This window comes from Danio aesculapii, chromosome 8 (genome assembly GCF_903798145.1).
Source record: "Danio aesculapii chromosome 8, fDanAes4.1, whole genome shotgun sequence".
NCBI classification, from domain to species: Eukaryota; Metazoa; Chordata; class Actinopteri; order Cypriniformes; family Danionidae; genus Danio; species Danio aesculapii.
Window position 1 is genome coordinate 25,918,716 of NC_079442.1, and position 111,571 is coordinate 26,030,286.

The 111,571-nt window shown below is 35.9% G+C and overlaps 2 protein-coding genes across 2 annotated transcripts; one reads left to right on the top strand and one right to left on the bottom strand.

Moving 5' to 3' along the window:
* Positions 1-22,797: 22,797 nt before the first annotated feature.
* On the top strand, positions 22,798-62,988 carry cttnbp2nlb (CTTNBP2 N-terminal like b). Its single transcript, XM_056463501.1, has 5 exons — positions 22,798-22,916; positions 36,664-36,771; positions 54,959-55,189; positions 57,128-57,235; positions 57,728-62,988. The coding sequence occupies exons 1-5, from the start codon at positions 22,911-22,913 to the stop codon at positions 59,012-59,014; spliced, it is 1,740 nt and encodes a 579-aa protein (XP_056319476.1). The 5' UTR covers positions 22,798-22,910; the 3' UTR covers positions 59,015-62,988.
* Positions 62,989-65,817: 2,829 nt separating this feature from the next.
* Positions 65,818-78,474, bottom strand: capza1b (capping actin protein of muscle Z-line subunit alpha 1b). Its single transcript, XM_056463502.1, has 10 exons — positions 78,381-78,474; positions 75,119-75,182; positions 74,107-74,158; positions 71,952-72,015; positions 70,622-70,828; positions 70,430-70,509; positions 70,209-70,287; positions 70,058-70,129; positions 67,087-67,149; positions 65,818-66,964 (listed from the first exon to the last, which is right to left on the bottom strand). The coding sequence occupies exons 1-10, from the start codon at positions 78,417-78,419 to the stop codon at positions 66,824-66,826; spliced, it is 861 nt and encodes a 286-aa protein (XP_056319477.1). The 5' UTR covers positions 78,420-78,474; the 3' UTR covers positions 65,818-66,823.
* Positions 78,475-111,571: the final 33,097 nt, after the last annotated feature.

The following is a 111,571-nucleotide window of genomic DNA, read 5'->3' on the forward strand; positions in this document are numbered from 1 at the left end:
TGCCTAGTTAACTTAATTAACCTAGTTAAGCCTTTAAATGTCACTTTAAGCTGTATAGAAGTGTCTTGAAAAATATCTAGTGAAATATTATTTACTGTCATCATGGCAAAGATAAAATAAATCAGTTATTAGAAATGAGTTATTAAAACTATTGTGTTTAGAAATGTGTTGAAAAAATATCTTCTCTCCGCTAAACAGAAATTGGGGGAAGAAAAAAAACAGGGGGGCTAATAATTCAGGGGGGCTAATAATTATGACTTCAACTGTATATATACTGCCCGTCTATATGTTCTGACTTATAGTCTTTGAATGAATCTGCCCTTTCAGGGTATTATATATTGCAGGAACGCACAAATCATGTTCAATGTACTCTTAAAATGGTCATGTTTAGTATTGTTGTGCTTGTAATTCTACAACCCATGATTTAGAACATATAACGATAATTTGTATGATTTGCATTCTTTTATACTGTGAGTTAAAAGTGTATCTGTTAATGTTGGGACAGCCCACATCATGCAGCAATGACCAGCAAGAAGACAATGAAAATCTCCCGCTCAAATTTTCCCCTCAAACCATCGGTCAGTCTGTATAGAGTGGGCATGACCCGACTCAAATCACACTTTTCTCTCATATCAGCACAGAACATTTTCCAGAGAAGATTCTCCATTTCTGTACTTGTGACTCTTCTGAGTCTGTTTTTCTTTCTGGCGTTTTAAACTTAGTATATTGTGCCTTGCTGGATCTTCCGATCTGTACCGCAAACCCCACCTGCACGGAACAGGAATGCACCCAAAGAATCTTCATTTTTCCATGCAAATCAGGACACTTGCCTCACCAGGAGAAAGATCAAAATTCAAGTATTATGCATGTGCATTGTTAAGCTGTGCCCCTTTTTATCAAAAAGGTGTTTTGTTGATTTTTGGTGGTTTTCATTGGTTGTGTGTAAATTGAGAGAATGTTGCCATTCTGCCATAGCTAAATTCTTTATTTCCTTGCTTTAATCTGTTTTATGTATCATATGTTTTGGTTCGTTATCTATTAGTCATTAAATCCTTTTATACAATGTGGATTGTTTTGCGTCATAAAAAACAGCCACTTTAATTGTAAAAGATTTTCTTTTTGCTACTAGCTTTTATAAATTTACTTAAAACTATTCCCACATTCACAAGAAGTATTATTACCTTTTCAAGTAAATAGACAATTAAAGAGTCCACAAAGTCGAGCAGATCAAAACATTGTCACCCATACACCCCTGCATTCACACTCATACACTACGGACAGTTTAGCTTCAATTTACCTGTACCGCATGTCTTTGGACTGTGGGGGAAAACGGAGCAGCTGGAGGAAACTCACGCAAACTTGAGGAGAACATGCAAACTCTACACAGAAATACCAACTGACCCAGTCGGGGCTTGAACCAGCGACCATCTTGCTGTGAGGCGATCATGCTACCCACTGCACCACTGTGACGCCTCTGCTAGCCACTGTAAGTTAAATCTAAATGTTCATAATTAAATAATAACTTGTTGTGATTAATTATTAATGTTCACATTTTTGAGCTAATTTTTTTACATAAGCAAATAGGTAAGAGCCTCCCATTGGATGAATATTGAATGAATGATTGTGTTCAGCTGGAAACAAGTCTTTTAACCCTAACTATGCAAAGAGTAGCTTTGGATTTCTTAACCATGTCGGGAAGACACATCCTGTGGCAGGCCCGTATTGGCTAATCGGGAGGACTGGGAGAATTCCCGGTGGGCCGGTCCATTTTTTTGGCCGCGAGGGCCGGTGTCCCTAGCTGCTTGCACTCTCAGCAGTCGCACTTTTTTCATTTATTCATTTATTTAACCATAGCTTCACTCTTTTTATTCATTATTTTGCCGCAGCTCCGCTCCTTTTATTTATTTTCTCACAGCCCCATGAGCAAAATGCAGCCTGCAGGTTAATGATGTTGTAACTATCATTCGAACCCAAACAGCGGCACCTTAGTGCAGTGTTTCCCAACCCTGTTCCTGGAGGCACACCAACAGTACATATTTTGGATGTCTCCGTTATCTGACCCATTAACTTCAGGTGTTGGAGTCTCTTCTGATGTTATGATAGGATGATTCAGGTGTGTTTGATTAGGGAGAGGTTGAAAATGTGGACTGTTGGTGTGCCTTCAGGAACAGGATTGGGAAACACTGCCTTAGGGAATATAAGAATTTGAATAATTAATATTAATGAATATTACACCTGCTTAATGCAAATCAGATGATTCACTACATTAATAAATCTGACATAATTTGATCAGAAATCTAAAAAAGAGAAAAAATTTAAGCCAGAAGATTAAGTGGTTCAAAGAGTCTTGCAGATGACAGTGCAATACTTCCACAGGCATAACAGCGCAATTTTGGTCCAGTGGTCAGCACGTTGCGTTACGACGCCGCAGACCGGAGTTCGAACCTCACTTGAGTAATTTAATTTTTGTTTTTTCTTCACTTTTAGTGTTAAGACATATATTACTGTTTGGGTTACTTATGTAGGTGTACATATTTTATTTGTATTTTTTTTGTGACCACTGTTAAAAAGGACTGGATATATAAAAAGAATTTTGCACAGAATATATATTCAGATATTCAGGAAAGGACATTGTGATGTTTTAAAGAACAGTGTTGGAGATTTAGCTACCCTTTATTGTTCTCATATTTATGAAAAACATTTGAAGTTCTAAAGCAGCTGTTTCCCTGAAAAAGATGTGATAGTGTCATTAGAAACTGAATTGGAAATGACCTTATTTTAATAGAGTCAGTCATGAACTGAGGTGGGCCGGTCTAAGGCTTAAAACTCCAGGGCTGAAAAGGGGTCCTACTCCGGCCCTGTCCTGTGGTCACAGAAAGATGTTAATCTGTTTCCAAATGGTCAAATTATTAGCATGCATCAAGCAAAGAAAACATCTAAAGAGAATTCTGGAAATGTAAATTGGGTTAAGAACTGTCTAACGTGTTATTAAAAACTGGAAGGATAATGGTCAATCAATGCAATCTGAGAAAGAAATGTGGTTGGAAAAAATCTTGAGTGATCTAGATCGCCAATAACTTAAACATCTGGTAAAATAAAAGAAATAAATAAAAAACAACAGCAATAGAACCATGTATATGTTTAATAGTGAAAGTAAGAGCATTTTCACATGCACAATGTGAAGTGAACTCAAGGGATTTGAACTAAACAGTTGTGTAGCCTTAAGAAAACCACTTATCAGTGAAGCTAATCAGAAAAAATAATTAAATTTGCTAGGGTGCATAAAGATTGGACTATGAAGCAATGAAAGAGGGTCATGAGCTGAGTGCAGTCCAGATTTAGCCTGTTCCAGAGTAATGGGCTCATCAGGGTAAGGAGACAAGCGTATAAAGTGTTGCACTCATCATGCCTAGTGTCTACCATGTACGCCTGATGGCATGGGCATATTCCAATATGACAATGCCAGGACTCATCAGGCTCAAGCTGTGAAAGAGTGTTTCAGGGAACATGAGACATAATATTTACACATGGATTGGCCTCCACAGAATCCAGACATTAACCATATTGAAATTATTTGGGTTGTTGGAGACCGACATCAATACAAGATCTTACAAACCATTAATGCAACTCTGGATGTGAATAAACGGTATGACATTACTTTGCAGAATCATATTGAAATAATGCCATAAAACCAAAGATGGAGATTAGAGTGGGTGTATAAGTATACGACTGACATATATAGGACTCCATGTACATATGCATGTATGTATGTGTGTAAAATTTTCCTTCAACACCAGCTGCAAATGAGACCTACAATGCGATTTGATTGTTAACTGACCTTCTAGCAAAGCACATTTTACCACAGCATGTCCTTCACTATGAGACCTGGCCTTGACCAATCAGCATGGCAGCCAATGGCAGTCAATGAGATCCAACGTTCACATCACACACAGCTCTTCATTCTCTCTGACAGCCAGTCATTATGTCTTAAACTCACACTCCTCCGGTCCTGACCCAAAACCTGTTTATTAAGCTTTTAGGCAATCTAGCCAGTCCTATCCAGAACCAGCAGCCAAGATCTGTCCTTCATTCACACCTGACAGATTGGACTGTCACATTCTTCCTCTCACTACAGGATGAATGAACGGAATGGACGTCCCTAATGGAGAAACCGTGTTCTCTCTCACTCATGTGGGCTTTCACCGCCTCACACCACTGTCCATAGAGGACCCTTCTCAAAATGAAGACACTTTGAGAGCACAAAAAAGTGAGAAAGCATCTTTCCTTCTTCTGTTTTCTCTGCTTAAATGCTTTGAATATGGCACTTAACATATAGTGCACTGTAATTGCCGGAAAATCGCATCTGTCTTTCTATCTCCTATGAAATATGGTGGAGATGAGTACAATGGTTCTGGAAGGTCTGGGACAGATTAATATTTTATGATTTTTCTCTCTTGATTTGTGAATAAGTGAACAGAAGAGCTTCAGTTATTAGAGGAAAACTGGGTCTAGCTGAGAATCAATGTGCTGTCTGACATATTCAAGGGCATCAGGTACATATTCAAGGCCTAAATCCATTCATGCTGAAAACATTTGTAGATTTTGCTGTAAGTCTTGTGTTGCACACTGTTGTTTACATTTTTTTTTCTTTTGTTGTTACATTTTTAAGTTTTTGTAGAGAGGTCTCTTTTGCGTTTCAGTATTTCATCAGTAAAAGCTAGAATATTATAATAACAATTTAAAAGAAGTGTTTTTTACCATTTTTACCTTTACCTGAAATAAATGATTTCATTGTGAATTGACATTTAAAATGTTTTTGCTAAATTTCTTCAGTGTCACTTAATCTATTTTGCCTTTTCAAACCTACACTCTCAGAAATAAAGCTGTCACTGGGGTGGTACCTTTTTAAAAGGTACAAATTTGTACCTTTAAGGTCCATATTAAAACCACAAGGGTACATATTAGTGCTTATAAAGTACAAAAGTGTTCCTCTTAAAATTTTTAGGTACTAATGTATACCTTTTGAAAAGGTACCACCCCAGTGTAAGCTCGCGTACCTTTATTTCTGAGAGTGTAGAAACCAAATGGGGGAAGAAAAAGACAAATGTTTTGTACTTTTGTTCATTTGGTTCATGTCAGCACATTCTTTTTTGCACTAACTATTGTTAATGTAATTGTTTACATTTAATGTTATATTATTTGTCAATTTGTATATACTTTTATTCAATTAGTATGTGTGTTTTTGACCCTGTCACTATTCTGTTGAACTGTGGATGGTTCTGTTACGAAAACAAATTCTTCATGTGTAAACATACCTGGCAATAAAGCTCTTTCTGATTCTGATTATCACAATTTATCATTATATGAATTGAAATAGGATGAATTTATTCTTAAACTAACAAAAATTAATGCTGCATTCCAAAGGTTCATGTTTTAAAACGTCATTTTTAAAAATAGATTCATATTAATTTGATTCATAACCACTTTGTCCAACTGCTTGTTAAGGCAAATTTCTAATCGGCCAATCACATAGCAGTAACTCAATGCATTTAGGCATATAAACTTGGTCAAGATTATCTGCTGCAGTTCAAACCAAGCATCAGAACAGGGAAGAAATGTGATATAAGTGACTTTGAACGTGGCATGGTTGTTGGTGCCAGACAGGCTGGACTGAGTATTTGAGAAACTGCTGATCTACTGGGATTTTCATGCACAACCATCTCTAGGGTTTACAGAGAATTGTCAGGAAAAGAGAAAATATCCAGTGAGCAGCAGTTCTGTGGGCACAAATGCCTTGGAGAATGGCCAGACTGGTTCCAGCTGATAGAAAAGCAACAGTAACCACTCGTTACAACCGAGGTATGCAAAAGAGCATCTCTGAACGCACAACACATCCAACCTTGAGGTGTATAGGCTACAGCAGCCGAAGACCACACCGAGTACCACTCCTGTCAGCTAAGAACAGGAAACTGAGGCTACAATTTACACAGGCTCATTAAAATTGGACAATAGAAAGTTGGAAAAACATCTGGTCTGATGAGTCTCAATTTCTGCTGTGACATTTGGATGGTAGGGTCAGAATTTGGCGTCAACAGCATGAAAGCATGGATCCATCCTGCCTTGTATCAACTGTTTAAGCTGGTGGTGGTGGTCTAATGGTGTGGGAGACATTTTCTTGGCACACTTTGAGCCCATTAGTACCAATTGAGCATCGTGTCAACACCACAGCCTAACGGAGTATTGTTGCTGATTATGTCCATCCCTTTATGACCACAGTGTACCCATCTTCTGATGGCTACTTCCAGCAGGATAACGCATCATGTCATAAAGTGTGAATCATCTCAGACTGGTTTCTTGAACATGACAATGAGTCCACTGTACCTAAATGGCCTCCACAGTCGCCAGATCTCAATCCAATAGAGCACCTTTGGGATGTGGTGGAATGGGGGACTCACAACATGGATGTGCAGCTGACCAATCTGCAGCAACTGCATGATGCTATCATGTCAATATGGACCAAAATCTCTGAGGAATATTTCCAGTACCTTGTTGAAGCTATGGTGACGCGGTGGCGCAGTGGGTAGCACGTTCACCTCATGGCAAGAACGTTGCTGGTTCGAGCCTCGCAACAGGGTCTTGGCTGGGTCAGTTGGCATTTTTCTGTGGAGTTTGCATGTTCTACTCGTGTTCGCGTGGGTTTCCTCCGGGAGCTCTGATTTCCCCCACAAGTCCAAGTCCAGTTCTTAATACAAAGGTATACTATATTGCTTTAGGTGTAGCTTGAAAACACGGATCTAAACTTTGAAGACAACCCTACATAGACCTGGACAAGCAATAGAGACTGCTAAAACAGCTAAGAAACGATTGCAGTCTGATGGATTTCCAGACAATAGAATAAAAAAAAAAATAGGCCAAGTGTTTTTTTCTTCTTTTTCTTTTAGATAGTGAAAAGTGGGTGTTACCAGCCTCATAGGTGATAAAATGAAATGAGCTGACATAGTAAGAGGCATTCAGGACATCAGCCAAAAATGGAAAGTCATTTTGGAGAGAAAAAACAAAACAGGGTATTTCATTTTGATAAAAGATTTTCGACAGATTACATTTGTGTGCATTTGTAACATCATGCGCCGATTAATCACATACAACAAGATCTGGAGCATGCATTAAAGAAAAGTAAACAGGGCCAATTCTGTTTTCAGTTGACTGGAATGTTAATAATATCCTTGACTTCTTGTGTTATTGTAATGCATCTCCTTCATCCGGCAACATTATAGAACCATTTTTCAGAATCATAATCGCAGTGCCATGCGCAGTTATAGAAAGCTTAAATTACTGTAGAGAAATAAAAGCTTTCATAATGCCCCGAAGACATTGTCAGGCTGTGCACTTTGATGTAGTTTACTTTCAGAAAATTATGAATATTTCAGAGCTTTTGATTTCACAGGCACAAATGTTTACATCAAAGTTGTAAAAGCCCTGTTTAGGATACATCTCTGCATTCCTGCATCAGGTAGTTCAGTTATTAGTGTCTCAAACCAACAAAACAGTATGCTGGCGAACACTAGCTGAATGCACATCTTATTCTCTCTCGATCTCTTTTTTGAATGCACCTTATTTAGATTGCTCATTTTCAGCAGAGCATTAAAGAGAAAGGGAGTTAGTATTTGTGCTGAGATTATACTGCCTCATTCTCCTCGACAGAACTGACATCCAGGAGAAAAGCACCGCTGGCTATCCATAAATGTATAAACATAATAGTATTCAAGAACACTAATTATGGAAATTAGACTGTGTTCTTTTTGAGAGTGCGGAGTCATATTCATAGTGAAGCAAGTGAAGATAAATCTCCTTTTCTGTGTTGTTACAGAAACATTCAGTGCTGAAATGTGTCATTAATGCATTAAAAATGAATGAATATGAGATGATTTATGGACCTTTATGGACTTTTGTTGAGGGGCTGAGAGTGGCGCAGTTGTTCTGTTGTAGACTTCATCACCGTAGGTCATTTTCTCAATGTTATTTCTACAGTAAGAGAGAAAGGAATTGTGCTGTTACTTGTCCTCATTCAGGAGTGGATTGGTCTTCGTGGGCCACTGTTCCAGTTTAGCCATGACCAGGGTCAGACACAATCTGAACATTTATATTTTTTTCTGTGCTTTTTTTAAAATCTGCAAGTTTATGAGTATGATTTTGAGTGTATGGAAGCTGAAAATGTAACACAAAAAATGTAACTTTTAATTAAGGTTTACCATGCAAATCCAGTTAGAAGCACCACTTGTTTGGTAAACAAAGCTTCAGCAGGCCTCTCGTAATTAATCCACCAAAACCCATATACTCTAGACGATTTCATTGCAAACTGTTTTGTATGTAAATCTGAACATTTGCTTATTATTCAATAATGTCACTGAAATCAATATAAAAACTTCATAAATCTATTAAGACACATTTAAATAAGTAAATAGATTGAACAATGCCCTGAAAAATTCATTCATTCATTAATTTTCCTTCAGCTTAGTCTCTATTTCAGAGGTTGGCACAGCAGAATGAACTTATCAGGATATGCTTTACACAGCGGATTGGTTGTAAAAAGCTGCTATATAAATAAAGTTTGATTAATCGATTTAAATATCAACCTCTTTTGAGCAGTACAATAAAAAACCCTAAGTTGTTGTAAACTAGACAAACACAACATTGGGTTAATTTAGTCAAAAATTGACATTTAAATGACACTTATTAATCCAATGGTTGGGTTTGACCATATTGCACCAACACTGAGTTACAACAACCCAACATTTTTTTTAATATACCCTGTAAAAATTAACCAAGTGGATATTTTAAACTTTTTACATTTAATCACATTAACTTGATATGTTTTACATGCATTAAACTAAATAAGAACATCTTGTATGACTTAAAAAGTCAAGTTGAAACAGGTTTGACTTCTTTTAATAAGTTAAATGAACAAACTATAGCATATTTTGTAATCATTTATTGACAACGCTGTAAAAAATGCAGGTTTATACACAATTCCTTAATGTTGTCCCAACACAAATTGTTCAAGTTAAATTAATTAGGTAACATTTTAGTGTAGGTCACAGTTAATGCTATTAACTACTGGCTTATTACCTGCCTTTTATTAAGATATTAACTGTTCACAAATAGTTATACAGTATGATCTTTTTCTGCACCCTTAATCCTACCTAAACCCAATTTATACCTGACTAACTATTAATAAACAGCTAATTAGAAGGTTACTAAAATATTAGTGTTAGTTAATGGTTTATTAATATCATGAATCGTTAACTCTTAAGAAGTGTTAGGCTGCGGTCACACTAGACTTTGAGCTTGAGATATTCTGTAGTAGGGTGCTGCCAAAAGGGGCGGGATTAAACAAGATGATTAGACGTTTTAAAAAGCGAGCGATTGGTCCATATTTTAATATTCTGTCCAGAGAGGTCAAGTTTCGATCCTTGATTGGTCTCACGTTGTCAAGTGATGTGATTTTACAGGTCAGAGTTCGTCAAGCTTGAACTTTGCAATGCACAAGCTTGCATTTCCGGTCTGACGCATTCGCGAGCATATGAATGGAAGTCTATGGGGAGAAAAGCCCAGTGTGATCGCAGCTGTACCCCTAATTGTATTTACAAATTTACATAAAACAATTAGGTCATCTCCCCAAAAAATCAAGAACTGTGTTGATTTAGCTCATTATAAATAAGTAGTTTGAACAAGCAGCTAAAATATTTTGTGCATATACTGTAAATATTTGTTTACAGTTCATACTTCATATACAGATCCCCCAATCATCATCAAATATATTGTGTTTTCTTTAAAAGACTGAGGAGGTCCATCTCTAGCTGCAATGCTCGGCCCATTGGATCTCCCTGAGCCAGAGGTATCTTCACCCTGACACATCCGAGCATCAGAAGCAAAGCACTCTGGGATGGAAAGGTTTGCTCGCTTTGCTGTGTTTTGTTGAACTCTCAGCGCAGCAGGCTGGCAGAAACTCAGTCAAAGATTACAGCTAGACTCCCTTCTCGTTTTTATTTCGGGGCTTCAGAGAAGGTTTAACTCTGACCCACATTTCACCATTACTGCACTGATCTCAATGCCAAGACACCAGGGATTAAATTAAATGCGACTAAATTACTCACACAAGCTCACACTGCCTGAGAACAGGGAATAGAGCCAAATCTGAGCTGAAGATGCCGCTCGTGCTCCTCGCCGCTGCCTTGTGCCCGATGCAAGACATTTACAGCCTCAGTGAACAAGTAGAGCACCTTGTCCAATTTAAAGGACATACAGATTGTATGTTAACGCACACACGTGCCATTTCTCAGCCTTGTTCTCATGACCTCAGTCCCGCTGGTATTAGCATGTACACTTATAATGTATGAGGAAGAAAATCAGGACAGAACTGAGACAGAATGAGATCCATTGTGTGAGTGTCATTAAATTGGTGATGGAAGCTCACTGGCTGAAGGTTTTTGGTTCGTAAAGACTCACTGGAGAATGGTTTTTATTTCGTAACAATTTGCTAGGTGAAAGTTTTTTTTTTTTTTAAAGGATCACTGGGGAGAAGGGTTTTTAATGTAACAATGTACTAGTTGAAGGTTTTTGTTTTGTAAATATTCACTGGGGAGAATGTTTTTTATAGCAATGTACTAGCTGAAGGTTTTTGTTTGTAAAGATTCACTGGCTGGGTTTTTTTCTTTTTGTAACACTGGCTGAAGGGTGTATTTTTTGGAAATATTGGAAATATTTACTGGCTGCCTTTTTTTGTTTCATGAAAAAAATCACTCCTTGAATGTGTTTGTTTTGTAAAGATTTACTAGTCACTAGATTAAGATTTTCGTTTTACAACAAGTGACTGGCTGAAGGATTCAAAGGATTTTGTTTTGTAAATATACAGTCTACTGGGTGATGGTTTTGTTTTGTAAAGGTTAATAAGTAGCTTTCTTATTTCATAAAAAAAAATCAGTGGTTGAAGATTTTTGTTTTGTAAATATTCACTAGAGAATGTTTTTATTTTGTAACAATTTAACAGCTGAGGGGTTTGTTTTGTAAAGATTCACTGGCTGATGAATTTTTTAAAAATAATCATTTTGTAACAGTGGCTGAAGGGTGTATTTTTGGGAAATTTTTACTGGCTGATGCTTATGTTTTGTAAAGATTCACAAGTTGCTTGTTTTCATGAAAAAAAAAATCCCTCCCTGAATATGTTTGTTTTGTAAAAGTTCACTAGACACTAGATGAAGGTTTTTGTTTTGTAAAGAATCACTGGCTGGTGTATTTTAAAAAGTAATAATTTTGTAACACTGGCTGAAGGGTGTATTTTCTGGGAGATATTTACTGGCTGTCGCTTTTGCTTTGTAAAAATTCACTAGACACTAGATGAAGGTTTTTGTTTTGTAAATATGTACTGGGTGATAGTTTTGTTTTGTGAAGGTACAAACTGCTTTTTTGTTTCATAAAAAAATCTCTCCCTGAATATGCTTGTTTTTTTGTTTTTTTTATTATTCAAAACCCAGCAGGCACACAACATCATAATAAGTTAATATTATGTTAGATTTAGGTCGTCAGGTGACCAAATTTCAATGTCTAGCCAGCATCTAAGGACAACATTATTTTGATGTCCAATAACAATGCCAAATGACGTTGATATTTGGATGATTTTAGGTTTTGTTGGAAAGTGACCAAAATTCAATGTTGAGCCAACATCAGCGTCATATTGACGTCCAATACTGACATTTATTTGTCAGGACAACCAAAATCCAACTTCAGATAGACGTCACAGTGGTAACGTCCACACAACGTCAAGCTGTAACATCATTAGAAGTTGATATTGGATTGTATTTAGGTTGCGATAAAAAGTGACCAAAATCCAACGTCTGTCTGATGTTGAACACTGATATCGGTCTGACATTGGGTTCTGACGTCAACCCGATTTTCATTTCTACTTAAAATGCAATGTTCCACAACACTGTGGTACAACATCAATCCGACACCATGTTGATGTCCTGTGCCTGCTGGGCAGTCACAATGAAGGTTTTTGTTTTGTAACAATTCTGGCTGAAGAATTTTGTTTTGTAAATATATACTGGGTGATGTTTTTTTTTTGGTTTTTGCTTTGTAGCAATTCAAATTTTGTTTGTTTGAAAGACTCATTGGCTGGTGTTGTTTTTAAGATTCAAAGGCTAATTTGTTTTGTAAAGATAGATTGACTGAAGGTTTTGTTTCATAAAGGTTTGCTGGCTGAAGGTTTTTGTTTTTTACAGTTTCACTGCTGAAGGCTTGTTTTGTAAAGATTGCCTGACTGACTGACTGACTGATATTTATTTATTTATTTATTTATTTATTTATTTATTTATTTATTTATTTATTTATTTATTTATTTATTCATTCATTCATTCAGTCATTCATTCATTCATTTGTTTATTTATTTGTAAAGTGTCACTACAAAGGCATGCCATCAAATAGCAATGCAGCTAAAAAACAACCATGCATCTTTTCAGCCCTTCTTACAAAACAAAACACAACGTGACAGAATACAACACTTGTATTCCAGTGCTAATATACTGTTATTTGGGTTTCATAATGAAAACAAAGGATGTTTTGGCCATTAGGCAAAATTAAAAATAGGCAAGAGTCGCAAAGACAACAAGAGAAAGCAAAATGTAAAAATGGGGCAACAACTTTTTTTCTCTGTAATTACTGCACAGATATATTGTTCCATGTTGTTTTAGTGTAAACATTGTTGCAATGTCAACTGTTATACACATGTTTCTTATGGGATAATGGGACATTTCATATTGTTCCTACGTGTAAACTTGGTATGTACAGTCCTATGACAAAAAAACAAACAAACAAACATGTTTTTATTGTTATTTATTTAGTTTATTTTTTATTTTTTGTTCTGATTTAGTGTAAATCTCCAGTTTCAGCAGCTCTGATAAAAAAGAGATATATTTATTTCCAGCCAATGTTAACATTATTGCAAGAAAAAAGGTGCTAGATGTCTATTATAGTACTTCTATAGTTTTTTTGTCTGCGTTATCTAATGTTTATGACTGTAATTGTCAGATTACTTAAAAATTGGTCATGTAAAACCAAGAAAAAAATAAAGTAGTGTTATGAAAGGGTCTACACTCTCTAACAGACACAAAATGACATCTGTGATGCTTCTTGAATTCAGTAGATGCGATAAATGGTCTCTTTATCCCTTAAAACGGGTTCACATTCTTAAGACTGGAAGCTCTGTGCTGCCCCCTGCTGCCAATCACTGAAAGAGTCGAAGAGTGATCTTTATTTTAGACTCTCATACAGTACCTCTTTCTAATACTAAAACTTGGTGTTTAAAAATACAGTACAAAAGCATTAAGAGACTAGATTTTCACCTCATAGTATTGTGTCTAGGTTTGTGCTCAAGTGTTAGAATCAAGGCAACTTCACGTTTTACGTTTGTTATATTTCTTTGTGATATTTATTTAGAACATTTAAAAATTCATTCATTCAATAATTTTCTATTCGGCTCAGTCCCTTTATTAAGCTGGGGTCACCACAGCGGAATTAACCGCCAACCTATCCTTGTAATTAACAGCATGTTTTTGTACAACTTTTTTTTTACAATTATGAAGCTTGAGAGCAAACAATCGACACACATGTAAGTGAGCAATCTTTTAGCTGCACGCAACAACAAAAACAAATGCACTCAAAAAATCACTACCACCACTAAAGCCTATTCTGAGAGTACTATAATTTTGCACTACATTGGGATTCAGTCGTAGCAAGTGACTGTATGTGTTTTTAGAAGGCGCCTGTCTCAATTTATGTGTGTGAAATCTTGTAAGCTTCTATTTTCACTTCAGGCAGCAAAGTGTGAATCAAAGGGAAATCAAACCTGCAGACAACTCTCACATCATATACATACACTCTCTCTCTCACACACATCATGACTCACTGAAACAGAGACGCTGCAGAAGAGGAGCATTCATCGTCAGTCTTTCCAAAGGAGGTCAAGTGGCACTGATGGAGCTTTGAAGACTCACAGACACACACATACAATGTCTGCAAAATGAGTTATTTTATATTTGCACGTATGAGTGTGTACCAACTTCTGTCTTTGCTTGAAAACGTACACTTACTGGCCACTTTATTAGGTACACCTGTCCAACTGCTCCTTAAAGCAAATTTCTAATCAGCCAATCACAAGGCAGCAACTCAATGCATTTAAGCTTGTCATGGTCAAGACGAACTGCTGCAGTTCAAACCGAGCATCAGAAGAGAGGTGATTTAAGTGTCTGAGTATTTCAGAAACTGCTGATCTACTGGGATTTTCAAGCACAGCCATCTCTAGGGTTTACAAAGAATGGTCCGAAAAAGAGAAAATATCCAGTGAGCTGCAGATCTGTGAACGCAAATGCCTTGTTGATGCCAGAGTTCAGAGGAGAATGGCCAGACTAGTTTGAACTGATAGAAAGGCAACAGTAGCTCAAATAACCACTCCTTACAACGGTATGTAGAAGAGCATCTCTGAACGCACAACACTGTGAACCTTGAGCAGCAGCATAAGACCACACCGGGTGCCACTCCTGTCAGCTAAGAACAGGAAACTGAGGCTACAATTTGCACAGGCTCACCAAAATTGGGCAATAGAAGAAACTTGCCTGGTCTGATGAATCTCAATTTCTGCTGCAACATTCGGATGGTAGTGTCAGAATTTAGCATGAACAACATAAATGCATGGATCCATCCTGCATAGTATGAATGGTTCAGGCTGCTGGTGGTGTAATGGTGTGGGGCATATTTTCTTGGCACTTTGGGCCCATTACCAATTAAGCATCATGTCAACTCCATAGCCTACCTGAGTATTGTTGACCACAGTGTACCCATATTCTGATGGCTATTTCCAGCAGGATAACACGCCATGTCATAAAGCGTGAATCATCTCAGACTGGTTTCTTGAACATGACAATGACTTTACTGTACTCAAATGGTCTCCACAGTCCCCAGGCTCAATCCAATAGTGCACCTTTAGGATGTGGTGGAATGGGAGATTCGCATCATGTGCAGCCGACAAATCTGCAGCAACTGTGTGATGCTATCATTTCAATATGGACCAAAATCTCCGAGGAATATTTCCAGCACCTTATTGAATCTATGCCATAAAGGATTAAGGCAATTCTGAAGGCAAAAAGGGGTCCTACCCGGTACTAGTAAGGTGTACCAAATAAAGTGGCCCATGAGTGTAATATTAAAAGTCAAAACATACTGTAACCATCATTTAGAGGAATTTCAGTGTCTAGTAATTGAAGGTTTATTCCAATGCTATCATACGTATATACGTTGCATCAATTTTCATCATATCAATCCCATAAGGAATCTGCCATTGAAATTGATAGATACAAACCAAAATCCAAAATATTTAGTTTAATTTGGATCATGTTTTTATGCCAAGGGTGTGTTTTAGCTTGAGGTTTGGTGTTTGGTGTTTTTAGCGCAGCACTGGGACACTGATGTAACTGGGATGTTTTTCTTGTTCTGTAATCGAGGATCTGCTCGTTGACCATTCTTGGACTTAAGCTGTTACGTGAATGTTGTGATTCAAGTTGTTATTTCTAGACAAGAAATATGCTCTGCTCAAACTCAGGAACTTAAATCAATGATTTACTATCTTTTAAACTCTCCTTTTCCAAGAGATAAAAAGTCCTAGACTATATATATATATATATATATATATATATATATATATATATATATATATATATATATATATATATATATATATATATATATATATATATATATATTTTTTTTTTTTTTTTTTTTTTTTTTGCAGTGACATAGAAAAAACAATTTTGGATCCACAAAATACCTGTCACTGAACAGTTTTTTTCTGTGCAGAACAATTTAATATTTTGCTAAAAAGCCCTTTACACTATGCTAGTTCACTATAGTAATCTTTACAGAGGAAATGTGTTTGATATTTCTGTAAACTATGCTGATGACATTTCTTACAAATGTAAAAAGATAAATAAAATACAAATGATAAAAATGTTGATTGTTAATGTTGACATTTTAATACATAAAAAGTCGTGTTTCATACATGTTTAGATGTGTATATATAGCATTTTCACTTTAAATGAGCTTCAAATGTTAACTTGAGCTATGAAATCAATATTTGGTTGAGCAATTATGATTTTTAGGTTGTTGTATTTTTTTCTGGAAAAAACAAACAGCTCTAAATGACAACATTTTTATTTTAAATATATTTGTCTTATAAAAATCAGTTTAAACCAACGTAATTAAATTCTTTATTCTAATTATTTGAGTTTTAAAATTTATTGAAATTGAATTTATTCAACTGAAAGCTTTCATTCATTCATTTATTTTCCTTCGGCTTAGTCCCTTTATTCATCAGGGCTCGCCAGAGCGGAATGAACCACCAACTTAACCAATATATGTTTTACACAGCGGATGCCCTTCCAGCTGCAACCCAGTACTGGGAAACATCCATACACACTCATTCACACACATACACTATGGCCAATTTAGTTCATCTAATTCACCTGTACCTCAGGTCTTTGGACTGTGGGGGAAACCGGAGCACCCAGAGGAAACCCACGTGAACATGGGGAGAACATGCAAACTCCACACAGAAATGCCAAATGACCCTGCCAGGACTCAAAAAAGAAACCTTCTTGCTGTGAGGCAACAGTTCTAACCACTGAGCCACTGTGTCACCTCAACTGAAAGCATGTCTATTAAATTTGTTTGTCCTATTATGGAAGTCAACAGTTGCAGGTTTTCAGCTTTCTTTAAAACATCTTCTTTGGTGTTTGAATAAATAAAGCTTTGGAACAACTTGAGAACTAGTAAACACTGAGTAAATTTTCATTTTTGAGTGAACTATCCCTTTAAGTTTGGATGTAAATCAGTGTGTCTGTGGATGTGTTCAGCTGGTGTGCAATAATGATGTCATGACAGTGAATATGGAAGAAAGAGAAGGAAAACAGCTTCACACAGTGAGAGAGCTGAGAGATGGAAAGGGAGACAGTGTGAGAGTGAAAACAAAGGTCTAAAGATCCTGAGTGGAATCTATTAATGTAAAAGCTCTGAGGATGACAGACAAATGGCCTGGTTAGTCGATACTGGCAGCAGCAGTGTCTCCTGTCTGTTTTTATTTCTCCTCATACTGAGTTCACGACCACAAGGGCGACTCATTTGTTTTATCGAATATCTCTTTTCGGTCCTTCTCTCTCACACCATCTCTGTCCCAAAGGAAAGTGAAAAAAGTCATAAAATAAAGCAAACAGACATGTATGAGTGTGAAGCGAGACACACACTTGAATATAATTCAGTTACTGAGAGAAGTGCTTTCCAGATATTATCATTACAGATGGAGTAAACCTATTTTGACATTCAACTGAATCCCGAATAGCTTATAGAAAAGCATTTGATGTTGATTTCAGATCTTATTTTGCTTTACACACATCCAGAGGCCAGGGTGCAGGGGGGAAAATATGCACATAAACACATCTCATTTGCATTCATAAATGCATCTTTTTATCCATTTCAGTGCGTCTCAATTGAACCTCAATTCAAAACAATTTCATGCATGAGGAGAGCAGCATGGTGACCACAAGAGCCAGACAAGCCTACACACACACACAAACCACAAGCCCTCATTTAGTCCGACTTAAATAATGTGGAAATACATTTGCAATCTTAATATAAAGATTTTTTTATATATATATATATTAAAAAAAGAATCGTGAAACTTAGGAACTTAGCTGGAAGCCCAATACAAAGTTAATCAAAATATGTAACTTTTTTTTTGTAGTTTTCCCCTGAATATTTTACATATAAATTTGATATTATATAATATTTTATCTTAAAATGAAGTTTAATCCAGGGTGAAATTAATGCCATGTCATTGTTTTATTTATTTATTACAGCAGTTATATATGTAGCAACAGTGATAATTTAGCAATGTTAACCACCGTAATTATTAGTGATAGGTTGAATTATATTTTATTTTTATTGGTCAATGCAAAAAATGACAAATTTCTCTACTTTTGTGATAATTAAATTTCAAAGCATGTGTGAAATACTGTTCCATTCAGCATAACAGATGTCAAATTTAAATAGCTTACTAATATTTACTCCCAGGGCCAATTATATCAAAGTTGATATTTAGACGCACCATGTTGGTGTTTCTTAACATCCAACCCCAAACCTGGAGGACCAGGACATACACACTATGGACATTTTAGCTTACCCAATTTACCTATAGATCATGTCGTTGGACTTGTGGGGGAAACGGAGCACCCGGAGGAAACCCACGCTAACTCCAACAGAAATGCTGTCAACTGACCCAGCCCAGGGCTCGAACCAGGAACCTTCTTGCTGTGAGGCGACAGCACTACCCACTGCGCCACCAGAACAAGTGATAATACTAAATGATTAAACATTTATTGCTAGCAAATGAGTAAAATCTAGTGAATTGAAGGGCACTGGCAAAGTATAAAGATTTATTAATAGTTTGTACTGGCGTCACGGTGGCGCAGTGGGTAGCACAATCACCTCACAGCAAAAAGGTCACTGGTTTGAGCACCAGCTGAGTCAATTAGCATTTCTGTGTGCAGTTTGCATGTTCTCCCTGTGTTCACGTGGGTTTCCTCTGGGTGCTCTGGTTTCCCCCACAGTCCAAAGACATGCGCCATAGGTGAATTGGGTAAGCTGAATTGTCCGTAGTATATGTGTGTGAATGAGAGTGTATGGGTGTTTCCCAGTACTGGGTTGCAGCTGGAAGGGCATCCGCTGCATAAAACATATGCTGGATAATTTGGCGGTTCATTGGTGGGAATGAATAAATTAGTTTGTGTTAGATTGTATTAGTTACAGGTGCCCAGGTGCTGTAAGTTTTTGACTCTTCTAAAGCATAGCAATGCCATAATATGTTTACAGAAGAGCATGCTAAGTGAACATACTTGTTTATCTAAAAACAATGCTTAAGTCAGAAATTCTCCTTTGAAAATATGTGTTCTGTGTCTTTGTTTTGGTCTCTATAACCCACCCACTGCCAGTTTACCCAATTAAATTTCAGTTTCCTTGGTGAAAAATACACTGTAACTCATTTTAGTCTTGAAGACTGCTTCAATGTGTACAGCTGCAGCCAAAAATGTCACCCTTGCTAGACAGCAGCAGTCTCTGAAATGAGACAGAGATTCAGAGTTATAAGAATCTACATAAGAACAGGTGATTAATAGTTATATCAGCGTAGACATTTCAATCTCATTCAGCTGCACCCCCCCCCCCCCCCCCACACACACACACACACTTTTAAAATGTCTGCTATGCCCCTCCTCTGGTACCACTATGTCCTAATATAGAGCCCATCGACAAGCAATTTGACTGTCTGCACCAAATGCAACACAACAGAAATATTTAAATACAGCCATTCAGCAGAACAAAATAGAGCACTTGCTGCACTTAAATGAAATGGTAAGGCTCATAATCTAATTAATACATATTAAACCTCTTTAACATTAATGATATTTGTTGGTTTGCACTGAGTCAGATCTAACATTCAGTTTCAATTATGTATATTTCATTTCCAAAATCTGAGGTAAACTCTGCAGATGTTTTCAGTAACAAGATATGTCATGTAAAATGATACTCTCGCATTGGTAGCATTTAGCACTAAAAAAGCACATGATCAGTACCTGAGGTTATTGTTGTCTCAATAGTTTATGCCAGCCATGACATATAAAAACAATAAAATTGAAATTTTAGGTGATGGGTTGGACAAAAACTCCTTTTACATGGTTTCCTTTTGTCGTGTCACTCACGTGTCGTTGCTTGTAGTGTAGGCTTGATATATATATATATATATATATATATATATATATATATATATATATATATATATATATATATATATATATATATATATATTTTTTTTTTTTTTTTTTTTTTTATAACAAACTGAAACCCATTACAATATATCACATTAATATTATTATCTTTTAAACAGATTCACAGTTTTTACAGCTTTCTTGTTAGTACATTCAGAAATCAAAGACATATAAAGATTTAGATCTTCAAGAAAAATCTGAAATAAAGGTTTATGCTTACAAAATTCACACTTGTGTATAAAATATTTGGCCAAAAATATAATAAGAATAAATAAATAAAAGCAACTGGATGTTCATTCTGATGGTTATAACCTAAAATATGTAGGCTTGATATTCAGGCATGCTTGCTCATGTTGGTGATGTCAATCTGGCAACCTGCGCTTGCGTGGAGCATAGACTGTAAAATATATGGACGTAGCATCCGTGACGTCACCCATAGGTTTCTGAAGAGCGCAAAAGAAGCCACAAGTAGGCGCGGCCAACCGTCGCCATTTTGTTCGCGCGTCATCGCACCCACGGCGGGATACCAAACAAGGGCAAAGAGGCGGAGAGTGGGCGGAGCTACAGACACCTGCTGGCACTTTGCTTAGACCTGGCAGACAGACTTTACTTTGGGAGAAACGCTTGATACTTTATTACCTGCGACTCGTTTGTGTTCTGACCACATGTGCTTGGCTGTACACTATATCAATAAAGTGTTTAGACTTTTAAAAACACTGTAGTAATACAGTGAGCCACTAAACATTGCTCTTATGACGTTTTTCTACAGGAGGAAAACGCTAAATACTTCCAAACACTTCAAATGCAAGACTATTGGTGAACTCCAGCATAACACTGTATGATAACGCTTCAGATGACTGTTCTAGAGCATACAGCTAATCAATCTGTCACATTCTGGAGTGCTTTACGGGTCTAAAGAAAAATATTAATGATAAATGATCTTAAATAAAGCAAATACATTTATAGAGATGGTATACAAGTATATAACTTTACTCACATGGGAAACGAGACCACGTGAATGGTTTGCGAGCACAATAAAGTGCACACAGCATCCCATATCATCTGATAATTGTAAGAAATAAGTCCAAAAGGCAGCTGACTGTGTAAAGCCACATAAAACAAAACAAAAATACGATGAATATGCCGAGATCAGTGGCTAATCTACCGGATTCAGCTGAGGTGAAGTGACGGCGACCAGTGAGACCTAGCTGTCACTCAAGTGGCCACGCCCTTAATTATGCAAACTTAATATAACCTAATATAAAGGAAATGGAGGAGTTATAAAAAAATTCACCCCCCTCACAGTTGTCATGGAAGGTAATAATAGCTATATGAATCAAAATCGTTTTTTGTACCAGGCTTTAAACACCTTTTTTTCTGCTGTAAAATTGGCCATTCTAACAGTGGGCTCAATTGCAGTTTGCTCTATTATGGAGCCAGGACTAGCGGAATTTTGATGAATTGCAGTTTCAGTTACTTCCGTATTGGCTTCCCGAGGGAGAGCGGGAGGTTGCCGCTTGGCGTGGAGTCTTTGAAGAAGTGGCCAGGTAAAGTCTTTTGAATTAGGAGTGCAATACCTAGTTCAACCACTAAGTGTCAATCTTACATAATTTGCAATGAACAACACAAGGTGAACAACAACTTTGTACAGCATTACTTGATCTTTTTAAATGTAAATTTAGTTTTGAAGATTTGAGACGAAAACTTTCTTTTTAAAAATTAAGCTTCATTTAATAGAAAAATTAATTTGCATTAAAAAGAAAAGAATAAGTTGCATTAACGAGAGACATTAAATTGGGGTAACTAGAAAAATATTGGGCTAACTACATAAAATAGGTTGTATTAACAAAAAAGTAACAAAATAAGCTGGAGTAACTAAAATGAGTTGGTGTAACTAGAAAAAAATAAAACAAAAAATATGTTGGGGTAGCTGCAAAATTAAGTTGTGGTAACTAAAAAAATTAAGTTGCATTAACTAAAAAAAGGTAAAATATAGGGGTATCTAGAAAAATCTAACACTTTTCATAGAATTATATATTGTGTTTCAGTATTAAAAGGTTTGAAGTAGGGAAAAATAGTCTAATACCTTCTGAAAATACAATTTTAGAATTAAATGCAAAGTTCCTAGAAATGTGTATGTTATACAAATCGAATACATTAAAAACTCCAGAAAAAAAAAAAAGATTTTTACAACTCTGAATTCAGCACATATACATTTCCTAATATGCATATAGCTTGCATTACAGTAGTTAGCTTGATTTAATCACAGGATCTGTTCCCCACTGTTGCCACAAATATGTATTTTTCCCGTGTGTCCTTAAGGGGGCGCCAGATATAAGGTTAAGAGGGGCTCATTAACACTCACTGAAACTCAAATATTGTCGAATTTATCAGCTCACCTTTACCATGTCAGCATTAGAAGAAAAAAACAGTCACGCTAGAATAACAAGACATATACATTACAGCTGTAATACCCCTGCAAAATAGAATAATAAAGTTATTATCAATATTTAGTAACAATATTTTTGTATAAAAAACGAACCTGTTTGACATTTTGACGTCTAAAATCCTGTCATTAATATTTTATGACTGTTCTAAACTTACCTTTATAAAGAAGAGGTGTGTTAATAACCATCCATTCAAAAATTGAAAAAAAAAAACAGATTTATTATGACTAACGAAACACGGAGATTTGAAAAGTAAGGTGCACAAATCACTACAATATACTGCACGCATGTAAAACAAACAACATAGACAAAGACACAAAACCGACGCTTATTTAAGTCCACCCCTGGAGTCCAACATCCAATCATAACTGACCGTTCCGGAAAGTGGTCTCCGCCTATTGGCTGCACGATCTGTCAGTAGCAGCAGTCCATATTTTCGGCCGGGACAGCGCATCAGCAGCTCGGGCAGCAGAGAAAGTGAGAAATAACTCCGTAAACTGGGATATCTGCAATTGCGAGGGCCGATGAGCGAACAAAATCATATATGAAGGTAATTGTTTTAATATTTTATGGAATTATGACTTCTTACGGAAACAATAGAGGGTGCGAATGGGATCTGGAGAGCATGCTGCTGTTGAAGAGTCAATCGCAGATCCCAGGATGGATTTCTATGTTATCTCGCTATTATTATGGTATCTTCACATCGGTTTCAAAAAATAAGCACGGCTTTTCACAGTTGTATTTCATATTAATACACTTAATAGTGCTACACTGCACTTGGTTTAATAAAAATGGCAAAAATTATAGAATTGTTAGATATAGGATCTTTATAGTCTATTTATTGAATGTTATGAAACACAATGCTAGTAACATTTGGTCCTTGTTTCTATTAGTCCTGAGCTGATGTCAAATGTCTGATCATTGATGCTTAACATGTTAGAGAAGTGCACTGATTGCTTGTTTAGCAGTATGTGAAATTGTCCATATGTTCAGGGTGATTTTTTTACACACTGAAATGAAATCTTTGTGTCCAGCAGGAAATCTGATCTCCACAGCAGTGTTTTTTTTTTTTTTTTTTGCTGAACAGTGCTTGAATTTATGGCTCTTATTCCTAATCACACAGCTTATAAAAGATTAACCGTCCTCTGATTCTTGAGGCGTGGGACAAAACTTCACCTGCTATTTAGTTACTAAATGAGGAACATTTCCACTTTGCACTTTCAACCTTTTCTAATTATTAAGTTGTGGTATGTTGATATTTGAGTACCTGTGCCCTTTGCGGATAACTTTACTCGTAATGAAATATATAACAGATAAACAACTACATGATCTTAGAAGCAATTTTAGAAGGTTTGACAGCTGTCATCTACTCTTACTGACCTCCATTAGATTTTGGCTTATAATGTCCGCATAATGTTTTTTTTTTTTTAAATACTACATTTTATGCATTAAAGGGCACCTGTTTGACCCCTTTTACAAGATGTAAGACAAGCCGTTGGTGTCTCCAGAATGTGTCTGTAAAGTTTCAGCTCAAAATACCCTTCAGATAATTTATTATAGCCTCCAGGATCTGCCCATTTTGGTGTCTGAGTACATTGAAGCTGTTTTTGTAGCATATGGCTTTAAATGCAAATGAGCTGATTCTCCCCTCACACGGTTTCCATATGCGTGTCTGCTTTTCCTGCGTTACAACAGATAAACAGCAGTCAGCGATAGAGACAGACTCAGATGAAGCTGAAATACAGCTCATTAGTTAAAAATACCAAGTAAGTTTATTTTATATATTTGTGATGGAGTTTATGCAAGCCTTTCTGAAATGATGATTCTCAGACAAATGCCGTTTGCAGTACACACACAAACAGATGTGCATTTACTGACACCGTTCGGCCATGGTGATTATAGTGGTTAAGAATTACATAGCGATTTTACTGTTTTTATTACAAACATGCTCTGTTTTAAAAACGTTTTAAACTTATCAAACTTATATAAATTACAGAGCGTTGTAACAAATATTTTAATTCCAGTTTATTTGCAAAAAAACTATTTCTGTGGACATGTGTATACATGTCATTATTGAACCATGGCGTCTGTCAATCAATTTTGTGGGCGGGGAAAACCGCACTCCTACCTCATGTTGCAGAGAGCCTCAAAATCACTGGGATTCAGATCCTATTTTAATGTCAGGAAATTAAAAAAAAAGACACTTGATGGGTTTATATCACCCTAAAATGACTGTGGCCACAATATACCTAGACAGTTCTGTCCAAACATCTTACAAAAGTTGTTTTTCATCATAGGTGCCCTTTATGCAGCAGTTTATCAGTGTAAAACATGTTATTAAGTAAGTATAAAGTAAGTTTTACTTGGAGTATGAGCAAATTGTACTAAAATGTATGAATCAGATTATACAAATGAAATAGCAAATAAATCAAATGGTTAGGAATTGGTGTGAGATTACATTGCAAAATCATGCAGAGAAGCAGTGTTTATTGTCAGGACAAAGTATTAGTGTTACTTCAGCACTCTTATTATAATAATCAAAGCTGCAGAATTAATCTCTTCAAATCTGCATTTTCTTGCGAAAGCACAGAATTGAGTCAGTAATTGCACACACTCCAGAGATGACTAATCCAAACATGTCTGATTGGCTATTGTGTTCAGTAGCTTAATAGAAACGTGTGATTGGTCTGATGCAATAAAAATGTTTACATAATTTTCACATTTCACATCACATTGACAATAATTACAACAGTGTAGAAGGGGACCACTTTTGAGCTTGTACATTTGCATGGAATTTTGGTTTATTTGGTTGCTATTTTCTTTTACCACAAACCCTTGTTAATTTCTGAATGCTGTGATGGACATGCACTTGTTAATGCAGATGTTGAGGAAACAAACCATTGGCCTTCTGTGGGCTTACAGAAAAGATAGGCTTATAGGAAGAACAGATCTTCAAACTAACTGTTGAGAAGGAGGTGGTGTGAAATGTAAAAATTCATATTATAAGTAAATGAAACGTTTTGACCTTGGATGTATGCAAACCTCGAATAGGAGACAAAAACTAAACAAAATTGGAAACCTTTATAAAAAGCATAATTGGTTAGGTACTGTAAAAAATTACACGTTATGGATTTCATGTTTTTTTTCCTCGACACTTAAATGTATTCTTTCATGTTTTGTTAACTGTTTTGTTCTTGTACTTAAGAATAATCTACACTCCTACACTTGGGTATCTATAATGAATTGTGGCCATCAAATTGATTTGTCAGAGATTTGAATATTAATTTGAATGTGTTTTCTTGGTTCATTATGTGTATTATCTTGAGACAAACAAGTAGTGATTTGAAAGAGCAAAGCTATAAGTGGTTGTCAGTGGTTGAAGGGCAGAAATGCGGTCTAGCCTGTATGCGGCGAAATGTTCTGTTTTGACTGGCATGCCAGAATCAGTCACTTGAGAACTGGGTTGAAGACATTCTCTCGGGTCAAGACGTAATTACACCAAAGAAGAGCTCTTCCTGATCTGCAGATTCTCCTGTGTCTACTGTAGGTCTAATGTGCCCATTTAATGCCCAATTTTCCTTGTTTGAGAATATCCCATGTAATATCCTGAATTGAGGATTTTGATTTTCAGTAGCTGTAAGTTAAGCCATGCTCTTAACAAACGTCTCTGCTAATGAGGAGAAGCTTAAAAAAGTAATGATGTCACTGACATAGCAGAAGTCTGAAAATGAGTTGTCACGTTAGAAACCACTGGTTTGTTTGAGTTCCACTATAAACACATTTAGTTCAGAAACGCAAATTTGCAGCATTGAGGAAGCAAGGCTTACTGAAAACCATAGCACTTCAGTTGACTAAAGTTGACTGAAAAAGGTTGCATTTAGGGTTTAGTCTATAGTGACCTCATTAGAACTGGGCGAATGGTTTAGGTTTACAATAGCATGCCAAATCACTGCAAGTGACTTTATTCAAGTATTGTGTTTAGGGGTGTGTGATGTTTATTGTCTAGATTAATATGGCATTTGTTGTTTTAACAATGCTCAAGCCCAAATGATCTATGTCAGGTTCTTTGCAAAAACATAACAAAAATGAATGCCCCTAGTTTAAGTTCGGAAATCAAACTAACCATTTCTGGGTTCTTAATGTTTTTACATGATTAAATACAAAGTAATATCACACAAGTAGTGGTGTTGTTTTCACAAGTTAACATTAAATGATTTTTTAATTTTAAACACTATATTGTTGTTTTTTTTAGTAAACAAGCTCGGAGTAGAACGTTTGTCTCATAGCAAAATTCCTTTTTTGTTTTTCCTGAATACATTTTTTTATGAATTTCATGAGCCAATAGTTCAGTTATCAATTAATAAAGACAGTCACTTTCTTTGTTTTTGAATAAATCTGCATTGATTTAAGCCAATGATTTTTTAATAACAATACTCATATTGTCACCAACTATTCATTCATTCATTTTCTTCTTGGCTTAGTCTCTTTATTCATCAGGGGTCATCACAGTGGAATGAACCGCCAACTTATCCCGCATATGTTTTACGCTGCTGATGCCCTTCTAGTCGCAACCCAACACTGGAAAACACCCATACACACATACACTACAGAAAATTTAGCTTATTCAATTCATCTATAGCGCATGTCTTTGGACTGGGGGGGAAACCAGAGCACCCGGGGGAAACCAAGGCGAACATGGGGAGAACATGCAAACTCCACACAGAAATGGCAACGGACACAGCCGGGACTCGAACTAGTGACCTTCTTGCTGTGAGGCGATCGTGCTACCTACTGCGCCACCGTGACGCCTTGTCACCAACTACTAGTACTTAATGTTGTTTATTAATAATTATTTATTTACTTACTTGCTAACTTAGTTAGTTACTTACTTGCCTACTTGCTTATTCACTTACTAATTCATAGTGCACACTTTTTGTGGTCAGGTCACCATTATTTAAATACTGCTTCCTACAAAACAGATTGTTTTATTGTAGCTTTACAGTAATAAACATAAAAATAACAATAAATGAAGCATATGAAATCGTTTTTAATATTGATTCATATTATGCGGTAGAGAACTGAGAATAAAATTGAATTTTTTATCTTAGTTTGAATTAATGATTCAATTGCCCTCTTATTTAGAATTCACTTGTTTGATTTCTGATTAAATCTGCATTGTAAACCAATCACTTGAACGGTTGATTCAGTGATACGCATTTTGAACATATTGCTTCTCACCACCTATTAACAAATCTAACAATCTAACAATTAATACAGCCATTTAAAGCATCATTTAAAAAGGTGGCTTCTACAGTATGATCATTTGAAACTTTGTAACGGATAACAATACTCTGTGTGGTTAAAATAAGTTTTTTATATTACATAACTCATACCAACTGCTGTCTGTTTCAAAATAGAGATTTGAATATACACTTGTGATTGTACAATCGCTGTCATTCAGGAATAAGAATAACAATAAACAGGGAAGCTATAAAGTTATCATTACTCGGGTCAATTCAGTCCCATGTTAATTCTGCTCAGTTCAATCTGTTATGAAATGAGTTCAAATCAGCTATGAACAGCTCTACGAAATACAATAGTGTCATTATTGAGCTCAAGTCCAAGGGTCAATACTAATTCGATTCCTAAAACCTGCATTTTGTTGTCAATGAACACAGCTTTAGTCGCGAATTATCTCGTCGTTAATAAGATGTGGTGGTGACAGGGGCAGATGCTGGATCAGCTGTTAATATAGTGAAAACATATTAGTATTCATAGTCTCGTCTGAGGTCTCTTGCTGTTAATGTTTGATTAATGTGTGTGTGGGGTGTGAATTCCTGGAATTCCTTTCGGCTGTGTAATCCATATAGTGTTTCGCTTTTTCCCGCTCTCACACTGTCTTTGGCTGTGTAGAGGTTGTGTTTTGTTGTTGGATAAGGGTTTTATTGGGCTTGTGCAGGTTTAACGTGAGGTTACAGCATCACAGCAGTGCCGAGAACCACAAATCCATCCGACACATGTCCCGCTCTCTCATTACAGCTAATGATTCATTAAGAAAGCTGACATTAGGCTGTGGTCTGGTGTTTCTTTTAAGACTTGCCCCCTACCAGCTGTGGGGTATGTCTGAGGTTTAGTGAGTTTTCAGTGAGATGATGGAGGAGGAAAGGTCTGTTTTTACAGTACATAAGAAGGTGCTTTAAAGGAATAGGCTATTCAATCAAAATTGATATTTCTGCCATTGTTTCAATCCTATGTATTTTTTCTTTCTTATGTGAAACTTAAAAGAAGATTTTTTTAAGGATATGAGTTTCTCATTATCCATTTACAGGGCTCGAAATGAACCTTTTTTCTTGGTAGCACCGGTGCTCCTAACTTCAAAAATGTAGGCGCGCCAGACAAAATTTTGTCGCACCCACCAAAAATTATAAGCACCATTATTACACGTTTTATATGAACAGATTCTATTATATATTAACATTCTAATCACAACTAACAAATAAACAAAAATCTGCAGGGGCTCACTGGTCCTGCACGCACTGCTTGACATGAATGAGATGAACTGAATTAACAATAACAACTGTGCTGTTCTCACAGGTGCTGTCTGATATGGCACAGATGATACTGACTTATATAACTTATTATTTGCATGCGTCATCTTAATAGCAATAACGGTCTTTTCATGAGCTGCAATATTAGTTTCATCTTGGTGAATGCATGGTCTTCAGCGATGGTGAACGCGATGTCAGTTGCACGACTGACAGCATTGATTAAATGAAGGATTAAATAACATTAGAACATCTTGTGCTTAAAAATGTGTAGATTCAGTGGCAAACACTGAATGGCTTTAGTCATTTTCATAGCAGACTTTAAACACTCAAAGTCTTTTATCCAAGGGTGTAGATTTGCTCTTATCATTGGTGGGGACATACATCCATAGCGCATGCATAGAACAGCACAAATTCTCTTTCATGCTCTTAAAAACATGAATAAAGGATTTAAACTCTTAATAATACGAATAACAATTAATGAAACACGTGCCATGCTACAAAAGTCAATTTACATGATTTTACTGCAATCTGGCTATGAGAGTGTATGAATGTAGAGAAATTTAAAGAGGCCTGTGATGCAATTTAATCATTTTATCCTGATTAATATTTTTCATAATCATGAAAAATCATAATCGAAACTAAATTTAGATTACTTTCATGAACAATTATTAGCGTCAAAAGTGAGGGATCATATCAAAAGACTTAAAATAATACAAAACAATATAAATATCTCCATTGTACAGAGCGAGAGTGATCTCTTCTGTTAAACTGAACAGTCGCATCATTGATGATATAAGTGTGCTCAGGCTTGCGGAAGTGTGCAGAAGGCAAAAAATGCATTGTGAGTGCGGGCCGAGAGTGGACAATTGCACCTGAGTAAGTGTTCAAGACAACCATGCTTAGTGTGAGTACACACTATGAGACACTTGTAAAGGTTGTTTGAAAATTCAGGAGACTTTTAAGTATGAGATTATACTCCTCCAATAGGACATTATACTGTAAGTTGCACAAATTTTACATACTTTTTGTGTGAATTTTAATACAGGGGATTTAATATCATCAAACAAGTGTACTTTTTCTGCAAAGCCAGTAACTTTATCTTATGTAGTTTTCACACTGTCTCACTTGCTTTATTATATGAAGCAGTGAAACTGAAACATTATACTGTTAAGTAGCCTTGTTCTTCACTGCAGCTGGTACTGGTTTCACATCATCATGGTTGTGAACTTACACTGTGTAACTAAAAATGAAGGTCAGTCAGTGGCACATTACTGTTGTGCACAGAATCTTTTTAGTGAATCAGCTGAGCTATACTTCACATAACCGCTTTAAATGGCCTGATCACAAATCAGACTAAAGTAATGCCAAAGTAATGGCTTAAATTTCAGTCTACTTTTAGCCTGTCGGAACTTGGCAGCCGTGATAAAGATTTAATTGCTGAAATTATTATTTTTTTTTGTCAGCTGTGTGTTGTTATGAAAGAAAAGAAAAGCATGTATCCATTTTTGTGGAATGCAGTTTTTGGTCAGATGTCATATTTGTGTAATTGTTATTTACAGCCTGGTGTAGGAGGTTGAGGTTCCTTTTAGATGGGATTCTTTAAAACCAGATTTTTCTCTCTGACCTGCAGTCAGGGAATGTTTTTATGTTTGTTTTTTGAATGCACACGGTAGTCATATGGGAGCTGTTTAAAAAGGTAATTGCTTATTTTTAACTTTACATTCTGATTTAACTTTTGTTCGGTCATTCACTAAACACTCCGCTAGTCATTCTGAAGGGAATAAAGTCTAAATTGAGCTATACAAACTTACCAATCTTTTACAATATGTTTTTTTTATATATATTAGGGCTGCAAAATATATCACAATTCAATTCAATTCACCTTTATTTGTATAGCGCTTTTACAATGTAGATTGTGTCAAAGCAGCTTCACATAAAAGGTCATAGTAAATTGGAACAGTGTAGTTCAGTTTTTAGTGTTTAAATTCAGTTCAGTTTACCTCAGTTCAGTGTGGTTTAATAATCACTACTGAAAGTCCAAACACTGAAGAGCAAATCCAACGATGCGCAGCTCTACCGATCCCGATCCATGCAAGCCAGTGGCGACACAACAGTCACATCGTGAGTGCAATGTTGAGTCTGGATTAAAATGTATCATTTTGCAGGTGCTTTGTGTGAGGGTTTTAAAAGCATTCAAGCATCAGAAATTGTACCATTTTTAACTTTGAAAAATTAATAACGATGAATTTTATTGAATAGTATATAAAATGAAGACTTTGCAGTATTATTTTACATTTGATTATTCAATTACGGTATATCTGAATACAGTTAGACTCCTCAGAAAATACACTTTCTTTATTGAATGTATCTATGCTTGTAGATTGTTATATTTTATGCACTCCCCATAAAGAATCACCCCAATCAATCTAGAATGATACATTCTTTCCAAATAGTTATTCAGCTCTTCTAGTGAACCTTGAAAATCAATTCAGATTGGACTGTTAGTGTAAACAAATCCTATTTCACATTTATCTAGCATAGATACCGCAACATACAAGTAAAAGCAAAAGCTTTGTGAACTAATGTGAATCGACACCCACACACATATCACTTAGTGGGGCTGCAGAATATAGGAAAAATTGAACATTCTGCGATGATGTGATACAGATACAGATACAGTTGAAGTCAGAATTATTAGCCCCCCCCCTTTGAATTTATTTTTATTTTTTAAATATTTTTCAAATGATGTTAAACAGAGCAAGGAAATTTTCACAGTATGTCTGATAATATTTTTTCTTCTGGAGAAAGTCTTATTAAGTGATGCGGTGGTGCAGTAGGTAGCGCTGTCACCTCACAGCAAGAAGGTCGCTGGTGGTTAGCCTCGACTGGGTCAGTCGTTTCTGTGTGGAGTTTGCATGTTCTCACCATGTTGGCGTGGGTTTCCTCTGGGTGCTCCGGTTTCCCCCACAGTCCAAAGACATGCGGTATAGGTGAATTGGGTAAGCTAAAATTGTCCGTAGTGTAAGTATGTGTGTGTGAATGAGTGTGTATGAGTGTGTGTTTCCCAGTGATGGGTTGCAGCTGGAAGGGTATCTGCTGCGTAAAACATATGCTGGATAAGTTGGTGGTTCGTTCCGCTGTGGCGATCGCAGATTAATAAAGGGATTAAGCCAAAATGAAAATGAATGAATGTCTTATTTGTTTTGTTTCAGCTAGAATAAAACCAAGGTCAAAATTATCAGCCCCTTTAAGCTATATATATTTTTTTCGATAATCCACAGAACAAACCATCATTATACAATAACTTGCCTAATTACCCTAACCTGCCTAGTTAACCTAATTAACCTAGTTAAGCCTTTAAAAGTCACTTTAAGCTGTATTGAAGTGTCTTGAAAAATATCTAGTAAAATATTATTTACTGTCATCATGGCAAAGATAAAATAAATCAGTTATTAGAAATGAGTTATTAAAACTATTATGGTTAGAAATGTGTTGAAAAAATATTCTAAAAAATAAACAAGGAGGTTAATAATTCAGGGGGGCTAATAATTCTGACTTCAACTGTATATTTCACAGTTCAGACTTAATATCACATATTTTCAAATACGTTTTCTTCCATTTCCCCTTTTTGATATTTTTCTTTGAATAGTAACTTTATTTCTTGCAGTTGAGACTTTCTTAAATTAGACATTGTTTCTCTCGATTCCAAGTACAGTTGAAGTCAGAATTATTAGCCCCCCTGTTTATTTTTTTTACCCAATTTCTGTTTATTTTTTTCAACATATTTCTAAACATAATAGTTTTATTAACTCATTTCTAATAACTGATTTATTTTATCTTTGCCATGATGACAGTAAATAATATTTGACTAGATGTTTTTCAAGACACTACACAGCTTAAAGTGACATTTAAAGGCTTAACTAGGTTAATTAGGTTAACTAGGCAGGTTAGGGTAATTAGGCAAGTTATTCTATTACGATGGTTTGTTCTGTAGACAATTGAAAAAATAAATAGCTTAAAGGGGCTAATAATTTTGACCCTAAAATGGTGTTTAAAAAATTAAAAACTACTATTATTTAAGCCAAAATAAAACAAATAAGACTTCCTCCAGAAGAATAAATATTATCAGACATACTGTGTAAATTTCCTTGCTCTGTTAAACATCATTTGGGAAACATTTGAAAAAGAAAAAATTCTAAGCGGGGCTAATAATTCTGACTTCAACTGTATATATCTCACAATTTTGAGTTATTCTTAGAGTTGTGCCTTAATTTCTCATGTCTGCAGGCATTTAGGCTTTCTTACAGTTCAGACTTTAATTTCTTAATCTCAACTAAATCTTTTAAATAACTGATGAGCATTGATGAAGATAAAAATATAATAGTCTGGTGGTACGAGTTTAATTTTGCATGCAAGAGGTTCCATTCTCAACCTAAACTAAGATGGCCATAAAAAAAGCTATTTTCTGTATAATAATAATAAAAACTTTAGGGAAGGAAGTTGCATTTGAAACCACTCGATTAGAACATTTCCTTATTTAAATGCTGACAGCATCATATTTTATTCAAAATACTTTCCAGATCTGTTTGGTCCTGTTGTCGGAAGCCTTATAGCTCTGTGTTTTATTCCTCTCGTCATACCTGTGTTTGTCAAACTCTCACACAAACAATGTAAGTGAGTGGTTTATACAGGTTCTCTTGAGAGGAAATGAAAGCAGGATGCACTTGTGATGTGCACAGATAGTGTTTTTAGCGGACCCAGCAGGATGAGGATCGGGAATAATAATGCAGTCCGTTTCCTATTTAGATTGATATAAATAAAGAGTGAACCGAAATGCCAAAACTGAGTAGATTAAATGGAAAAGATGATGTGATTTTGTGTCTACAGCCTTTTTAATTACAGTTATTTATGGTTGTTTGTTGATAACTTGTCGCCACACCACTAATACCAGAGAGAAGCATCACTCAATGATGTCATTAAAATAAATTCTTAAGCAAACAACTGAGTTTCTGTAACTAATACGGGTGTGACGAGACACTCATGAAACAAGATGATATTTGTTTTATGAGAAGGAAACAAATCAAGAATTTTACAGCCATAAATGGCAAGATTTAATGGCGTGAGATCTCATCACACCAGTGACTTTAGTTTAATGCCAATATAGCTGTGTCAAATCAGTGTGTAAGCAGACGAAAACACGCACAGACTCCACTGGCAATACTGCACGAGTCATAAAAGTACATTCCTGATTTAGCACACACACACATTCTGGCTCTACAAATGGCCCTCATCCGCTGTAATGTGTTAGTAATGTCTGGATGACCTCATTGCCCTGAGATTATATTAAGTCTGGTCGAGCTGACTTTCTATTCAATAGAAGGGGGAAAAACATATTGTTGCGGTCATCCTAGTAACACATTGATGTGAGGCCAGATTAAACCATGGCAGGAAGTGAGCTCATTTTAGGGAGAAACCATGTAAGAAAGCCACATTTAGATATTTATTCAAAATATATACGTGATTAAAAACTGCGTTATGACAGGTTGTGAAGAAATCTGCTCATGTTGAAGTTTATTTTAGAGAGTCCCGTTTGAACCATAGACTGTAAAATATATAGACGTAATATCCGTGACGTCACCCATAGGTTTCTGAAGAGCGCAATTGAAGCTAAAAGTAGCCGCGGCCAACCGTCGCCATTTTGTTCGCACGTCATCGCACCCACAGCGGGATACCAAACAAGCGCGGAGAGTGAGCGGAGCTACAGACACCTGCTGGCACTTTGCTTAGACCTGGCAGACAGACTTTACTTTTGGAGAAATGCTTGATACTCTATTACCTGTGACTCGTTTGTGTTCTGACCACATGTGCTTGGCAGTACACTATATCAATAAAGTGTTTAGACTTTCAAAAACACTGCTGTAATACACAGAGCCACTAAACATTGCTCCTATGACGTTTTTCTACAGGAGGAAAACGCAAATTACTTCCAAACACTTCAAATATAGTGTGTGTTAGTAAATGCAGGACTATTGATGAACTCCAGCATAACACTGTATGATAACGCTTCAGATGACTGTTCTAGAGCCTACAGCCAATTAATCTGTCACAGTCTGGAGTGCTTTACGAGTCTAAAGAAAAATATTAATGATAAATGATCTTAAATAAAACAAATACGTTTATAGAGATGGTATACAAGAATATAACTTTACTCACATGGGAAACGAGGCCACGTGAATGGTTTGTGAGCACAATTAAATGCACACAGCATCCCATATCATCTGATAATTGTAAGAAAAAAGTCCAAAAGGCAGCTGACTGTGTAAAGCCACATAAAACAAAATAAAAATACGATGAATATGCCGAGATCAGTGGCTAATCTGCCGGATTCAGCTGAGGTAAAGTGACGGCGACCAGCGAGACCTAGCTGTCACTCAAGTGGCCACGCCCTTAATTATGCAAACTTAATATTACCTAATATAAAGAAAATGGATGAGTTATAAAAAAATTCACCCCCCTCACAGTTGTCATGGAGGGTAATAATAGCTATATGAACCAAAATCGTTCTTTGTACCAGGCTGTAAACGCCTTTTTTTCTGCTGTAAAGTTGGCCATTCTAACAGTGGGCTCAATTGCAATTTGCTCTATTATGGAGCCAGGACTAGCGGAATTTTGATGAATTGCAGTTTCAGTTACTTCCGTATTGGCTTCCCGAGGGAGAGCCGCTTGATTTGAACACCATTACTTTGTTCATTATTTGACCAATACCAAAAAGTGTTACTTTGTGCCCCGCTCTGCCCTACCTCAGATGTACATTAATTCTCATTAATTCATTTGTCATCAATTATAGTACCACATTTAAATATCTTGTCTTGTTTTTATTCTGACATACTCATGCACCCAAGTAAGTTAATCGTCCGAAAGGAATGTGGCAAAATTATATGCACTTGTCAAAACTGGAACTACTTCATTGCTGGGGCTTTATGAAAAATAATCTACACTCCTGCAACCAATCAGAATCAAGCAGTCAGCAATGACTTTGTATGAACTGACTGTATGATGATGATGATGCTGTTCAGCTGTTGGTTAGAGAATAATTATAGAGAATGAACATAATTAGCATCGTTTTAAAAATATAGAGATTGTGTTCAGATGTTTGGCCGGTTTCTTCCTGTCCTTTTGGGCCATCATGAATGAAAATGTAAACTCAGACACAACAAGCCAAACCCTAATAACCATCCATTACACTGCAGCTGCATGCAAATCCCTCCATGTCGCTTGCAGTAAACAGAGATATTATTCACAACTGTGTGTGTGCGAGTGCTTATGTGTGTTAATAGACTGAGGGAATCCATTACAGAAGGGAAGTTGAACTGGTTCACTAGAGACCTCTGTGCTGATATGCTAATAGCTTCCTGTGTTTATGTGGTCTGAAGGAGAGCCAGACCATAATGCAGAGACGCTGAACACTGCTGTGTGTGTTTTAATGCTCGCGAATGCCAGACTCGCGTAAATGTCATGTCAGATCAAGGGAAAATCACTGATGCAACGTGTGGAATTTTATTGCATTTCTAGGCCAGCGAAATTGATCTGTGTGTGGTATGATCCTGTTTCATTGGTCTGGGTACAGTTATGTTATACATGACCTGCTTAAGCATTGTGTGTGTATGTGTGTGTGTTGCCAGGCCTGTGGCTCCTGTAAATCAGTGGTTCAGGATCCTGATGTTGAATTTTTATGTGTGTGTGTTTTAGGGCAGCAGGATGAATGTGGAGACTCTCAGTAAGGCTGAACTTCTGATGCTGCTCAGCATTCTGGAAGGAGAACTGGAAGCGCAGGATGTGGTCATACACACACTCAGGGTAAGAGTGTTTACGTACATCCAGTTAAAGTATGTCAAATTTTAATTCTTTTTGGAACATGAGCAAGGAAATGTTCACAGTATTACCTATTATTAGTGGCGTAACGGATCACAAATCTCTCGGTTCGGATCATACTATGGTTTTTGAGTCACGGATTGGACCATTTTTCAGATCAGCAAAAAAGGGAGGAGACAAATATCATTTGATTTGATTACACAAAAATATTACTGCAAAAACCATTGATTTTAACAAACAGAGTGATGTAATTTTAATAAAAATAAAAATCAATTGGAAAACTGTTGCTGATAATGCTAAATATAGAAATCTAACATCTTGTACAACAGATCATATTTATTTTCAATTAATGATTCACCAATTCACACATAAAACTTGTTTCATTACAGGTGGATCATTTTTGAAAGCCTATTCAGTAACATAATTTTGATGGTTGATGTTTGATGGGTGTTACATTGGTTACAAAATGTAATTGCTACAACATTCACCAGCGTCAAGTTCCATTAAACAGGGATTTTATTCTTTACCATAAAAATCAGTGTTTATTTACGAACTATAAACTGTTCTCCCAGTACTTCCGTGGTATTTTATTGTTTGTAACTGACTGAAAAAGTGTAAAAACTGAATCTCTCTCGATCAAACGTAGATTTGAATGCAGCGCTTAGAAGGATTATTAAACATATGCATACATTCAGGTTGTGGGGGTTTGAATTGAGATCCTGAATGTTTAAATGTGCAGCTTTACACTGAATGAATTAATGCAAGCTAAAGGAACAGTGACAGAAAACACTACCTAAGACACTAACACTAACCTTATAAAGCATTTAGGTAGGTCCCACCACAACTTCTTCCGTCATCATTATAGTTTACAGGGAAGTCTAAATTCTTTCATACACGTGATTTGAATGATGCGGGAGGCAATCTCTCTGCAATTGTTATAAATGTTGGATTAACCTACAAGTTTAAAAAAAGTTATTAATCCGCGGGTCACATGCGTTCCGAACCATGGCTTGTGATCCGTTACACCTACCTCATTCATTCATTCATTTTCTTTTCGGCTTAGTCCTTTTATTAATTTAGGGTCGCCACAGCGGAATGATTTAAAATTTAGCCTACCCAATTCACCTGTACCACATGTCTTTGGACTTGTGGGGGAAATCGGAGCTCCCAGAGGAAACCTAACACGGGGAGAACATGCAAACTCCACACAGAAACACAAACTGACCCAGCTGAGGCTCAAACCAGTGACCTTCTTGCTGTGAGGCGAACATGTTACCCACTGCGCCACTGCATCACCACCCCTACCTATTAATGTTTTTTTTGTTATGTTTTCTGGAGGAAGTCATATTTATTTTAGTTTGGCTGGAATGAAAGCAGTTTTTAATTATGATACTTTTAAAAAGGTTACAATTATTAGCCAACTTAAAGAGCCCCTATTATGGGTTTTTGAAAATGACCTTGCATGCAGTGTGTAACGCAGCTCTAAGTGAATGAAAACCTCCAGCTGAGGTTTAAATCTGAATTCTTAAGTCGAATAAATAATTTGTCTTGTGTCCGAATCTTTTGTCTGCTCGTATCGATTTGACACATCGCCAAATATGAACTGCCGGATCTAGCTAAATGAACGCGCCCTTCCCTTCAAACACTAACAGAGCGCATGGGATTATGGGATTGATTATTATGCGGAAATTACTATCACTGAGAGATGGGCTGTGGGGAACAAACAGTTAAAGTTCATTTTCACAACAATACCACAGTGTAGTCAATCGTGTGCTTGTTCCTGTCATTTTTCTGGTGATTGATACAATAAGCTATCTTGCAATGGGGGATTTGCTATTAAGGAACAGCAAAGACTATTAATATATTGGACTTTGTCAGACTTTGACAGGGACTTTGTCAGTAACTGTTTATATGAACCAGTTTTTTTCTTCCTCCAGATTATAACATGTAAGTGTGATTAAAATGGTCGCCTCGTTTTCTGTAGTTTGCAAAATATGTATTGATTTAACTTCTAATCACTCTGCGCAGCTTGTAATCACATATATTATAGATCAGTGTTTGTAATGGATCGCTCAGGTTAAATCTGTATGGGGCTGTTCACATATGGCATTCAAAATCACTTTAAAACGTAACGTGTGCTTCTTCCTTTACCGATTTAAATGGGTTTCTGAACTCACAATCCTTGCTGTTTGTTGCTATGGCCACCATCAGCTGTTCCTACACAGACATGGCGCAGTCAATTTTCAAAATTGTTCAACTTTTGCCACTGTGTATGATTTGGTTAATACTGAATGTGTGCTGTTGTTATTACTTGGGGTTAGGGTTAAGAGTAGAGTAATATGCTGGTGTTTACCTGCTTGGGCTTGCTTCTTGCATTGGGCTCACACATATACTCTGTACTCTGAGTACTTCACAACTGAGGTGGGTGTTTCTTTCTGTCTCACTCTGAACACAGTCGACCAACCACAACAGACTGGGTCATCACACCAATCAGTGCAGGAGGGGTTTGGAACAAACGAATCACAAATGAACAAATCATATGGGAGTTGTTGGGATAATTAGGTAAAAATCAGACAATTAAAGTGTTTTTGACTTGCATGCATATCAGCCCCAAAAAACAAAATAGGACCTTTTATAGTGCATAATAGAGGCTCTTTGAAAAATTATTTCTTCAATTGGCTACAGAACAAACCACTTGTCCAATGACTTGCCTAGTTAACCTACTGTAGTTTCTGTGAGGGTGCTTTAACACCTAGACTTTTGTTTCGGAACCTGTCTCGTTTCCCCAGTTAGCGCTGTTCGTTTGGCATATGTGAAACCAGCAATCATGCTCGGATCCGCACCAAATCAATCGGTCCGAGATCGCCTGAATAAGGTGGTCTCGGTTCGATTGAAACGAACTGTGGAGTGAATCGATTGTAGTGAGAAAGCAAAACGATCCGAGCCCGGCTATATCACAGTGTATTATGGATATGTCTCTCTATATGAAGAGAGAATTATAAGTAAAGCAGGATGTCATCCCTACCGGTAAATGAGCGTTTCATGTCAAATACGAAAGTGAAAGCATGCTAACTATTAACGAGAGCCGTTTATCCGTTAGCAAAACTGACCGAACGGCATTCTTGGTTTATCTGTTATTACTCTCTATAATGTAAAGCCTAAAATGCATAATTCTAGCCAAGGGCTCTGTATGAGAACGTCTTACCTCTGATTTATACTTGGTGACGTTGTGTGTGGATGTCAATATTTATCAATATAAAGCACAGCTTTTCGCTTATAATGTCTTGTTGCTCATTGCCATAAATTAAAATAAGGACGCATGACAGCTGAGCGGGACTCTGAAAACTCTGACCAATGCGAGGAGTTTAATAGCACGTGTCTTGTTTTAGCTCTTTTGGTCCGTTTAGAAACTTTGCCATGTGAAAGCGAACCGCACCAAGTACAAAGTGCAACATTGTAACAATTTTAATCCTTGTTTCGGAACAAAAAAGGTGTGAAAGCACCCTGAGCCTGTAAATTAATCTTTAAACTAAACACTAGTATCTTATATCTAGTGAAATATTATGTACAGTTCTGTCATCATTGCAAAGACAAATAATTTAGGTATTCAAAATTCTGTATATTAAAATCATATTGAGAAATATGTTAAAAAAATGTTAAACAGCAGTTGGGAAATATTTGAAAAAGAATTTCACATCACACGCACACGCACACGCACACGCACACGCACACGCACACGCACACACACACACACACACACACACACACACACACACACACACACACACACACTTGTACAGCTATGACTTTCCACAGACATACTGTAACGACTGTTATACTGTACACAAACTATATATTCTGTCAATACAAGGAATACAATGCATATTAGGTTAGGCCAAAAATGCTGCTAGGTATTTATATTTGGCTCTATTTTGACATTTTTGCATTTTGCTAGGTATTACTAACGTTTTAGCACAATGCTAGCAAGAGTTAGCATTTAGCTGTTTGAAACAAGCCTACACACATACTGGAAGTTAATGGTTGAACTAATATTGCTGCATTGGGCTTGTCAACATCAGATTTTTACAGTGGAAAAAGTACCATGTTTACCTTTTTGTGGGAAAACAACCTACCATAGCTCACTTGTCATATACAAAAATAACCAGGGGTTTATTATAGTTAAGCTGTAACCACGTTATTGATTTTTGGCTTATTTATTGTGATTTGTTTAACCACAGTGTTCAATAAGGCTTTACATGGTTTGTCTACAATTTTTTTTTGTTTGTTTATTCAGTAGTAAAACCATGGTACATTTTTGTTTAGCGTAGTTGTGTTCTCGGCCCTGTATGTGTATTGACCTAAGTTATATAACGGGCAGTATGTGATCAGTGTGTTTGGTATGTACTGGTGGTCAGGAACCACAGGAAGTGTGTGAGAGGAGGTTCTCAGGAAAGAGGCAGAGAGGAGAACAATGACAGGCATACTATTCCTGTAAAACACAAACACACAAGCACACACACCTTGGATCAAAGCAGACCATGTAAACTATCTTAATTAAATGGTTATTCATCTAAAAAAATGTATTATCTGTCATTATTTACTCTTCCTCACTTTATTCAGAACCTACTTTTCTTATATGGAACTTGAAAACACATTGAATAAATCATACTCCATAATAGCAAACATTAAAGTGTCATATACTATAGCTGAAGTCCATGTAATGAAAACAAAGTGTGTGTGTCAGGGTAAAGTTTTTCATTTTCGAGTCCGTGTTTGCTCAGCCCATTTGTTTCTGATATCAAAACTGTGTCCTGTATGTATGTTCAGATATGACTGGATAATTTCTAATAAACTGGGTAATACATTTCTGTATGTAACATAAATAATCGTGAGCAAGGCTTCCTCATAATAACAGTAAGTTTAATTTATCACGATTAGTGCACCAACATCTTCTTTTCATTCATTCATTCATTCATTTTCCTTCGGCTTAGTTCCTTATTTATCAGGGGTTACCACAGTGGAAGGAACTGCCAACTATTCCAGCAAATGTTTTTGCACAGCGGATGCCCTTCCAGCCGCAACCCAGTACTGGGAAACCACCTTCCTTTCTGTTAATGTAATTAATATTTATGACCAAAATCTTCATCTTAGTAGGGCTATATAGGACTGAATTGTTATTAATTATGTAATAATTTGAGGACTATTGTATTGTATTAAAATATAACATTTAAGGGTTTTTTTTACATTTTAAAACAATAGTCTAAAGTAAAATTTATAAATCAATGTTATCTGTTTTATTATTACACCTTGACCTTAAATGGTTAAAAATCTACTTAATCCAAGTGCCTGTGAAGAAAATCTTTTGGCATAGAGCCCTGCCTTAAAACTTTCTGTGTGATTTCTCAGTTATTTTTCTGTCTTCCATTTCATTTTATTCTTCGATAAGCACACAAATTAAATCAGCTTTGCTCAATTGAGTCTTTCCTCTTCAAAACTAGAACAAATGTAGTTCATTTTGGCATATCATGAACACTTTTACCATGTATTATATCTTGTAAATATTATAATGGATTAAATCTAAATTAAAAACTTAGGAACTTAATGTAACAGAAATTCATGCGACTTTGTCTTATTAGGACTTTTCAATAACAGAATGATCACAAATACAAGAATGTGAGATTTTCATTAAATATTAAATTGTTAAAGGGGTCTATTTTATGTCCTTTTTTAAAAGATATAATTTAATTTACGTCTCCAAATCAGACATTTAGACCCATAGACCCAAAGAGTTGGCACATTGTAACCTTTGATTTGGCCCACCATCCCAACTTAGAGGATAGTGAGAATGATGGGGTGAATGCCTTTAACAGAGATTGTCATTTCTAGTTTGATGTAACTTATCTGTTAGTACGAGGTCTCTTTCATTGCTGCGTGCAGTTTGAATTAGTTCGTGTTATTGCTGAGCTACAAAAAAGCTAACTGGAATAAAATAATTAAAGCAGATTTTTTAAATATAAATACTGTCCTTCAACAGACAGAGGATTATGCAGAAGACATTGGCAAGCAAGTCAAGGGAAAAACTAGTGTAATTCTGTTATAAATTAGTTTTGTTTTTGCTGTATTGAAAAATACTGTTTATAAAAATATCTCTGCCCCCCGCTCTTCAGTACGGTATTGTCTCATCCCCCCCGTCCTACTTATATAAAGCAATGTTTTCTAGTCATTTGTCAATAATATGTAATAAATGTGAAATTTAATTATGGCAACTATATTTACCTTCGGCTCACTATAGCCTCAATCAAGTTTGATTTTTGATCCTTCATAGGAAAAAGTTTGAGCACCCCTACTCTAAATGCATCTCAAATAAGTCTCAAAATACAGATCAAAATCAGTTTCTAAATCACTTTCAATTCATCCTTTTTTTTCAGCATCTGTTTGTTCAAGCCATCTGTTTTATTATTACACCTTGACCTTAAATGATTAAAAATCTAATAAATCCAAGTGCCTGTGAAGAAAAAATGTTGGCATAGAGCCCTGCCTTAAAGCTTTCTCTGTGATCTCTCAGTTAATTCTCTGTCTTCCACTTAATTTTATGCTTTGATAAGCACACAAATTAAATCAGCTTTGCTCAATTGAGTCTTTCCTCTTCAAAACTAGAACAAATGTAGTTCATTTTGGCGTCCTGACACACAACAGAAGCCCACAGTCGTTCCCTCTGGAAATATATATTTATATTAGAGTATGTGTGTTTTATTAGGTCTGTAATTATTCAGTCTGACACTGTAGTTAAAGAGTTAACATGGTGTTAATAACAGAGAGCAGAAGTTGAGGGGCGTGTGTGAGAAAGATGGAAACATGAGACGAGGGGCTCAGCCTTTAAAGCTGCTCCGGTGTCTCACTGTGACCTGCTGATCAACTGCTGACTCTTTTCACTGGACTGGGAGATTAGTTTGTGCCGCATAGAAAAACAACAGGGAGAAGAAAGTTACACTGAGTGATAGGGCTGCACAAGATATCGTTTCAGCATCGATGTCGCCATGCGATCATTCACAATAGTCACATCGCGAGTATATTGAGTTGAGTCTGGATTCAAATTGATCATTTCGCGAGTGTTGTTTTTGAGGCCTGTGACTGTGTGAGGATTTTAAAAGCATTCATGCTTAAGAATATGTAAGCCTGAATTTGTAACAAATTAAAAAAGTAATTAATTTTAATAAATTCTTTATAAAACAAAGATTATGCAGTATTGTTTTACAGTAATTGATTTATCAATTACTGTAGACCTGAATACAGTTCAACTCCTCAGAAAACAATAAAAGGCTGTTTATTTAACTATTATCTTTTTCTTTATCGATTTTATCTATGATTGTAGATTGTTTCTTATATTTTATGCATATGCACTCCTTTAGAGAATCATCCCAGTCAATTTCTGCAATTAATCTAGTTAAAATGTATCATATTCCAATATATACAGTTGAAGGCAGAATTATTAGCCTCCCCTGAATTATTAGCCCGTCTGTTTATTTTTTCCCCAATTTCTGTTTGGCGGAGTGAAAATTTCTTCAACACATTTCTAAACATAATAGTTTTAATAACTCATTTCTAATAACTGATTTATTTTATCTTTGCCATGATGACAGTAAATAATATTTGACTAGATATTTTTCAAGACACTTCTATACAGCTTAAAGTGACATTTAAAGGCTTAACTAGGTTAATTAGGTTAACTAGGCAGGTTAGGATAATTATGCAAGTTATTGTATACGATGGTTTGTTCAGTAGACTATCGGAAAAAAAATTATAGCTTAAAGGGGCTAATAATTTTGACCTTAAAATGGTTTTAAAAAAATTTAAAACTGCTTTTTCGGCTTTTATTCTAGCCGAAATAAAACAAAGACGACTTTCTCCAGAAGAAAAAATATTATCAGACACACTGTGAAAATGTCCTCATTCTATTAAACATCATTTGGGAAATATTTAAAAAAGAAACAAAAATTCAAAGGGGGGCTAATAATTCTAACTTCAACTGTATCTGTATCACATCATCGCAGAATGTTCAATTTGTCCTATAACCTGCAGCCCTACTAAGTGATGAGTGTGTGGGTGTCGATTCACATTAGTTCACAAAGCTTTTGCTTTTACTTGTATGTTGCGGTATCTATGTTACATAAATGTGAAATAGGATTTGTTTACACTAACAGTCCAATCTGAATAGATTTTTGAGTTTGTTGTCAGGCTGACTGAGACGTCATATTTACATAGTTTTTTTTTAATGTGTGTGTTTTAATATTCACAAACATTAGCCCTGTTTTTGATTCATTGATTTAAAATTTACAATGATATTGAGTGAGTTCTAATGAGCTCTATAATACATTTTAAGTTATAATACATTATAATAAATTTTAAGACTGTATTTTGTGGTTCTTTTTGTGTTTTCTGCATCACATATATAATACAGTTGGATAATTTCCAAATGCTGCAAAATATTAAAATGCACACACTGGGTTCCACACAATTGATTTGTATTGGGACAACATGAATTAAGTTGACTTATTAGGTTTTTATCAATTTTAAAGTGGATTGAACATAAAACAATTAAGTTGTCACAAAAAAACTCAAGAATTTTGTTGTTTCAGCTCATTCTAAATAAGTAGTTTAAACAAACAGCAAACACCATTGTTGAGTGCATATACATTTTAAAATTGCTTAAACTTGCATGTAAACTACAAATGAAAACAGAATTCTGGAGCCCCTCGAAGTCTTTTATTTTGCATTTAGTTTTTTTCATATACTTTTGTTGAAGATTTTTGTCTGTTTTTATGGAAACCATGAATCAAAAAAATGTATATGAAATACAACTTATAATTATTTGAAATACATTTTGCCACAGTTTAAACACTGTAATTTTTTATCAGTAAAAGCATTAATTTCTTGAAAGTTAGTGTGAATTTACTTCCAGTGGAAACATATATTATAGTCTAACACTTATTGACGCATAAACTACTAATCCGCATCGGTACGTATTGACCGAACACCATTTGCAATAACGATAAAAAATGTTTGGTATGAAGGCTATAGTTTTATTCAAATATGGCTGCTGAGCAATCGCCTTGGAATGCCAATAAGCACGATGCGCACATGGGAGCATTTTCCAGGCGCACCTTGTTGAATAACATCTGAACTTTTCCGAATGCCCTGAGCGCACCTTGATTAATGTAAGAAGAACTAACCAAACGTGAAGGAAACCACATGCCTGCGCTTGTCACTTCAGGTCAGAATAGCAACACGTGCAAAAATGAGTGCCGTATAGCAGCAGTGAGGTGATTGTAAATAAAAAAGGATGTCACCAGAGTGGCTTTTTGGTTTCTTTTCTTGTGCATCCCAGCCACTAGCTCCCCATATGAAAGATTGTTTAGCATAGGGGGTGATGTAGTCATCCAGCTTCACAATTTGTAATGTTCAGCATATATTTGAATAATGGTGGTTAGTTCCTTTACTTGAAAGCTCAGATTTGATTATCATAATTTGAGTTCGAGGTTTACTGTCATTATTATTGACACCTTACAGATGTTGATTTACCTTTACCATTGTTAACACTTTGTAACATTTTATTTATCAAGTTTAAGAGTCTCTTATAAAGGTATATTATCATAAAGATCATCAAATTTATGTACAAAATTTTTTGGTTTAAATTTGTTTGTTTTTTGGCTATTAAAACTATTTGCCTTAGTAATGTTGGTTGATTAAAGTGGTTAAAAAACCTAATATTCCTAATTGTATTGTTAAAAAATGTTTAATAATTATTGATACCGAATGATATGAAACATGATATTGTGAATTTTCTATTTTTTTTTTTTTTTGCAATATCGGCCAGCCCTAACTGAACGCTTCATGAAAACACCTGATTATTATCAGATTTCAAACAACACATGGGTGTGGTTTGAAATGTGTTCATAAACAGCAGATTTCTTCTTGTTTTGGTGCTCAGCCTACTTACAGAATGGATTTGAGGCACATTTTGAAATCAGATTTTTGCTTCCTGTCTGAACAAAGCCTCAGTGTGTTTGTGTATTTGTGACTCAGTCTCTTTCTTTTAGGCTTACGCTTCTTTTTCTTTTACTGCTCAGCCCCAGGCAGGATGCTGAGTGAGTGTGTGAGTTTGTGTCTTTGTGTGTGTGTGTAATAGTGGCTTTACAGCTTCATTTGACTTCTTCCTGACCAATAAGGCCTTTATTCACAGAGGGAGCCCGAGAGGTCTTTGGAGCTTCTGAGTCTTTGATCATAAGTAGTGTGTGTGTGTATATGTGTGTTTGTGTGTGTTTTATTTTAATGCCTTCAGAAACTCCTGTATATCCTGAAAGTGGTGAAGCAGTGCATGCTGTCAGTTATATTAGATGTTCTGGAAGCCTCCAGATGAGCTCCAGAATCAGCAGCTCACTTTGTGCTCCTCCTTTTTGACTTATTTTCCCATGGCTCATTCTGATGTAATGGAGGAACCAATATCCTGAGGGCTGGCGGTTAAAACGGGAAAGAGTCCGTTAATATGACTCACTCGCTGTTTCATCATCTAAGCCTTATAAAGAAAAATCAGGTCTGTTCACAGGTCTCCGAACGGGGAATTTGATGAATAGGGAATTCCATGTTAAATCACTAACTGAACAAGCCAGTTTGTTCTGTCCTAATAGAGAGCTGTTTTACTTTATAAATCTGACTCATTTCACACACACAATCACAGAGAAAAGCAATGCGGTTCCTCACTCCGCTGAGCTCCTGGAGTGTGTGTCTGTGTGTTGATTAGAGGGATGGAGGATTCCTTCTGTGTGAACTTCCTTCCAGGAAGTCTCCTGATTTTTCTCTGTCTCCGACGGAGAGCCTTAGATCAGCAAGAGCTTGATTAAAAACAGCAACAGCACAAGCGACGTCCTGTTCTGTCATGCACATTCATTACAACTTGCTTGATTCGGATTGGCTGATGAACAGCTAAGGTGTGCCATTATTTTCAGGCAAACACACTGCTAAAGTAGTTCAAGGCAGGTCTTGACTGCAGTCAAAGATCAAATCAAAACAAGACTTTGGATGATTTACGTAATAAACTAGCCCTAGACACAGCAGTGGTTTGAGGACAAAAAACATGTCTTTAGGTGTGGTAACCGACTGTAGTTCTCTGAATAATTGAGTCAGATCTATTGAATTATTAGATAATAATACAATCCTGTGTACATTATGTTCTAATAATTCAACAGTTGTTATTTATTCCTTACATATGACACACACATAGAATAAAATCATATTTCCACAAGAAACTGGTTATTCAGACAATAGCATGGTTCACTTACACTCACTTTTTATAGGTACACTTTGCAAGTACATGGCATGGTACGGTTCGGTACACTTTTATGGCCGTTTCCACAGTCAAAAGGTACCAAAAACAAACTGTACCATACCACTTATTGGGTATGCTTTGCAAAGGGTACCTAGCATGACAAAAGGGTTCCAAAAGGCGGAGCTAGACACATAACTGAACGCTATAGGTTTACAGAGATGCGTCACTCGCTCATGCACAAGCCATGAGAATGAAAACAATGGAACTACCATTTTTAAATACACAGCCGAGACATTACAACGTTAGGGCTGCTCGATTATGGAAAAAATCATAATCACGATTATTTTGGTCATAATTGTAATCACGATTATTCAAAACGATTACTGTTGAGTCAAAATTATTCGCCCTCCTGTGAATATTTTTTAAAAGTAAATATTTCTCAAATGATGTTTAACAGAGCAAGACTTTTTTCTTGCAGTATTTCCTTTAATATCTATTCTATTAATATAGAATATAAGCAGGTTTAAATACTTTGAAACCTAATTTAGGCTCAATACTATTAGCCCCCTTAATCAATATATATTTTTGATTGTCTGCAGAAGTAACTGCTGTTATACAATGACTTGCCTAAATACCCTAATTAAGCCTTGGAATCGCACTTTAATCTGAAAACTAGAAATTGGGGGGAAATGGGGGCTCATAATTCAGGAGGGTTAATAGTTCTGACTTTAACTGTATATATACAGTTATTTTCATCTCTGTAAATAAGAGAAATAAATACAGTAGAATAAAAATATGAAACAAACTGTGCTTTAAGCATCTTCTCTGTAAGAAAAAAACTTTAATTATAACCACAAAAGTGGCTAAAATCACTAAACACCGTGTTTGACACAAATTTGCATGTATTTGACCATTAAAGCGCTCACATTAAGGTGACTAGATGTGTGTGCTCTGCTCGTCTCTGAGGCTGAGCGCACACACACACAACAGCATGTGATCTCGCTCACGCTTTTAAAAACATGAGTGATTCGAATGTTCATCAATGAATGATGCGCATCTCATGCTGCAAACGGTACATTACAGTACATGCTTTTAGTCATGTTCACGTGAAACTGAGCTTTGCAGAGCAACAAATGTGTACAACTGGAAAGAGGACGGTATATGATGTAATAACTGTTTTATCTCAATTGATGGTTTTTCATAAGCTTTAGAAGCCAAAATCGAAACCGAGTTTTCGATTAATTGCACAGCCCTATACAACGTAATAATATATACATATAATAACACGCCATGGTCCACCTGAGCTCAAACAAACCTTGTCGTTGTCTTGATGAACAGCCACAAAGCCAAGAAGAAGAGCAGAATCTACCCTGTGCCCCGTAGAAATACATCAGCTCACCATCCATGATCCTGTCAGATGTGAAGACTACAACAACCATAATAATTAATTACATTTATATAGTAAAATATTACAGAAAATGTATCAGTAATGCCTTAAACTACAGTGTTACAGTAAAAAGTAATTAGTTACTGTAATGCGTTACTTTTCTAATGCGTCACTCCCAACATTGGCAATAGTAATAACGTTTGCCTTTCCGCTGTCTGATCAGTTTTCCTCTTTGTGTCTCTCTCATCTCTAGAGCAGGTCATTCAAAGGCCACAGATTGCGGCCTCTAGGGCTGGAAATTGACTGTAATTTACTGTAATGATGCTAAATAGTATGCAGTGCTGCTTAAGGCTAATGTTGAAAAAATAAACTATTCAGCCTGGTGGTCTGAGACAAACTTACGCTCACAAGGCTTCAGTATAGATGTACTGTACATTGTGGATGTTTTATCGTGGTTACAGAATCAGGATTGTGCTCACACCCAATACACTCCACACCCTCTGTCATTCTGTTACTGAACAGATTTAGTTCCAGATTTAATGATTAGACGATAATAATCTGCAAAAGGTGGAGGCTGCGTCTCTTAAAGTCTGCTTAGTTTTAAACTGCTCTGTTCCCGCGTGTGTTGTGATCTAGCTGATAAAAATCTATTTTTGTGTTTTGTTTGTGTTAAGGAGGACACAAAGGCGTGCTCAAGAAAATTCCAATTATGTATTCATCATTTATCCGTTAGCTGATGAGATTACTTTTTTTGACTGTGTTTTGTTCAGGGAAGGATAATGTATCAGTACTATATTGTATATTATATTTTTTATGTGTTAAAGTATTAGTATTTCATAATAATTATGGTCACACTTTATTTTGATGGTCCGTTTGTTGTATTTAAGTTACATTGCATCTACACGCCAAATAATTCTCATTAGATTATAAGTAGATTGTTAGGTTGGGGTTAGGATTAGGGTTAGTGTAAGTTGCCAAAGTTTCTTATAGGCTTACTTATTATTAATCTAGTCATTTTTTTAAATGTTTGTTAATCCAGCATTAAAGGGATAGTTCACCCTTTGATGATATTATTTCTTTATTCTGTTGAAGAAAGCTGGAAACCAGTAACCATTGACTTCCATAGTAAGTGTTTCGTCTCATATAGAAGTCAATGTTTACAGGTTTTTAGATTTTTTTTTCAACAGAATAAAGAAACTCATAAAGGTTTATCATAGGTATATACACTAGATATCGTATACTGACCCTGAGCATGCGTCAATACCTCCGCCATATTTGGACAGGGCTCCCAGGACAAATGTCATTCAAGCGCAGTAGTCAAGACTAAAGCCAATCGGAAGATCATAAAGGTGTAATAATGAGCAAACAAAGAAAACAAAGCATAAATGCAGAACATTTCATAGGTAAGATTTAGTTTTTGATGATTTTGTATGCTGCAAACTTTTGTGCTCAACAAGTAATGTTATTTATGATAAAAGAAGTCACTTGCTGCATTGACCATGAGGCAAAGTAGCACCAACTCGCACTAAATACTAGGCTTATGCTTGTTTTGTTGTATACAATCAGCAAACAATGTAAATGAAATATGATGCTGCGGCACCAGAAACTTGTATTATTGCGAGCTAAGTGAAGTAACGGCTAGTTTTTGAAGTAACGAATAAGTGCATACTTTCCACCCTAAATTATTGAATATTACGAATGTTATACCATTTCGATCAGAAAGACGCAGGGATATCGATGGTTCACACGAATCTTCATAACAGAGATTCATTCACAAACGAATCACTCCCACTATTAGAATTAGAAGTGAAAGCGGGAGAGAGGGTGTGTTTCAGGACACAGATTAGATCAAATTTAACAGGGAGGGTGGATAATACATTTCCAAGCACACAAATACATGCGACCACGTATCCATCGATGTAGAAAAGTGATGTAAAATGATCATTTTCGTCATTTAAAAAACATTTGCATACTGACCACCGGGTAAACTCACAATCATAGATATATGTATATATCTTGGGTTCTGGATGGACAGTGCTACACTGCACCTTGGTCCCACATTCATTTCAAAGGAGCGCTACCCTGTACTAAAATGGCGGCTCTATTGATGCATTCCTTCCAATAGACAGCAATAGCATAGGCGACATCTAATGTAAATATCTATGAACCACTTGAATGTGAGTACATAGTGAGTCATTTTTCATTTTTGATTGAACTATCCCTTTAAATGAAAATGTATTATATCTAGTTATAAACGTGTGTTGTTAATTTAAACTGGATGTATGTGTTATTTTATTTTATGACCTTTGTGGTTTGTAATGATAGTGTTACATTTAAAAGAACATGATTTAATCTTAAAGTTAAATAGTCTTTTCTGTAAGGATATATGACCACTTTTCCAATCATTCATTTATTCATTTTCTTTTCGGCTTAGTCCCTTTATTAATCTAGGGTCACCACAGCGGACTGAACCGCCAACTTATTCAGCATATGTATTACGCATTGGATGCCCTTCCAGTCGTAACCCATCACTGGGAAACATCCACACACAATTCACCTATACCACATGTTTTTGGACTGAGGGGGAAACCGGAGCACTTGGAGGAAACCAACGCCAACACGGGAAGAACATGCAAACTCCACACAGAAATGCCAACTGATCCAGCCGGGGCCAGCATTTAGATCTTTCTTCATCCAATCAACAAGCAATGAGAAGAACTACGTTTCACACACACAACAATGAAGTACGATTCAAAGACAGAAGAATGTAGTGACCTCAAGAACAGCATGAGGAGACTGAGAGAAATAAGAAATACTGCAGGATACAGCATGTCTGTCGCCCAGAACATAAACCACATGTCTATTCCAGTCCTTCATTTAGTATGTGTTAGTGTGTGTGCGTATATATGTGTGCGTGCGCCTCCCATCTGCTGATCTATTTAGTGAGACCACCCCATCCCTTCTAAATTAGTCACACTGCCCCCAATTCCAGCCCTCACACAAGCACAAACATGCACAATGAGTAGCGAACAACACCCCCCACAGCTGGGCCTTTTGTGGCATGAGCCCCCTCTCTCCATCGTTTCGGCCCAGGGGAGGTTTAACACCTGCCTGCAGAGGAGGGGTCGGGGCTGCTATTAGATTGGAGAAAATGGATCTGATAGAGGCCAGCTGTATTTGTACCAATGTGTGTTTAAAAATCTGTTACCCATTTTCTCTTATTAACATTCATTTTCAGTGATTTCTTCATAAGTGGTTGGTCGAGACGCGCTACTGTTTTGACTGGTAATAAAGGATAGTTCACCCACAAATGAAAATGTACTCAATATTTACTAACCCTCAAGTGGTTATTAACATTTATGACATTTAACCATTGACTCCCATAGTAGAAAAATCAAATACTATGGAAGTCAGTTGTTATAGGTTTCTAGCTTTCTTCAAAATATCTTCTTCTGAGAACATTTTTGGGTGTTTTGTTCAATTCTTTTTCAACTACCTCAATATCAAATAGGGTTGGGTATGATTTTGGTTTTTACGCAATACTGGTGCCAAACTGTTACTTTTAAAACAGTATCCAGCAAACAATTTTGTGTTTAATAGACGTCTAATAGACATCTAAACATAGAGAGCTTGGCTAAAATTGGGCTGTCAGTGAAAATCTAATAGACATCTACGAATAGCCCAAAACTAGACTTGTCGTCAAATAGACAGATTAGACAGACTTTATATGTGTAGTTATTCATTTCTGTTTATTTGATGACTAGTCTAGTTTTGGCCTATTCTTAGATGTCTATTAGATTTTCACTGACAGCCTAAATTTTGCCTTGTTTTAGAAAGATGACTATGTTTAGACATCTATTAGACATCTATTAAATACAAAAAATGCTTGGGCCTAAAACCTTAATCACCTAACCAACTATAATAATTTAACATTAATGACATTTGCAGTACTAGTAGCACCAAGGTAGTTTGCTGTTATTGTTATGCCACAAACCAGCTTCAAATTTCAGATTTTTTATTTTTTTTGTGGAAATATGACCCTATTTGCCTTCTGTAGCAAAATATGACACGTCTCCTGACTTACTGCATGTCCTGACCTTTCAAAAGATATTTTAAAATGATGGAGTGCACAGTATATTACACTGTAAATATATCTTCAAAAAAAAGGTTATAAGCCTGACGTCATTCTTTCTAAGTCACAGTCTGTCATGCAGTAACTTGCCATGTCTGCACTTTCTCATGAATGTTGTGACTGATAAAAATGTCTTTGTGGTTTTAAACCTGTATTTTATATCATCCTCTTGTAATGGTGTTTGTCAGGGGTTGCCACAGAGGAGTGAATAGCCGATTGCCAAAACAAACAAGCAAAAACAGACTTAACTGCTGGTTAACTGTTTATATATAATAACTTAAACTGTTAATTGTAATACAACTGATTGTTACGCAATAATGTGCACCTTTGTAGCGCTGCTTTGAAAGTAATTAGTGAAGAGCACTATACAAATAAACTTGAATTGAATCAATGGTACTGACGAATCTTAAAGGTATCCCAGCAGGCACACAATGTCATAAGGCAATAATATTAGGTTAGATTTAGGTTGTGAGGTCAGGTGACTAAAATTCAATGTCTAGCCAGTGTCAAGGGACAACGATATTTTAAGGTCCAATAGTGACGTCAAATGACGTTGATATTTGGTTGATCTTAGGTTGTGTTGGAAAGTGTCAAAAATCCAACGTCGAGCCAAAATCTTAAACTAATGTCATATTGACTTCATGTACTGACATTTATTCGTCAGGTATGGAAACCAAAATCCAACGTTTGATATATGTCATAGTGGTAACGTCCACATAACGTGAAGTTCATTAGACATTGATATTTGGTTGACTTTAGGTTGGACATTGGGCATTAACGTCGACCTGACGTTGAGTTCTGACATCAACCTAATTTTCATTTCCAAACAATATGTAATGTCCCCACAATGTTCGGATACAACGTCAATCTGACATCATGTTGACGTCCTCTGTGTGTTGGGATAGTTCACCCAAAATGACTGACAATTCTGTCATTATTTACTCACCCTTCTAATCATGTTTGACTTTCTTCTGTTGAACACAAGACAAATTATTTTGAAGAAAGCTGTAACCATCGACTTCCATATTTGTTTTTTGTTTTTTTTTTATAGATATAGATGTCAATGGTTACAGTTTTCAGCTTTCTTTAAAATGTATTCTTTAGTGTTCAACAAAGGTTTGGAACCACTTGATGGAATGTCAATAGTAAGTCATTTTTAATTTTGGTGAACTAGTCTTTTAAGTTTTTTTTTCTTAAGTCTTTTAACTATCCTATAAGCAAGTATGATGTAAGACATTATTCTAAGATGTCATTTTCATTAACCACACCTCAATGTAAAGCAGTTACTTATTGCTAAACTTTTCCTGTCTACCTTCTACATTTCTTTTAGGCACAACAGAGAAACACATTTGTACAGGAGCGATATGGACAGTATGACCTCAGCGACCCATTTGTAGCACTGCTGAGGGACAGCGAGCTGTCGCAGGCTCAGGATGATGGAAGGCAGAGTCCCGTGTGTCTGAATCCGCTGGGTGTGTTGAAGCTGGTAATGGCCCACTGCACCAACATGAAGGAGAAACTGTTAAAACAGCTCGCTGCTGCGGAGAGAAGACACAGACGGGTGAGAAGCAAGCACACAACATGGATTTACTAATACAGTAGTTATATACTCTATAATCCAATAGCTATAGTTTATTTCAATCGCTTCCATTCATACTTAGCCAAAAAATGTGTTTCTGCTAGAATGAGGTGACTTTTTAATTTGAGTTTGAAAATTGTATACTGTTGTGGTTTTTAATATTCTTTAGGGTAAAATTTGGTCATGCATAATATATATATACACACTCACCGGTCACAGAACTGCCTTAATCCTTCGTAGTATAGATTCAACAAGGTGCTGGAAATATTCCTCAGAGATTTTGTCCATATTGACAATGGCATTTCACTTCTGCGTGCTGTTTGTGTTGCTCTGAAATAACACTTCCAAAACGCTAGCTGGCAGTATTTATGTTCCTTTGTGTCGAGTTTCTTTGCTGGTGTTTTTTGTTTTTTCTGAATGCTCCCTTAATGTACAAGTGGCTCAAATCCGCTCATTTTGAGGCAGGAACCGGCCGTGCAACATCTTTAATCATAATGTAAACATAAAACAACAGTTTTAATCTAGATCTCCTTTAAGAGACTCCACACTTGTAAACACTTGCTCTATCGGGCTTGCGCGGCTCTCACCTCCGCCCATACTCGTCAGCGCTACCAAGCCAACCAATCACAGAGCTTGCATTATGTGTAGTTGTGATGTGTAGATACATTTTTTGAGAGGTGTGTGTCAGCGTCGCCGATGGCCATGGCGAGGGCTATGTGACCACGCGTAGGCTGCACCGGAGCATACACATGCGCTTGACGCAGACGTATCAATCAGCCTTAAGGCCCTTCTCCCCCAATCACTCAGCTTAGATGGCCGGCCAGCTTTAGGAAGAGTCCTGGTGGTTCCAAACATCTTGCACTTATGGATGATGGAGGCCACTGTGCTCATTGGAACTTTCAGAGAAGCAGAAATTTTTCTGTAACCTTCCCCAGTCTTGTGCCTCGAGACAATCCTGTCACAGAGGTCTACAGACAATTCCTTTGTCTTCATTCTTGGTTTGTGCTTTGACATGCACTGTCAACCCTGGGACCTTTTATAGACAGGTGTATGCCTTTTCGAATTATGTCCAATCAACTGAATTTACCACAGTTGAACTCCAATTAAGCTGCTGAAACATCTCAAGAATGATCAGTGGAAACAGAATGTACCTGAGCTCAATTTAGAGAACATGTGATTTCTCAGCTTTTTTATTTTTAATAAATTTGCAACAGTTAAAAAAAATCCCATTGTCATTATATGGTAGTATGTGTAAATAAATTAATTTAATCCATTTTGGAATAAGGCTGTAACAAAAAAATGTTAATGAAGGAAAACATGTTAATGTAGGAAAAATCTTGTAGAAAAAAAAACTTGAGTGTGTGTATCAAAGATTTAAAGAAGTATTTAAAAGCTGTTTGCTTATGGGATTGGTTCATTAAGCTTGATAATGAAATGTAAAAAAAATCATAAACTCATTGTATAAAAGATTAATCCTAAATTAAACACAGCTATTTTTTCAGTGAATTGGTCGAGTCATATTTTGAAAGGGTGCTGATGTTTGAATTACAGGGTTTGAATCACAAACCAATTTGATGAAACTCTTATTTTTATGTTTCATAAAGGCAAGAAAAACGCATTGTTGAAGTCACAACTGACACCCATTGTATTGTGCAGAAATCATAATATCTTATTGTATGTTTCATGGAAGAAAGTAAGTCATACAGGTTATGGAATGCAAGTCAATAATGCCACAATTAAAATGTGCTGTTTTATAAAGAGATCATTGTCATTTCACCAATGAATGTGACTAAAATAAACAGATTAACTCAAATATAAGTATTATTCATACTTTCAGTTACATCAATTATTATTGATTAGGACAATTAAATCATAATTAGTTAATGATGTTTGAGTGTGTGTGTGTGTGTATGGCTGCAGGTAATAGCTGACTTAGAAGAAGAGAAACGAAGACGTGCTCAAGACGCCGCTGCTGGTGATGACATAACTGACATGCTAGAAAGGGAACGAGACAGGCTATTGCAGCAGGTAACCTGGCAACATTGCCACATCACATATAAACACTGTACACACACACACATTGTACCGCTATAAATGCATCTTAAACTACAAACAAGAAAACAATGGTAAACTGTGCCTCAGGATTTTGTGTGATTGTTGTGTAACAGTGTTGGGGCAGTTCCCTCTTCTACAGAGGAAAGCCTCCATTGTTTTTATGAACTGTGGTGCATGAGAGATTCAGTGTGTTTGTGTGTGCGCGATCTAAGGCATTCCATTGTTTGCTTGTGTTTTTATAGGGCAAGGATAAGGTAATGGTAAGGTCAAAGTACAGACTGCAGTATTATGTAAAAGGTCTTTCCTGTCTGGTCCTTGGTTACACACACACTTTATTCTCTCTCTCTCTTTATGCACTCAAGAACTGTTGTATACTCATCTTCAATGTTCTTATGAAGCATAATGTTCTTCCAACGGACTCTACGTGCTTGTTGGATTCTTGACATCTCTTTCTTTTCTTTACAGTTGGAGTCTGAGAGGGCTCAGCTCGAGCGATTGGAACGTGAGCGGTCAGTCCTGTCGAGTCAAGCTGTGGAAGATTTAGCAGAGCAACAGCAGTTATCCTCAACCCTAGCTAAAGAATGTCAGAAGGCTACAGCCCGAGCCGAGGAGGAGAGCCAGCGTGTTGCACAGCTCAGCCGCCAGCTGGAACAAGAAAGCAGTGCTGTGGAAAGCCTTAAGGGGGAGCTAGAGAGCGAACGCACTCGTGCTCAGCAGATAGAGGCGAGAACTGAACGAAAGCTGGCTGAATTTGATACAGAGCATGAGCAGATGAGAGGGAAACTACTGAAGGAAGAAAAACGATACCAGGAGCTTTTGGAGCAGTTCAGTAGTCTAAAGAAGGAGTTGGATGAAATAAAAGAAAGAGAAAAGGCAGGGTTGGACAATGAAGAGAAGCTAAAAATCCCACATAAAGCAACTTCAGGTATCACACCTACTGTTAGTCAAGTAGAAGCTGATGGCAAAATTACACCTAAAGCATCTCCACAACATAAACAAAATGGTCATCACACTCCCCGAGAGCCAGAATTTCCAGCAGAAGAAAGGTGCAAGGAAGAGGGATTGGCAGACAATGGGGTAGTACTCCCTGGTGGAAGTGGAGCCTTTCAGTGTCTCTCCCCCAGCAGTCCTGCCTCGTCCTCCCTTAGTTCATCTCCTTGCTCTTCTCCTGTTCTGACCAAGCGTTTGGCCTCTCTAGGTTGCTCTAGTCCGACCTATCCTTCTTCTTACCAGGCCAGCATTAACCAACGATTCCAAGCAGCACGTCACAAGTTTCAGCAGCAAGCTGAGGCAGAGCAGCAACACGGAGGAAGTGTTGTCCACTCGCCTCGAGACCTCTCTCCAACTGCCTGCACTCCAACCCCTCCAGACAATTCTACTGCAAAGCAGATCGCTCGCAACACTGTCACTCAGGTGCTGTCACGGTTCACAAACCCAGTCTCAAGTAAACTCCCTCAGTCCAACAGTTCACCCTTTGGCACTGATTACCGCAGCCTGGCCGCTGCCTCTTCACCAACAGGGAAGAGTCCAGGCATTCTCTCACCAGGGATCCGCTCGCCAATTATTCCTAGAGCAGAGAAGTTTCATCCCCCACCTGTTCCTGCCAAAAAACAAGGGGTCAATCAGTCTCCCAACTCACCGCTTCCTTCTAGCAGGGCCAGCCACTTCCCCGAGCTCACTGGGAGCTGTGGTCTCACCAGTGGTCAGGAAGATGCTAAAGAGCTTGACTTGGTTGTGTCTTCATCTAGTTAAACACCCTAGAGCCCACGGCCAATTCTTAGCGTTCTCCACTCCATTCCCTCTAATGGCATCTAAAGCACTTAGGGTTTAGTATGTGGGTCAAACTCAAGGTTATCTTATTGTTTTAATATTTTACTGTGATGGTTTAGTGCAGGGGTGTCCAAACTCGGTCCTGGAGAGTTTAACTCCAACCGTAATTAAACACACCTGAACCAGCTACTCAAGCTCTTACTAGATACACTAGAAACTTCCTGGCTGGTGTATTGAAGCAAGTTAGAGCTAAAGTCGGTTGGACATTGGCCCTCCAGGACTGAGTTTAGACAGCACTGGTCTAGTGTCATAGTTGCTGGTTCTTGTCTTTAAAGAGATAGCTGCTGCAAAACCTAAAATTTGTTTTCCTATTCTTACCCTAAATAATCTTTGAAACGCAAATTAAGACACCTGAGAGGTTTCTGTCACTCCAAACTTGAAGATCCATACTTAGAATCAAAAATTAGCAAATCCAAAAAGGTCATTGGGGCACTTGTTCAAAATTTCATCCAAACCCTTGGGGACCTAACTACACACACACAGTGGTGAAAGTGAAACCTCTTTCATTAAAACATCTTAATTACGGTTTTAAAGAGTAACCAAAGTCTTAGTTTAACATAAAGAGAAATAATGACAGAATTTGTGTTTAAATCTTGCTCATTTAGAATACCTTCTTTATCTGACACATTTCAGGGGCCTCGTTTATAAAATGTGCAGAAACCGCTTTAGATTTGTTCTATGACAATTTTGCTAAAGTCCATAAGTGTGATAGAAAAAACGAATGTGCTCACAAAAAAAAAAAAACCTGCTGTCAGATCTCGACCTTGTAAACGGCCACTAATTAATATCATTACCATTCAAAAGAACACAGCAATATCCGGATATCTGTTTTGAGAATGACTTTTCAGAGTCTAAAATTGAGGTCCTGCTGGCAGAGGTAGAGGCTCGAGATTATTTATTTCAGATATATTTTGATTGTTTATTTATTGTGGATTTTATGCATTGGTAAATCAAGACGTCGCAATTTCGCTTGTAATATAAAATATAAAAAACAACAACATGGAATAAACTGTGAAGCCTACAACATGCGAGTAAAGCACTCTCAACATTAGGCAATTAAAAGTTCAACTTAATCTTCCTAACAAATCTGACAACACTGCACAATTAACCTCCCACACTGCATCTTTGTTGTTTTTGATGAATTTGGTGCACATACACCACTTTTATTAGATATCCATAATAGCTTCAGTAATATGACGTTGGTTTCCCAGTGTTGGTTTGTGGCTGGAAGGGCATCCGCTGCGTAAAACATATGCTAGATAAGTTGGCAGTTCATTCCGCTATGGCGAGCCCTAATTAATAAAGGGACTAACGGAAAAGAAAATGAATGCATGAATATGATGTTGCAACAAGGAAAAGTGCATGCACCTGCTCAGATCGGGACATGGTGGTACAGTAAGTACTTTTCCAGTTTTTATAAATGACATGCGTATACGTACTCTAACATCAAATCTGAGCATACACACAGTTCATAAATGAGGCCCCAGGTCTTGAAAATGATTAACAAAAAGACATCCAGGTTGTGATGTGCAGTGATGCTCCACGATGGAGAACCATTGGTCTTATGGCTGGGGTGGGCAGCTCAAGTCCAGGAATGCAACTGTTTGTTCAAGGTTTAGCGCCATACCTAATCAAACACACCTCCCTGTTATTTTAAAGTAAACCTTATCTACATTTCCCTAAGCAGCATGCCACTGTGTTTAACTGTAATCAATTAGTGAAGTGTTTGAAGGAATCTGGGCATGACACGGTGGCATTATTTTCTTCATTAATTACCAAAAAGGCACTAATTGGAATCAAAATAATTTCAGCAGATGTGCAAAAAAAAAAAAAAAAAAACTGGCATTGGTTATCTTTTTTTCATGCGTATATGATGGAGCTAAACTCTGAAGGACAGTGACAGAGAACCAGAGTTGCCCCCCTCCTGGTCTAGTTGAGATAGCCAGTGTTGTTGTTGGCAGACTTGGTTACCTGCTTCAGAATTTGCTTTTCAGTTTAAACAAATACACCTGGACCAAGGTGATAAGGATTAGTTGAAGATGAAAGGCAGGTTGTATTGGACAGGGTTGGAACTGAACTCTGCAGGAAGGTAGGATTAGGATTAGGCTTGGCAGTGGTTCCCAATCCAAGACCTGGAGCACCTGCAACTCTGCATATTTTTATGCCTCACACCAGATTCAACTCATCAGCTTGTTAAGACTTCAGGAATTCAAGTGGTTGTGTCAGAAATCCACAATGTGTATTTTTGGGGATCCTCCAGAACTGGATTTGTGAACCATTTTCCCCCCTCAACCCACCCAAAGGGTTTCCAGCACTACTCTTGAACAGAGTTTAGTTCCAACAGTAATTAAATATAACAAGACCCGCTAATCAAAGTCTTCAGGATTGCAAGAAATATCTCAGTGTGTGTGTTGGAGGAGCTTAGAGCTAAACAGTTTTTGGAAAGTGGTTCTCCAGGAACAAGATTGAACATCCCTGCCTTATCCATACTGGTCTGGTTGGAAAAGTACACAAAGAGCTTATACCTCATTAAAGTTTTTCGATATTCCTGAACAAACTCTAGTCTGAGCCCAACTCATCCCAACTGTGTAAAATACTTTTTTTTTAAATATTTTGTTACTGTTATTTTAGTACAAAACAATAGTTTTATTTATCCTACAATTATATTGATGCCAATTCCTGATGACCTGTTCACAGAAATTTAAGGATGTATCAGCTTTAACCAACCTACTAATAAGTAAATTCTCAATCAGTCTGGTGAAAGTGTGTTCTATATTAAACTCTTGGTTACCTTTTATTGTCGAGCAGTCATATATGATGTGTAGTTGCTGTACATTTCTTGAGTCCACGCCGGAACAAACTACTGGAGATATTTTCTGAGGGACTGATATGAAACTGTCATGGAAAATCTCTGCGTCCTACTGTATTGCACCACGACCACATCTTCTGTCGTCAGTCTGCTCAGGAAGCTGCCACCTGGTGGTCGGGCAGCATTAAACAACAGCCAAACCTGAAAACCTTCTCTGTAAATGAAGATTGAAAATGCTTGTTTAAATGATTGTAAACTATATTTAGAATCAAGTTGACATTTTCTGAGAATGCATTCAATAACAACATCTGGTTGTATCACATGTATTATATATGTTTATACTGGACAGTCTTATATTTAAAATGAAATATTAACCCTCAATATTAGGTAGAACCTATAGTACCAGTTTACATGATTCACAACCATGGTTAAGCACAAATCGTCATAATTTAATGGATACCTTGGGACTTTTTCTTGTCTTACCCGTGTCCTTTTTAAATAGTCTTTTGAGGTTTAAACTTGACAAGTCTGAAAACAGAATTTATGTTTATGTAAACATCTTGCTGGCATGAAGGTATTGCTCAGATGAATACAGCAGCATAGTCTTACCTTGCTTAAGGAAGGACCAAGGATGTTAGCTTGTATGAGTAAATGTGATGCATGTATCTGTCCTTTCCTACATAGATTTCAGCTGCTGTACTGTCATTTATTTCTGTATTTAAATACCTCACCATTTCTCCTACTGAATTGAAACCTCTTTAAGTAGCAGTTTAGATTTTTACTACTGGCAGGTTTATTATTATTTTTAATTTTTTTTGGAAATTTTATATTCTTACCAGGGACTTGGACAGACCAGTTTCTAAACTTTTAGCTAGTTGTATGAAAATACAGTTTGATTAGTTGAATTTTTCCAGATTATTTTTACAGCAAGTTAATGACCTTAAATGAATTTAAGACCAACTGTATTTTCCCCTAAGCTAATAAAAATTTTGTTTAAAAGTTTAAAGCTTGTTTTTGATGTTTTTTTATGCAGTTATGATGTATCATTGTATCAATTTGCTACAAATATAAACACATTTTCCATCCAGGAGTCACCCGTGTTGTTCTTAATAAAATAAACCAGAGATTATAATTATTATTTATTATCATTTTTTATTTCAAGAGAATTTTGTTATTCATTTTCCTTCGGCTTAGTCCCATTATTCATCAGGGGTCACCACAGAGGAATGAACCGCCAGCTGGGACTCAAACCAGCAGCCCTTCTTGCTGTGAGGCGACAGCGCTAACCACTGAGCCACCGTGTCACCCCAGAATTTTGTTATGCTAAACAATAATATTTGAATTGAGCCATTTATTTCTATAAAACAAGTATATTTTTTGTTTAATTAAAGTTAAAAGAGAGCAAAGTGCTCAAAGGAAAGCTCTACTAAAAAAAAAAGGCTACTTTTCCACTCCCCTGGGATTTAACCAACCTGATTTCACGAGGAAACATAACTATTTTACGTTTTGTCATGTTAGTGGCTAAATCAGACAAGTTCAGTCGTACGAAAATTTACGATTTTAAAAAGGAGGCGTGGCACCCAACCCCACCATTGGGGGATAAGCAAATTGCACAAAATTCTACCAATGAGATTGTACGAATTCATACAAACTAGCCACTAAATCAAAAAGTTACAAATTGCTGCGAGATCGTGTTGGATTTAACCTTTTTACAATCCATTCAACCAATCTCTGTGTTAGTATAGTTTAGCTTAGCATAGATCACTGAATCGGATTAAAAGTTAAACTACTAGCATCTCTCTCAAAAATGACTAGAGTTGATAATTTTCCTATTTAAAGCACAAGTTATTTTACAGTTAGATCATGTACTAAGACCAACGGAAAATTAAAAGTTTCTTTTTTTTTTTAGGTCATATGACTTTAAATCCTCTCATTCCAGCATAATAATCAAGAAACTTTGCAGCATACCACAGCTGCAGCAAGTGCAATGATTTTACACAGGACCTGAAACTTGGCTCACTTCCGTCAATTCTGTGACTAAGGGGACTATTTTCAGTGCATGAGGTAATCACAGAAGAGGCAAGCTTTAAATAGGAAAATTACCGAAACACTTAGGTCATTTTTTGAGCAAGATGCTCATGGTTTTATCAGATTAAAGGATCTATGCCAAGCTAAGATAAAAGTGCTCCCATCAGATCAATTCAACTGTTTATCTCTAGCGGAGATGTAAAATTTGTTATTACTCTATATAGCTCTACACTGTAAAACCTAACAGTGAAAAATCACTAATAAGTTATTCTAATTTCAAAAAAGTTACTTTGACAATGAAAAAGTTGTCATAAACTGATTAGATTAAGCAGAACTTAAACCTGAGTCATTAATTATATTTTTGTGTTAACTGGTTTAGTACTGCTTCTAGCGTTGGAGTTGAGTAGCTATATAGTTGTTTTGACTTTGTTTTGTTCTAATAACTGAACTCATACACCAATTTGATAACTGAAAATGTTTAAATTACTACTATATATATTTGACCATATCAATACAAATAATATGTCTATATGACTCAAAAAAAAAATAATAAAAATAAAAAATAATAATAATAATTATATATATATATATATATATATATATATATATATATATATATATATATATATATATATATATATATATATATATATATATATATACATACAAATATATATACACAGTTGAAGTCCTAATTAACCCCCCCAACCCCCTGAATTATTAGCCCCCCTGTTCATTTTTTATGTTTCACGGAGAAATGTTTTTTTTCCAACACATTTCTAAACATAATAGTTTTAATAACTCATTTCTAATAACTGATTTATTTTATCTTTGCCATAATGACAGTTAATAATATTTGACTAGATATTTTTTTTAAGATACTAGTATTCAGCTTAGTGACATTTAAAGGCTTAACTAGGTTAATCAGGTTAACTAGGCAGGTTAGGGTAATTAGGCAAGTCATTGTATAACGATAGTTTGTTCTGTAGACTATCGAAAAATATATAGCTTATAGGGGCTAAAAATTTTGACCTTAACTAAAAATTAAAAACTGCTTTTATTCTAGCCGAAATAAAACAAATAAGACTTTCTTGAGAAGAAAAAATATTATCAGACATACTGTAAAAATTTCCTTGCTCTGTTAAACATCCTTTGAATATTTTTTTTCCAAAGGGAGGCTAATAATTCTGACTTCAACTGTATATATATATACACAAGTTTACAGTACTCAAACCATTTCCTCAAAACTTAAATGGTTCGCTGCAATCAGGTTCATCAAACAGTTTGCGTTAACATAACTTAACAGGTTTAACAGTGTAAAAATAAATACAAGGCTGTTTAAAGCAGGTCGCACACCGGAAGCGGCGTGCACATGACAGTTGAAAGTATCACACACCAGACGCGGACATTTGCTTGATATTTAACATGAAACTAATCAGATGGCGCGGCAGAGAAATGAACAGTGTCCTGAGTCATGGCTGGGCGCTGCTGACTTGCAGCGCCGGTGTGTGTACCCTGATAGAAACCTATGTTTAGAATTCTGAAATGTATGGCGCTGCGTGGCGCAATGCAGCGCTTTTGGTGTGCAACCTGCTTAAGTTACCAATACGTGTTTTTTAGACATTATTATGTACTTTTGTTATATAGTTTTGTAATTAGCAAAAGTGAATCTGATCTGAAGATTCCAATGACATTTTAGAGAAAGTGATTTAGAGAAAGACTGGAAGTGTACATCAGCACAGACTTGACTACAAACAACAGCCGATTTTCAAAAATAAAAGCTCAAAAGTAACCATTTAGTCATTTTTGTGCCGTTTACTGAGTAGACGTTACGTTTGCATGATTTAAAATTTGAAAAAATAAAGATAATGAGAGACAGATAATGTGCTAGTCTTACATGAGGAGTGTATTTTACAGAGAATCTCTAAAGAAACAGTAGAGACAAACAAATCTAAGGTTAAAGTGAAAGCAGTGTGGCAGAAACATGCAATCGCAACAGTGATGGAGCCTTCAGGATTCTGGATGAGACAGAGAGATTCAGATTTACCGTGAAGATTGTGGATTTGTTGCATAACAGTGTGCGGATACCCCAAATGCATCATAAGTACCTTGTACAAACAGCCTGAACCACTATCTGCTGTGCAAATAAAAAATAACAATAACAAACAAGACTTAATGTTGACATGTTTGCCATCAAAAGAGGGTTATCCATGGATTTATTTATTCTGCCTTTTTGGTTATTAAAACCGTTTTAAGTTAGACTGTGAGTCACTGTTAGACAAAGATACGGTGAGAGCAGTTAAGACAGATGGCCATCCCAAACCTGAACACACAGCCCGTTCCCCTCCTCGCCCCGACCTCATCCTTTCCTTGGTACAGCCTCTATAGTTGTGGAAGGACAGCGGGAAATCTCATATCTTCAGGATGTCAGTAGGCAGAGGAGGAGGAGGGTGGGGTTGTCATCTGATTTGGGTTTGGAGATACAGTGAGTGAGGCATTACTTATCCACCGCTTTAAACACACAAAACGTTTTGCACAAGCATTGCAGCTGTCACAGTTCACAAAAAAAAAGACAAAAAAATCAAAACAATACAAACTCTTTGAGTGACCTGCGACTGGGTAAACATGAGAAAAGCAACAATTGCCGATAATTTAGATCCATGATTCCCTCAAGTTCTCATTTGAACCTCTTCCACAGTGGAGACCCATCAAAGTCCATTAATGACAGAAAGTTGAATGGAATCGTATCTGCTTTTTTTTTTATTCAAACAAAAAGTTTTTTGACTTTTTTTTTTTCTTAATTTTATTTTTGGGGAGACTTCTTCATGTAGAGTGGACGGTGTTGTGTGTACCGACTCTGCACTTGAACAGGAGGAAGAGGAAGTGGGTCGTTTCTAAGCATTTTGCATCTCTTTACCAATCTTGTAGCTGAGGATCTTGTTCCAGTCGATCTTGGTGCGGGTGACAGGCAGCTGTCTGCGCAGAGCTTTGAAGGTGGTGTCTGACATCGTCTGGTAATTCTCACTGATGGCCGTCTAGGAAAAAACAAACATTTAAACAAAATAAAAGTTTAACTGGGTTCTGTAAAATTTGAACTAGGGATGCACTAATCATAAAAAATCTCAAGATTTACACTTCTAGGACTTCTAGCACTTACCTGGTAATCGTTTTCCGCATTTTCAATGATTTTTGCAAACTCCTTGGCAGTCTGGACTTCATTCTGGAGATAAAACGGCAGAAATTTAGTTTAAATCATCTTTGAAGTCTTGAAGAGTTTACACCTGTATAAAGTGCAATGAGGTATGAGATACACTGTACCACTGTATATGGGAATGTGTCACAGTGAAACCCTTTTGGCAAGTTGTTATTGAAATTATTGACTGCTCGATTATGAGAAAAATCATAATCACAATTATTTTGGTCATAATTGTAATCATGATTATTCAAAACGATATACAGTTGAAGTCAAAATTATTCGCCCTCCTGTGAATTTTCTTTTAAATAAATATTTCCCAAATTATGTTTAACAGAGTAACAAATTTTTTACAGTATTTCCCTAATATTTTTTCTTCTGGAGAAATTCTCATTTGTTTTATTTCGGCAAGAATAAAAGCAGGTTTAAAAATTTTTTAAACTATTTTAAGGTCAAAATTATTTGCCCCCTTAAGCACTTTATATTTTTGATTGTCTGCATAAGAAACTACTTTTATACCATGATTTGCCTAATTACTCTAATTTGCCTAGTTAAGCCTTTAAATGTCACTTTAAGCTGAATGCTAGTATCTTGAAAAATATGTAGTTAAATATTATGTACCGTCATCATAGCAAAGATAAAAGAAATCAATCATTAGAAAATTAGTTATTAATATTATTGTGTTTAGAAATGGGTTGAAAAAAATCTTCTTTCCGTTAAACAGAAATTGGGGGAAAGGGGCCGCTAATAATTCAGGAGGGTTAATAATTCTGACTTCAACTGTATATATACAGTTATTTTCCTTCCTGTAAATAAGGAAAGGGAAAAAATACAATAGAATAAAGATATGAAACAAATTGTGCTTTAAGCATCTTCACTGTAAGAAAACAAAACTTTAATTATAGCTACAAAAGTCCTTCAGTCAAGAGCAGTGAGGGATTTTATCCTTTTGTTGTTTGACTAATAATGATAAAAACATTTGTTTGCAGGAATATTGCGCACTGTCACTTTAAGAGCAGTATGGTTCTGATTTATGGTTTCACTTTCACATGTCTTTTGATTCTCAACTCGTTTGTTTACTACATAAATGAGGGTTAATATGAATAATCGCTACTAAACACCGCGTTTTGACTAAAATTTGCATGTATTTGACCATTAAAGCGCTCACATTAAGGTGACTAGATGTGTGTGCTCTGCTCGTCTCTGAGGCTGAGCGCACACACACACAACAGCATGTGATCTCTTTCACGCTTTTAAAAACATGAGTGATTTGAATGTTCATCAATGAATGATGCGCATCCTATGCTGCAAAAGGTACATTACAGTACATGCTTTTGGTCATTTTCACGTGAAACTGAGCTTTGCAGAGCAACAAATGTGTACAACTGGAAAAGAAGTGGTAGCCTATATGATGCAATAATCATTTTACCTCGATTATTGTTTTTTCATAATCGTTAGAAGCCAAAATTGAAATCGAAACTGAATTTCGATTAATTGCACAGCCCTATGATTGACCAAATTTTATCAAAGAAATTACTATTGGATCCTAAGATTTTTATCCTGGGTATATATCCTGTCAGCCCTCCCAAAGAGGTCAGATTCATAGAAATGTGCATTTTACAAGCTAAAAGTATTATTGCTCCTAATTGGTAAAATATAAACGAACCTAGAATTGGAAAGTGGATTAAAAAAATGGTGTCACATATGTCAGTGGGAAAGATCACATACATAACTTCTTTAAGTACAATGTTGGCAGACTGCTACAACAAAAATAAGCTCTGAGGGAGTAGGGTAGTATCACAGTCTAAACATAGACTTGGGAAACACTCTTTACCGGATTTAAACAAATCCTCCTTTTTTTGTTCTTGTTTTGTTTTTTTTAGTGAACAGGTTGATGAGAGGGAGAATAGGGTGTAAAATGTTTGCTGTGTCTACATGTGATACACAAACCGTAAAAAGTAATAAATAAATTTTACAAAAAAATAAAGAGCTTAACCTGAAAAAAATAGAAAATTAGGTCAACATTTACTATACCTAGTGTTGATCTATTGCAATATGCCTATATTCTTTTTTATGTACTAATAAAGAATCAAAAAAATGTCCTGCATGCATTTGTACAGTATTGTTGAATAGTACTGCATTAATAGCATTAATAAAAAAATAAATTAAAAAAACCCTGTTTCACATAATGGTCTCAGATATTCTGGGGGTTTACAATATTTGCTAAAAGCACTGAAACAGATTGTGATATTTTATGAATATTCTGACACTAGCTGTTTCCATCCAAATGACATTTCCACCAGTTCATTAAATTTATTCGCAAAACTGGAATACTCGCTGGAAAAAATATTGCTGGAAGATTTGTGAATAAATGACCATACTATCCAAGAAGACAGAGACCTTCATTCATCTTCTGAATACAAACTAAGATATTTTACACCCCATACCATGCCCCATACAGACACCGGGAAGAAAAAAACTTTTGAATAAAGGTATTATTTTTCTATTATGTGCATAAATGTAATTCTAGGAGGTTTACAATATTCCAACAGAACCACTGAAATCACATGGACTGTGCTGACTATGTTTTTTAGTACATTTCTGATGGGTTTTTTTTTTGGGGTATCTTTTCTGACTTTGAGTTAGGACTAAAGCTGTTTATAGAGGACCAGGTAGCTCTTGAATTTCACCCAATATATCTTAGTTTGTGTTCAGAAGATGAAGGAAGACTAGTCTGAGGCTATTGAATTATTGACAGAAATTTTACTAATTCTCAGTCTGTGGTATGAAAAAGCAGGCACTGGCACGACATTAGATTTAATAATGGAATAAATAAGAATTAATAAAAATTGTAATAATATAAAATAAATAATTATTAACTCAAAATAAAAATTCTAGAACAAAAGTTGAGATGAATATATTTGTTTTCACTTACAGTCACTACAATGGACTCCTCCACCTCCTTATGGCTCACAAGTTGAACATTACCATCTTCATAGTAATGCACCTACAGAAAAAAATCAAAAGATTTACCACAAACTCTTCATCATCACATTTCCAACTTCAGGTAGCCCTTCCAGTCTCACCTGGATCTTCAATACTCCCACCACCTGAGCTGATGACTGACTAATGTTGAACTTCCACTCTGACCTGCACCGGCCATTCCTGACAGAAAAACAGACGACAAGATCAAAACTGACCATTTTAGACATTCAGAAAAAATAAATCTGTTCAATTCTCCTTGTGATGCAACTACAATTTATAAATGATCAAAATACAATCGATTAATAACAGCAACATTACTCACCAGAAGTTTTTGGGCTCAAACTTATGACCCTCAATACAAGCAATGATTGTTTGCTGGCCGTCAACAGTTTTCCCATAGACCTGCAAAAGAAACATTAGTACACTGTATATCAATCAAAATTTCACAAACAATGGCTGTGATGGATGAATATAAATGTAACTTGTGCTGTTTAGCTGTAGGGAGAACACATACCGTGCAGACTCCGCTGGGATAGTGCTCCTTTACGTAAGCACTGAGTGCTTCATCACAAGCGTCTCTCCAGGACCGCAGGGCGCTCTCTCCCTCATACGGCTGAGGATCGCTTGCTTCCTTCCGGAGGTGATCGAAACGAAATGACACACGCTTCCGTGGGTCGAAGAACCGCCCCTGACCCAGATCTCCATGCTCGGTAATCAGAACCTGCAGGAACAGAATTAATCATACACGGAGATCACAATCGGCGGCTGCGAACACTCACAGTACAATGATCACACCTGTCCCGATCATACACTGAGTACACAAAGATCTCCAGAGAGCAGAGTTAACACCCAGCTTGAATAAACACTGTCAACACTGTGCTCTCAGTTCAAAACCTAACAAAGAGTATTAAAGCAAAGCATAAACTAAATACACATGCATATTTACAAAATGCCCTGAAATAATTTAGGAATCCAGACAAACATTTGAGAGCAAAGAACATTTCTAGAGCAGATCTACAGGCATTTTTCATTTGCCAAATGACTTAGAAATTAAATTAATATTATTAATTAAAAAAAATATTAGGCATATTTTGATAAAAAAAAATTAAAATATATAAAAATAAGAATGAAATAACTAAAATGTAAAATAAAATTAAAGAATATGTACAAACTAAATTAGAACTTTTCATAAAATCAGTAGTTAATAGATACTTAAACATTACATAAACATAAAACAATAGATAAAATAACAAAATTTACATAAATATATAAAAACAAAAACTGATATGGCTCAACTAAAATACTCTAACCTCTTAAATAGAAGAATCACATTATTATATTACTATTATGTCTGTGTTCATAATATGATCAAATTTAGCATGAATATCCCAGTTTGTTCTACTAGCCAATTCATTTCAAATGTTGGTGGGTTTCGGATTGAAAAACCTTTTAACTGAATCGTAGCAGCACAACACTTGTCGTGTTTTCTGTAAGCACTCTTGAGAAGTGATGATTCTTTTCACTTTAAACTAGGCACTTGTGTTTTATACTGAAGACCTTGGTGAAAAGCTCCTTCATTCATGTAGCATTTTTTTAACACAGGTAACATGATCAAAGCAAGCTTACATTCAATCTATGGTCGTGCTAAACATATTGTTTCACTTTTGCTGTTTAATGTTTCTCATACATATCATAATTGGCATTTTTTATTATTTAGGTGAATTGGAAGTGGCACCAGTGATACCTCTAACAAAATTAAGACACGCTGACATGGAAATAAGGTTATTTAGTGGCAGTCTGGAGCCCTGTGACTGCATCTGTGAGTCATCAAACCATGAACCTACCGACTCTTCACTGCCATCCAGTTTGACAGGGGTGAACTGATCCATGTTATACTGAGCAAAGGCACTGTAAAACAGAAAGATTCTTCTTATAAAAACGTTTTTAAAAATTCATACACACAATTTCAAGACTTAAAATAAATACATAGTGGGTTATTTAAAAAGATTAGCAGCTAAATATTGTTAAAATACATAATATTTAACATCAGATTTTATCTCTACTCTTATATTTATTTATTGTTTTTATTTAACATCATTGTAATCATGAGGAAATGTCCAAAATGTTAGAAAGATTAACATTTTTCTATACAACACAATTCACACACACTGGCAATTCAGTTTAACTTATTTCTCCAGTAATGCAACATCAAGGGTTAATGCCTCACACTAATATATGCTCTTCTGATTGTTTTCTACTGGAGTTTGCTTTGAAATACCGGTGGGTTTGGGTGGGGGCTTGGGTTGTTACGTGACTGAACATTATTGAAAAAAAAAAAAAAACACAGCCCCTCGCTTCAGTGTAATTTTAGCATCCAACTATTCAACACATTTTAAATCAGACAGAGATTAAATAGTTTGGAAGGGTAGCGGGTAGCCTTTATTTAAATTAATCATGAGTGAGAGATTTCATGTGTGTGTGTGTGTGTGTGTGTGTGTGTGTGTATCTATAGCATATTTATAATAATAGTTGTAAGTAAGTTTACTTTAAAAATGACCACATAGTTGTAGTTTTTTAGTATGCTACTGAAACTTTTATAAGAATAATATAAGGTTTGTAGCACTGATAACAAGATATCTCGGTATCTGAATGTTTGTGCCAGTGTGACGTCTGTGTAAGTATTGTGTGTTTGTGCTTTAATGCTGTGCATCAAAATATTGTTCAGGGGTGCGTTTCCGAAAACCATCGTTAGCTAACTAAGGTCACAAGTTTCGTTGTTACAAACACAGTTTGTTGATTTGTTGTTTCCCAAATACACCGTTCCAACGAACATTCGCAAACTGCATCACAAACTTGTTCGGTTGCAACCACACCTCTAGAGCTCAGTTAGAGGCATAGTTCCTGGTTGTGTTATATTCCCCGTTATCCCCCTATGCCCTATTCATTTAGAACATTCTAACATTTAAACTTGGAATGATTAAAAAGAAAATTAAAGTCATCTTTCTTAGGTATAATTGCAAAGTATTTATACAGTTCAGTTTTAGTAATCTTCATATTGACAACTGTGTTTCCTTCATAGTGCACTCTGAAAACATTTATGTCATTTTGAACACACACACACATACATACATACATATATATATGCACACATGCGCGCACACACACACACACACACACACACACACACACACACACACATACACACATATATATATATATAATGTATCTGTACTGTAGGCCTATGAGACATGGGCATGTTGGTTAGAACATTTATGCAGTGGTTTGAATGTGTCAAATTGTAAAAGTAGAGTTAAAAAATTCAAATAATATACATTTATTATTAATAAACATTATTATTATTATTATTATTAAGTAGGATTTTTTTTATTTCTTAATAAATAGCCTACTGTATATTAGGCCTACAACCATTAGTGATTTGTATGATTTATAAATGAGATTAGAATACGTGTTAGCTAAGTGATTTTATAAGGAATATTCTCAATAATATTTGTAAAGGAAACATAGATCCTATATGTGCTATTTACATATATTTCAATTAATCTGGAAAATGAGTGCATGTTTTTACCAAAACTAATTCTGGACTTTTTAAAAATGCGTATGTAAACAATAATTTGCACATTAAATTATGGGGTTTTCTCTAAAGAAGTAGTTACTCCACCCCTCTTAGAGCATCATTATGGATGTTTTAAGTTATAACTAACATGGTTCAAACGATGGATCTGCGACAAAGAAACTACAGTTTTAGGAAACACTCATCACTACATTGTTCTTTTCCCAAAGATGCATTGTACTATGATAGTTCAGCCGCGAGTTAAATCGTTGTTTGGAAAACGCACCCCAGAATGGCAATCACACTAACCGGAAGTGTCCAGCAGACCGTGTTCATATGTTAGCAAGCTACCACAAATAAATCAATGTATGGAAAAAGCAAAACACAACTAGACAGCATACGATGCACAGATCTGCAAAATATCTTACTGTGCTGCCCCTTCCCGAAGGAGGTTGTCATTGTTGAGGAGAAGTCGTACATCTGCAAAAAAATAAATAAAAATGCATAACGATCATTTACAAATCAAGGAAATGTCATTTAGGTCTAATCCCAATTTTTTTAATGTGTGTTTCCTTGCTTGTTTTTTCAGTCCTGTTGCTGCTGAAGCTGGTGTAATCAGGGAAATTTCTTCACTTGAATTGCAATATGGCAATTCCCCCTACCTCACCAAGCAAAAGAGAATTGGGACGTTGCTAACTCTTTACGTTACCACGCAAAACAGGAAGTGGAAGGGCTAAGGGATAAAGCGCGATTGGGCCTTAAAATACAAAACTGGTTAAAAAAAAAAAATCACGTATGAAGAAAAGCAATGTGCTGCAGCCAATTAAACTGCAAAAGACCAATATATTGTTAAGCTGGAGAAAAAAAATAAATAAATAAACATCAAACATCTCTTAAAGCTCCCCACTTTCTCTTTCAGTGATTTGCAAAAATGATCACAAGATGTTCATCCATGTAGTTTGGTGATGATGCAAAAAACCAAATCAAATTGTAGTTTCATTTGGATGATCTTGTTTTTACACACACACAGAGCAAAAATACTGTAAAACTGAGAAATATCACTACAATTCAATACAACTACTTAGAATTTTTTTTAATATTGGAAATCGTAATATGGTTTTTTTTGAGCCTAATAACAAAAAGTGGACAACTGCTTTTATTTTATAGCCTTAACTGCAGAAAACAAGAAGACTTCAAAGAGGCATCTAGATATAAAACTAAAAATTATCTCCCACACTGCCGAAAAGAAGTCAATACCAATATGGCCACCAATATACCATTGACAAAACTTTAAAATATTGTTTCTTTATACGATGACAAGTCATTTTTTATTCATTCAAAAATTGTGGAAAAACTAAGGTGTGAACTATTATACTGCCACTTAAGTCCAATACAATGCCTAAAAACAATGGCCATAAGAGAGCAGCAGAACACACTCACCGTTGAACACTTCATTGAATTCTCCAGGGGGAGCGTGGGTCACAAAGTTAGCTGCGATGCGGACCTGCAGAAATAACACATAATAAATTACAAGTGAGCACATGCTTGTCTTAATAATACACTGTAGCTTCAGGACTACTGAATCAAACCAGGGTTCAACGGGTGACTCCAGAGCTCAAATTACACCATACACACTAAAAAGAAGACAACCGAGATCCCAAAATGACACATAACCAAAACATAAGCGGTTCAAAATTCAAAACCACATTAACCACAATACTAAATGACCAAAAACATCTCCCTCAAACCAAAAAAGCTTATTCCTGATGTCAAAACATACTCATTGGATCCGCTGTGTGATGTTAAAACTGAAGGTTCACTCAAAAAGGTTTTTGTCCATTCAATGAATGTCAACAGACAGCATAATTAGTGCCTGTCCGCAGGATCTTACACTATTTTTCTCTATTATTTTTCGCAGAAGGATTCTAAGAGTTTTTAATTTTCAACCCATTTAATTATTTTTCATTAATACCCCTGAACCCGATCAACCAACCATGAGGTGAATAATACATTTATAAACTTTTATTTTAAAATTAGATCGAAAGACAAAATGTGCAACACTTTGTATTTACCAACTTCAATAAAAAACAGAACTATAATCCCATTAGAAATTGTGATTTACAATCAATTAAAAAACAGGAATACATAAGAAATATAATATTTAAAGTTTTTTTAGTTGCATCCAAAGAAACAATAAATTCAAAATACACACACATTCACATTCATTTGGAAAAATCAGAATGTGCAAACAATTTCACCAGATGAATTGAATAGTTCTATTTGTAATCTATTTATTAATTTTTGATTGATTGGCAGGATTTTGTAGGGGAACAAATCATGCATGAAATGTAATAAATAAATTATAGCTAAATGCGATAGAGCAAATAAACAGCTTTATGGTTTTCAGGGTATAGTCAAATCGCATTCAGGTGCAAAAGTTGAAAGAATCAAACAAAATAACACTGCATGGTTAATTAGTGGTAATTTTGCTTGTGTGTAAATGATCTAAACTCTTATAGTGCTTAAGAACTTGTGCAAATGCTAAACTTTTACTCCACTATGGTTAAACTCTGCAGTAACTCCACAAATTTAGTATATTTTAAACTGTAGCTATATAATCCTAATATATATATATATATATATATATATATATATATATATATATATATATATGTATATATATATATATATGTATATATATATGTATATGTGTGTGAGCAATTCCAACGTTATGGATGTGACATTTGCGGTAAAAACTCAAAACATAAATTGACATAGAAAGCATATGTTAACATTATATTGAAACATCTGTTTATATTTTCCAGAACAACTGATTACAGAGTTAAGGGACCAGAAAAATATCAATCTGTAAACTTTTTTGTAGTTTAAAGGAGAAAAAGTTGTAGTTAAAAAAAGAAAACAAGTGTTATGGATGTGACCAAAAAAGTATGCGAGTTTGTAGTATATCGTATACTTTGTAAAAAATTTTTGAATTAAACTGCACTACACAAAAGAAATAATGATAATCAGAAGGATGACATATGACTCTCTATGGAACAAAAATGATTAACTTTATTTTATTTGCCATTTTTGCATTTGTGAGGAAAAAGTGTTATTATGGATGTGACCGATGTGAAATTGTGTGACCTTGGTAAATAAAATATAATAGTTTTAATACATTGACATATGTTTTTTGAGTATTTCTAAAGTACTGTAAAATACTTGCTTACACAAAAAACTTGGAAACGGTTTCCATATTTTGGTGAAAACTTAATTTATTTCCTGGGATGGTTGATATTTGCATGGAATTGCTCATATATATATATATATATATATATATATATATATATATATATATATATATATATATATATATATATAAATAAATAAATAAGGTACAGTATAGCAAAATCATGTAAATATTTATATAAAAGTAACCACGACAACAGCAAAGGAAAAAAGAATCATCAATTACTGTTAAAATATATTGTCCTGTTGAGAAATTTACTTCCAGATCCGGACTGTTGTGTTCTGTAGATGCATTACTTTTGTATAAAAATAAAATCAAAAAATATTACTAATGTAATATTTTACAGCAAAACAAACATACAAGTCTGTCAACATGAGGTGAGCAAATATTTACATTTTTTTGGGTGAACAGTCTCTTCAATGCATAATAAAATGACAAGCACACAAACACATTTAATAAAGAGAACGAGACTAACATAAAAGGAAGCATCTGTCTAATTAGCATCTACTGGCCGGTCAGGGGAAGTCAGCTGTGTTACATAACTCTGACAGCATGCAGAAAAGGACCACAAGTCAGGTAATTAAAGGAAAGAAAACGTGGGGTAGTTAAAAGCAGCTTTCAGGGGAGGGATTGAACAAGACAGACAGCACAAATAAATAAATCAGTCACCATTGGTATAAAACTCAAGTCTCCTGTCTGAGTGACCACATTACAGTTTTGAGCACCACTGATAAAAGACGCAATTAAAGGTTAACCACCACACTAAATTCATTTTTTAATTCACCGCAGCAAGCAAGGCAGAAAGGTTTAAAACAACATGACCGTGCGCCGTGAGCATGTAAACCGAAATGTCATTTGCATGTGAACTATCGCTTTAAAACCGCAGAGATTGCAGACTTCCAGCCCAAAACAGAGCCGCTCCTGCGGTCGTAACTTCATCCGGCCGAGGCTTTCGGCTCAGATGGCTGTCGTGTCAGGCGGATCTGGCATCTGCAGCCCCAAACATGTGTAACTCTACCGGAGCACGACCCGTTTAAGCGCGTCGGCTGAGAGGCTCGGTTCGAAGTGGGTGGATCTGCTTGGATCTATTTCTGAACTCCCTCTGACAGCTAACAAGCTAACAGCTGACGCTGACAACACTGACACCAAATAACAACACGGCCATTCTGGCTCCAACAAAGCAAGCAGAACTTCGAGACTTGCCAAACACTGCTTATCGGTCGTGTATCGCTGTTGTTTAAGTGTCATGTTTTGTGTTTTACGTGAGTGCAAAGCTGCGATTTCACTTCCTCACAGATTAGCACACAGCTAACGTTAACCGGCTAGACAGCCTCGCGCTCCTTCCGGGAAGCAGTCTTGCATCCCCCGAGACGCGAAGAGCTGCAATATAAGGACTTACGAGCACATATATTTGAGCGGTTTGTGTAAGTTAACTTAATGCTTTATTTTTACCTTCTCCTCGTCTGAAAGCGGCTCCTCAAAGTCGGTCATCTTGGCTGTGGCGGAGCCTCACGCCGCTGCGCATGCTGGGTAGCGCGCGCTGTCACGCTCGTGACCATAATAGGGCAAAACGGAGTGCGAGCCACCGCCTCGCTTGGCTCCCTCCCGCCTCCACCGCTCACTCACAGTCTGACAGACAGATAAGGAAGACTTAGAGACGCACTTTATTAGTTTTTTATTTTGATTCATAATGGTTACTTGAGCAAGTAGGATTAAACTCATAAGGAGATTCAATGAGTGCTGCTTCTTTCTGGAGTTTATGTTTTATACCAGTAGGTGGCGACAAATGAGCGTGTTTTGTCATTGTATCATTCACTCAGCGATTTTTAAAAGGCGTGTCTTTGAGTCATTTAGATAAATTACCCAATATGATTATTAGATTATTTTAGTCATGCAAGAGAATTGTTTTAATTATAATATTATAAATAATATTTTTTTCAGTAATCAATTATTGATATGAACAGAGCATTAATAAAGTTTTATTATCCTTTTATTTAATAAAAATGGGTCTAAAATATTTTGGAAAATATATATAGCTTTTATTTCCAAGTGATGGGTTATGGCTGGAAGGACATCTGCTGTGTAAAAAACATTTGCCGAAATAGTTGGTGGTTTATTCTGCTGTGGTGACCCCTGTTAAATAAGGGACTAAGCCGAAGAAAAATAAATGAATGAATATAGTTTCTATTGTTACATTCTTATTCTTGTTAAGTTAAAAATGTTAAGTGCAAAAATGATTGGATAAGATTCATATAAATAAACTATCCAATATTTAATCAGTTTTGTATTTTACAAGTAGTATACCTATCATTTTAATATATTTGAATTTATTTGTTTACTTTATGCTAATTTTTAAAAATCATATTCTTAAAATGTTTTATCTTATGATTTAATTAAAAATAAATTAATATTATAATTAATATATTATTACTCCTCGTGTGCAATTGGGTTTCCTCCTGATGATCCGGTTTCCCCCACAGTCCAAAGACATGCGGTATAGGTGAATTGAATAATCTAAATTGGCCGTAGTGTGAATGAGTGTGTAGGGTGTTTCCCAGTACTGGGTTGCAGCATATAGGCATCCGCTGCGTAAAACATATGCTGGATAAGTTTGCGGTTCACTCCACTGTGGTGACCTCTGATGAATAAAGGGACTAAGTCAAAAAGAAAATGAATGAATGAATGTTTCGAACAATTAAATTATCCAATATTTAATAAATTTTGTATTTTACAATTAGTATAACTATATTTATTTGTTTACTTTATAATTTGTTTAACTTAAAATGTTTTATCTTATGATTTAAGTTAAAATAATTTAATATTATCTTTATTAAATTATTTTTAAAACTTTTTTTTACTTTATGCTGTATGCTTAATATCCGCAAACATTTCTAGACCCCAGAACATTCCTGCAGCCCCTCAACACTGAATTTATAAATAAATAAAAGAATTTGTTTTTTATAAATGCTTCTATTCACTAATTTTACTGTGTGTAATCATGAGCAATTCAGTTCTTTTTTTTTAGAAACGTGTTACAAAATGTTCTTTCAGACAAATTCATTCACAAATTTGTCCTTTAAAATCTCAGCTTTAAAAATTTTATTCCCCAATAATAATAATAATAATAATAATAATAATAATAATAATAATAATAATAATAATAATAATAATAATAATAAAATCTGTATGGCATACTCCAGAAATCCAAAACAGGTAAATATCTTAGAGCCTGAATTTATTATTCACAATATTTTATTTTAATTTCCAATAATATGCATTTAAGCCTTAGTACAAACACATTCTATTCCACTAATGATTAACCCCATCCAAAGAGCACAAATTCCCTCCTAACACAATACAATGCCTAGAAAATTTTCATACCCTGTGAAAATACATTGCACCCTGCTTGCAAAAGACCTTTGAAATAAAACTGTAGATCAGCACATGTTAAGAAAAGACCACAAAACATTTCAAAGGCTGGAAAAGTTATTTGGAATGTGATTTGATTTCAGTCCTTTTGAGAAAAAAAGGGATTATTCCAAAGGGCTATGATGATCTTCTATAGGCACTGTAATAGCTTTAAAATGAAGTTTTACCTTTAAATAATATTTCAGTGCTGTTAGTAATACTAAAATAAATGTAAACAATATAATCAATGCCAAAATCCTAAATGTGATTCTTCTGCCGTGCTACAAAGAGCTGTGTTTTTTCTATCATTTAAATTGCTGTCGAAAAACAAAATACTGCATTGACCAACAGATGGCGCTACTATTCTGCCATTGTCTGTGAGAAACCTCAACATGAAAAGCAAAGTTAAAAAAATAACATTCCATGTCAACATCAAGCACATCTGGGCTCTGTTTTATTTTCAAGAAGGTTTCTGACACACCACCTCACAATTTACTAAATCAAGGACACTAACAGGCAAAGAAGACATTTTGTATTAAAATAGTTGTCAAATATGAAAATGTACTTACCCTCAACTTGTTCCCAACATTTGAATTTCTTGTGCGTGTGCATGTGTGTGTTGAACACAAATAATTTTGAACCAGTACCCACTGACATTCAATTTAGGAAAGAAACATCATGGAAGTAAATGGCCACCTATTTAGCTTTGTGTTCAACAGAATAAAGAAACTCATACATGCTTGAAAATGTGTAGAATTATAAATTGTGAATTAGGGTTATTTATTAACATTGCCATCTGTTGAATTAATTGCATGAAAATTTTAGTAAGTGGTTTCCAAAACCCATGCGAATGTACACGTACAGTAAATGCAAGCAGGATATTATGCAAGTGGTTTTCAGGATGATCCATCAGACTTCATTTTAACGTCCTGGAACTAATGCGGCTGCCTGGAGAGAAGTGCACCACAGAGGAGTCTTTACTTTACGCCCGTATTTCCCCATTTTTCTCCCAGCTTTTCTTCTGAAATCTCCTCTATCATGTCCTTTTGTTGAAACTGCATGTTCTGCTGAGCTCCATATTTATTTTCACTTATAGTCCTGCACAATATTTTAACCTTCAACAGACCTGACTTAAACAAAGGCAAAGGCAATCTTGATGTCCAGACCTACAAATTCCTTCCACAACAAGCTTTCAAAGATGGATGTGTGATATCACAACATATAAGACACACAAAGAGGAATCTTTTCTTATAGTCCATAAATATCTTAAGAGCATTGAAATACACTACCTGACAAAAGTCTTGTCGCCTATCCAAGTTTTAGGAACAACAAATAATAACTGAACTACACTGTTCCAATTTACTATGACCTTTTATGTGAAGCTGCTTTGACACAATCTACATTGTATAAGCGCTATACAAATAAAGGTGAATTGAATTGAAACTTGACTTCTAGTTGATCATTTGGGATCAGAAGTGGCTTGTATGAAAGGCAAAGTCCTCTAGATTACGCTTATTTTACCAAAATAAAATATGATCATGTCTTATTTTTTATTTATTTAATTAGGACAGTAAGGTCTGACTTTGCTTAGACAAACGTCTTGTCACTTAATATAAATATTGTACAGTAGTGAATATAAAGTCATGGTGCAGTGGAAAAGGTATGGATATTGTGTATGACTCCCATGAGCGTGGACAATTGCATCTCTGCAATGACTCAAATAAGTCATCTGGAATGGCAAAGAAAGCGTTCTTGCAGGAATCCCAGAGTTCATCAATTCATTGGATTCACCTTCAATGCCTCCTCCCTCATCTTACCCCAGACATGCTCAATAATGTTCATCTCTGGTGACTGGGCTGGTCAATCCTGGAGCACCTTGACCTTCTTTACTTTCGGGATCTTTGATGTGGAGGCTGAAGTATGAGAAGGAGTGCTATCCTGCTGAAGAATTTGTCCTCCCCTGTAGTTTGAAATATAATTGGCAGCAGAAATGTCTTGATACCTTAGGTTGTTGATGTTGCCATCCACTCTGTAGATCATTCGCACACCCCTATACTAAATGTAACCCCAAACCATGATTTTTCCTTCACTACACTTGACTAATTTCTGTAGGAATCTTGGGTCCATTCGGGTTCCAATCGGTCTTCTGCAGTATTTGTGATGATTGAGATGCAGTTCAACAGATGATTCATCAGAAAAATCTACCTTCTGCCACTTTTCAACTAGATGTCAAGTTATATTTTGTTGCTCTTACAACTGGGATCGATGACAAGATTTTTTTTCAGGTAGTGTGTAGAGATTCAGATCCTATAATAAAAATAACCAATAATAGTATAAATAAAATCCACATTACATACTCTATAAATTTATGTATGAATATTTCCTCAAAGCTTCCAGTGTTGTTGTGTCTTGTGCATCGAGTATGGAGAGGAGAGATTGTTTCACATGGTTTGTCAAGCCCACTCACCTACATGAAGCACATTCAGATTTGCACAATGTTTTAAGGAAAGTAATGCGTAATAAGCAACTAGTAGCATAAAACTTTTGAGTTACTTTTATCATCTGGGCTTGCTTGTCTGTAAAAAAATTGCAAAAATGCAACGCCATTTCACAAGAGGGGTCTGAATGCAGACTTGGTGCAGTTGCAAGGTGAGCTGCATGGAACCCTTTTTTAATTTGCACGCCTAACCCCACCCCTAACCCTACGTGAGGAGTCTGGAAGCAGAACTGGTGCAGTTGCAATCTGAGATGCATGCAATGCTTTTTAATGCCCACCCCTAACAGTGACATCACTAGCTTCATTGAGTGCATTGTGTCTGACATTGCATCTCTGAGGTATGCGATCTCAGCTTGCATCATCAAGGCTGTATCCAGATACTATTGAACCCTACCCCTAACAGTGATGTCATAAGCTCCGTTGAGTGCATTGTTTCAGACATTGCAAGTCTGAGATATACAGTCTCAGCTTGCAAATCCAAGTCTGCTTCCAGATACTATTGCTTTTTACACTAAAAGTAAAATATGAAGTGAATTACCACAGGACATGTAAATTCACATTTGTATAGTTGAATTAAAAAAAACTTCCTGAAACACGAAAAAATAAAAAAAATGCAGGGTGCATGAAAGTAAAGTTCACCTCTCTTTAGCAATGAGCATCCCGAATTTGCATTTTACAGTTTTCATTAATTTTAAGACTGCTGGGAAATACTAAATCTGTTTTTGTGCAAATGGGATAAACAATACAATGCAAATAGTGTAATGAGTAAGTATGTTTACACTCTAAGAAATCTGTTTATTAACAGTTTCCGTATTATGTGAAGTGTTTTCCATTTATTTGCGGTAATGAATTGAAATATGGGACATTGATCACTGCTCTGTTGACTTTTGATGTTGAAAATTCAACACCACAGTTTAACAAAGTGACTTTTCTTGATATTTTAGTAGTTTAGGTGACACATTTTATGATGGTCCATTTTTTTAATTTAAGTTACACTACTTTGCATCATGCCAACTAATTCTCATTACAAGTAGACTGTTAGGTTGGGGTTAGGGTTAGTGTGTTGACATGTACTTGCAAAGTTTCTATAGTCAGTTAAATATTTGTTTAAGGAGCAATATTAATAGATATTAAGCAGACAGTCTACTAATCCTCAAATGGACCATCAAAATAAAGTGTTACCGTAGTTTGAAATAATATAATCTATAAGGAATATTATAGAGAGAAATAAGCCTGTAAAATAACAGAAAAAGTACTGACAGTTTATTATTATTATTTTTGTACCACAATATACAACACCAACATGCAATAAAATTCAAGGATTCAACATATAAAAGAATAAATTATAAACACATTAGAATGATCAAGAAACAAAAAATGCAAAGATGAGTTTTTAACATCTCAGCAGGCACAGGACGTCAACATTGTCAGATTGACATTGTACCCCAATGTCGTGTGATATTGCATTTTGTTTGGGAATGAAAATTGACTTAAAGTCAAAACTCAGCTTCAGGCTGACGTCAGTGTCCAAATTTGGCTTAATATGAGTAAAAAATATTGCCTGAAAGACTTCAGAATTCATCCTGCTGCTTTTGTCAGCAGTCACATCATCAATAAATACAAGAGAACCAGTTTCATTGACACCGATACATGACCATGCCATGTTTCTATTACCATCATGCTGCACTGCTTAGGATCATGAGCAGTTCCTTTCCTTCTCCATACTCTTCTCTTCCCATCACTCTGGTACAAGTTGATCTTGATCTCAACTGTCCATAGGATGTTGTTTCAGCACTGTGAAGGCTTGTTTAGAATTCTAATCTGACCTTCCTGTTTTTGAGGCTCACCAAGGTGAACCTTGTGGTGAACCTCATCTTGTGGTGAACCCCCTGTATACACTCTGGTGTAGTCTTCTCTTGATTGTTCACTGACACACATACACCAACCTCCTGGAGGGTGTTCATGATCTTGCCAACTGTTGTGAAGGGTGTTTTCTTCACCAGGGAAAGAATTCCTTGGTCATCCACAACAGGTTTCCGTGTTCTTTTGGATCTTTTGCTGTTGCTGAGCTAACTGGTGCGTTCTTTCTTTTTAAGAATGCTCCAAACAGTTGTTTTGGCCACGCCTAATGTTTTTACTATCTCTCGATGGGTTTGTTTTGTTTTTTCAGCCTAATGATGGCTCGCCTGGCTGATAGTGGCAGCTATTTGGATCTCATCTTGAGAGTTGACAGTAATAGATTCCGAATGCAAATAGTATACTTGAAATAAACTCTGGACCTTTTATCTGCTCATTGTAATTGGGATAATGAGGCAATAAGACACACTTGGCCATGGAAAAGCTTAGAAGCCAATTGTCCAATTACTTTTGGACCCTTAACAAGTGGGAGGCACGTATATGCAAACAGTTGTAATTCCTACACTGTTCATCAGATTTGGATGTAAAAACCCTCCAGTTAAAGCTGACAGTCTGCATCACACATCTTAATCGTTTATAAAATTGTGTCGATGTCCAAATATTTATGGACCTAACTATATATATATATATATATATATATATATATATATATATATATATATATATATATAGAGAGAGAGAGAGAGAGAGAGAGAGAGAGAGAGAGAGAGAGAGAGAGAGAGAGAGAGAGAGAGAGAGAGAGAGAGAGAGAGAGAGAGAGAGAGAGAGAGAGAGCACAGTGGGTAGCACGATCGTCTCACAGCAAGAAGGTCACTGGTTCGAGCCTTGGCTGGGTCAATTGGCATTTCTGTGTGGAGTTTGCATGTTCTCCCCGTGTTCACGTGGGTTTCCTCCGTGTGCTCCAGTTTCCCCCACAGTCCAAAGACATGCAGTATAGGTCAATTGGGTTGGCTAAATTGGCCATAGTGTATGTGTGTGTATGAGTGTGTAAAGATGTTTCCTAGTGATGGGTTGCAGCTGGAAGGGCATCCGCTGCATAAAACAAATACTGTTTTGGTGGTTCATTCCGCTGTGACGACACCAGATTAAGCTGAAAAGAAAATGGATGAATGAATATATATATTGTTTAAATAATACAAATCTGAACATAAAGGTTTTACATTAAAATAAGATTCCAAACATGGATGTACATGAAATATCTCAACAGGATAAAACACACGGGAATCTTTTTTATGGGAGCATTCCCCATAGAGTCTACAGATGAATAAAACTGCAAAACACCACTGGAACAAAAGTGTGTGTGTGTGTGTGAACTCTTTAAAGCCTTATCATCACAACACAGCAAAATAGGGGTAGTGTGGGACGAGAGAGGCGAGGGAGAAAGTCATCCATCACTAATGTCTCATCTCTTTGATCATAACCAACATTAATGTCTGCTGGTTTATATTTCTTGCGATCGTCTTTGGTATTTACCTCCCTCACACCGAGCTTCGCAGTCAAAAAATCATGTATGTGTGTGTGCTCGTGCGAGTGTGTGAGGAAGTGAGGTGTGTTCCCATGACCTATGCGTGTGGTAACCTTACCTCCCTTTGATCCTGCTTTGCCCTGATAGATTCTTCCTCACAGCCACACACACACACACACAGACATGGGAAGGCACTGATGTGATGTGACAGTTGTTAAGGCCTCTGGCTTTGATGTGGAGGGATACGTGGAGGTACTATCCCATCTGTGATCCAATCAAACACACATCCAATCCAATCCACACACATGTGCTGTAACTGAGAAGCTTTTGTTATTTCACAGAAAATGTTGCTGTCTGTTTTTCTGTCTGTTGGAATCCTTTCTGCATTATTATTATTAGTCTGTTTACAAACAGGTTTATTGAATACCATCTTCATTGGTAGACGAAATAGATAAGCACCACCCTAAACTTATGTTATTGGTGGGCAAACTTAGTTCCGCCTCAAACTAGCATCATTGGTTCTTCCCCTGTGCCACATATACTTTGTGAATGACTAACTCTTTATTTCACCGTTCATGACTTTGTTTCTTCAGTTCTTAGTTTATATCTCATAATGCTGACTTTTTTTCTGTGTATTGCTTTCCATAAACCTTGAACAGCGAGAAATAAAACTCTGAAATTCTGAAAATCCGAGTTTATGTAAATAATTTCCCAATTTTGACTTTTATTTTGTCTTGGATATGCAACTGTATTTTTTTCAAATGTAAATTTGAATATCACACTTATTTCTTCTTAGATTTACGAATTATGGGAAATTAACTCTTTATAAAAGTTTATAAAAAAATTAAATTATAAATATATAATATATATTATAAGTAAAAGGTCAGTTGCAGGATATACACTCCATTTTTTTCCTTTTATTTTAAAGACTATATCTTTCTGAGTTCTTAAAATATGTAGCATTGCTGGGTCACAATGTCATGATGCTGAAAATGTTCTCTGAATTGCAGCATTGTTTATCATAATTATCAGTTTATGGACTCTGATTTAATTACTATTTTTAGATCATATCTCATAATTCATATTGTTTCTCGGAATTATGAGGTATACTTGCAGTTATGAATTAATAACTTAAATTATGACATTTTTACTGTGAGAACCAAGAAACATAAACATATAATTCAGACTTTTTGCAAATCAGACATTATTTCTCATTATTTCTCACAAAGTACAATTCCAGCGTTAGCTGTAATTATTATAAATAAAATAAATGCACAATTCTAACTTTAAATCCACAAAATCTTGACTCAATTAAAAAAAATCATAATTTCTTTACTTCATGCATAAACCTCACTAAATGAATTATTTAATATTATCTAATATGCACTTTAGTTTTACTTAATCTCACTTAATTTCCTTTGATGCTTCAATGACAAAAATATACAGTTAAGTATCCCTGCTTCACTAGAAGTCTTTATTTTCTACTTTAACACCTCAAACCAAGACTGGCAGTTCATGCATTTAGGAAACAAAAACAGTTTAACAGGCAAACAGTCCTTTGAGACATTCAGTTACCCAGATGAAGTGCTCTTAACTTACCAGATCAAACACAGCTTATAAACGATCTTCTTGTGCAATGGCTTTGTGGCTTTAAATGTGATGCTAATAGTCTATAGGCTAATACTCCTGTGATTGGTATGTCACAAACAATCAGTCTGCTCTGCTAGATACTTCTCCACTGAGGAATTGTGGAAACAGAAAACAAAGTCTTTAGCACACACACATAAACATACACACATGTTGGGTCTTCATGTTTTATGGGGTCTTCACATAGACATAATGATTTTTATACTGTAGAGACTGTACATTATGTTCATGCATCCAGAACCAACTTCTATTCCCCATACTCACAGAAATCATTCTACAGTTTTACATTTTCAAAATACTTTAAAATATGATTTTTTTTTTTGTTGTTGCTGTTTTTGAACCATTGTTTTCAATGTCACAATGTCACTTTCCCGCTGTTACCAATTTGTTCGGTAGCTCAACATGTACATTGGTAGACGTGAGACACAGAGAGAAGTAGACTATGATGACAGGGTTTGAGTTTGGCAAAGAACAGTTCCAGAAAGCAAGTAAGACAAAAACAGAAGCAAAAAAAATAAAAAATAAAAAAGTAAATAACAGGGTGAGAATGTGGTAAAATCTGAAAACGTGATAAAAATCAGGCGAAGGCTTTCCTTTTTCTGGATTGCTTTTTAAAATTGTCAGTTGGGTTTAGGGAAGTGAGTGGGCGGGTCAATCGGTTCTTTTGAAAACACTGTTTTTTATTTTCGGGTGGGTCAGTCGATCGGTTGTTTTGTCAGTCAGTCATTTAGTCAGTCAAACAATCAGCCAGCAGTGGCCTTTGGTGGATTTCTGCAAGAACAGGAGGCATGAATGGCACTCATGAGAGAAATTTGAAATCTCAAAAAGTCTACACAGCGGCCTCTGGTGGATTCGCGAAAACAAAAACTGCAAAAAAAACAGAGCTCCTGGGAGGTATTTGGTGCTCTCCAGAAATGTATATAAAGGTACGTTTTCAGAATGAGCCTGGGTTGATTATATTTCTGTATAACATCTCATTTTGATAAATAATGTTGATTGCATTACTTTAATTTTATGATGTTAGTAGATGAAGTAGATGTTAGTACTTCAAAACATTGGTGTATAACACTGTAAATTTAAAAATATGATAGATAACTGTAAAATGTCCGAGATTACTGTAAAATTTATGGATATTTTTTGCTACACTTCAGGACACATTTTACTACACAATGTAAAGAATAATAGGACCACACACACACACATACACACACAGTGTGGACAGTGAAAAATCCCTTGCACAGAAACAACCATTCCTCTAAACCCAGACAGCAACACAGAGACAGAGGAGAGGGACAGAAGGTCAGGTTTGTTTGACGGTAAAGCATCACAACACCCTGCAGCGTTTGTTTTTGCTGCTGGTGTATTGGGGGAAGAGCACTATCAGCATGTTCAGGTGTGCGTGTGTGTGTCTGTGTGGTGGTGATGTTGATGGTGTTTTGGGTGAACTCTTGGGAAAACTCTTGTAAAAGTAAAGTGATCGTTCTGTGGCATCTGACACTTTATGGTCACTTTATGACACTTTATCTTAACAATACACACACACACACACACACACACACACACACACACACACACACACACACACACACACAAATCTGTGAGAGAGCTTTTGGTAGAAACATGATGAGTCATGAAGATTTATGGTTTAGATTACATGAATGGCAAAACAATAAATTTGCATCAGTGTGAGGAATAGGAAATGCCAATGTTTGTAAATATATCCTTACACTTGATGACTAAACTGCAAAGTGCACAACTAAAATAAATGCAATCAATTGGACTTACACTGTCCTGCTTTAAAAAAGGGAAACACTCACGTTAAACTGATTCAGAGAAAATGCTAGGAAATGGATATCAAATAATGAATTAAATGAAAAGGATAAAAGAATTGAGCACGATAAAATAATATTATTTATTAAAAATATTATTTAAATGTTTGTAATAATATTTATATGTATATTTTAATTTATTTAATGATTATTTTATCTTATAACATTTATTATATTAGTTACTTATTGTTATTTTAGTTAGTTAGTTAGTTAGTTAGTTAGTTAGTTAGTTAGTTAGTTAGTTAGTTAGTTAGTTAGTTAGTTAGTTAGTTAGTCAGTCAGGGGTGCGTTTCCCAAACAACGACGTAGCTCGCAGCTGAAATATCATAGTACAATGCATCGGTTGGAAAAAGAATGATGTATTGACGAGTGTTTCCTAAAACCCGTAGTTTCTCTGTCGCAGATCCGTCGTTTTACACAAACATGCATTTAAAATAAAATCCAATATTAGTTTGCTAAAACCATGCACTCGCTATTAATTAAAATATATGTAAATGGCACATATAAGGCCTATGTTTCCTTTACAAATATTATTGAGAATATTACATATTCTATTCTAAAACATAAAATCACTTACAAAAGCTAACAAGTAATCTAATCTCGTATATAAATCATTTAAATAAATAAATAAATAAAAAAATAAATAAATAATGAGGTTATTTATTAAGAAATGAAACTTAACATTTATTATTTATTAGGAAATGAAAAATCCTACTTTAATAATAATATTAATGATGATGATGATGATGATTATTATTACTATTATTAAGTAGGATATTGTTTATTTATTTAAATTTTTTTTGAAAAGTCTACTTTTACAATTTAACACATGCAAACCACTGCAGAAATGTTCTTACCAACAGGCTCATGTCATATACTGTACAGATACTAAATAAATAAACCACTATTAAAAGAATGAACGTATGCTATTTTTTTGTTTTCACAAGCTTTGGAGACGTAACATAAATTCCACTTCTAAATAGTCACCTACAGCTTTCATCAGCTTTCAGGCTGTGTTCAAAATGACATCAATGTTTTCAAAGTGCACTGCGAAGGGAGCGCAATTGTAAACATGAAGATCGTTAAACTGAACTGTAAAATTAGTTTGAAAGCAAATTACACCTAAGAGAGATGACTTTAATGTTTTTTTATTTTTAATCATTCCAAGTTTAAATGTTATAATGTTCTAAATGAATATGGCATAGGGGGGATAAGTGGGGAAAGCTCCAGAGGTGTAGTTGCAAGTGCACAAGTTTGCGATGCAATTTGCAAATGTTCGTTGGAACGATGGATTTGGGAAATGGCAAATCAACAAACTATGTTTGTAATGACGCAACTTGTGTTAGTTAGTTGGTCAGTCAGTTGGATGGTCAATAGTCAGTTGGTCGGTTGGTTGGTTGGTTGCTTGGTTAGTTGGGCGAGTGGTTGGTCATTTGGTCAGTTGGTTGGTTAGTTGGTTGGTTGGTTGGTTGGTTGGATGGTTGGATGGATGGATGGATGGATGGATGGATGAATGGATGGATGGTTGGTTGGTCGGTCAGTTAGTTAGTTAGTTTGTTGGTTGGATGGGTGGGTGGAGAGATGGTTGAATGGTTAGTTAGTTAGTTAGTTAGTTAGTTAGTTAGTTAGTTAGTTAGTTAGTTAGTTAGTTAGTTAGTTAGTTAGTTAGTTAGTTAGTTAGTTTGATGGGTGGGTGGAGTAATGGGTGAATGGTTAGTTAGTTAGTTAGTTAGTTAGTTAGTTAGTTAGTTAGTTAGTTAGTTAGTTAGTTAGTTAGTTAGTTAGTTAGTTAGTTAGTTTGATGGGTGGGTGGAGTAATGGTTGAATGGTTAGTTAGTTAGTTAGTTAGTTAGTTAGTTAGTTAGTTAGTTAGTTAGTTAGTTAGTTAGCTAGTTAGTTAGTTAGTTAGTTAGTTAGTTAGATGGGTGGGTGGAGTAATGGTTGAATGGTTAGTTAGTTAGTTAGTTAGTTAGTTAGTTAGTTAGTTAGTTAGTTAGTTAGTTAGTTAGTTAGTTAGTTAGTTAGTTAGTTAGTTAGTTAGTTAGTTAGTTAGTTGGATGGGTGGAGGGATGGTTGAATGGTTAGTTAGTTAGTTAGTTAGTTAGTTAGTTAGTTAGTTAGTTAGTTAGTTAGTTAGTTAGTTAGTTAGTTAGTTAGTTAGTTAGTTAGTTGGATGGGTGGAGGGATGGTTGAATGGTTAGTTAGTACTAACTATTTTATATTTTTTATGAAAACTGTTGTGTTAATAAAACGTCCAAATATGGATGAAAGGTTCTTGGGCATTCACAATAACAGATGTATTTGTTAAAATTAAATAACATTCCCGAACCTGCCTTAATAAAATTGAAATGGATAAGTGATAATAGTACATTTTATTATATTGTAAATGATAATCGATAAAACTCCTCAATTTTATTCTGGGGCTGCACTGCAATACTTAAATAGAGTCTTTTAATGCATTAAATTATTCTTGTTCTATTTGGTCTATAAACTTCTCATGCTAAGTGTTTTTTGTAAACCATAATTGGGGATTTTTTAATGGGAAAAAAATGAAATCTAACTTGACATTTAATGATTTAATGCTTAAAAGGTCATCTTTTAGTCTTTGTACAGCAGATGTGATGTTCCTTCACACACTCTGTTTCTTTCTTATGCATTGTATGTTGTAAATACTGAAAGTGCTGGTTGCTGAATAAGTGGAACAAAGCAAGAAAAAACACTTAAATCTCTTTCTTTCAAAGCACTGGGGAAATCGTACATGAATGAATCAAAGAGGAAGTCAACAAGTCAGAAATGCAAACAGAAAAACAAGTTTCTGGTTACTTTAGCATTTGCACTTTCATACCTCAAGAGACCTTACAACATCCTCTGGTATTTCAAATATAAACTTTGCCTTCGACTTTTTTTTTCAATCTTGAAGGAAAATAAATAACAAAAGCAAATGAGTCAATTGTTGACTTGGTCTTTAATCAATCAGTAAGATTTGAATGATTTATTTATTTATTTTTTACTGGGACTTCGGTGAATGTGAGCACATTGTGAGATCTGAAACGACTAAGGCCATGTCTACATGTACATGAGTATTTTTATAAACTGACTTTTAGAGTCAAGAGCATGCCGAATCAACAGGTGCAGAGAAAAGACAGAATAAAGCTATATTGTTCAATCAGAAAGACGAAAACAGCTCGCAAACTGACATCCTAAGGCAAAAACTTGACCACAATGTTTCTGATAATTGCATAATTTTCACCATGGCCAGAGTTTTTAAGGTGTTGAGTTTTTGTGTGGTCCTGATGTCACAAGAAAACGTAACTATTTTACGTTTTGTCAGTTTAGAGGCTAATTCGTACACTCTGAAAATTATATGATCATCATTACAGCATATGTTTTTAGTTCAGTGTAACTTATTAAACTAAGTTAATCATGTTCTAGCTTAATTAAGTTACGCAAGCTGTTTTAAGTCAGTTTAGCATAATATAAGTTCAAAGGACTCATAAGTAGGGCCAGACAGAAATAGCAGACATTGTTATTTCTGCAAAGAATTTTGTAAAAAATCTGTGGATTTATGTGGAATGATTTTAAAAGTATCATAACTAAAAACTTAATATATGAAATAAAAAATAATACCTTCTTAACTTTTATTTAATGTTTACAATGCAAATACAATTAGATCCACTTATTTGGTAAACAAAGCAAGTCTCTCATCTAATATATCTACTGAAAGACAAAAAATATTACTTTACAAACTGTATTGTAAATAAATCAAATGAACATTATAATATAACTATTAATATATCACAATAAATTAATTAAAAAACGAAATAAATATAAATTTACACACATTTACTCGTGTAAGTACATAGTATATACACAAGTATATACACAAACTCAATGATGGGCTAAAATTGTGCAGAAATCAGCAAATTTCTGTCCGTGCAGATTCCGTGTGGGCCTACTCATAAGGTTTATTTGATTCAGCTCAAAAATTTAAGGCAACCAGTGTACAAGTTCAGTCGTACAAAAATGTACAATTTTAAAAAGGAGGCATGCCACCCAACCCCACCCTAAACCCAGCCGTCATTGGGGGATATCCAAATCGTACTAGAATTGTATGATAATAAGATTGTACAAATTCATACGAATTAGCCACTGAATCAAAAAGTTATGAATTGAGATTGTGTTGGGTGAACAGCCAAATCTCGTAGAAAAAAACTGTGGTTTTGAAAATACCCTGTTTGTGTCAACCTACTATGCTTTAGAAAAGACTTTTGCTGTTTGTTTAAACTGTTTACTTAAAATGAGCTGAAACAACATAATTGTGTTTGTTTTGTGACAACTTAATTGTTTTATGTTCAATCCACTTAAATTTGTAAACACCAATAATTTTACCTAATTCCTTTATGTTGTCCTTCAGCATTTTCTTACAGTGTAATTGCCCTCCATTTAATCACATTGACCTCTCTGAAAAACAGCTCTATTATGTAAAAGATTTGAACTTCTTGTGAGCATCAAATGATTAAAAAATAGTGAGAACGCTTACTGACAGAGAGATGTCTTGATGTTTCTGTGATGTTTGTTCTAGTCAAGTGGGAATGTGTTTATTGAAATCTTTACTGAGATTTTCAAACACCCACTGACCTCCCCTCCCCCCTCCTCTCTTTCTCTCAGTTTCGATATTTATAGAAAACATCGCCTCCACAGAAGTAAAATCAAAACTCCTCACCTGTGTCCAAAACACACAGGTGTTTAAATCTCCATCTCTGTCACTCATCCGCCACACTCTCTCTGTCTCTTTCTCCCCCTCACATGCCATCTCTCTCTCTCTCTCTCCAACAGCTGTAGATGGGCAGAATATATGGCTATGTAAACACATTAGGAGTCTGTTTATGGCTGAGTAAACCCCTACAGTTTAAACACTTTTGAGAAATGTGATTTGAGAGCCAAAGTGAAGTGCTGTGAGAGGGAGCGCCGTTAAGGTGTCCCTGGCATGCCTGTTTATTTTGGTTGGAGCGTCCTTGCCAGTGGACAAACTCTCCTCGGGGGTGAGGAGGGTTCGATGATGTCAACTCTGAGACCAGGATGAGAGAATTGTCAAACAAAGCGAGGAGCAAAAGAGAAGAACTCAGCTGTTATAGTGCGCAAGTGTCTCTGTGTGATTGTTTGTGTGTTGGTTTGTTAGCAGAGCAGTTTCAATGGTAATTGAAAGTGTTTAACAGTTCTGGTTCCATTCAGTGATTCATGACATAAACGGATGGTCAGTCAGCTATTTTTGATGGCTTGGTTGTGTTGTAGTGCACTGCAACATGTTTATGTTATTGAAAATTAGGACTTCACAATATCAAAGCATTATTGTTATCGTGATAATATTATATGCTATATACATATCGCAGATGTGCGTGATAAATTACATTTGAAGGCTTCAGATGCTAAAACCACCAAAGTGCCATCTGAAATGTTCTTCTAAAATTAGCATTTTTCTCATCCTATGTGTATGATCAATTATTTCAATTTAAAGTGAGTGAAAATAACGTATTCTTTGCTATAAAAAGAATTTTAAGAAAAGAATGGAACACAACAAAAATGTTTCAAGGGGACCCAAAAATGTGATGGACGTCACTGTGCCGTGACTATTAATCAGTGAAGTTGTAGGTGATCTTTGAAAGGTGAGTTTTTTTGTTTGTTTAATATCCTGATTCCCATGTCTTCAGTATATTTTAAGCCATAAATATCCTAAACCTAACCTAAATACCTGGGTTTTTCATCAAATCTTTGCATTGCGTGAAAATGCAGCACATTCTTATGTGTTTGCATTGTGAGGATTTGCAGCACATGTGCTGTCAAACTGATGAACATCTTTCTCAATTCGCTGGTGTTTTTTGTTATTGCACGTGTTTTTCTAAATCGCAGCACGTTAAGCTCTCTCGGCCACTGTATAATTCACTAATTAAAATAATTAATTGTTCAACAATGTTTTAACAACAAAACTCACAACTGTAAAGGGCTAACAAAATTCACCCCTGGCCAAAAAAACCTGATCAACAAAGTAACCTGACGATTGTCTGTATTTTAATATTTTGACCCTGACCCCATAATCCAGCAAGGAAATTTTGTGAAGCATCAGTACATTTAAACACAGACACTAAGCAACTTTAAAAGCACCTGAATGATCCCTCAGTCCTGTCTGATCTATCTGCTCTCTGTCTCAGACCTTTCACAGAGATGGAATCCCATACATTTGACCTGGAGACCCTCCAGTTAACCAGCAGAGTCAGCACTCATACATGATCAAAACATTAGCAATATATAATAAACGCATATCAAATCAGTAATCGCTACTAGAACTAGACTAGAAAACTGGACAAGGTAACATACATTAACTCTTGTGTGATAATGGATATTTGTGTGGTCTTTTTCTCTCTTTCTTTCTTTCTTTCTTTCTTTCTTTCTTTCTTTCTTTCTTTCTTTCTTTCTTTCTTTACGATCACAAGCAGAATTAATAGTATCTTTGTTAATTTATTCCTTTATTTGAGCACAGCAAACTAAATGATCTAAAATGATGTAAAAATGGTTTTGCTGGTGTATTGATATTTGAATGGTAGTTGTCTTTATTTAGTAATCTTTTCATTGTCATACTATACAATAACCAAAAATAATACATCAACATTCAAACTTGACTAATAACTGACTTATTGTTAACTGTAATAATAAAATATTGCTTGGCATTTATGTATTTATTATTATTATTATTATTGTTGTTGTTGTTGTTGTCTTTGAAAAACACATAAGTCCAAACTAATTTAATATAAACAGTTGTTGTTGTTGTTGTTGTTGTTGTTGTTGTTGTTGTTGTTGTTGTTGTTGTTCCGGGTGCTCCGGTTTTCACCACAGTCCAAAGACATGAGCTATAAGTGAATTGAATAAACTAAATTGGCCATAGTGTATGTGTGTGAATGAGTGTGTATGGATCTTTCCCCGAACTGGGTTGCAGCTAGAAGGGCATCCGCTGTGTAAAACATATGCTGGATAAGTTGGCGGTTTATTCTGCTGTGGCGACCCTTGATGAATTAAGGAACATGATTGTTAAGTTGAAGGAAAATGAATGAATAAATTATCAGCACGATTGAGTTTGGTAAGCAAATTTACAGTATGTCAGTGAAAGCATAAAAACTGAAATACAATCCATTTTGACAACAGTTTATAATGTTTTAGAAAACTGTACACAAAATTATCCCTACTCAAAATTCCCTCAATTCAAATGCTAGTGGAGAAAAATGTTGTAGCACCTTATTTTACAGTTATCTGTAAATATTGTGGTGCTTGCAGATTGAAATCATGTAAATAAACATAAGTTTGAATAACAATGCAAGTGAAAATGTAAATAAAATATTAAATCTAATTCTGCCTTATTTCTAGGCATCTTACCAAAGAAATATACACTACCGGTCAAAAGTTTGAAGTGAGTTTTTTTTTCAATTATTAATTTTATTTAATAATTTAAAGAAAATTATTCTGTTCATCAAGACGCCATTTATTAAATGTTAAAAAATGTTTAATTGTTAAATACTTATTTAATAAATATTTATTTATTACTTATTGCATGTAGTTTCAAATGAAATTATTACTAAAGTCATTATTGCTTTTTATTACCATTAATAATATTAATAATAATAACCATTAATTTTAGAGTGATTTCTAAAGGATCATGTGACTCTGAAGACTGGAGCAATAAAGCTGAAAAAATAAATTTTTTAAATCACTGGAATAAATGATTAAATTAAATTATAAACTACTTTTGAACAGTTATTTTAAAGAGCAATAACATTTCACAATTTTACAATTTGTACTGTATTTTTCAGATGATTTTAAAAACATTTAAAATCCTACTGACCCCAAACATTTGACTGGTAGTGTATTTGCAATGATAGATTCCTTAAAGCACAAGATGCTCTTTGGATCTTTCTCAAATCATGTCGGAAAACATTATTGTTACTGTAAAAAACAATGTCATAAAAGCAAATGAACAAACCGGAATCTGAAGCGCCATTCAAGTTAATAAAATCATACAAATCATACAATCCTTGATCAGTCAGCTTCTCCTCAGAATCATAACCTTAAAGGTGTATTGCACGCATTTTATGTCAAATTCAATGCAAATGTGACAGGACTGACAGAAACATGTTTTTAATCAGTTGATGTGAATGATAACAACTTAAAAAAATTGGCTACTTCTGATATATATTTTTCTATAAAACAGTTTTTAGCATTTTTTTACACTTTATTACAGCTTTAGGTTCAATTGGGCTGAGGACAAGGACAATGACAGGGTTTGTGATTTTGTAAATAAAGAAAAAAATCTGAGAACCAAATGTATGATGTATTCTTTCACAGTATTGGGTCGATACTTGGTTAAAATACTCATACTCGTATAGTAAATTAAATGTATTTCACTATATGGATGTGATTTGTTGCCCTACCTGACTCCAATGTCTTAATGTATTAATGAATGTATTATATATTAATAGCTTAGTCCAGAGAGTTACTCCATAAGGTAACGTAAACTGCACACAGTTGATTATATAATGTGTGAAGTCCAGGGCTATCCTTTCAATGTCCATGCTTAATCTGTAATCGATAATGTCGATCAATTTACAGGGTTATCAACAAAGTGTGTATATTTTTGGCTTGGAATAGCCTTCTGTTTAAGATTTTTGTGTTCATCCTTGCTACAGGCAAAAAATAAAATATCCTTTCAAATTAATTGCACTTTCATTTAAACCAAATCTAAGAAGTATCGGAATCGGTACTCGGTATGGGTGAGTACACAAATTAAAATACTTGTATCAGTTTGTAAAAAAGTGATATCGCTTCATCCCTACTTATCATTTCACAGTTTCAACCTCACTGTACAGGTTTCTGCATTACAACAATCCACCCTTACAGGGTCAAAGTGGAATGCATAAAAAACATATACCTAAATAATAAATAAATAAAAATACACATTTGTAAAGCTGAATAATCGAATTTTGAAAACAACCCACCGAAAATAGGTTGGAAAGAGCAGGATTTCTACGCACATCATTTATCAGAGATGAGGAAAATCCCTGAAGTGTGGCCTGTATGGTCTCCAATTCCTATCATGCTCATATGGTCAGCAAGTGCAGAATTTTTACTAAACAGATGTAAAGACAGCTCTTGGTATGCCAGGATGGATGGAGAGAGAGAGGGAGATCAGTCGAAGGCATTCTTGAGTGCTGACTCAGGGCGATTTTTTTATATAGTACCACGTAATGGACTCTATGTTCTGTTTTTCACTCCCTCCCTCTGGCCTTCCTCTGCAATCTTATAAACACAGGTAAAACCATAACGCTGCTCCTCTCTCAATCACATACACACAACCACTCTATATATTTCACAATCCCAAAAACATGTGCGGAGGAACCTACAGTATGTGCATCAGATCTGTGAAGCTTTTCCCCCTAAAGTACATTAGAGGAAACTATTTCAGTGTTTCTGGTTTGATATGAAGCAGTCCTCATACCAATCTCTTCACTCTTCTTTTTACATACAGTAAGCAGTGAAAAAGGGTAACGATTACCACAATTCAAACAGTGGACTCTTAAATAGCATGACTTTGCTCCTTTGTGCATAAAAAGCTCTGGGAGAAAGCAAAATGCACTTCTATCATATCAAGGGTGAAATAAAGTGGGAGATCGAAACACATTTACTGAATAAACTCGGACATAGCAAACAGGGTTTTTTCTTTTGCAAACTTTGAAAAGATTTGCTTCACGTTAGGATGGAAATCCGGCTACAGTTGCATATTCACCATGTAAGGTGTGAACGTTTCATAGCGTTTCAAAAAACCCCAAAAAGGACAGAAAATGCTGGCTGACCTTTGAAAATTGCTGACAAGCAAAGAACAAAACAAATCTAAAAAATATACTGTATATTGCACTATAAATCTAATATGATCTTAAAGATTTCCCATGTATTTTGTGCTGTAAACATACCCAAAAGTTTGCTTTTACATTTCATATAAAGTAGCTCTGCACTCATTTTTCTGCAGCAAAACAATTGTCACCATCTCTGAAGTGATTGTTCAATCTGCCCCAAATTCACAAGTCAGACTTAAAGCAGCACTCTTGTTCTTATTTCCAATTTGAAAATACACTGAGAAAAAAGGTGCTAAATAGCACTAAAGTGATTCTTAGGCTCAGAGTCATATTTTCGATACCTTTTGGTGCTATGTGTTTGACCTGTGTCAAATGGATGCTACCTAGAACCATAAAAGGTGCTCAACAGTACCCAAAGGAGTTTTTTAGCTCATAAAAGGTTAACCTTTTTTGTGCTATATTACACCATTTTGGATATTTATAAAAATAAATGGTAACACTTTATAATAACCACACACTATGAATCATTTATTAAGCAAATAGTTAATAGTTAATTCATTATCTGTTCAGCATTAACTCAGATGTTAGTAAGCAAGCATGAAACCAAGCACAAACCAAGCATGAAGACGTTACGTTTGGAGAAAACCAGGCACTGCTCATCACCAGGCTAATACCATCCTTACAGTGAAGCATGGTGGTGGCTGCATCATGCTGTGGGGATGTTTTTCAGCAGCAGGAACTGGAAAGGATAGAGGGAAAGATGAATGCAGCAATGTACAGAGACATCCTGAAATGAAAACCTGCAAGTTGTTTGGTGTCACACACTGTGTTTCATTTGGAAAGGCTCATCTAAATGTAACGCAGTATGCAAAACCAAACAAATTCTCAGAGCAAAGGATCATGGGAGAACAAAGTGTTCATCAGATTCATTCCAAAGAGCCCTTCAAAGTGGCCAGTTTTGAGCACTTTGTTTTGGAAAGGCCCTTCAATATTAAGCAGCCATGATTGTGTTCACTCTGAAGTGTCCATCACTGGGTGATATAGCCGATATTAAGGACACTGTTGGAATACTGTTTTTTTCTGAGGAAACTTATATCGTTTGTTTGTCAAATAAGAACAAGTAGTCTTGTAAAGGTGCCAGGCACGATCATCGGTTTTAAGGTCCAATGGTAATTTACCATAATTATGTTTTAAAGAGAGCTCAGGGTATCCTATACACTCCAGATCACTCATTGTACTCTGTGTTTCAGGACTTCATTATCAGGAGTTCTTATATGCAGGACAAACAGAATTAGAATTCTTTTATAATAGTGGCCATTAGGTCATTAAATGAGTCCAGTGGGGAGGGAGATGCACCTACAAAATGATGTATTGTATGTTGTTTGGTAATATTTTGTTAATGTGTACATGTTACGGCACCTTGCTGCAATTTTAGCAATCCTTAAATGGGATAATAGAGTTGAGTCTGAGTCTGAATCATCTGGAATGCAGAATTAATCCATATATTTCATTTATTTACTGTGAAACAGCAACTGCTTTAGTGTTGCCATCTTGTGTACAATCTTGTTTAATGCAAAACTGTATGCACTTTTCTGAAAAATTGGTCCGCATGCAAATGATGAAATTTGTGTCACTCACGCTAGCCATGTTTCCATCCACCTATTTTATGCTTAATGGAAAGTGCCAAGATGCATATGCTTTGCAAAAATGCACATAAAATAGAGAAGCATAAACTTTTTATTCAAGGAGAAAAAATGTACATAACTACCATGGAAACACATTTCTCGAATCAAATCCAGCAAGTGCATCCAAACAGATACAAAACATAACAAAAATGAACATGATGCGATGGGACGACGCAGTGGCGCAGTAGGTAGCGCTGTCGCCTCACAGCAAGAAGGTCTCTGGTTTGAGCCTCGGCTGGGTCAGTTGGCGTTTCTGTGTGGAGTTTGCATGTTCTCCCTGCATTTGCGTGGGTTTCCTCCGGGTGCTCCAGTTTCCCCCACAGTCCAAAGACATGTGGTACAGGTGAATTGGGTAGTGTATGAGTGTGAATGAGTGTGTATGGATGTTTCCCAGAGATGGGTTGCAGCTGGAAGGGCATCCGATGCGTAAAACTATGATGGATAAGTTGGCGGTTTATTTCGCTGTGGCGACCCCAGATTAATAAACTAATAAAACGGGACTAAGCCGAAATGAAAATGAATGAATGAATGAACATGATGGGATGGAATTAATGGGCAAACCAGCTGATCGACCACATTGGATAACATCTGAAATGTTATTTTTGGTAATTCGAAAATTCCTTAGACTATGTGTGTCATTAAAGTTTGGTATTATTACCTCCAGAATTGTCTGAAATGGTTGTGTTTCCAAAGAGATTTCTTGTTCCTCCAAAAGCCTCCCCACGTTTTTTGCATTTTGTCTACATCTTCTGAGGTGCAAGTCATTTATTATACAAGAAAGAAGCCCAACAGTGGCTACACAACAAATAGAATTTTTCTCTTTGATATTTTGCACCAGTTTATCTGGAAGTGATGATATTGTTTTAGAAAAGGCGCTTTAATCATAAATGTTATATGTTATGTTCCAGTTTTGCGCATAAATTTTATTTGCATCGTTGGATGGAAACATTGCCACTGTACTCATATCCAGGTCTATGCGCAAGAACCAAAGCATTCATTGTGCTTAATTGATGTGAATAACAGCATAAATTCTACTGACCTGATGAAGATCTTCACCTGATGTCAGTCTGAGGATGAAGAATGATGTATGGAGAGAGGAAGAGAGGAACTGAGCGACATTATGGTAAAGTCTGATGACATGCAGGCACTCAGATGGACAAATGGTGAGTTGGTGTCACTGATGGTGAGTGGGGGGTCTGTGATACTGATATCTTTTAGTCTGGGAGCAAGTGCATATGTATGTGCGCTCGCATCTTTAACACCATCCTGACTGGATTTTTGGGTCTTATTCAGACCCCAGCATTCACTGGAGCAGCACAAGGTGACAGGAGAAGTAATGAAGATGAATGCGAGTGTGTGTGTGTTTCTGAGAAGGCTGCTTTTCTGCTCAGATTAAGATCAGGCTTGCTGATAAAAATGCCCGCCAGGCCACTCAGAAACCCAACACTCCTCTCTTCTCTTCTCTTTCCTCACCTCTCGTGATTCCCCCCTTTTCCCATTCCCTTCATCTCTGTCCATTTCTCTTGTAGGAGTACAGGAATGAGCTTTTGGGTTCTGTCCTCTTTTATTGTCTGTTCAATAGAAAGTCGTCTTCTGGAGATATTTTCTTTACTTTGCTCGCACTGTACACTGAATGTGATAGAGAGCACAACAAATATATTTGGGCAAAAAATACATGTAAACATTAAGCCAAGGCCAACAATCAAAGTTGACATAAAGTTTAAAAAGAAATATTGATAAATATTAAGGGTTTTGAAGTATTATTTGACATCATAAGCTTCTGACAAGCAAATTGTCTATCAAGCTGCAGTTTATACAACCAATCAGCACATATGTTCAAAGGTTAGTATATTTCTTAATATATTCATTCATTCATTTTCTTTTTGGCTTAGTCCCTTTATTAATCCAGGGTCACCACAGTGGAATGAACCACCAACTTATCCAGCATATGTTTCACACAGCGGATGCCCTTCCAGCTGCAACCCATCTATGGGAAACATCCACACACACTCATTCACACTCATACACTACGGTCAATATAGCTTACTCAATTCATCTGTACCACATGTCTTTGACTGTGGGGGAAACCGGAGCAGCCGGAGGAAACCCACGCGAACGCAGGGAGAACATACAAACTCCACACAGAAACGCCAACTGACCCAGTCGAGGCTTGAACCAGCGACCTTCTTGCTGTGAGGCGACAGCACTTCCTACTGCGCCACTGCGTCGCCATATATATTATATATAACTAATGAAATGTGACAGTGAAGACTTTTACATTATACGTTTATTCAAATAAATGCTGCTCTTTATAACATTTTTCAATTCCACAAAGATATGAAGAAGCAGATCTTGAAAGTATTTCTTGAAAGACAAATCAGCACATTAGAATGATTTCTGAAGGATCACGTGAAGCTGAAGACTGGAGAACTGATGCTGAGAATTCAGCTATGAATCATGTGGTGTAGTGTGAGTGAGTCACACGCACTACACTGCATCAATATGAGAGAGACAAAGTTGGGTTGTAAGTTAAGCAAAGTTCTGTTGATATACAGACTGAAGATGACAAACCAGTACAACTGTCTAGGAGGAGGAATTTGAAAAAGTAGTCTTTCAAATAAATTCAAGGCTGTTCTTTCGATTTCAGCTCAGCTGATATTAATGTTCTGGCCATGACTCAAGGAATAATGACAAAAGGATTAAAAAAATCATTAAATAAAAAATAAAAAAATAAATTCAAATATAAAATGATTATTTTTGACCACATGATGGTGCTGCCCTAAAACAGGCAAGGTGCCAAATTCATTCATTCATTCATTTTCCTTTCCCTTATATTTCAGAGGTCGTTTACTATTCTAGAATATGTTTTACGCACTCTCACAGTCACACAAACACACATACACTATGGCCAATGGGCTATATGTACAGCTAGAGTTTTCCAGCCAATCATGAACTTGCGGTGAAAGCTTTATGTGACTATTTTCAATTTCATAAGGTTCCCTGACAGCATCGATGTTGTAATGTAATTCAAATATAATCAGTTAAATAGACTTAAGCATCCATTTGGTTGTTAAAGTGTAAAAAGAGATGAAAGACCGTTTAAATGCAGGCACCGTGATCAGCAGAAGGCTAGTGCAAAAACTCCATTAAAAATACTGAGGTAAAATTAATTTCCATATTTTAAAGACATGATGTGGAAAAATAGTATTTAATGCAGTGCTTCTTGTTTAGTCTGATACTCACTTTATATTGTATCTCAGCCTGGCAGTGATGATCGCTGTTTTTTAAAGAAATCAGATCTTAAACGCAGGGATTTTGTATGGGATTACTATTGAATGGAAGCCCTGAGGCTGGCTGACTGATATTAAAAGTCTGTGTGCGGAAACTGAAGCACTCAGAAAAAAACCCCACGAACACAGGGAGAACATGCAAACTCCACACAGAAATCACAACTGGCTCAGCTGGGACTCGAACCAGTGACCTTCTTGCTATGAGGTGACAGTGCTAACCACTGGCACCCAAGGTGCCAAATATTCATGCCAAATTTCATAATAATACATCAAAGCGTTTTACGACAAATTTCAGATGGTTGAATGCCCAAAATGACAAAATTGGTACCATGGTAACTCGCACCACCAGCATCAAAAGCAATGTTATAAATGATCGCCAAACCATTATGACCCAAAATATACTTTTATCAATATCTCCTAACCACTAGGTGGCACAACAGCAAAACTGTGCAGGTAGCAAGTCTGGGTTGATGTAACACACCAAAAATTTGTCAGAATACATCAAAGCATTGAGGAGACATAGGCTGCATTCCACTCCACTTTTAGAAACACACTCGAAAACTTCCTTTCCCTTGGTCCCTATAAAGGAACAACTGTCAGTGTGTACCACTTCATCAAGTGTATGAGGGAAGCTTACATGGATATACCCTCAATCTCTTCGTTTTGATAGAGGGAGCGAGCCCACTCCAGTTCTAGAATGCAAAGTAGTGGACATTCTGCCAGTAATGGACACTTGTGTAAAAAACCAATGACATGCATCTGAAGGAGCAAGATGAAGGGAAGTTAACGAGTAAAGGCCAAAATATAATTGGACTGGAATGCAGGTAAATATATATATATATTTTACAATAAATGCAGCCTGCATTTTTAGATTAATTCTGAGCAACCCCAATGTATTTTTTCCTCACCAATATCTTAATCCATCCAACTAATGGATTTTACACCACCAAAAACATTTTCATATTGTTTATCAGTGACTTGAAATCCATATATCATGCTTTCCTTAGTTATTTGGAAATTCCTGAGTTTCTGTTCATTTGACAGGACATTTTCTGACGGATGAAGTGAACAGCAGAGCGCAGCAGAAATACATTTCATCTTTTTTTTGGCCACAAAACACATCTCTTCTCAGAACTGACGCTGCCAACCCCAAAATGGTTTTGAGAATCATCTGCAACACAACTTCTCTGAACCAGGTTTCACTGTAGGAAACCTGGATCGTAATCAGGGTCATATAGTGGAATTAGGACAGACCCAAACAGACCGCTCAGGGGGCCCGATCGGTCGCATTAGTCACATACCATGCTGCCTATTTATTTGCTGGTGACACGAGGCTGCAGGCAACACTGATCTCTCTCTATCCCTCTGTTTCTGTATCTCTCTATCAGCCCCCTGATCCTCTAGGGCCATATTAAGTGTGTTTAAGGCCACTGTTAAATTGCTTGAATTATCATACTGTAACGATTAGTAATAATGGTCCACAGCTCATTCAAAGCAATCTGCGAAGCCTCATCCATCTGCTTCCCTATGTACTTAGCTTCCCCAGGAAACTCTGGATGCTTGACACATTAGTGTTTTCACATTTACAGAAAGTAAAACTACTGTACATGTAAAGAAAACAGCTGCTTAACTGCAAATATAATCAAGCTACAGTCTACATGTGTCAAAGTGTACTAGACACAATGCGTAATTGGATATCTAAAGGATTAAATACACTTTGTGTGTGACCTCTGTCTTTTGAAGCAAGTTAACAGTGCAGAGGCCAGTTTACAGACCATCATAAGTCCAATTCACATTTTATTGATAGACATCAATAAATACAAAGACTATTGTAGTTTGTGAATTCTGAGCCGTTTCACAATCTGACAAACAGAAAAACAGTTTGTTCTATTGTTGAAAACAAGCCCTGACCGATTAAGGCCCATACACACCAAAACAATGTTTAATTTAATTGATTTCATGTTTATTTCTATAGCGCTTTTACAATGTAGATTGTGTCAAAGCAACTTAACATAGAAGTTCTAGTAAATTGAAACTGTGTCAGTCCAGTTTTCAGAGTTGAAGTTCAGTTTAGTTCAGTTCAGTGTGGTTTAAAGTTCACTGCTGAAAGTCCAAACACTGAAGAGCAAATTCATTGATGCAAAGCTCCACAAGTCCCAAACCAAGCAAGTGGCGAGAACTTTACCAACTGACGAAAATGAAGGAAAAAAAAAATTAGAGAGAAACCAGGCTCTGTTGGACACGACCATTTCTCCTCGGGCCAAGCTTCCTGTGCCGAGCTGCAGTCTAGGTCACCGGCGGGTGATCAAGCTGGCCCACTGGATCAATGCAAAGACTTGTCTGTCACTGTGGTCTTTCAGGAATCGGTCTCATGCTTTCCACTCCTCCATGACCGCTGCAGCATCAGCTCAGGATATGGCCTGGTCCAGGATTATGGATACCTTGGCATCATCTCTTCACAGTTCTTGGATCGCAGCAATGGCGCTGCATATAATCTCTAGAGGCCTCGGCATGACTATCCCCAGGTGGAGATAGGGAATAAAGAAAATAATTTGTGAAGCTGCTGTTCATAGTGTATTTAAACATGAGATGCAAAAATGAAGTGTTATAAATGAAAATAGCAGTTATATAAACAGATATAGAAACAAACATGAAAAGCATATGAGTATTTTTAACAAAATGTCTGATGTATTAAGGAGGAGGGTGTTCCACAGGTGATTTGTCAAGCCCACTCATCTGCATGGTGCACACTCATGCATCATAACATTAGGTTGTGTATTATTTTGTGTGTATACTTTACTAAATTTAGTATTTAATTAGTCTTTAATTTAGTTTTGAACTGAGAGTGTGTCTGAGCAACAGCCATTATCAGGAAGGCTATTCCACAGTTTAAGAGCCATAAATGAGAAGGCTTTGAGATCTTAAAGAGCGGGTTGTATTGTAGCAAGACAGAAGGCTGGTTAGATAAACAGGAGCTAGATTATTTAAAGCTTTATAGGTAAAAAGCAGTTTTTTATAATCAATGCAGAATTTAACAGGCAGCCAGTGTAAGGAGGATAACACTGGGATGATATGATCATATTTTCTAGACATGGTAAGGACTCTGGCAGCTGCATTTTGCACTAACTGAAGTTTATTAATAGAGGATGATGGGCAACCAGCGAACAGAGCATTACAGTAATCCAGTCTAAAAGTCATGAACTAGCTTTTCCGCATCTAAGATGGATAGCATACTTCGTAACTTAGCGGTATTTCTCAGATAAAAAAGCCAGTTTTTGTGACATGGGAGATATGATTTTCAAAAGTGCAATGTTTATGTGCCATTCAGCTAGGACCCATCAAAGACAACCAGAAACCATGGAGCTGTAATTGATTACCAGATTAATTTTACAGACCACATTTCTGGAGATTTGCTTTACATCTAATACAACATTACGAGAATCATGCCTTTTCGATTGGAGCATGCTACACAACTCCTTGCTCAAGATCTTATTTTGTCCAGGATGGATTATTGATAGACTAATGTTTTTCAAGAAACAGCTATCCTTTTTACTGTTTTTTTCTTTTTTACAATTAAATGTCTTCTTATTCAAAATAGTTGGTTCTGTTACTGTGACTTTTAAAAGATTGCTATAATCAAACTTTTAAAGAGAGCGAGAACATATATATAAACATATATATATATAAACTTTAAAAAACGTTCTGTCATTCAACTCCACAAGTACATTTGACCATTTTAAACCCAGTGTGAAATCTACATTGGAATATATTTGGCTCTATCCCAATATTACTGAAAAAAATGATGGAGGATGGGATACAGGTTGGCCAGAGAAGAAATGGTCATGCCCAACTGAGTCTGGTTTCTCTCAAGTGTTTTTCCCTTCACTTTCGTCAGTTTGTTTCTCGCCACTGGCCTGCATGGTTTGGGACTTGTGCAGCTGTGCATCAACAGGTTTGCTCTTCAGTGTTTGGACTTTCAGCAGTGAAATTTAAACCACACTGAACTGAACTAAACTGAACTTCAACTCTGAAAACTGGACTGACAGTTTCAATTTACTAGAACTTCTATGTTAAGCTTTGATACAACCTACATTTTAAAAGCACTATAGAAATAAACATGAATTGAATTGAAGTGAATTGAATTGAAAATGTGAGCACATTAATAGATTTTTTGCATTACCTATTGCAACTTTTCAAAGAATATAAAAATTGCATGTAAACATACTGACTAAAGGTACAATCCTGTTAACAAAAACAAGAAAAAAAAAGTTTGAATCTATTACCAACATTGAACACAGACATGTAACTTTCAAACTTTCTGTTGGTCAGTCCAATGTCCAATATAAAAATTTGCATTGGATCCTTTCAGGCCTCACTTTACATTAAATTTCTATTGAAATATATCTTGCAGCTAAAAACTTGTTGAAAGATGGTAGCGTGAGTCTACCTTAACAGCATTAGTTCTATTGGGGGGAAAATCAATTTGAGAAACTCTTTGGTCCATTCAAGTCAATTTCCTTTTGAATTTGCTGATATTTGATTATGAAAATTCACTGAACAATTTACAAAACAGGTATGATACAGTATATAATTATGCATTTTTCTTTTAATAAATGCCATCAATTATAAAATAGTTATCAAGAGTAACTAAGTGTATGCTACTACTGTGCTGAACACTTTAAAAAAACAGCATTAGTTGTACCTATAATAAAGGGGAAAAGATTGTAAAAACAACAACAACATGCTCTGGTTAGAAAACAACCCATACCGAAAAAGCTCTGAAATCACAAGCAGACACAAGCCCCACTGTTCAAAGCTCTTTCTGCCCTATCATTAAACTAATCAGCTCATTATTGAACAGTTCAGCTTGGTCACTGGTCACGTTTTGTAGAGATGGAGGCCCTTTTATTAAACAGCACTTAAGTGGAAGATCTAAAGATCTCTCTTAAGATACCGTACTGCAGTGATTTTGACCAAGTATGGCTGGTGAATGTGTTAACTATCCTGTTTTGACATGGTGAATATCTTAACTATCCTGTTCCCAACCCAAATAGCTGTGCATTTTTAACTACCGCCTTTAAGTTGCCGCCTTTAAGTTGCATTTATTTAAATAAGAATTTTTTTTAAAACAATTGCTACTTTAAAAAATGCATCAATATTCAAATCTTCAATGTTTCATGATCCTTCATGATCCATAATCTCTCAAAGTTTTTTTTTTCACTTCGCCAATTAGTGAAGTTTTTTTTTCCCTCTCCGCTGTCGCCTCTAGCTTGCATGGTTCGGGATCTGTAGAGCTGTGCATCGTTGGATTTGCTCTTCAGTGTTTGGACTCTCAGTAGTGATTTTTAAACCACAATGAACTGAGCTAAACTGAACTGAACTTAAACACTACAAACTGAACTACACTGTTCCAATTTACTATGACCATTCATGTGAAGCTGCTTTGACACAATCTACATTGTAAAAGCGCTATACAAATAAAGGTGAATTGAATTGAATTGAATCCTTCAGAAAGCTAAAATGAAATAAACATTTCTTATTTTAATGAGTACTGAAAACTGTTTTGGTACCAAAAAAGGTACCAAAAATGTTTTAATACTTTTGTTTACATTAGATTGATCAAACATTGCAATATACACGCTTATAATTTTACCAATGTTTTGTTTAATATAAATGCTGTTATTTTTAAATGTCTTTTCATTTAAATAAAGAGATGCAAATTATGCAAACCAGAGGCTCCTTCTATAACATGCACCTCCTTTTCTGCATTCAGTGCCCAAATCAGATAGCAATTTTATTGCAGAACAATAAGCCTTGTCCATCACACAGCAAAACAGATAAAGCAATTCCTTGAAGATGAAAACACAGAATTCATGAAATGTCCAGCCCAGAGTCCTGAACTAAACCAGATTGAAAAAAAATTGTAAAAAATTTCTAAAATGTTTAAGAATCTGCACTCTCAGAAAATAAGGTAGAACTGGGGCGATACCATTTCAAAAGGTACACGTTTGTACCGTGCAGGTCCACATTCATAATACTCATGCACCTCATAATACTTTAAATGAACAAAAGTGTATTAAAGTACCAGTGTGCACCTGTAAGATACAAAAGTGTTCCTTTTGAAAAGGTGACAGTTTTTGCACCTTTATTTCTGAGACTGTGAGTACAGTCATGAAGTGTGGAAGAAACCGAAGAAGAGCTGATCACGATCAACAACAGGGCAGTGTGAGAGCTTAATGATGTTTGTGAGAGACTAGTGATGTCCGGGGATGTGCTCTGAGAGACTAGTCATTTCCTGTGAGACACTAGTGATGCCTTGTGAGAGACAAGTTATATCTTGTCAGAGACTATAAAAGACTAGCGTAAGTCTGTGGGAGACTAGTAATGTTCTACAAAAGAGTATTGATGTCCTGTGAGAGACTAGTCACGTGCTGTAAGAGAAAAGTTATGTTCTGTGAGAGACTAGTGAGGGATTAACTGTGTCCTTGAGAGACTAGTAATGATTTGTTAGAGACTAGTGATGCCCTGTGAGAGACTAGCCATGTCCTGCAAGCTACTAGTTATTTCTTGTGGGACACTAGTGATGTCCTGTGATGTGCTGTGATATGCGTATATTAGGGATATATCTGCGACCAAATTGTTATTTGTATAGAACTGCCTGCCTCGCGCATATGTGTCGAACTTGCTCAGTGCACTGTAACAGAGCTTTCCTCACATTGTTTCTTGTGTGGTATTGCTGTGCGATAATAACTCAGTAAGTAGTCAGTAAGTACTCAGTAGTGTTTGATAGAGTGTCGTTGTGTATTTTGGTTTAAATCTCGAACGGGAAAATTATTACATGTGAAAAAAAGCACATCACACAGCGCCTGCAGTTAAAGTTTCAAACTCACATCGGTTTGTCATAAACCGTTTATCGATCATTTTTCCCACAATTGACAGCATGAACAAACATAGAAGCGTTGTCTGATTGACAAGCAGCACCTACATGTGTTTAAAACAATCTAAAACGCCA

Bases quoted from the DNA above. Each gene is read 5' to 3' on its own strand.
- cttnbp2nlb (XM_056463501.1), top strand. The intron at 36,772-54,958 runs GTAAGAGTGTTT...CATTTCTTTTAG, and splicing joins TGGTCATACACACACTCAGG to GCACAACAGAGAAACACATT. The intron at 55,190-57,127 runs GTGAGAAGCAAG...GTATGGCTGCAG, and splicing joins CGGAGAGAAGACACAGACGG to GTAATAGCTGACTTAGAAGA.
- capza1b (XM_056463502.1), bottom strand. From the start codon at position 78,419: ATGACCGACTTTGAGGAGCCGCTTTCAGACGAGGAGAAG. The intron at 72,016-74,106 runs GTAAGATATTTT...TCTGTTTTACAG, and splicing joins CTTCGGGAAGGGGCAGCACA to TGCCTTTGCTCAGTATAACA. The intron at 67,150-70,057 runs GTAAGTGAAAAC...TTTTATCTCCAG, and splicing joins AGGAGTCCATTGTAGTGACT to AATGAAGTCCAGACTGCCAA.